The 144,179-nt window shown below is 40.9% G+C and overlaps 1 protein-coding gene and 1 long non-coding RNA gene across 2 annotated transcripts; one reads left to right on the top strand and one right to left on the bottom strand.

Annotated features, from left to right (window-relative positions):
- Positions 1 to 1,022: 1,022 nt before the first annotated feature.
- Positions 1,023 to 21,301, bottom strand: LOC128626085 (uncharacterized). Its single transcript, XR_008389977.1, has 3 exons — positions 21,153 to 21,301; positions 14,387 to 14,561; positions 1,023 to 1,230 (listed from the first exon to the last, which is right to left on the bottom strand). It is a non-coding gene; the product is annotated as an uncharacterized LOC128626085 (long non-coding RNA).
- AKR1D1 (aldo-keto reductase family 1 member D1) lies at positions 20,417 to 65,234 on the top strand. The gene is made up of 10 exons (XM_037159264.2): positions 20,417 to 20,679; positions 21,405 to 21,567; positions 35,900 to 36,067; positions 40,373 to 40,489; positions 44,536 to 44,613; positions 50,067 to 50,189; positions 51,329 to 51,438; positions 52,144 to 52,309; positions 62,049 to 62,131; positions 64,310 to 65,234. The coding sequence occupies exons 2-10, from the start codon at positions 21,475 to 21,477 to the stop codon at positions 64,350 to 64,352; spliced, it is 981 nt and encodes a 326-aa protein (XP_037015159.2). The 5' UTR covers positions 20,417 to 20,679; positions 21,405 to 21,474; the 3' UTR covers positions 64,353 to 65,234.
- The last annotated feature ends 78,945 nt before the right edge of the window (positions 65,235 to 144,179 follow it).

The following is a 144,179-nucleotide window of genomic DNA, read 5'->3' on the forward strand; positions in this document are numbered from 1 at the left end:
GCTGCTAAGGAAGGTCACATGACTATGGAGTGAGGACACCTGAGTGCACCGTGCAAGTGCGAGAGAGAGAGAGAGAGAGAGAGAGAGAGAGAGAGAGAGAGAGAGAGGGAGGGGAGGGGAGGGGGGGGGAGGGGAGGGGAGGGGGGGGGAGGGGAGGGGAGGGGAGGGGAGGGGAGGGGAGGGGAGGGGGAGAGAGTGTCTCTTTGTTCCCCTGGGATTATAAACAGGTGCTTTTAAATAAATGACCAATCAGCCCTGGCTGGTGTGGCTCAGTAGATTAAGGGCAGGCCTGCAAACTACAGGGTTGCCAGTTCAATTCCCAGTCAGGGCACATGCCTGGGTTGTGGGCCAGATCCCCAGTCAGGGGTGCTCAAGAGGCAACTGCACACTGATAATTCTCTCCCTCTCTTTAAAAAAAAGAAAGAAAGAAAATGACCAATCAACTTCCCAATTTTCACAGGCTTTGGATGGCCCCACACCCTAGTTAGACTGACAGGCTCCTCTGGTCCAGCATCTCCCCTCTCCCCTGAACCCCAAGAATCCAGTACCAGAGAGGGGAGGGAGGAGTGTTAATGGCCTTGGTGGAACAATGCTGTGGTCCCCAGGGGAACGAAGCCCCAGTTTCCTGGCGGAACAAACAGGCTTATGCTCCCCAGTTTATTAAGCTAATTCCCTTTGCTTCCCTTTCCTTATCGATAGTTAAATATCAACAGTAATGGCATGTAGGGCTGAGGAAGGAATAGAAGCCTCAGGGATGTATTTGCTACAATTGCCTCAGACCCATGCAGGGCCCTCACCGTAGCATACAGTGTCTGTCTGCTGTGTCACAGGAGGGTGGTGGAGGCCAGTGATTACTTACAGGAGGATGGAAGACACAATATGAAAGTAATACTGAGCCCAGGGTCAGCTGCCTGCCACTCAAAAGCCGATACCCAAGAGGCAGCACCTGGTGGAAGCAAAGCAGGTTTATTCGAGAGCCGGCTTGAGAAGGTGGGGGACTCTCGTCAAAGAGACCATCTTAACATCTCGGTGCTGGCGGAGGTTTCTGTGAGCAGGGACGGGGAAGACAAGCTGAAGGAAGCTGGACGGGGTTGTGGGCTCTCGTTGAGGGTGCTCTGTGTGAGCAAGCACAGTCCGCTCTGATGACCATAGCTGGTCAAGCAAGTGTCTGGTTTTCCTCGATAGTCTGGTTTTCCTGGAAGGTGAGCAAATCTCCTGGAGCTGAGACGCCTGAAAACGACAGTCGGCTTCCTTTGAGGTTAGCTCTTAGAATCCTTTAAGATACAGGCTGTTTATCAGTAGCTACATATGAGCTTGTAAGTCATCATCTAAGAAACAACGTTAAAAGAGTAGCGGGCTGGGTTACAAAACCAAACGTCTGAACTACAAAGAACAGGACCCTAAGGGGCGGCCCGAATTTTGTTTCCTTTTACAACATTGCCACTGTGTGGCTGCAGCAGACCATTGCAGCTAGCACGCCCCAAGTGATAGGGTGGAAGAGCTGAGTAGCCCTTAAACAGAACCAATTCTCCTGTTCTATTCAGATTAGAACTGCTTCTATCCAACTTCCAATTCCCAGGTGAAGATAAGGAAAACTCCCATCAACCCTAAAAGTGCCTTTGTGCTACTTTCTAGTCAGTACTGCTCCATAATCGCTTTTCCAACTTCCATTAGACTTGCTTGTTGTTGACCACGAAATAAACTGACTCCTACAGTACCTGCCCTTTGAGTCTGGTTCACGGCGTCGGCGAGGTTCACCCGCGGTGTTGCATGTACAGTCATTTCTTATTATTCGCAGCAGATGTGTTCTGTAACGTGTCTCCCAACGTCAAATTAGCTAATACCGAACCACTGCTCCTAACGGAAATGCAGGGGTAGGTTCCTGGGCTTCTAGTCTCAACAACTTCATCACCTGATGAACACTTGTAAACCAACGAGGATGTCGATATATAGAAGATGTGTGTCACCTGATGAATGCATATAAACAAGCAAAGGAGAAGCAAATGCTTTGTTTTACATGTGTTGTGTATGTGTGGGGGGTTTAGTTTCTAGAAGAATGGGATTATATTAACGACTTCTCTTTTCTTTTCTTGCTTAACAATGCCACAGGGAATCCCTCCAAGTCATCTGGTACAGCTTTCATTTATCTGTTTTAATAACGACATAATGTTCCATATACTAAATGCATCCACTTCTGTAGAATTTAGAGACTTGTTCTTATTTCCAGTCTCTTAACTGGAAGTTAAGTGGGGTTTGTGGGGTTTGTGTTAATAGCACTGATATTTATTATATGGGTTTTTGTGCGGTTTGTGTTAATAGCACTGGTATTTATTATAAGTAGCACACCTTATATTTCCTTACATCTGTTTTCTTGTACATGTATGTTTTTACAGTTTATCTATGAAACATGTTCCCAAGAAAAGAGTATTTCCCAGTACATGTATTTTAAATTTTTATAGATTTTATCAGCTTACATTCCAAAAAAGCTCTATTTTCATTTCTACCGTCAATGCCAGGACTTCTGCTTCTGGTCAAGATGGTGTAATAGGGACTTTATTTAACCTCCTTCCTGAAACAGTCTAACAAACCAGATAAAATACACAAAAACAGTTTTTTTTAAGGAATTCTTTTCCTTTTAAAGATTTTATTTATTTATTTTTAGAGAGAGGGGAAGGGAGGGAGAAAGAGAGGGAGAGAAACATCAGTGTGTGGTTGCCTCTCACGCGCCCCCTACTGGGGACCTGGCCCAAAACCCAGGCATGTGTCCTGACTGGGAATGGAGCCAGCAACCCTTTGGTAGAATTATTTAAAAAGTATATGAAATACTGTATTTCTCTCTTGAATAAAGAATGATTTCTTGACTTACATTAATCACCTGCATTCTTCAGTAAAGAAGAATTATCTCTCACCAAGTGGAGATGAACTGTTGTTCCTGGCAAAACACAGTATGAAAGTTTGATTATTTTTCTTTAACTTTTAATCTTTAGAATCGGACTATGTATAATCATTGCTTGCATTGGTGGCCTATAAACCCTTTTATTTCCTTCTGTTCTATTTTTAAATAATTTCAGACTCATGAGTTTATATTATTCAGAGTTTTTATAATCACTATTCTTTTCGATAATTAAATTGTGCCAAATTTTACCAGTGGGAATTCCAGCAACCTGGCTTGTGTTCTTTCAATGTCACTCCAGGAGTCTTTGAGTTCTTCCTTCCCTTTGGCACATCCAGAAATGACAAGACCACCTTGACCTTTCCCAGCCCGTCTGTTCAGCCACACTTCTCAGGAGACTTAAGTCTCTAAGAAAGGTATTTAGAAACCTAGATCTGAGCTACAATAGAACTCACTAATAGGATGCCATTGCTTTTAGTTCCTTTCAGTATGCTGAAAATATATATGTGTGTGTGTGTATACACACACAGACACAGCACAATTTTTATTTTTCTAATTTAATCTTTATTGTATGTTTTTCCATGACTATTCAGTCCCCTTATACCCCCCTCCTCCCACAATCAACACACTGGTGTCCATATATATATTTTAATTTGAGTTTATAGTGATATAGCCAATCAGGTAAAAGACCTATACTCAAAAAAATTTAAGATACTGAAGAAAGAAACTGAGGAAGACACAAATAAGTGAAAGCATACAGTGTGTTTATGGAGAGGAAAAATTAACATCGTTAAAATATCCTTAGTACCCAAAGGAAGCTACAGACTCAAAACAATTTCTATTAAAATACTGCATATCACACAGATATAGAACAAATATTCCAAAAAATATTGGAAGCCACATATTTGTGGCTTTGTGGCTTTATGAAGCACAAAGACTCTGAATAGCCTCAGCAACCTGGAGATAGAAAAACAAAGTTGGAGGAATCACGCTATTTGATGTCAAACTCTACCACAAGGCCAGAGTAATCAAAACAGCATGGTATTGGCACAAGAAGAGGGACATAGATCAATGGAACGGAATAGAGAGCACAGAAATAAACCCATGCCTTTATGGTCAATTAATATTTGACAAAGAAGGCAAGAACATACAAGGGGGTAAAGACAGTCTCTTCAATAAATGGTGTTGGGAAAACTGGTCATATACACACAAAAAAGTGAATCTAGACCACCAACTTACACCACAGACAAAATAAACTCAAAATGGATTAAACACTACATAAAAATCATGAAACCATAAAAATCCTGGATGAAAACATAAGCAGTAAAATTTCTCATAGCAATATTTTTTGCCAATATATGAGTATCTCCTTGGGCAAGGGAAATGAAAGGAAAAATAAACAAATGGAACTACATCAAACTAAAATCTTTTTCACAACAAAGGAAATCATCAAGAAAATGAAAAGGGAACCCACAGAATGAGAGAACGTATTTGCCAATGTACATCTGATAAGGGGTGAATTTCCAAAATATAATCATATTTAAAGAACTTACACAACTCAACACCAAGAAGACAAACAACCCAATTTTTAAAAAAATGGGTTAAGGACCTGAATAGATATTTCACCAAAGAGAATGTATAGATGGCCAAGAGACATATGAAAAGATGCTCAATGTCGCTAATCATAAGAGAGATGCAAATTAAACCACAATGAGATATCACCTCACACCTGTCAGAATGGCCACCATCAATAAATCAACACACAAGTGCTGGGGAGGATGTGGAGAAAAGGGAACATTTGTGCACTGTTGGTGGGAATGCAGACTGGGGCAGCCTCTGTGGGAAACAGCGTGGAGTGTCCTCAAAATATTAAAAATGGAACTGCCTTTCAACTTAGCAGTCTTACTTATGGGAATATATCTGAAGAAACCTGAAACACTAATCACTAATTTGAAAGAATATATGCACTCCTATGTTAATTGCAGCATTATTTACAATCGCCAAGATCTGGAAGCAGCCTAAGTGCCCATCAGTAGATGAGTGAATAAAAAAGCTGTGGTACATTTACACAGTGGAATACTATTTGGCCAATAGAAAAGAGGAGAGGAGAGGGGAGGGAGGGGGAGAGGAGAGGAAAGAAAAGAGGAAAAGGAAACCTTACCGTTTGCAACGGCGTGGATGGACCTGGAGATTATTATTGTAGGTGAAATAAGCCAGTCAGAGAAAGACAAATGCCATTTGATCTCACTTACATGTGGAATCTAATGAACAAAATAAACTGATGAATAAAATAGAAACAGAGGCATGGATGCACGGAACAGAGTGGTAGCTATCAGACGGGACGGGGGCTGGGGCTGGATGAAAGAAGGTGAAAGACTACCAGTAAACAAAGTTGTAGAAAAGAAATGTATTGCTTCCCTCCTCCCACCCCCAATGATGACTTTTGCCATGCTTGGTCCATGCACCTACCACCTCCATCTCGGCGACCTGTGTGCCTGATTGCCGGGCGTGGCTCACAGATCCTGGCTTTCCCCTGAAACCAGTTCAGGAGGCAGGAGCCAGGGGTGGTGACTAACACCAAAATGAAACAGTTCACCGCCGGCTATAATGTCAAATTCTATATGTATAGCAAGGCCTGTGTGAACAGGGATGATGCCCACGCCCTGTGGAAGTGGAGCAAAGTCCAGCCCGAGGGATGGGGCCTCCTGGGAAATGGAACTTCAAATAGAACTTCACCGAGTTCCTCACTGACAAGGACAGTGGTGTGGTGAAGCAGTGCCATCTCCCGGAAGAGCCCTCGACCATGGAGGAGGACCTGACTGCTGCCCGCAGCTCCACCAGTGTGAACCACTCCCTGCCAGTCCAAGTTCACTGCCAAGTTCACCTGGAACCTGTGACAGTCTGTGTAGAACCCAGCCCTCTGCTGGGACAGACCCGGGAATCCGTGTGCACCCCTGCGGAGGAAGTCCTCTCTGCCCAGCCTGGCTCTCAGCTTGGCACCCCCACCCCTGGCTGCCTTGTGGGAATAAAACACACAAACTGGGGGGAAAGCTACAATAATGACAGTGTGGTATTGGCAAAAGAATAGACAAGCAGAGCAGTGGAGGAGAAGAGAGGAACCAGAAATAGATCCACGTGAGTATCATCAACTGATCTTCCACAGAGGAACAAAGGCAATTCAGTAGAGAAAGGAGAGGTTTTCAAAAATGAGGCAGGCACAGCTGGACAGCTACATGTAAAAAAATAATCTAAACTTGAATCTTACACCTTTCACAAAAAGTAACTCAAAATGAACCATAGATCTAAATTTAAAATGTAAAACTGTGCAATTTCTAGATTATGACATAGGGGGAAATCTAAGGGACATTGGGTTTGGCAATTAGCTCTTTCATACAGTACCAGCAACATGAGAAGAAAAACAATGATGCGTGAGACTTCACAAAAGATACTGTTAAAGGAAAGGAAACACAAGCACAGACTGGTAAAAAATATATATTTGCAAAACATGTCTGACAAAGAACTGGTATCCAATACAAAGAACTCTTAAACTCAGCAATAAGAAAACGAACCTCCCGATTATAAAATGGGCAAAACATTGAACAGACACCTCACCAAAGAAGGTGCACAGAATGGTAAATATGTAAACAAGAAGATGCTCGACTCTGCACATCATTAAGAAATTTCAAATTGAAACAAGGAGATGCCGTGACACGTGTTAGAACAGCTGAAACGCACAAAGCTGACACACCGACACTAGCGAGGATGTGGAGTGACAGGAACTCCTCCTATGTCACTGCGAGTGGGCACACGAAAAGACGCAGCTGCAGTGGGTGACGGCTTGATAATTTCCTGCAAAAGTACATGCTCTTACCCTAAAATCCAGTAATCCTGCTTCTTGGAATTGAACCAGATGAGTTGGAAACTTACAACCTCATAGAAACCTGCCCGTGAAATGTTTATGACAGCCTTATTTATGCATAATTACCAAAGCTTAGAAGCAAACACGATGTTCTTCAGTAACTTAATGAATAAACAAACTGTGGTGTCCACACAAGGAGATGCCGTCCAGTGACAGGAGGAAACGACCCACCAAGCCACAAAACGATATGCATATCGCTAAGTGAAGGAAATCAGTTTGAAAGCCTACATTGTGTATGTGTTCAACCAGATGAAATTTTGGAAATGGCAAAATTATATCAACAGTAAAAAGATTAGTGAAAGATCAGTGGTTGCCAAAAGTTTACAGGGAAGGAGGGAGGGAGGAATAGTTGGACCACAGGGAGTTTTTAGGGCAGTGGAACTAATCTGTATGATATTGCAATGATGGATACACATCATCATGCATTTGCCAAAACCCATAGACTGTACAACTCAAAAGAGGAAACCCTAATTCGAACTGTGGACTTTAGTCAATAATAATATATCTCTATTGGCTCACCAATGGTAACAAAGGCACTGGGAAAACTGGGGGGAAGCTTCAGGGAGTATGTGGAAACTCTTTTTACTATCTGCTCATTTTTCTGTAAATATAAAAAAAAGAAATCTATTAATTGAAAAAAACTGTCACCTCACCCCTTACATTGTACATTTCAAAGTAAAAAATGTTACTAATTCACATGATAATGGATTCATATTAATTCTAAATATTTTGTCTGATCTTATAAACTAACCATACATGATAAAAATCAAAGGCAGAGTTAATTCAGGTTTATTGTGACTATTTATCCTTTCTTAAGTTATTATTAATAAAGCCCATTCTTACAAACCATGACACAAGAATAAAAATCCTTTGGTTTCCACATCACAGAAGCCAGCAGTGAAAAAAAATTGCCAAATATCAAAAATATGTGAGTAATAGAGTGTGAAACTGATGAAAGAACTGACAAATTGATCAATAGACTAAAACGGAGAGCCCAGAAATAAGCTGCACAAACACACAAAACTGATTTTGGGCAAAGGAGCAAAGGTAATGGCGTAACAAAAGTCTTTTCGACAAATACTACTGAAACAACTACCCACCACAGGCAGGAGTTGCAAGGGCAAAGGGACAGCCAAAACAATCTCGGAAAAGAACAAATTAGGAAGACTCATATTTATAGATATCAAAACTTACTGGGAGGCAAAGTAGCCAGGAGAGTTTGGTATTAGTGTCATAATAGATATGAAGATGAATGGAATGGGATTGAGTGTCCCCAAAATAAATTCATGAATCTGGTATAGTCCACTGATTTTCAACAAGGGTGCCAAACCATGAAATGAGGGGAAATAGTCTTTTTTAACAAATGATGCAATTAGGACATTCAAACTGTGTTACCATTAGTATTGCAATATCTTCACAAAGTTTGTTTCACTCAGAGTTATTGGCTTCCTTATCCAGAGGCCACGCCATCCATGTAAACCGAATTTCAGCAACGTTTCTTCGGCCTCTATAATATTATAGAAGCCATGCGAGTCACTGAGAGTTTTTCAGACCATGTCCCTCACCTCCAAGAGCTCATGGTCTTGGGCACAGAGACACATCAATGGGTCATCCTATTAGAATGGGTCTTAGGCAGTAATGCATTCCTTTCCTTTACAATACTGCAATACTCAACAGATTTTATGGAAAGAACTTTCAAAAGTGCATTGATTCCTCTTGGCCTCAGAGGTCTGGAATCAGCTCAGATGTACCCCAGATCAATGTCATGTTTACTTGATCAACATAACGTAAAGATAACAAGAATGACCATGCAGCCCTTCCCCAGCCTGGACATGGAGGTCAGCAACCACTGGGAGAGGAAAGAGAGAAACTTCAATAACTCAGTTGTCGCTGGGAAAGCCAGGAAAGGGGAAGCAGGGTGGGAAGAAGGAAGGAAGGAGAAAAGGGAGGAGTGGGGGAAGGACAGACATAAGCTTCCCCAAATGAACCATTCAGGTAAACCTAAATAATCATTGACTAAACCCTGGCTGGTGTAGCTCAGTGGATTGAGCGAGGGCCTGCGAAACCAGAGGATGGATGTTCGATTCCCAGTCAGGGCACATGCCTGGGTTGCAGGCCAGTTCCCAGCAGGGGACTCACGAGAGACAACCATACATTGATATTTCTCTCCTTCTCTCCTTCCCTTCCCCTCTATAGAAATAAATTTTTAAAATCTTAAAAAAAAAAGCATTGACTGAAAATAAAACAACCATAGTAATGTGCGGCTGGTGAAATGCATATAAAATACAGTTCCTGATAACAATGCTATAAAAATCAGGAGAGTGGTAAATGGAGTTAAAGTGAAACCTCGGAGGAAAGGTTATAAAAGTACAATTAACACCTTTTAAATCCACTCTGCTGGGGTATAATATACATGCAATAAACGGTACCCCTTTTAAGAGTACAGTTAGAGAGTATTTGTCAAAATACATACCGCCGTCACCATTGGGTACAGGAGACATTGCCATCATCTGAAATAATCCCTTGGTCCCCCTTCCCAGGGAATCCCAACCTTCCATCCCAGACCCCGGGCGATCACTGGTCAGCTTCCTATCACCGTACAGACAGTGTTTGTCCTCATTGAGATGGACACTTTGATGCTTCTTCCAGAATATGCAGATTTATGTAATGCCACATAACCATGCTTCTAACTAAAGATCACATTTCTTGGCAACAGGATTATAGCAAGAGAGGCTGATGTGCACACAAGTCATGGTTTAACCATCAACCAGAAACCACCGGCTTAATAAAACTGTGGAATGGTTTGCAGAACACTCAACCAATGGGCCCAGAAAAATAGTGGGTTTTTTCAAGATTCTCCTTAGCGTTTCACAAATAATTTAGTAAGTGAATGCTTTGCGCACATATAATTTCATATTTTTAATGATAGATCTATGGATAGATTCCTGCTGGATCAATGAGTAAATGCATATGTGATTTCACAAGCTATTTATTGCCCAATTTCCCACCACTGGGGTGTCCTGTCTTGCCTTCCATTGTCAAAGCGTGAGAAGGCCCACTCTCCCTCGGGCTCTGCACCTGGGCAGACTGTTTTCCAATCTGATATGAAAAAAAAAATAATGTCTTAGCTATTGAATATGGATGACACTGTACATAATGGATTGCATCATATGTAATGCAAAATGTATTCTAAACCTTCTAATTTTGCCCATTTTGGTGTTGTCAACTAAAAAAGTTCCTGATTTGTTTCTGACCAAATATATTTCCTATAATTTTACATTTCACATCCATCTCCTTAAAATGTCTCTTACACACAGCCTTCGGATTCACGTAACAGCGAGGAGGGCTGGACCTTGGATATGCGTGATTCATGGAGCACAGACACTATCAGGACACTCTCGGTCACTTGTCTGTGCTTTTCTCTGCTCTTCAGTGACATTCTCTCATGTCATAGCCCTCCTAGTGTCAGGAACCACACTGCTTGCTTCATCATGTACACATCAACTTGAGCTTTTTAAATTTAACAGATGCCCTGATTGACCCAACCTACTTTACAGCCCTACCTTCTGGACCAATGGACACTGGGCAGGAAGCAGAGAAGACCCTACGATTTGCAGCCTCTAAAATATGGCCTGCAGAAGATGATGGAAGTGCCAGGCAGGCAAAACAATAGATGCCCACCAGAACTGATTTGCTCTGCAATACCGCCAAGTGTTTTTTTTTAATTTATTATGGCTTCTTAGGCTTTGCTGTAGAGGTGGTCTTTACAAGGTTAGTTGAGCTTACAACAGGGTGACAAGCAGACAAGTAAACAGGAAAGTCTTGGGCACTCTTGGGACTGATTCAGTGGCTCCTTTTGGTGATCGGGATATACCACATCGTCCCCTGGGGCTCCTCAGGCCCTGAGATATAATTCTCTTCACTGAATCAGGATAAACCCATGAGCCTGACATAACCATCAAGAGCGAATGTTTCCGCACACTGGGGGCTCGTACTTGGCAGGGCATAAATGGAAACTTCCAGCATTCGTAAAGAAGAATAGAACACATCTCACTGGTGCAAAATGGGGAACAGAGCACATGGTATTTTTTTTCCCACAGTGTAAAATTGAAAATCATAAGAATTGATAGGCAAAGAAAGGTCTTTATGGGATATTCTTAGAGATAGCAAAAGTTTCCAAAAACTATGTACACTACATAGTTTCCAGGAAAAGAAATATTTTACATATTTCTAGTTGAAAAATTCATCTGCAAATGAAACACTGTTACTTCATTCTTTCTGTAGTATTAAGAGTATGTATAAATATCTCTTGAATCATGTTATAAATTATGTTTCTTTTTGAGGTAAATTATATAAAATATGTGTTCACTTAAAAAATAAATAGTGAGACAATGCTCGGTTTCCTGTCCTTCAGTTTTCTGTATGTCCAGAAACTGTCTGAATTATTTACTTTGGAAGAATTGGTTACTTTGTTAAATATAAATATGAATGTAAATTGTTGACCATCTTATGTCCAATAGATACAGAAAAATACAAACACAAGGACAGCATAATAAATAGGATTTGTCTATTTTTCAAAGAAATTGTTGCTGATGAAGATTATAAATTCACTATGGGAAATATCATTTTATTTAATATGCTTACAAATTAATTATATATTAAGACTAAAATAAAAATCTTTATGTTTATCACCTATTTGTATATCCGTATATCTCTCTGTGTCTTAATACTTACATATACGGGAGTATTGGTAAATCCTTCATTACAAATTATTACATAAATAGGGAACCAAAGGAGAAAATTACAGGTTGAGTCCTCTTTCTGCAAAATGAGTCAGTTATTCTGTGTCATTGAGGTTCTTTTTTTTATTGTCACAATATCCTCCTAGCTCTCATTACTTCTGGCATACACTTAAATCATTCTAACAAAAAGTTCCATATTGCTTAAAAGAGTTAAAAGCTTCTGTTGATTATTGTTTCTGTTTGTGATGTGCTTTTAAAATATTGCCTGGGTGGGAGGATGGAGACGGAGAGAGACTGAGTGGGGCAGAGGGCAAACGATGCAGTGTGTAGATGATGTCTTCTTGAGTGGTACACTTGAAACACGTATGGTTTGGCGAACCACTGTCACCCAATAAATTCAATAAAAAAGTAAAATGAAAAAATGTTAGCTAAAACAAAAAATTTAATAAATAAAACATTCCTGGAAAAAAAATAAAACCGTTTTTATAACTGGTACTTATCTCTGGAGGCTTACATCTTATGTTTATGACTTTTTTTCCCCAAAAGACTTTTGATTTTATTTTCCCCAAATTCAGAAAAATAGAACAATCTGGACAACAGAGTTGATTCACAGATGGGATGGTATAACTCCATTGCTGGGTCTCCTGGATGACATAATTGACTCTTGGCTAAGACAGGAGCAGTTTTGCCCTGACTGGTGTGGCTCAGTGGATTGAGTGCCAGCCTGTGAACCAAAGGGTTGCAGGTTCAATTCCCAGTCAGGATATGTGCCTGGGTTGTGGGCCAGGTCCCGGGTAGGGGGTGTCTGAGAGGCAACCACACACTGATGTTTTTCTCCCTCTCTTTCTCCCTCCCTTCCCTTCTCTAAAAACAAATAAATATATATATTTTTTAAAGGAGCTGTTTTATGCCAGTTGGTTAAAAGGTAAAACTCCCCTAGCAACCCTCCCCACGCCAAAGCCAGCTTTTTTTAACTGATTGATGGTGTGCTACTGACCAAACCAGTTCAGTTAGCTGGGCTTGACTACGTGACCAAAGAATCATGAAAATCTATGTTGTGAACATCATGTTTGTGTTCTAGCCTAAGCTAAGATATCGCACACCGATCTTGGTGGTTCAACCAGGACGCCTGGCATGTTCTGTGTGTAAATACGGCCCTGAGGAGCGTGAGCCGGGGAGGTCGTCTCTCCAACCGGTTACGCTTGCCCACACTGCCTTGCACGCTCTATCCTTCACCTCCAAATCAAAGCGTTTCCCGACCATACAGGATACAGAGTTTCAAGAGTCCTTTTGCAACCAGATGAAGGTCTGGCTGCCTGCTGCTTCGAAAACCAGTACTCAGGAGGCAGGTACCAAGGTAAAGAAAAGTATTTTCTTTCAGGTGCTGGCACGCCGGAAGATGGGGGTCTTTCATCTGAAAGTCCATCTGAGCGTCTCAGGCATCCTGGCTGGTTTATACAGGGGAGCCAGGGGACAAGGGGGCCTGAGTTATTTCTGGCGATGTGCAGGTGCTCAGTTCTGCTCTTAGGTTTCAGTGTTATCTCCTGCGTGCCTCCTCATGGAGGTTCATCTCTCCATCTGCCGTTCCACAGCTGATCTGTGGAAAAGGGACGTGCCTGTAGCGTTTCTGCCGGCTCACAGAGGAGCCCTGACGCTTATCCAGTTTCTTGGGGTCAGGGTCGTTCCTTGGTGAAGCAGGAGCTGCACCTACTGATGTCTATAAATACTTATAAGGAAACTTTTAATGCATGAATCTTCTATGAGTTTGTTTGTACAGCCTTTTCTGAATTATCACCTGATTAGTATATCATGTTTACCTCAATCATTGAATCACTAGAAAGACCACTAAGTACCACTAAGATTTATTTTTTAAATAAGTAAAAATAACCCTGGCTGGTGAAGCTCTGTGGATTGGGTGCGGGCTGCAAACCAGGCAGTTGCCAGTTCGATTCCCAGTCAGGGCACATGCCTGGATTGCAGGCCAGGTCCCCAGTAGGGGATGTGCAAGAGGCTACCATACATTGATATTTCCCTCCCTCTCTTTCTCCTTCCCTCCCCCTCTCTTCAAAAATAAATAAATAAAACCCTTTAAAAATAAAATAAGTAAAAATAATGTTTGCTTGGCATTCTCCAAAGTTTCATTAATTTGGAGCAATTGTACAAACTCTTTCATTCACCAAACTTAGACAAAAAGGGTGGGGGAGCTAGATAAGTAAAAAAGAAAGTTTGTCTTCTTGGGTAAAATATATGAACATAAATACATATAAATAATTGTGTGCTTTTCAGGTTAAAAGAAACACACCCATGTTTAAATAGAAGACTGGTGAAATTACTATGTTAAAAGATTTTTTTTTTTTGCTTCAGGAGTTTAGATTTAAATATTCTCGTCAATTGGAAACAATTATAGTGCATTTTATGAGATGAATGAAATGCCCTGGAGATAGGATATTGCCATAATGGCTTCTCCTTCACACATCACTATTGGCAGCTGTGACATTTTGAACCCAACAACGCTCCTCCTCTACCTTGATTATTTGACCTGTGTAAGCAAATGGTCTGTGCCTTGTCCACACTTTTAAATATTCTTGTCATATACCATGGGCTCAACTGGGCTGCACTGACCAAATGCTTATCTCCAGAACTGCATTGGGCATAACTGACCTTGACATCACTACGGAACCTATTCAGTTCTGTAACCATGAGTTGTTTGGGGGCATATGGAACAGCAATGTTTAGCATTAGTAATTCGGTTGATAACTTGCACCTGATGTGTGGAGGGTTGAGAGTTTAGGTGGATTGTGTAGCTGGAATATGCTTGGGTGACAAGCTCACCTTGAACAAGTTTGGGCTTCCTGGTCCCGAGGTGCTTCATACATATGGCCTAAAGGCAAAGAATATTCTAGAATATTGTAAGCACTCCACAAGTGGTAGAAGGGTAAGAATTCTTCACACCTGATTCCTCCCAATACACTTCCTTCTCCTGACATTGCCGTCTTATACTTGTCACCTGTAACATGTAAATTGAGTTCTGTGACTACTTTCAGTCATCAAACACTGAATCAAACATAGGAACACACCTTTTGAAAACCTCAATTTCATTGTGTCATTAACAGCTAATACTTAAACACAAAAACTAAAGCTTGTCAAGCAGTTATGCTTCTGCAGATTCACATTCCCTCCTGGCATATGAGCCTCTTCCAAAGGAAAAATCCCTTCAGATAATAGTTATCTGGGCCAGCCTGCCATAAATAGCACAAAATAAAAGAGCACATGTTGGTTGAACCAGTATTTTCTAGTAAGCTTTGATCACTCTTGGCTTATTTTTAGGGCAGATAAGGCTTTTTTTGTCAGACTTAGAAAAAGTTTACCTTTTACTAGAAAACTTTTATTGTCCTTATCATTAATCTTCAGAAAAATGTAGAGCAAACAAATTCTAAAACTAAAAATAATCAAAGTTCTCAGAGACTAGAATTTCCACATCCTAAGCCGTTCCCATTTGCTTTAATATCAGTGCTCCCTTTTATCAGCCAATAACAGACCACCCTGTGCATTTAGCAACTTCCCCCCTAGTCCTAGTCTCTTCCCTCTCTGCATCCTGAGATGAGGAAAATGCAAGTTATCTTGCAATATACAGGTACAAGCATGGTTTTCAACTTAATGATATGTAGTTTTATTAATGACCTGAAATCTAGAGGTCAGACTCTAAACACAATTCAAAAAAATTGAACATTATCAAAGTTAATTTTTTTGCTCCATGAAAGACATAGTGAAGAGAGTGAAAAAGCAAGCAACAGATAGAAAAACATTACAAACCATGTATCTAGTAAAGAACATGTACCAAAATGTACCAAGTATCGAAAATGTACCAAGAAATCTCAAAACTCAACACTAAGACAAACAACTGAATTGAAAAAATAGGCAAACTCCAAGAACAGGCACTTCACCAGGAAAAGATATAGGTGTCAAATAAATAGATGAAAAAAACGTTTAATGTCATTATTCACATGGGAAATGCAAATAAAAATAACCATGGGACACCATGACAAATCTGCAAGAATGACACAGTAAAAAAGTATAGACAACATGCCCTGGCTGGTGTGGCTCAGTGGATTGAGTGTGAATCGAAGGGTCACCAGTTGGATTCCCAGTCAGGGCATATGCCTGGATTGTGGACCAGGTCCCCAGCAGGGGGCGTGCAAAAGGCAACCACACATTGATATTTCTCATTCTTTCTCCTTCCCTCCCCCTCTCTCAAAGAGTAAATCGATAAAATCTTAAAAAAAAAACAGGGAGTGACTTCCAGGGTGTAAGGGGTGGTGGAGAGTGTGATTACAAAGAAATGGTATGAAGGCGTTCTGTGAGTAATAGAATGTTTCAGTATCCCAAGTGTGATGGTAGTCACACACATCCATACCTGTGCTCACATTCATAGAGCTAAAAAGTCAATAATAAAGAAACATTCTAGCCAACGTCTTAGCAGACAAAGGTGGACAGAGTGTTGGTTGGGTAGATTTACAAACGATGTTGAGGACTGCTACTGCCCATGATCCACACTGCCCCAACCTAGTGGGAATCACTGTGTCCACTGGCTGATTGTCTACAGGTCAGCAAGCATGAATTTCCTAGAGACAGGGCAAGTCGATTACAGACAAACCCCAGGACATTTTCTTCATGTTGACTGCTGTTACCTTTACATACAGCACAGTCCTTTAGAGCAGGAATTTTTAACTGGTATGTTGCAAGAATTTTTTATAATTTAGTCATTTTTTTAATTATTCGAATACAGTTGACATACATTACTATATTAGTTTCAGGTGTATACCCCAGTGATCACACATTAATAACTCAGTAAGCGATCATTCTGATAAGTCTTGCACACATCTGACACCATATAGAGTTATTTAACTATTATTGACTATGTTCCATATGCTGTACTTTACATCCCCATAACTATTCTGTAACCACCAATTCATACCTCTTAATCCCTTTATCATGTTCACTCATCCTCCAATGCTCTTACCTACCTGGCAACTGTCAAAATGTCCTCTGTATCTATGAGTCTGTTTCTGTTTTGTTTGTTCATTTATTTTGTTTATTTTAGATTCAGTCATTGATAGATTCGCATTTATTGTGATTTTATTGGTCACTTTTTATCCTTTTTCTTCTCCTCCTCCTTCTTCCACTTCTTCAGGAAGGCCCCTTAACATGTTATATAATATTGGTTTGGTGGTGATGAACTCCTTTAGTTTTTTTCTTTTTAATGTGAAACCTTTATGTGTCCTTGGACACTAAATGATAGCTCTTCTGGATGGAGTAATCTTGGTTGTAGGTCATTGCATTTCATCACTTGGAATATTTCTTGCCAGTCCCTTCTGGCCTGCAAAGTTTCTGTTGAGAAATCAGCTGAGAATCTTATGGGAGCTCCCTTATAGGAAACAAACTGCTTTTCTCTTGCTGCTTTTAAGAATCTCTCTCTGTCCTTAACATGCTGGGTTCCTTTTGTTGGTTGTTTTAATTACTCTTAATCTTTATTGTACTTTTTAACATTACCTCTCACTCCCCTTACATTCCCCTCCCCTAGCAATTACCACACACATTTTGCATTTTAATTATGATGTGTCTTGGTGTAGGCCTCTTTGGATTCATCTTGTTTGGGACTGTTCGTGCTTCCTGGACTTGGGTGTCTATTTCCTTCACCAAGTTAAGGAAGTTTACTGTCATTATTTTTTCAAATAGGTTTCCAATTTCTTGCTCTTTCTCTTCTTCTAGCACCAATGATCTAAATATTTGTATGTTTGAATTTGTCCCAGAGGCTGCTTATAATATCCTCATTTTTGTTTTTGGATTATTTTCTTCTTGCTGTTCTGATTGAATGTTTTTTGCTTTCTCTTCCAAATCTCTGATAGGATCCTCTGGTTCATCTATTATACTGTTTATGCCCTATAATATATTCTCATTTCAGTTAGAATATTATTCATTTCTGACTGGTTCTTTTTATGTTTTCTATCTCTGTTTTTATGTTTCCTATCTCCTTGTTGATGTTCTCACTAGTTCATCTACTCTTCCCCTAAGTTCATTGAGCATCCTTATAACCCGTGTTTTGAACTTTGCATCTAGTCAATTGCTTGTCTCCATTTTATTTAGTTCTCCTTTTGGAGTTTTGTTCTTTCATTTGGGACGTTTCTTTATCTCTTCATTTTAGCAGCCTTCCTGTTTCTTTTTCTATATTAGCTAGAGCTGCTACATCTTTTGGGCTTAGTAAAGTGGCCTAATATAGTAGATATTCTGTAGGTCTGGTGCCACAGCCCCCCCATCACCCATGCTGGCTATTTGAGGTACACCTCACCCCTCGTGGGTTGTGTACACCCTCCTTTTATAGTTGAGTCTTGATTGCTGTTGGCACACTGATGGGAGGGATTTACCCCCAAGCTGATCATCTGCAAGGACTGGCCATGACCACTAACTTTTGACCACCATGGAGGGTCAGCTGTGGAAGGCCTAGCCACAGAGCAGGACTTACTTCAGTGTGGCTCTGGTGGCCACTGAGTCTGCCCCTGGAGATTGTTGCTTGTGGAGGTGATTGGGTAGTAGTGTTTCACTGTGATCTGAATCTGTCCACTAGATGTGCTGGCTCTGAGGCCTCTTGAAATGTACAAGCCAAGGTCACCCACTACCTGTGTTCTTCCAGGGACCACCCAGCTTAAGCTATAAGGCAATCTGCAGGTGGCTACTGTTTGTGCTGGGCTTGGAGGTGCCCAGGCAAGGCCAAAATGTGAACCAAGGATGGTTGCTACTAGTGCCAGGCCTGGGGCCTCTTAGCAAGAGGTACAGGGCACACTAAGGCCAGAGGCTACTTGTTTGAGAGATTTTAGGAAAATCTGAATCATGAGCCAAGACAGGATGGAGTCTCAAATATGGCACCTGCCTGCCAGCTCTGTGGATGGAGGGCCCATCAAAGGAACAATAGCCTCTTCCAGCACTTCTGTCTGAGAGAAAGCTACCCTCGTCCTCGTTTTCATCCTGGTGCTGAACAATTTAATTCCTTCCTCTATGTCTCTGGTGCCTTTCAAGCTGCTGCCCCAGAACTGGAGCTCAGAGGGAGTAAATCCAAGTAAGTCTACGTGTAGGCGCTTGAAAAGGAACTGCCTGGGACTCCAGCCAACCTCCACCTCTCTCAGCCTCAATCTTCACTGTGCTTTTATTTTTCAATCCTCACCCAAGGACATTTTTTCATTGCTTTTTAGAAAGAGAGGAAAGGACAAAGAGGGGAAAGGAGAAAGAGAAATATTGATGGGAAAGAGAATCTTCCATCATTTTCCTCCCATACACACTTGGACTGGAGACTGAGCCTACAGCCTAGGCATGTGCCCTGACTGGAAATTGTACCTGCAACCTTTTTGTTATGGGGCAATGCTTCCATCAACTGAGACACACTGGTCAAGGCCCCACTGATTTTTACAGTCAGAAGTTATGGTGACTTTTCTGGAACCCTGGGTAGGAGGGTCTGGTGTGGGGCTGGAGCCACTTACTCCCTGGAGGGGGACATGTGCAGCTGAGATATCCTTCCCAATTTTTCTCCACCATACCTATGGGTGTGAAACAAGCCCATTCCATGTCTCTGCCCCTCCTACCAGTCTCAGTGTGGCTTCTTCTTTAATTCCCTGCTTGTAGGACTTCCATTCAGCTGGATTGTGGGCAGTTCTGAATGATGGTTGTTCTGTGGTGTACACGTAATTCTGACATGGTTGCAGGGGGAGGTGAGTACCATGTTTACCTAGGCTGCCATCTTGACCAGAACTCTGAAAGACTTCTTTAAAAGCATGTAATGTCTGACTTTTAGTCAGAGACACTGACTTGGGTTGTGAAATTAAAAAAAAAAAAATGACAATAGCCATCACAGCAATAACTGTCTGGTGTGAATGAATCAAAATTATTCCTATTTTTGTCAGATCAGCAAAAAAATATATTTTTGGTGTGCCACAGAATTTTAGTAATTAGTTTATGGGTGCCATGAGATAAAAAGGTTGAAAATTACTGCTCTAGAGAAAGACTATAGGAAACAATTGTTAATTGTTTCCCTAAATGCTACTTCTTTTCATTTTCTTAATGATATCTGGGGTCTTCCCAGGAGGGATTAACTCTGACTCCACGTATAGAAATGGCTTCTAATTCTCTGAAGCCAGTCAAACCAGTCTTTTATTTCCTTGGACCACTATGAGGAATTTAAGTGATAATCATTCAACCAAGAGAGTCAATTGAGGCAAAAAAAAAAAAAAAAAAAAAAAAGACTCCTCTCCTGGATTATTGTTGAGCTACAGAGGAAAGTCTCCTTTCTGTTGGGTTTGAACCTAGAACAGAGCCACCTCAGGGACTGGTCACTACCTTTGATGAGACGGGGAGTGTTATCTGAGAGAGCTAGGAGGCAAAGAGAAGAACTGGAGAGCGAGGAACTGGTCCCTGGCCCTGTAACAGGGTGCAGCCGGGAGGGGAGGAGGGAGCCCAAATAGAGATTCGGAAAGGGGTCCAGAATTCAAGGTATCCAGGAAATATTAGAATGTCTTCACCCCCTTCCCCACCACAGGTGTGAGTTGGGGGAAGGGACAAATGGAGCAGGGCCATTAAGAGCTGTTTTGTATAGCAACAGCTTTGTAGTTAACCTCCGGCATGGTCATTTAACATGTCTATAACCTTTAACTGGTTGCATATATATGTTAAATAGCTGTGGCCATGCTTTGAGCCAGGGAGAAGGGAGTGACTTCCACCCAAGACTTAACTGGGTAGAAGGCAACTGGAAGGTAACTCCCCCTGGTTACAGCGCCTGCGTGAGAGCTTGGAGATAATTGGCTCCATGCCATGGGGCCACACCTGCCCAGACTCATGATGGCAGACCAGTAGAGCTAGAAGGATAGGGAGTGCTGGCAGGCGTAGCTGATTGGGAGAGGAGTCAGAAATGTGGCTGCAGAGGAAGATTGGCACAGGAATTTAAACCCAGGTGCGGCAGCCATTGAGGAGAGAACCACGCGGCTTTGGCAGAGTGGAGACATCCCCACAGCTTTGGTGAAGAGAAAATCTCGCAGCTGCTGAGAGCCTGAATCCCAGACGTTTGCTTCTTTTCCTGAGATACGGTACCTTGAATTAGGGCAGGGGGAGAAGGAAGCACTGTGGGCATCTATAGGTATCCAAAAAGACTTTGATATTTTAATGAAGACATTAGGTCACTACTTTAAGTCTACATAGCCTTAAATAAACATTTTGTTTCCTTTCCACAAATCTCTGGCATTGAGAGACGTCTTTCCTCTGGCGGTAGACAAACGAACCCATTGGGGGGTCCTTTCGGTAATAGTATATCCCACCCCCTTGATCCCCGTGTTCTGTTACAGCCCTATTGTCTTTCCTCTAGCCCAGTGTTTCCCCAGTTTAATTAGGTGATAAAAATCCCAGGCCTCTTCCCTGTCCTCTGCATCAGAATTTCCAGGGAAGTCCTGGAAAACCACTCCAGTCTCACCTGAGGCTGGCCCTAATATTGAAGTTTTCAGGAATATGAACCAGTAAATTCCCTTTATAGTTTAAGAATATTTGAGATGGACTTGTTACTTACCAACAAGAGCATTGTAACTGATAGAACCCAGCTTGATTTGTTTCCTTTTGGTTTTTTCCCCACCTTTTCTCTGAAGAAAGGTAAGCATAAACTCTCAACGAGTGAGTTATATGTCTCCGATAAAGTTCAAAAGACAATCTCAGTTAGGATTTCCAGGACAACATGGAAGAAAACAGGTTGAGAAACAGATCTGTCAATCTGTCTTCCCTCCCACTGCTCCTCCCTCTGACCCCCGTTTCTTTCATTAAACAGACCTAGGACACTTGTTCAAAAAGCGTGTAGAATCACTCCTAGAAATCTGAAGTTCCAGGCTCTCTGCCAAATGGACCTCAGTGCAGCCGATCACCGCATACCTCTCAGTGATGGGAACAGCATTCCTATCATCGGGCTTGGTACCTACTCAGATCCTAAGTTGGTAAGTGTGTCTGTCTATTTGCTTTTTCTTATATGAAACTTTCCTAAAGCATAATCTGCAGTTCATTTTGAGTGGATCTCATTGATTTTCTTCTTTCGTAATAATGAAAGCAACCTCCAAGAGCTCATGTTTGGCTGAATGAGTATTGCGCAAATATTAAACTAAATCGGTTTATGATTTTAAATGATCTTGGATTAGAGGAAGAAACCTTTCTGCTTTCTTTGCTAACATGCAGCTGGATGTTTATTATTTGATTGATCCCCAGCATGTGAAATTACGGAGTTTATGGCCTGTAATTTTTTTTAAGTTCATATTTGAAGATTTTTAGTTCAGTCTAACAAACATATAGTGAAAACCTACCATGTATGAAGTACTAAGATCCAGAAGTTTCAAATATAAAGAGAATAGTTTCTGCTACCTAGGGATTAAAAATCTAATAGAAGAGACACACTTTCTAATAACTAACTACTGAAAAATGAAGTGGAGAGTAAATGATACAAACAGCATCTCTCAGAAAACACCAATTTGTATTTTATAATCCCTTCTTTTTTTTCACCCAGCAACCCCCTTCCTAACTATCAACTCTCTGTTTGTTCTCTGTGTCTGTGGGTCTGCTTCTGTTTTATTTGTTTATTTTGTTCTTTAGAGTCTATTTAGAAATGAAATCGCAGGGTATTTGCCTTCATCTGATTTAGTTCACTTAGCAAAAATACCCTCTAGATAAGCAATTTTCAACCCTTTTCATCTCAAGGTACACATGAACTAATTACTAAAATTCTGCACGCACCAAAAATTATGTTTTTTGCCAATGTGAAAAATATAGGTATAATTTTGATTCATTCACACCAACAGCTATTGTTGTATAGGCTGCTGTCATTATTTTCATTTGACAACCCAAGGGAAAAGAGGTCAGTGCCCCTGACAAAACAGGTTTTGCATATTTTAAAAATTCTTGTGACACACCAGTTGAAAATTGCTGCTCCAGGCTCATGCTGTAGCAGATGGTAAGATTTTATTCTTTTTTATGGCCAAGTGATAGTTCATTGTGTAAATATACCAGTGCTTTTTTACCCACTCATCCATTGGTGAGCACTTGGGTTGCTTCTATATCTTGGCTATTGTATATGAAGCTACAATGAATATATGGGTGCATATATTTGTTTGAACTGGTGTTTTGTGTTTCTTCAGATATATTCCCAAATGTGGAATCACTGGGTCAGGGAATAATTACATGTGACCATGGAAAGTGAAGTGGGTTTCCATTAAAACATGATAAAGTTTCTACTTAAATCTTTCTGCTGTTCTCATTGTAATTCGACACTTGATACTGATTACCAAAATAAAAAGTGGTATATGCAGAAATGCTCCTGAAATTTGAGTGATCATGAATGAGTGAACTCTGGACAGCTGTGAACGAGTTTATCAGGCAAAGACGCAGAGCTGAGGCCAGGTGTTTTAGGCATAAAGGAAGTACGGAGGCAGGAGATGTATGACATGTCCAGGAAAGGCCAAGTCCACAATGGCTGACACATGGAATTAGAGGTGGAGGTGATGGCAACTGGATCTGGAAGTGCAAGTTGAGACTGGATTATAGAAGAGGAGGAATTGTTTCAAGTTTAGGAACAGAGGGATAGCATCATCAGATCAGTGTTTTTGAAAGATAACTCTGGGGTAGCATGGAGAGTGGAGGAGAGAGGAAGAAAACCGAACTACAGATGCGGAGAGCAGTTAATAACACTTGTACCACAATCCCACATTCCATGTCAGTTGCCACTGTTTTGGTAATGCCAAGGAAAGTCACTGTTGGCACAATTCTGAGTCTGGTCATCGACCCCTTCCTGTTCTTACTTGGCCCATTGTCTCTGTATGACCTCATTCATTATCTCTGCTGCAAGCACATAAATGCAGAGACTCCTACATCTGTATTTCCTATTCTGTTTATTATAGCTCCTTGTACAACTGGGCACTGGCTATGACAGGACCTCCTGGGACATTTTTGAAAACTACGGATCCTTAGGCTTCACCTTGGGTGGACAGAATCTGGATCTCTAGGGATAGAGCCCAAGAATCTGCATTTAACATGTTCCTTGGATAATTCTGCTGTACAATCAAATAGGCACTCCAACCTCCACAGGCCCCTCTAAGTCAACATAGCTAAATATACTCATCAACTCTCCTTCCCTTCAAAATACTCCTTCTCCTAGCAAACAGCACCATCGCCAGCCATGCAAGCTAGAAATCTAAGTGTATTTCCTCATTCTGCCCTCTTCCTCACTTCTCTGCATTGCATGCTAATGGTCGCTAAATAACTATTGAATTTATTTCAGAAATATCTCCTCATTTCACAGCCTGCTCGTTATCCATTGTCACTTGCCTTAGTTTAGGCCCATAATTTATCTTTGGGCTATCCTTCCAATTTTGTTCCCTTCCAGTGAATTATCCAAAGTGGGGCTCTCGGGAGCTTCCTCGGGCCCAAATCTGATCACAGCACTCTGCTGTTTAATCATTTCAGTGGCTCCCTACCAATTACAGTGTGAAGTCCACACCCCTTACCTTGCACACTGGGCCTTTATGGTTCAGTCCAGACCCACCTGTGCAGCAGCACCTACCACCACTCTTCAACCTCTCCCTACGTGGAAAATACAATAACCTAAGTTCTTCGAACATCATCCTCATCTCCATGCCTTTGGACGTGCTGCCTTCTACCTGGAACCTCCTTTCTCCTCATTTGTTCACTCGACTAACTTCTGCTCTACCTTCCAGACACAGCTCAAGGATCTCTCTCCTTAGAAGCCCCCGTCCCAGCCCCCACAACTTGCCCCTTCTGCGTGTTCACATAGCTTCTTGCACTCGACTGTATTGTAGCACTTAGTGTACTATATTGTAATTGTTGTCCCTCTACAATCTTGCCACAAGACTGTGAAATTCATCAGAAAGAGATAATGTCTTGTTTAGCTCTCTATTCCCAGCATGTTGTCTAGTAGGTAATGGGTGTTCAGCTGATGCTTGTCCACTTAGTGAATGAGTTTCCAAAAGCAGATGCATACGTCCGTGAGCATCAGAGGACACAGAGATGCAAATGGACACAATAATAATAGCTAAATTTGGGGGGACGCTCAATTATGTGCCTGGAATTCTTTTAAGTGCTTCACATTACATGCATTTTCTAATTTAATTCTCACAATATTTGAAAGAAATACCATTTAACTAAATTTTATAGATGAAAAAACAGGGGTTAAATAAATTGCCCCAAACTTATAATGGGGTCCCTGCTAAGGGACAGAGCAGGGATTTTAACCAATGTAGTTTGGGTTCAGATCTTATGCTTTAATCCCTATATTATATTGATTGTTATGACTATATCTTGTATTAATGAAGCTGCATATTTCTCATGGTGAATTTCTGTGTACATTTCTGTATAAGAAAGTATGTAGGAACATATGCCCGGCAGTATATATCCTAGGATATATAAGTGCTATGGGTTAAAAACATTTAAAAGCATTCATGGGCTATTTCCCAAAAAGAGCTGTACCTTAACTTTGCGAGATATGATATACAACAATCAAAGAATGTGACTTGAAAGGAACTCTGTTGGAAGTGATCATGTGTGCCCAAACCACATTTGTGATCTGAAATGCTATCAATTGCAAAATAATGTATGGAGTTAACAGTATGTCTCACAAAATCAGAAACTCTAATGTGAAGAAAAATACACAACATGTGTCCGACAGATCTTGGATAGGGGAAGAGGCAGAACTAGAATAAAGGGTGGGGGGCGAGGGAAATAGAGGGAATGGCGTATCTCAAATAGAGCAGACTCGTGGCTTTCTGCTCCCAGCCAAACAACTGCAAACTGCTTTATCATCTACCCAGGGCTGATGAGGCAGAGGCTTAGAACCACCTGTCCCCAACCTGGTCACCCTGAAGCAAAAGTACTAATTTAGATTTAACCTCAGAATCAGTCTTATTTCTGGAGATAAAGGCCGATGCCAAAACTTAGTCTTCTCTACTTCACATGCCCAAGAGTCTTCAAAACCTTTCACTCCACAAGAGATACAAGGTGAATGCCAAGTTCAGGTAACTCTTTAACTGGAACTCATTTGCACTTTGTGTACATAGTGAATCCAGTCAATATTTTTCCTGGAATCCTATTCAGTTGTGATATAAAAGTTGGAGAGCAGTTTGACCCCATGTGAAAAATTAAGCATGTCTTCAGTGGAGGATGGGGTCAGACCAGAGATGGGAGGCTAAAATAAGGAGACTAACACCGTCTCTTCCAACTCCCGTCTGGTCGAGGTCCCACTGGAACACATGGAGATAGGAACCGTGGGGAAGCAGCTCGGGAAAGCAGTTCTATGGAGCCACATGAGGCTGACCAACCCATGTTTTCCTGACGTGCAAAGCCTTTCTTTCTCCTCTCTCAACATGCCCAACTTTCTTGGAAAGGTGCTTCATGCCTGTGAATTCAGGAAATGTGAGATGAACCAAGATTAGTAGCACTAAGCACTCTGTGTATTACCTCACCTAATAGTCACTAACAAAAAACCTCAAGTGCATAAATTATCTACGTGATCTTTCTCTATGAAAGCTTTCCAGAATGCTCTCATACAGGGATGAAGAAGTCTATAACAGCCTCCCAACACATCTCCCTTTTTTCTAGCTTTTTCCCCACAACTCCACCTGGTAAGTCCCATCAGTGACAGTCTTGAGTCTTGTTCCTTTTTCTTTGTTTTTTGCTTTGACAGAAACTAATGCACTTTGTACCAGTATCAGCTCATAGAGTTAGTAGCTAATATGAATCAAAAACTTCAAGTGAAACCCAAGAACATCACCGGGTGTGCAAATGACACAAATCTAGGATCAATGGCAACCATTTGGGAAAATTGCCAATGATTCAGTTCAAAAAATATTTATTGTGTGCCTACCACACGTGAGGCATTTTTGTACATGTACAGGAATCAAAACAATGGGCTATGAACAAGGCATTTAAAATCTGTGACTGGATGAGTGTGGTGGCAAAAACAAATACCCACAGAAACACGGTACGAGGCAAAGCTGAAGCTCTCTAAGAGAGAGAACACTTGTTCAAAGATGAAAGCAATAATAAAAGCAATCTAGTCATCAAGTGTGGAGGAAGTGGCCTAGGAAGGTGGATTGGGGTCATAATTGATCCTGTATTTTGTCCTGGATGGCCCTGGTTGAGATTTTTGTAAATGCAAATAGTTTTTACAACCTGGAGAGTGAGCCAATGGCTTTGCATATGGGGCAAAGGTGAGGTGATACCCAAGCCCTTAATGAACCAAAGAAACCTGTGTAGTCAAGTCCATTCTGCCCCTTGGGCTGGAGGAGGCAGTGGGCACAAGGCTCAGAACCCCTTCTCGGAACTATGCTGTTCTTTAAGATTTTATTTATTTATTTTTAGAGAAAGAAGAAGGGAGGGAGAAGGAACGGGAGAGAAACATTAATGGATTGTCTCTCACACAGCCTCAAATGGGAACCTGGCCTGCAACCCAGGCATGTGCCCTGACTGGGAATTGAACCAGCGACCTTTTGGTTCGCAGGCTGGCACTCAATCCACTGAGCCACACCGACCATGGCAGAACTATGCCATCCTTTAAAAATTCCTCCTTTCTCCTCAATGTCTACCTTATCTCTCTCTTCCTCTCCATTCAGGGAACATTGTTTCAGTTGGGGGAGTCAAAGTCTTCTTCTCATGTCAAGTATTTTTTTTATATTGGGGACAGGGTGTTAAAGAAAAAATTATTCAGTGATACCTGTTAAAGCATGGTAAGGAAGAGTTTATTGGAGGAGAGGGACTGCTTTGATGGATATAGAGACTATTGTGATGGAACTTTGCAGTAGGAGAGATCAGGCTCAACTCTGAACACAGCAAAGGCAAATGGGATCTACAGCCAAGGAGCAGAATGGGGGTGAGTGGATAGAAAATCACTAAGAGCAAACATTAGGGGGTAAGGGAGGATTCTGGTTAAACTGATCTAACAGGACTCTTGCTGAAGACAGCGCTGGATGACCAGACATTGCTGAGGGTGGTGGAGCATGAGGAAGGAACCTGATTGATTATCAAAGGTGATCAGACATGGAGGATGGGGAAGGCAGTGTTGCTAAATTGACTTAGCAGGATTTTGCTCAACTCAGCTAATGCAGAGATGAGTAAGGAAGTCTGTGTTGGAAAAGGGTTCCGGTGGGGCATGATTAGGGTTGGATCAGTGAAAAAATTTCTGTTGGGGAAGAGAGTAGTCTCACAGTCTCTACAGAAAGGGACCAGAGACTAAGCATAACACTCGATCTATCCATGATGTCACAAGTTGTAAGATTTCATTCTTTTTTATTGCTGAGTAATATTCCATTGTATATATGTAACACACCTTCTTTATCCAGTTGTCTATTGATGGATACAGGTTGATTCTATGTCTTGACTATTGTAAATAATGCTGCAATGAACATAGGAATACATTTATCCTTTTGAATTAATGCTTTGGGTTTCTTTAGCCCAATACTCAGAAATGAGATTGCTGAGTCATAGGTCGTTCTAGTTTTAGTATTTTGAAGAACCTCCATACTTTCCCCCTCCATACTTAGGGGGCTACACGACTTGCATTCCCACTAACATGCACAAGGGTTCCCTTTTCTCCATGTCTTTGCCAACACTTGTTGTTTGTTGCTTTGCTGATGATAGCCATTTTGGCAGGTGTGAGATGACATCTCAGTGTGGTTTTAATTTGTATTTCTCTGATGAGTAGTGACATTGAGCATTCTTTCATGTGTCTATTGGCCACCTGTACATGGAGACATACTCTTATATATTTAAAATGCCTCTAGAGAGCATGATGGCAGAGTATATAGACCCCTGTGTATCTCTGCTTAAATCCATGACCAATCAGACTTCTATAACACAACAAAGGTTCTTCTTTTCAACACACTATCAAGTTTGGGAGATGCACACATTGGTACATCTGAAGCAGGTTGTATTGGAATACATAGGGGAGGCCGGATGAGAGAAAATACAGGGTTGTTTCCTGAAGATGCAGTTCCACAGCCATGATGGCTGGCCTGTGGCTCCAGCTCATGGGGTAGCTCAGGAGTCAGGGTGCAGCCCCACACTATGGCCCAGTAGAGGGTAAGAAAGAGAGAAACAGCATTGGCACCTGAGGACCTGCTCCATCCCCCCTTATTACAGTGGAGCCTGAAAGCAGAATCAAGGACCAGTCTCTGGCCTCCTAGCTATTGTGCAATGGCACCAGCAGGAAGGGAACCAGGTAGCAGCACAGTGGGCTCACAAACCCAGCTGTCCCCTTGCCTACCACATCCTCACACCACTGAGATCCAGTGACCCAAAATCAGTGGGAACACTCACCACCTTGTCACACAAGCGGCAACGGTAACAACCCCTACCTGGAGGGGCCAGTAGTATAGGTAAGAGAAGACAAGAGTTTGTACTACAGTACCATCTACTGAAAAACAAAGCAAAGACCTCTAATTACCAGCTTGCTGAACTGTTAAAATCAAAATGGTGCCCCATAGTGATGCGGACCCTGGCTCATGGGGTCCGTGACATTGTGGATGGGGGAGACATTCACATGGACTACCAAGTCCTATGGAGGAAAAGGGACAGCATGGCTTTTCTCTCAAGGGAAGCAAAAGCCAAGGCCTCTACCATGACAGGCCTTTATTTCTTTTCTGGGCACCTTACACGATGGGCCTCATTTACTATGCACAGGTTTGATTTAGGTGGTTACCTTTTAAAGAAAACAAAGGAGCCAATGTCACTAATCACATCGCAGAAGAAGGATATTTGCAAGTGAAAAAGGAAAAGTAGTTGAACCAGTTACACACCATACTGGGGAGTTTTAGCCTGGATTTTAGGAAGTTACAGTAAGCACTTTCTGTCTCAATTCAGGGTGAGGGAGTTTTAGCAAAAGCAAGTCTCAAAGAGGCCTAGGTACATTGCAGGCCTGATTCCCCACAAGAGAACCTAGCCATGGGCATGGGTCCTGTGCATCTCCGAGTGGGAGCTGGGCCCATGCCATGCAGAACGGTATCTACACAATAGAGCAGACCATATGGAAGGGAGGATTAGTGAGGTTGAAGATAGAAATCCGGAAATGATTCAGATGGAAGAGGAGAGAAGACTTAGATGTTTTCAAAGTGAAGGAGCTCTACAAGAACTATCTGACTCTATTAGAAAGGGCAGCATAAGCATAATGGGTATCCCAGAAGGAGAAGAAAAGGAGAAGGAAACTGAGAAGCTATTCAAAGGAATAATTGATGAGAACTTCCAAAACCTAAGAAAGGAACTGGACATTCAAACTATGTGTATTCAAGCACACTCGGTGCTTCTATATAAGAAGCTAACAGAGCACCTAATTATTTCAAGTCAAAAGACCTTTTTCCAAGACACAGTATGTTAAAGCTGTCAGAAGTTAATAGGTAGTCAGAAAATAAAGACGGTAACCTACAAAAGAAACCCCATGAGAATATCATCAGATTTCTCGGCAGGAACCCTACAGCTCAGGAAAGAATGGAGTGATAGATTCAAAATATTGAGAGAGAGAAACCACCATCCAAGAGTAATATACAACAACAAAGTCATCTTTTAGATATGAAGAAGAAATAAAGGGTTTCCCAGACAAACAAAAGCTGAGGGAATGTACTACAAGACCTGTATTAAAAGAAATGTTGAAAGGAGCACTTCTACCTGAAATAAAAAGACAAAAATACACAAAACTGTGAGTAAGGTGACAAAGAGAAGAAAATTGCAACTCTGGTTAAGAATAGGGTGTTAAACAATTATAACATAAAGGTAAAAGGGGAAAAAAGCATTAAAAGTATAACAACCACAATTTGATAATGAACACACAACATTAAAAAAGGGATACGAAACAAACTCATAAAGGGGAGGATGTAACTTGTATAAGTAAATGAAGAGGACATGTTACCAGAAGGAAAAAGACTGTTTTATCTAGGAGACAATATACACACAAACCTCATGGTAACCACAAAATCAAAAATCCAGAGCTGAGATACAAACCATGAAATTAGAAGAAATAGACAGAAACATAGAAAACCACCAAACTAAAATAGCAGATAGAAAAACAAGGGAAAAGAAACAGTGGAGATACAGAGCAATCAGAAAACAAAATACACAGTGGCAGTTACCAGTAAGTCCTCAAATATCAATAATCACCCTGCATGTAAATAGACAAAATTTACTCATCAAAAGGCACACAGCAGGTGATCAGAAAACAAGACCATAAGAGACCACTCTCAGCTCCAAAGACAAGCATAGACTCAAAGGGAAGAAATGAAAGCTAATTCTTGAAGCAAATAGGACCCAGAGAAAACTGGGCACAGCCATACTGATATCAGACAAAATAGATTTCAAGACAAAAAAAATAGCAAAAGACAAAGCTGAACATTTTGTGGTACTAAACAAGACAGTCCATCGAGAATACATTTATTAACATACATACACCCAAGCTAGGAGCACCAAAATACATAAAGCACTTATTAACAGACCCAAAGGGAGAAATGAATAATAACATAATAATAGTAGGAGACTGTAGCACCCCACTTACACCAATGGATTGATCATCTAGACAGATAGTAAACAAAAAAAATCAGTCTTAAATCAACATTACATCAGGTGGACTGAAATAGACATTTATAGAATTTTCTACCCCAAAGTGACAGAATACACATTCTTCTCAATTGCACAGGGAACATTCTCAAGGGTAGACAATATGTTGGGACACAAAAAAGTCTCAATAACTTTAAGAAAATTGAAACGATATCAGCGTGTTTTCCAACCACAATAATATAAACTAGAAATCAACTACTAGAAGAAAGCTAGAAAACTACATATGTGGAGATTAAACAACATACAATCAACAACTATTGGGTCAATGAAGAAATCAAAGGGGAAAAGCAAATGATGCATAGAGACAAATAAAAATTAAAATAAAACATACCAAATTCTTTGGGATGCAGCAGAAGTGATGCTAAAATCAATACATCACTACAGATGTTGTAGTGATGCTTTACATCAATACAAGCCTACCTCAAGAAACAAGAAGCACCTCAAATAAATAGTCGGCATTACACCTGAAGGAACTAGAAAAAAGAACGAATGAAGCCCAAAGTTATTAGAAGGATGAAAATAATAAAAATACAAGCAGAAATAAAAGAAATAGAGAATAAAAAGACAATAGAAATTAAGTTTTCTATTGGTTCTTTCAAAAGATTAAAAAAATGATAAAACTTTACCTAGAGTCACTGAGGAAAAAAGAGATGAATCAAAATCAGAGATGAATGAGAAAAAGTTATTACAGATCTAGAAGGTACAAATGATGATAAAAGAATATGATTGGAGACCCAAGATGGTGGCAGAGTAGGTAGAAATCACACTCCCTCCTTCCCAGAAACAAATTGGAATTACAGCTAAATTATAGTGCAATCAATCTGAATAATCAACTGAAGGCTAGCTGAACAGGACTCTGGTAACTAAGGATGTACAGAAGCACCGCATGGAGACTAGTAGGAAGGGTGCAGATGTGAATATGCCTGGCCCTGCACTGATATGTGGTGTAGCTGAGGGTACAGAGGGATATCTCAGCTGCAAAGGACCCCCTGAGGAGGTGAGAGCTCGGCTGCACTCCAGGCTCCATGCCAGGAACACCGGTGCTGAGAAGAGAAACCCACATTCCATCTGTCTATAAAAATCGGTGGGGAATCCATTTTCCCCGGAGGCTGCTAGAAACCCAGGCACCCTCCCAAAGTGTCAACACACAATTGCATTCATGAGTATTCCCCCTGAGTTCTAAGGGAGGGACCGCAATGCAGAGCAAACTGGAGTCATACAGGGAGAGACTGGGTTGTGTGGCTTCAGGGAGAGGGCTAGAGGGACAGCCACCATTGCCCCTGATCTGAGTCCCTCTCCCAGGCTGCCACAGACACCATCTTTTCTGCACTCGCCCCCATAAGGCATCAGTCTGCAGAGCTGTACTCGCCCCCTGCTCCTGACTCCCCGTGGCTGACCCCTGCCAAGCTCCTGCCTTGTGAAAAACTTAGCTAGCTGCAGGCAACCTGGATCTGCTGCAGGTTTTCTTATAAGGCTCTTCAGGAGGTCCATTTAGACTCAGGGGTTGTCAGAGACCCACTGGAAGACACTGAGCTGTGTGCCTCTGGGGCAAGGGCCGTTTAACCCACTAGCCCGACTGGCAACACAGCATCAGTGTGGGGATATCCACTTTCCCACCCTTCCCGATTTCCTGTGGAGCCTGCCTGCCTAGCTGTCGTTATTGGCAGATGACATGATATTGTATATAGAGAACCCTAAAGATTCCACCAAAAACTACTAGCAGTGATAAATGAATTCACCAAAGTAGCAGAATACAAAATAAATATTCCAAAATTTCAGTTGCATTTTCATACACCAATAATGAACTATCAGAAAGGGAAACAAACAAACAAACAAAAGAATCCCATTTCCAACTGCCTTGGGAAAAATAAAAATAAAATGCCTGGAAATAAATTTAACCAAGTAGATAGAAAACCTGTCCTTGGAAAATTATAAGACACTGAAGAAAATACAAATAAATAGAAGCATATACTGTGCTCATGGATAGGAAAAATTAACAGCATTAAAATGCCCATGTAACCCAAAGCAATCTAGTGATTCAATGCGATCCCTATCAAAATACTAATGCTGTTTTTTCATACAACTATAACAAAATCTCAAAATTTGTATGGTACAACAAAAGACACTGTATAGCCAAAGCAATTCTAAGAAAAAGAGAACAAAGCCAGGGGTATCACTCTTACTGACTTTAAACCATCCTACAAAGCTCTAGTGGACAAAACAGTATGGTATTGGCAGAGAAACAGATGAATAGAACAAGGGATCAGAGCTGAGAGCCCAGAAATAAACGCACACATATATGGGTAACATATGACAAAGGAGCCAAGAACATGCAATGGAGAAAGAAAATCCTCTTCAATAAATGATGATGGGAAAACTGGGGACTGTATGCAAAAGAATGAAATTGGACCACTACCTTACACCATAAGCAAAAATTAACTCGAAGTGGATTACAGAGTTGAAGGTAAGATCTGAAACGATGAAATACATAAAAGAAACATAGGCACTATGCTTCTGAACATTGGTCTTGATGGTCTTTTTGTGAACTTGACTCCAAAGGCAAGGAAACAAAAGCAAAAATAAACAAATGGGATTAATCAAACTAAAGAGCTTTACAGCAAAGGAAACTGTCAATAACAAAAAGGCAAACAAGTAAATGGGAGGAAATATTTGCAAATATATACACACACACACACACACACACACACATGCACACACATGCACACACATAGACAGCCAACTCTACCAAAAAAATGAAACCCAAAATCCCAATGAAAATTTGGCAGATACCCAAATAGACATTTTTCTAAGGAAAACATAAAGATGGACAATAGGCATATGAAAAAATGCTTCTCATCATTATTTATTAGGGAAAAGCAAATCAAAATGACAATGTGATATCACCTGATAACTGTTAGAATGGCTTTTATCCAGAAGCCAGTATTGGAGAGGATGCAACGAGAAGGAAGTGCTTACACACTGTTGGGGTGACTGCGAATTGGTGCAACGCTGTGAAAACAGTAGGGAGGTCCCGCAAAATATTAAGAATATAACTACCATATGATCCAGACATTCCTCTTTTGGGTACTTATCCAAAAAATATGAAAGCACTCATCTAAAAAGATATATGCACTGCTGTATTAATTGCAGCATTATTTACAATAGTCAAGATATGGAAAAAAACCTTAAGTGTCTATCAACAGATCAATGGATAAAGCTGCTTTTATATATATATATTTATATGTATATAATGAAATATTACTCAGCCATAAAAAAGGTGAAACGTTGCTATTTGTGACAAGATGGATGAACCTCGAAGGTATTACGCTGAATGAAATAGGTCAGACAGAAAAGGACAAAAAGCACTTATATGTGGACTAGAAAACAAAAGTGTAATGAACTAACAAAATAAAGCAAAAACTAACTCATAGGTACAGACACCAGAGTGGTGGTTACCAGAAGGGAGGGTGGTGGAGGGCAAGGGCAACATTAGTAAAGGGGGTCAAATATAGAATAATGAAAAGAAACCAGACTTTGGGTGGTAAGCACACAGTAGAGTTACAGATACCAAATTACAATGGTGTTCACCTGAAATGTATATGTTACTAATCAACATTACCTAAATAAAAAATAAAATGTCATCATAACTAAAGAACAGTCATTTATGTGCCATCTGGAAAATGGATAACTTATCTCATGTTAAGAATTTGCACTTTTTTTTCCTGTCGACGTTCAGGGGAGAACGTCTCATTCTTATGCTTCATGCAGGTTAATAAAATGAACAAAGTCTTAGCCACCAAACTTGATATAAACATATCTTGAAAAATCTAGCATGCCCCTCAACAATCTTTTCCCCCAGCTTTACTGAAGTATAATTGCTGTACAAAAACACTGCACCAATTTTTTTTTAATTTTATTGTTGTTCCAGTACAGTTCTCTGCCTTCCCCCACCCCAGCCACCCCCCAAAACTGCACACATTTAAAGTGTACAATCAAACCAGCTTGGCACAAGTGTGAACCCATGAAGCCACCACCGCATTCAAGATGGTGAACGTGTCCATCGCCGCCAAGCTCCCTGGAGCTCCTTGGTGATCCCATGTGTACAGCCCCCTCTCCAGGCAATTGCTGATCTGTGTCTGTGGCTATAGATTAGTTTTCATTTTCTAGCGTTTTATCTAAATGGAATCATAAAGGGTCTATTCCTTTCGGTCTGGCTTCTTTCCTTCAGTATAATTATCTGATATTCATCCATGTTGCTGGGTGTGTCAATAGTTCATTCCTTTTTTATACATATTCCATTCTGTGGATATATCTCTCGGTGTATTCAGCCTTTGGTGTGTTTTTTTTGTTTTTTTTTTAGCCTTTGGTTTTTAACTGAGCAATCGTCCATGAACTTGTGCCCTCCTGCAGCCCGGATCCCATGAAATCTGCCGTCGCTGGTTGAAAATGTTGGGGGCGGTCCTGGGATGGACGAAATCTCCCCCTGAGGGCAGGATGCTCCCTGGGAGGCCAGTTTCTCCAGCCTCTGGGTACCATTTCCAATGACAACAGCATGGAATTGGGAATTTGTCGTGTTCACTCGAAAACCATGTACAGCAAATTGTCCTGGTTAATAATGATTAAACTAAAGAAAAGACCCATTTCTTCTAAATCCCAACCCCCTTGTCATTTCAGACCCCTAAGGGGGTTTGTGCAACATCGGTGAAGGCAGCCATCGACGTGGGGTACCGGCACATCGATGGGGCCTACGTCTATCGCAACGAGCACGAGGTGGGGGAGGCCATCAGAGAGAAGATAGCAGAAGGAGTGGTGCGGAGAGAGGATATTTTCTACTGCGGGAAGGTGAGAGCTTCCCTCCTCCCTCCATCACCTCATACTAACAGTGGGCCTGGCCTCTCTTCTCTCTGCCACAGAATGTTGGACTCAGCAAGAGGAGTGACTCTTCAACTGCCTACTTCCTTACTCATGCCAGGAACTTAGGGACTAACAAGCCCCTTGAAGTGGGCTTAAGACAAAGCTTCTTCTTCATACATGGCCAAGGATTTAAAACCAATACAAAGAACCAAATCCACAAAGCAAATATTTGGGGAGTGGAGGAAAAGGAGGAGATAGTTCATACTACAGAAGCATTTGCCAAGACTTTCTTTAAAGGGGCAGCTTTCTTTCTCTTTTGTGTTTACCTATTTGTTCAGAGATCATTAATTTCTTCACTGAACTATAAATCATGTACCATAAAGTTCACCCTTTTAAAATCAATGGTTGTTAGTAAATTCACAAGAGTTGCACAACCATAACCACTACCTAATTTTGAAATATTTTCATCGCTCCAAAAATAAAAACCAAAACCCATGCCCACTACCAGTCACCTCCCATTGATTCCTCTCTGCCCCTCCCCCAACACTGGCAACCGAGGACCTACTTTCTGTCTCCATAGTTTTCCTATTTTGAACATTTCATACAAATGGAATCATGGAATACGTGCCCTTTTGTGTCTAGCTTCTTTCACTCCGTATAATGTCTCTAGGTCCATCCAAGTTGTAACAACTGTCGGAATATAATTCCTTTTAGTGGCCAAGTAAGATTCCATTGTATGGAAATACCACATTCGTCTGGATCACGATCTTGTGAGCAATTTAAATCTCCAGTGTGAGAAATCCCTATGCATTGAAGAACAATTGGAAAGGTAAAGCATCATGACTAAAACGAAAGGTAATGGGAAGATGGCATGTATACTTATAGGCAGCTCTGAAGGAACATAATACAATTCTCTAGAGGGTTCCAAAGAGGAAAAGACATTGCTTCTGATTTCGCCCACCCCCTAGACCTCCCCTCCTCCAGCTCCCCCCTCAGCTCCTTCCAGGTTTCCCAGGGTTTACGATTCCCCAAATCACCAGCTACATGTGGGTTATGGTCCAAGGGCCACATGGAGCCACTGTACCAAAATATCAGCTTGGAGCTTTATTAAAGCTTTACAGTTGTGGTTCCTAAAGATTTTATTATTACACAGTCTCGCATCGGAGTGAAACATTAAACCTTAAATAGGTGCTTGCCCCCTGTTTCTGTACAAGAGTAAACTTGACTTCATAGCTTAAGGACCTGTGCCAAAGCAGCCTGCCCACAGCCAGAGATATTTTTGAATACTTTGTCTTATCTTAAATTGTTTTTAACTTTTATATTGTCTCCACGATTTATTCTTGTTTGTTTCATGTAAGAATGAGGTTTTAAATAGCCACCAAGAAAAACAGACCCTGAAAGTTTCCTTCTTATCTCTTTGGAGAACAGTAAAGTCGTTGCATCATCTGTCATGTCGAAAAAATTGAATCAAATTAAATCAACTATTTTATAAAGCTGCTATGAGTTAACATTTACAAAACACTTACACGGTACCCATTACAAAGCTGGAACTATATGCGTTTGTGGAATAAAAGTAAGTAAAACACATGAAACAGAATTTTCACTGCGGCGGGTTGGCAGAATGACACCCGCAGACACACAGTTACAGCCAAATGCATTTGGCCATTACTCTCTCCACCTGAAGTGTCCTGTTCAGCGAATCCAATGCTTCAAGAAGATGTACTAACTTATTCCGAGACTCCGAGTCCCCTTTAGCAACCTAGATTTTTCTGACTTCAAGGACACATAGGCTCCAACTTGACAATCCAGACCTTAATCTTTCATCGCCTAACATTTTAAGATTGAGCAATTTCTTTTTCCTTTTTTCTTGTCAGGCCATCTAAATTTATATTATTGACTGTACTTTTTCCACACTTATTGAAGTATAATTGACCTGGGACCTTAGGTGAATTTAAGGTGTGCAACATGTTGACCTGATACACATATATTGCAAAATGATTACCACTGTAGCATCAGCTAACACTCCCACCCCTCACATAATTACCACTCCATGGTTGTAGTGAGGACATTGGAGACTTACTCTCTTAGCAACTTTAAAGTAGATAATCCAGCATTGTTGATATAATCATTCTGCTGTGCATTAGATCCCCAGGACTTGCTTCTCTCGTAGCTGGAGTCTGTGCCCCGGGACCGACATCTCCCGTTTTCATTCATGCACAGCTGTTGCGTTGTTGGCCTTGTGGTGGAGTAAAGCTGGGCTCTCCTAGCCCAGCATTTTGCTGACATTATCAGTTCAGCCAAACATCCAGTACATTCTCAGTAGGGACTGGCAGAATGTCCCTGAGGTCCAAGTAGGAAATGAGAACAAAGGAGCAGTGAGAGAGAATCTAAATCTTGTCCATAAAGTAAAATTTCACCGCCTTCGGTACTGCCTGTCACATGGGAAGCATTCAGTGAAGTGACTCACACAACTCTATTTCTTCCTCAAATGAAGCCCATCTTTTGCCAGACTGACATGAAAAGGAAGTGCCTCCCCAGGTCAGCACAGCTGTTCCAATACTCGCTCCTGAAGTTCAAGGGCTCAGTGAGGTGGGAAATTAGCACTGAGCAGAGGAAGACTTTGTCTCCAAACTAGACCCTCTGTGGTTCTGGGGGATCTTTAAGTCTCTGGTCCTATATTCTTTTTTCAAATAATTTTTATCTTACAATTATAGTTGATGTGCCATATTATGCTGGTTTTAGGTGTGCAACCCGATGATGAAACATTTTTGTAATTTACTAAGTGCTTACATCTACTGCCCATTGACACCACAATTGCTATTACAGTATTTTGACTATATTCCCTATGCTGTACTTTGCATCCCATGACTATTCCATAACTACCAATTTGCACTTCATTTTTTAAAATATATTTTATTGATTATGCTAGTATAGTTATCCCATTTCCCCCCCACCCCCTTTATTCCCCTCTGCCCTAAACAACCCCTCCTACCTACACCCTGCCCTTTAGTTCGTGTCCATGGGCCATACATGTAAGTTCTTTGGCTTCTCCATTTCCTATACTATTCTTAACCTCCCTCTGCCTATTTTGTACTGACTATTCATGCTCCCTATTCCCTGTATCTGTTTCCCCATTCCCCCCCCTTCCCTGCTGATAACCCTTCACCTTTTTCACCCATCCCCACCCCCCAATCTGGCAATTGTCAAAATGTTCTCTGCATCTAGGACTTCATTTTATTTTGCTTTCTATATTCTACATGTAAATAAATCATACGGCATTTGTCTTTCTCTAGTCTGATTCATGTCACTGAGCACAATACCCCGTAAGTCCATCCATGCTGTTGCAGAGGGCAAGACTTCATTTTTTTTAAGGCTGAGTCATATTTCATTATACATATACACCACTTATTTTTTTTTAGAGAGAGGGGAAGGGAGGAAGAAAGAAAGGAAGACAAACATCAATGTATGGTTGCCTCTCACCCACCCCCTACTGGGGACCTGGCCCACAACCCTGGCGTGCGCCATGACTGGGAATCCAACCCTTTGACCCTTTGGTTCACAAGTCGGCACTCACCCCACTTGAGCCACACAAGCCAGGACAGCAGTTCCACTTCTAGTTCTTTGAGGCATCTCCATACTGCTTTCCACAGTGGCTGCACCAGCCTGCATTCCCACCAGCAGGACATGAGGGTTCCCTTTCCTCCACACCCTCCCGGCACTTGTGTGTTGATTTACCGATGATGGCCATTCTGACAGGTGTGAGGTGATAGCTCATTGTGGTTTTAATTTGCATATCTCTGATGTTAGCGATGTTGAGCATCTTTTTCTATGTCTATTGGCCATCTGCATTTGCTCTTGGGAGAAATGTCTATTCAGATCTTCTGCCCATTTTTTAAATTGGATTGTTTTTGTTTTTGTTGTTGAATTTTATACATTCTTAATAAACTCTGGATATCAATCTCTTATCAGATGTATCAGTGAATGCTATATCCACTCATCTACTGATGGGCACTTAGGTTGCTTCGATATCTTGGCCATTATAAAGAATGCTGCAATGAATATATGGATATATATATTCTGGTACTATATTCCAATAAAGTTATAATATGGGCATCAAGAGTAATACCAGTTTATGTTGTACTCAGGTAAAACTTCAGCATAAACATATTTTTGTGCAGTTAAGTGGATGAATAAAATGTGTATGAAGGTTTTGTAAAGAGTAATGGGCTGAATTATTATTTTATAAAAACACAGCATACATATTAGTTAACTAACCCCTTTTGACCCTTTCAGCTTTGGTGTACAGCTCTTGACCCGGATCACGTCCGCCCAAGCCTGGAGAAGACACTCAAGCTCCTCCAGCTGGATTATGTTGATCTTTACATCATTGAATTACCCATGGCTTTTAAGGTGAGTCCAGACACCTAGAGCTTTGCCCTCTGCTCTTTAGTGACCATGAGCTAGTTCATTCATTAGTTTGTCATTGTTTTTGTTACCATAGATCAGAGAGCACTGACCTTGCCCAACAAGTGGCCAAAAGGATTATGTATAACAGGCTCAGGCTTAGATCTCATGTTTCTTCACTCATAATCCAATGCTCTTTTCATTGTGTCGTGTCTTTACACCTGTAGTTTAAACTTTCTATGTAAAACTGTCACATACTCCCCAAAGAGCGGTCCATGTTTCAGTTGTCTGGCATCCAGACACACCCTTCTTGTCACTCACTGAGTCATAAAAATGTCCCACACGACATAATGCAAAATAATACAATATGTACAGCTGAAAACATATTCACCCTCCAAAGGGAAATAACCCAAAGAATAGTCAGGTGTTTTGGAGTTAACGACAAGATCAGGGTGCTATTCTTCTAGTCCAATTGCACTTCTTCCTTGAACTTTCTCTATCTGTGGACTCAGTGTTCACTTAACCACCAACAGCACATCCCATTTACACTGCTGAAAAGAAATAACTGCTTTAAATTTTCACTGAGAGAAGGAGAGATTGAAAGTAAAACTCGACACTTATGCACGAAGCAAATCAGACCCTGTTGGTCAAGAACAAGGACTCTCTCCCATTGCCGTGGCCAGGATTTCTTTATGCAACCAACCTGGCTGCCACTGTTCTGTCCTCTGGAAGCACTTTCCTTGGTAACTCTCCTCTGTGGTCATGGGCAAGATGAACTCTGGAAAAGATTCCCCTTTCACGTTCTCCTTCATGGAGATGCGTACGGGTTTTCAGGCTTCACAATGGCCTTGGTAATCCAAGGCTTTCATTGGTCAGGTTGGGATTTCACGGACAAGACAATATCCCTTAAAATTCTTTTAGGCTTTCAGTAAATTCACATGCAGTCAGCTCCATAAAAGAGTAACTAAAACTAGGGTCAGTTTCTTGTATCTAATCCTCAACCTATGATTTCTGCATCTTGATAAAGAACATGCATGTTCTACCTATCTGTTCAGACTTCAGTTTACTAGCCCCCACCTGGCTTGAAATAATGTAAAACAGGGAAGCACAGCTAACGTGTTCCTCGCACCCAGTCTGCCCTTCATTGGATGGTGCTCCTTTGTCAGGTAGGGCATCCATGGGCCAAGATCTTGCTTTCAGAGATACATGGACAAGAATTCCCCCAAAGTCCAATTTTATTTTTCTCTAGGCTTCCCATCTTTCTCTCTTGGCTGACACTGACTTTGGACTTTAGAGCTCAACTTCTGACATTTTGATAGCATCCAGAAGCAGAAAGTAGCTGTTTTAGCAAAATACAATCTTCCCTCTCATCTTACAAACCAAGGAGCAATAAACACACATATCTTTCTTTAGGACCTTACTGAAGACTGCAAAAATGGCCAGTAAACTTTAACACCCAACGTTTTTCTGCTAAGTCCCCTAAAGCTTCAGTCTCATTGGCCTTAGAAGACTAATCTTGAGACCCATTGTCAGAGTCTCAAGACACAACAAAGCAACAGTGTAACAAGATGACATACTATTGCATAGAAAGAATAGCCAATTATCAGCTGGACGTGGGAAAATCCTCACATCCGCAATCCCATATGGACCTAGCTAATTCCACATTTTTTGGTGCATTACTTGCTATTCCCCCACACCTTTGTGTAAGTCAGGACTTTTGTTACAAATGACAAAGTCCAACTTAAATTGGCATTAGCAAAAAGAAGAACTAAGAAGTCCAAGGGATATCTAGTTCATGATATCTATTAGCAATAAGAACTAAGAAGTCCAAGAAGTGCAAGGGATATCTAGTTCAGACAACTGGATCCAGAAGTTGAAACTACGTTATCTACACTCTGGCCCTTTCCCTATCAACCGGTGGGCTTCATTCTCAAAAACCCCTTTCCACGTGACAGTAAAATGCCCACTGACATGGCAAGCCTACATTTTCAATACAACTTAAGAATTCAGGAAACAAGAGACCACACATTAAACCTTAAAAAAAGGTTAGCCTTGCTTGGGTCATGTATTTATTGTACCTATTGCTGACTGATCTTCGTGTAAGGGTGTGGGTGACTGACTGACATGTATGGCCAAGAGTTGGAGCCAGGTTAGCCCACACACACAATGTGGAATGAGCTCCTCTGTAAAAGATGGCATACGGATGGTAGAAAACAAGATAACAGATTCCCACCACACTCACTGGAAGTCGCTTAGTAAGCGCAGTGGTACGAAGCAGAGCTCTCAAGCCAAGCTGCCTGGTTTGACGCCCAGCTCTGTGGCATGTGAGCCAGGTGACCTGGTCAAGTTATTACCTGCTCTCCTAACACATCCCCTAATTACGGTGCATAGGAAAGAGTATGGGCTTTGGAGCCCAAACACAAGGGAGACTGACTTTCAGCTTTTTTACTTAACAGCATGGTCACTTTGATATTGTTGAACTTCAATTTCATTGTTGGTAAATCAGAGACAAGAATAACTGACTTGCTGAGTTTTGTGAGGAGTTGTTAAAATTATACATGTGAAATTACCGACACAGTGCCTAACATTTCATAAATAATAAGAGACACTATTGGGAAATGTTCGGGTAGAAATATATATCCCAAAATATAGAATATCTTCATTTCACACAAGAGGAAGTTGAGGCCCCAGGCAGTGACGATGGTAACTCAGGTTTAAAATCCATCAGAACAGGGGCCCTGGCTGGTGTGGCTCAGTGAATTGAGTACCAGCCTGTGAACCAAAGCATCACTGGTTCGATTCCCAATCAGGGCACATGCCTTGGTTGGGGGCCAGGTCCCCTCGTAGGGAGTGCTTGAAAGACAACCACACATTAATGTTTCTGTCCCTCTCTTTCTCCCCCTCTCTAAAAATAAATAAATAATAAATCTTAAAAAAAAATACTTCCATGCTGCCAACCATATACAATAGACACTTTATCCTCAGATTATTTGGCCTATTTCAACACAGTCGACCACTGCTTCCTGCTTACACGTCCTTTTTGTGGCTTCTAGAATGTTACCCTATCATGATTCTTTGGCAGCTTCTTCCCTGACAACCTCCAAATGTTGTAAGGCCCAGTGCCTCTAATCCTAAATATTCTTGTCTTACTGAGACACACTTTCTCTTTAAGCAATCTCATATAGTTGCATGGATTGAATACCATTTTATATGTTGAGAGCGACCAAATTCTGTCTGCAGCCATGACCTCTTTTTGAGACTTCTCTGTTTAATTGCTCCTCAGATAACACCTTGAACTAGGTGTGGTCGTTTCAAATGGAAAATATCCATAAAAAAACTCTTGATTCCTAAGCTAACCTCGGAGAATGATTACCACCATCCACCCAAGGGGCCTAGGAATCAGCTTTTATTTTTCTCTATTCCAAGACCATAAGGAATGGGTCCCACTTTTAGAAATAGCCAAAAAATGAGAACTCTGAGAGACCACATTCCACACCACAGTTCATCTTAGTTGGGGAAGGATCACCCAAAAACCCAGAGAGGGAAATTTGACCCTCAGGTAACGCGTGAAGTAGGAAAAAGAGACACCAAACCCCTGGAGGGCCTGAAAGCGGAAGGAAAAGAGCCAGTGAGCAAGTTACCCCGAACTGAGCAGCCACGGACCGTGCTGTCCGCAGACAGATCTTGTCAAATCTGGATGGACTGTGAGAGCACTGAGTCTGGAAGTCCCCGTTCTCAACCTCCACTCTCTTCTTATGAGCGATTTTGTCACTAGGAGAGAAGCTTGTGACTTAAGAACAATAATCTGCCAGTGAGTAAAGGGAAAATTAATGCCAGGGTAAGATAAGAAGATGACTGCGTCACAAATTTTGGAAAAATGATCCCACAAAAGTGGGAAAATATATATAATTTATTATATGATTATATAAATATATGAATAATTAAACTTGAAGTGCTTTCCTTGGGCTGCAGTATATTCACATAATGACGATTCAAATTCCATCACTTCAATCCCCAGATATAAATACAATGAATTACACTTTTTTTTTAAGCCTGGAGATCTACTCTATCCTAGAGATGAGAATGGCAAATACATATACCACAAGACAAATCTGTGTGCCACTTGGGAGGTAAGTTGAAGTGGGCCTTCTGTTTTAAAAGACTCTATTTTTGAATTGTGATCTGATTATTCCTGTTTGATTTATGGAGAAGTGCAGCCTTTGCATTTCTATTCCACACTCCAAAGGCCTGGAATACACTCTAATGAGTACAGGCCCTCTCCCCAGTGGTGGTCCACCTCTGGGTGACATGTGAAGATCCAAAGAGTGGAGCCATGCTGAAGGGTGAGGAGGCAGTTAACTGGTTTTCTGGTGCCTGAGCCTCGCCACCTGACAGTCCACACACTCACTCCTGACCTCACCAGAGCTGACTGGGTTTGGAGTCTGGTATTTCACTGTAAGTGTCTGCTAGACAGGAAAGCTGTATCCCCAGGAGAAAATGAGCTCACAGCTCAAAACACAACCAAAACAGGGTATTTACATCTCACAAGGAAACGACATATCTCTATTAGAGATCCCAACATAAACAGAACAGAGGACCAAGAACTTTCAAACTAGCCAATTAATATATTACAGGATATAAGAATAGATATTAGCAATGAGAAACAAGAACAAGAGAACTTTTTTAAAAAAAGCATTAAATAATAATCAGGAAAAATAAAAAACAATGCAACATATGAGAGAAAATGGATATTAATAAGGAAAAAGTATTGGGTTAAAAGGTCAGGATGAGAAAATCTCCCAATATAAAGAAGAAAAGGACAAGAAAAAATAAGTATAAAAGAAAAGCTAAAAGATATACAGTATACAATCAGAATGTACAATACTCACATAATAAAAAGCTCAGGAAAGAAGAAAAAAGGAAAAGAGGTAATATTTGAAGGGGAAAAAACAGAAATACTGAAAGGGCATAGATTACTCATACCTAGATCCTGGATATGGATCTAGACACATTATAGAGAAATTTCAGAATATCAAATACAAAGAGAAAATGTTAATGCTTCCAGAGCATAGCAAACAAGCCAAAAAAGGAGACAAAAATGAAAAAATAAAAGACAATCAATCCAAGAGAGGGCAGGAAATGAAAAGCAGAAGGAAAATGAATAAGTGGGGGAATAGAAAATGAATACCAAGATAGGAGATTTAAACTCAGTGATATCAATAATCACAGTCTATGTAGATAGTTGAAATAATCCAGTTAAAAGGCAGAGGTTGCCAGAATGGAAAAAGCGAAAGCAAAATCCCACTATATATTATATGTGAGAAACCCACTTTAAATAAACACACATGTTTGTTTTAAAAATTAAAGGTTAAAAAATTAAGAGGCTAGAAAAAGATATACTAGGCTCACAGTAATTAAAAGAAAGTGGGAGTAGCTATTTTAATATCAACAAAGGTTTCAGAGCAGAAACTATTACCAGAAATAAAGAAGTTTGTTTTATAATAAAAATAAATCAATCCTAAATATTTATGTACTTAATTACAGAACCCTAAAAATACATGAAGCATAAACTAAGAGAATTGAAAAGGGAAAGATAATAATCCACAATTATACTCAAAGATTTTTAAACTTCCATCTCAATAATTGAGATAAGAAGTAAACAGAAAATCTATAGATTATAGGAGAGTTAAACAAAACCGTTCAACTTGACCTAATTGACATTTATAGAATATTTGGCCAAAATAGAACACTATTTTTCAAGTGTACGTTAAACATTTAATAAGCCATTTTGTGAGACAAAAAGTAAATCTCAATTCATTCAAAATATTCTAACTATGCAAAGTAGGCTAATTAAAATTGGGATTAAATTTGATATTAATAACAAAAATAAATCTGAAAAAAAATCAAAATATTTTGAAACTAAGAAGCATATACATAAATAACCCATAGGACAAAGAAGAAATAACCAAATCTATATCTAATCTATATGCTAATGACATAAAGTTAGAATTGAACTCTTTAAAAGCAATATTGAAAAATAAAAATAAAAAACAATAGTAAATATTTAGAGATAAATTTAACAAAATATATACAAGAGATATACCATGTGCTTTGACCAGAGCCTCAATACAGATGCTATTAATTCTCTATAGTCAATGCAGTCCCAATGAAAATCTCAATAGAAATTGAAAAGCTGATTTTTAAATGTACAGGAGAATGCTAATGACCCAAAGAGCCAAAACAACTTTGAGAAAGGAGGATACATTTTTGAGCACTTATGCTGACTAACCTCAAGAAATATTATACAACCACAGTGATCGAGACCCTGCTGTGTTGACATAAAGATAGTCATACGGATCAACGGAACAAAACAGAGAATGCCAAACTAGACAGACACACACATGGTCCAGCACAAATAACACCCTTTTATTACAAAATCTTTTATTACAAAATCATAAGCATGGAATTCTGTAACATAACAATATCACACTCAAGCACACCATATGACATTTTAGGTCAAATGTTCAAACTAAAATTAGAGATTATTACAACCAACCACACTCAAGCAAGCCTTACTTCTGCCAGACCCTGTACATGGTCAGTTGATTTTCAGCAGAAGTGCCAAGCAATTTAGAGGGCAAAGGATCATGTTTCCAGGGGTGTACATTCCAACCTGCAAGACCTGACTGTGCATCCCTCCTCCTCACCCCCAACTGGGTGACGTGACGTTGTAAAGCTCAATGCACCCGGTGAGCAGTTACACTGCAGAAATTGACAAACACCACACACTGGGGACCCTTTATTTCCCCTGGACAACTGGTTGTTAAACATTTATTCATATTTCCATTGCTTATGTTCATGATCTTGATGGCGGTGATTTTACTGTGCACAAATATGTCAAAATTCATCAAAATGTACACTTCAAATATGTAGTTATTGCATATCAATAATACCTCAATAAATCTGTAAGAAAGAAAGAATCAGTCATAATAATGAGATTGGTATCAGTTTTATTTGGGTAGGTTCTGTTTTATTATCAGCAGCACGGGGAACAAGAGAGACAATAGAAAAGTATTTTTGAAGTATTGAAAGATAAAGAACACTGACCTTGAAGCTTATGTCCAGTGAAACTATATGGCAAAATGATGCATGAACAAACAAGTCCTGGCGAGAATGTGGAGAAGGGGGGAACTTTTTTGCACTGTTGGTGGGAATGCAGACTGGTGCAGCCACTGTGGAAAGTAGTATTGAGATTACTCAAAATTTAAAAAAGGAACTGCCTTATGACCAAGTGATCCCACTTCTGGGAATATATCTGAAGGAACACAAAACAGTATTTAAAAGAACATAAGCAACCTTACGTTCATTGCATCATTATTTACAATCGCCAAGATACAGAAGCAGCCCAAGTGCCCATCAATAGATGAGTGGATAAAACAGCTATGTGACATTTACACAATGTTATTCTACACAACCATAAAAAAAGAAGAAAATTTTACCCCTTGCAATAGTATGGATGGACTTGGAGAACACTATGCTAAGTGAAATAAGCCAGTCAGAGAAAGACAAATACCATACGATTTAATTTATTTGTGGAATCTAATGAACAAATTGACCTAAAAGCAAAACAGAGACAGACTCATAGATGGAGAACAGATGACAGTTAGTGAGGGGGTGGAGGTTAGGGGGTGTAGGGATTGAGCTAAAAGGAAAAAGGACGCATGGACAACAGAGTGGTGATTGCTGGGGGTGGAGGGTATAAGTGGACTAAATGGTAATGGGAAATACAGTAAAGATCAAACTTTTAAAAAGATGCTTTGATGAAAACATTTTCTGATCTACACACTGCTCAGAAGTTTCACACATAAAGACCAACACTGAAAACCATTGCTAAATAAGAGAAGCAAAAATCTAAAAGATGTTTCAAGAAATGTATAAAGTCACACTTTATATAGTTTATATTATCTATAAAACTTTCTAAGATCAAATAACAAGAGAAAAATATAACTTTAATAATTGGAAATTAAATTCTACATAGACTGTAAACCTCATAGATGTTGGGGAGAGGGGTGAGTCAAGAGACATATGAGCATGTTAAGTTCCTGTCTTTGTTTTTAAAAAAAAAATTAAACTTTTGAAAGAAGTACTAAAAAGAAACAGAAAAATTAGGGTAAACTGAAATAAAAATTAAGATGGTAGAAACAGTCCAAATATATTTATAGCTGCGATCAGTATAAACTAAACTCACCTACTGAAAGACAAAGATTAACTGATTAGAATTTAGGCACATCAAGCACAAAGACATGTAAAAGTTAAAATGTATTTTTTATTTTATTTATTTATTTATTTTTAGAGAGAGGAGGAGGGAAGGAGAAAGAGAAGGGGAGAAAACATTGATTGGTTGCCTCTAGTACACGCCCCCATTGGTGACCTACCCAGCAACCCAGGCATGTGCCCTGACCAGGATTCAAACCAGCAAACTTTCACTTTGCAGGACAACGTCCAACCGACTGAGCCACAGTGGTCAGTGGCTGAAAGTTAAAACTTAAAGGTTGGGGGAAAATCTTATCAGTCAAATACTTATCAGAAAAAAGTTGTATAGTTATATTAATATCTGACAAAATAAGCTTAAAATTCAAAAGCAGTATTAGGGATGGAAAGGGTCCCACATCATGATAAAAGATTAGATTTACCAAGAAGATGTATCCATTTTGAACACATATGTACCCAATAAAATATCTTCAAAATATATAAAGCAAAAATGATAGAAAAACATTTAAAAATGAAATACATGGACTCATTGATAAATCCAGTATTATAATGGGAGATTTCTAACATATGCTTTTAAATTGCTGAGAAGCTAGTTATTGAGAAAGTGAAAGTTTATACCAGGAAAACCTAGCCCTAATTTTATATATGTGTGTGTGTACCAGTATGTGTATATATGTTCATATATGTGTGAGAGTGAGAACCAGACAAGGGAGAGAGATTTGCATCCAAAAACAGAAGGATATATATTTTACACATATCAAACACTTACAAAAATCGATTAGGTACCATGCCATAAAAAAGCCTCAACAAATTTCAAGAAATAGAATCCTTATGTATGTTACAAGGGGATGATATGGTATACAATACACCTCAAACTCAATCACATAATTCGTGCTTGTCTCCACCACTTACGTGCTTCACAGAATGCCTGTTGACATACTCAGGGACTTTCATTTTTAAAGAATTTATATTAAGCACTGGCTGATGTGGCTCCGTTGGTTGGGTGTCATCCCGTAAACAGAAAGGTCACCAGTTCGATTCCTGGTCAAGGCACATGGCTGGTTTTCAGGTTTGGCCCCAGTCAAGGTGGGAACAGAAGACAATTGATCGATGTTTCTCTCCCTCTCTTTCTCCCTCCCTTCCACTCTAAACATTTTTTTTATTAAAAAAAAAAGAATTTACATTAACCTTATAAACATTCATTCTTGCTCATTTTGAGACTTCTTTCTTAATTTATTTCTATTATATATCAAATTAGCAAAGCTTTTGATTTACTTTTTTCTTGTTTGATTCATTGGCATTTACTCCACAGGCTTTGGAAGCTTGCAAAGATGCGGGCTTGGTGAAATCTCTTGGCGTGTCCAACTTTAACCGCAGGCAGCTGGAGCTAATTCTGAACAAACCAGGACTCAAATATAAACCAGTCAGCAACCAGGTACAGTTTGGCAGGCGGATGGGATGTGGCCAGGGATTCCAACAGTTACTTAATAGAAAGAACCCTGGACTGGGAGTCAGAAAGTTCTGCAGTCACTCTAAATAAAACCCTGGGCAAGTCTTTTAACTACTCTCAATTTGTGTTTCTTTTAGGAAAAAAAAAGACTTAAAAGTTTAAATCCAGACGAAAGTAACTAACCACCCCACAAAGTTTTGAAGAACAATAATGAGGGGGAATAAGACCTGCCAGATATCAAGACATATAGAATATTTATAATAATGTAAGATTAGTGCAAGAAGCAAGAATACAGATAAATAGAAAATAAGAAATATTGTACAAACAGGCCCCGGTACAAGAACTTGATGTAAAATAAAGTAGCACAAACTAGTCACAAAAGAATGGATTTTTCACTAAATGGTGTGGGGAAAATGCCCAGTTATATGGAAACAATACGGATCTTTGCCTTATGTCACACTCCAAAGCAAATGTCTCTATGATCAAGAGTTAAAGAGAAAGGGGAAGTCACTTGTAAATACTACACAAGAATTTCAGTTTTCTGGAGCTATAAATAGAAAAGGAAGCCATGGGAAGATGATAGAGAAAAGGTTAGATTTAATAGTATAAAAATGGTAAATCTAAAAATAATATCAGAAACAAAGAGCAAGCAAAAATAATTAGATTTGCTTAAATGCAATAGAAAAAGAGGTTTATACCCTTGTGAATTAAAAAAACAATAAAAAAATCAATAAAAATATAGTGAGAAAAAATATTCAGGCTCAACAGAAAAATGGGCTAAAGAAATTCACAGAAGACAAACTGCAAGACTGGTAACATATGAAAATGTTTAATTGTACCACTAATGACCAAAATTTAAATTTAAATGTAATCTTTATATTGTCTATCTAATTAGCAAAGCTTTCATTTTATTTTTTAATACAAAGTTCTCACTAACCTTGTAATTAATCTCACTGGGATACAAACTGTGTAAGTTTTCTGGTTAGGAAAAATACTCAGGAGTCATCTCATTATCCATAATACTTTAAAATGAATCTTATTCAAGGATTTTTAAAAAGTAGGTACCATTGCATTCCTCGCCAAGGCCTTGATGTTGCACCCTGTTCTTCAATGTATTCACACAGGTTGAGTGCCATCCATATTTCATCCAGACAAAACTCCTGAAATTTTGTCGACAACATGACATTGTCATTGTCGGGTACAGCCCTCTGGGGACCAGTAGGGATCCATCATGGTAAGTGAGACTGCCCGTCTCTTCAGGAATTGTTGCCTTCGATGTGGAGTATGAGGCTCCTGTGAGTTATTTGAGTAAAATGACTCTACTTGACTGTGTGAACTTAAGAAAGTTACTGAATCTCTTCAAATCATTCTGCATATTTAAATCTAGCCAATAAAATCTTCCTCGCTTCGATGTTGTAAGAATTGATTATGCTAAATGTATGAAATTACCTCACAGTGCCTATGATAGAAATACTCCATAAACATTAGCTTAGGTATTATTCAACAGAGTCTTTATGGCAATATTCTGAAATTTTAGAATTTTTGGATCTCTGTATTCAATGGCAACACGTCTACTGGGCTGGGCTGCACAGACCAAAGGAAACATTTTTCTACCCTAATTGATTCCAAGACTTGTGCCCCTATTTATTCTCACATATTGCCTGCTTTTAACCCAGTTCTCTCTGTAAGACACATCAAAAAAAAATATCATTTACATTATGAAAAAGGCAGCTCTATAAATTTGCCTCTTTTGATCTCCCCACACCAAGAGCAACTCTCCACTGAGGACTCCGCAGTCAGAGAAACTGGTTACAGATGATCTGAAATGGCCTGGTAGGTTCCCAGGTGAATGGGAAGACAGAGGAGGAGGCGGCTTGATGGACCCTTGGTTCTCACTGATCAAGCTAAACATAATGCATGGGTTTATTTTTTTTTTAAGGGTGAATCTATCTTCCCCACCTTTGTTAAAGGATCCACTTCTAAACTCACTGGGGAAAAAGTACAATAAGACAGCAGCTCAAGTTGCTTTGCGTTTCAATGTCCAGCGAGGGGTGGTTGTCATTCCGAAAAGTTTTAACCCTGAAAGGATCAAAGACAACTTTCAGGTAAGAGAATGGCTTCTAAAGTATAAAAAGTAGGGTTTTTTAAAAATATATTTTATTGATTATGCCATTACAGTTGTTTTATTCCCCCTTCATTCCCCTCCACCCTGCACACCCTGTCCCCCACCGTTACCCCCCCTTTAGTTTATGACCATGTGTCTCAAGTTCTTTAGATTCTATAGTTCCCATACTATTCTTGCCCTCCCCCCTATCTATTTTCTACCTACTGTCTATGCTACTTATTTTCTATACCTTCTCCCCCCTTCTCCTCCTCCCACTCCCCTGTTGTTAACCCTCCTTGAGATCTTCATTTCTATGTTTCCACTCCTGATCTAGCTGTCCTTTTAGTTTGCTTTTGTTTTAGATGTGGTTGTTAATAACTGTGAGTTTGCTGTCCTTTCACTGTTCATCTTTTTTATCTTCTTTTTCTTAGGTAAGTCCCTTTAACATTTCATAGAATAAGGGCTTGGTGATGATGAACTCCTTGAACTTGACCTTATCTGAGAAGCACTTTATCTGCCCTTCCATTCTAAATGAAAGCTTTGCTAGATAGAGCAATCTTGGCTGTAGGTCTTTGGATTTCATGACTTGGAATACTTCTTTCCAGCCCCTTCTTGCTGTAAGGTCTCTTTTGAGAAATCAGCTGACAGTCTGATGGGAACTCCTTTGTAGATGACTGTCCCCTTATCTCTTGCTGCTTCTAGGATTCTCTCCTTCATTTTAATCTTGGCTAATGTAATTATGATGTGCCTTGGTGTGTTCCTCCTTGGGTCCAACTTCTTTGGGACTCTCTGAGCTTTCTGGATTTCCTGGAAGTCTGTTGCCTTTGCTAGATTGGGGAAGTTCTCCTTTATTATTTGTTCAAATGAGTTTTCCACTGGTGGCTGTTCCTCTTCCCCTTCTGGCACCCCTATAATTCTGATGTTGGAATGTTTAAAGATGTCCTGGAGGTTCCTAAGCCTCTCCTCATTTTTTTTTGAATCCTTGTTTCTACATTCTTTTCTGTTTGGTCATTTTTTCCTCTTTCTGGTCCACTCCTTTGATTTAAGTTCCAGTTTCCTTTCCATTACTATTGGTTTCCTGTGCATTTTCATTCATTTCAATTAGTTTAGCCTTCATATGTTCCTCTAAGTTGGGACTAAAATCAACCAGTTCTGTGAGCATCCTGATCACCAATGTTTTGAACTGTGCATCTGAAAGTTTAGCTATTTCTTCATCGCTTAGATTTATCGGCTCTGGGGCTCTGAATTGTTCTTGAGCCATGTTTTTATCTGTTTGTGCCTGTTAGGTATGAGGAGTGGAGCCTTAGTTGTTCACCAGGGCAGGGTCACCCACGTCGCTGGTTTGTGACTCTGTAGGTGGGGGCGGGGTCAGAGAGGGACAATGGCAGTTCCCTCTGCTGCTTCCTGCCACTGAGGCCTACACGGTCTGTCCCACTGCTCACTCCTTCACCAGTTTATCTGCGCGCAAATGTGTGACTGTGGTCAGCCCTCAGTGAGTCCACCACCTTGCACCCTCAGTGGGTCCACCCGCTTCTCCACACCTGGGATCCACCTATGGCTGCCAGCATGCCTGGGTCGCACACCTGGGTTGGTCTGTGGATCTTTCCTGCTTGACCCTCCTCTGCTGCTGGCTCTGCCCCTCTTACTGGTTTGGCTGAAGGGTTTGTTGTTGTCAGACTTCCGTGAAGTTCAGTTTGCTGTGGTTTTGGCTGCATTTTTGTTGCTAAAACTTTGTTGTTTTTAAACTTGGTTGTGGGAGGAGGCATAGTGCTTCCACCTACGCCTCCATCTTGGCGGAAGTCTTGGGTTTTTTTTTTAATTTAGAGAATTTTCTGCTTAGATTAATAAGAAACTTGCAATGCCTTCCTGTTTTATTATACACCAGCTCACTGCCTCACTCTGCCTATATCCGGGTTTAATTTTAGCTGAATTTGAGACAATTTCTAGTACTTTGGGGATTGCTTTGCTACTTGTATATTACAGGCATACTTTGGAAATATTGCAGGTACAGTTCCATCCCACCACAAAAAAAAAAGCGTGTAACACAATAAAGCAAGTCAATAGCATATGTCAAAAAATGCACATGCCTTAATTTACAGATACTTTATTGCTAAGCCATGCTAACTACCATTTAAGCCTTCAGTGAGTCACAGTCTTTTTGCTGGTGGAGGTCTTGCCAGCAGCCCAGCATTGATGGGTGGCTGCTGGTGGCTGCTGAATGTTGGGGTGGCCGTGGCCATGTCTCCAAACAAGAAAACAATGTTTGCCAGTTGGTTGATTCTTTCTTTCATAGACAATTTCCCTGTTACATGTGATGCTGCTTCATAGCACTTTACCCACAGAACTTCTTTCCAAATTGTAGTTAATCCTCTCAAACCCTGCTTTAGCTACTAAGTTTATGTCAGATTCTAAATCTTCTGTTGTCATTTCAACAGTACTGACAGCATCTTCACCAGGAGTGGTTTCCATTTCAAGAAACCGCTCTCTTTGCTCACCCATAAGAAGCAATTCCTCATCCACTAGAGTTTTATCGTGAGATTGTGGCCATTTAGTCACATATTCAGGCTCCACTTCTGGGTGTAGTTCTCATGCTATTTCCACATTTGTGACTGATTCCTCCACTGAGATCTTGAACCCCTCAAAGTCATCCACGAGGGTTGGAATCAATGTCTTCCAAATTCTTGTTAATGTTGATATTTTGACCTCTTCCCGTGAATCAAGAATGTTCTTAAAGGCATCTAGAATGGTGAATCCTTTCCAGAAGGTTTTCAATTTACATCAAAACTAGTCCCAAAGCCATAGGGTGCAGAAGGGATATTGTGTTTGCAGGCATAAAACATTCATTTCATTGTACATCTCCATTGAAGCTCTTGAGTGACCAGGTGCATTGTCAATGAGAAGTAATATTTTGAAAGAAATCTTTCTTTTTTTTTTCCCCTGAGCAGTAGGTCTCAACAGTGAGCTCAAAACATTTAGCAAATTGCCCTGACCACTGTGGCTCGATTGGTTGGGCATTGTCTTGCAAACCAGAAGGTTGCAGGTTCAATTCCTGGTTAGGGCACATGCCTAGGTTGCAGATTTGGTCCCCACTTAGGGGTGTGCAAGAGGCAACTGATCAATGTTTCCCTCACATATTGCTGTTCTCTCCCTCTCTTTCTTCCTCCCTTGCCCTCTCTCTAAAACACAAACAGAAAAAAAAAATTCAGCAAATCATGTTGTAAGCAAATGTGTTGTCATCCCACCTTTGTTGTTCTAGAATAGATTTAGCATAATTCTTAAAATTCTAGTTTTTCAGAGAGTCAGTCTGTTCTTTGAGGTTTTGAAGCCAGGCACTGACTTCTCTGGAGCTGTGAAAGTTCTAAACAGCCGCTCCTTCCAACCGAAGATTGTTTTGTCTACGGTGAAAATGTGTTATTCACTGTGGCTTTCTTCAATAATGACCCGAGCTAGAGATTCCAGGTAACTTGCTGCTTCACCTGGCCCTTTTCTGTGTCACATTTTGGCAATTCTTACAATATTTCACACATTTTTATCAGAATGGAGGAGACAGCTTGTTTGCTTAAACTTCATGAACCAGCTGAAGCTGCAAATTTTTCTTCCACAGCTTCCTCCCCTCCCTCGGCCGTACAGGACTGCAGAGTTAGGGCCTTGCTGTGGATTAGGCTTTGGTTTGAGGAAATGTTATGGCTGGTTTGATCTTCAGTCCAGACCAATAAGACTTTTGCCACATTAGCAATAAGACTGTTTCGCTCTCTTATCACTCCTGTGTTTACTGGAGTAGCATTTTTAATTTCCTTCAAGAACTTCTCCTTGACCTTCACGGTTTGGCTTTTGGGCACAAGAGGCCTAGCTTTCAACCTATCCCAGCTTTCAACACACCTTCTTCACCACCCCAAACTGTTTCTAGCTTTTGATTTAAAGTGAGAGACTCGAACTCTTCATTTCACTTGAGCACTTAGAAGCCATGACTGGGTTATTAACTGGGAAGCAGCTGGTCGAAGGAGCCGTAGGAACACACCCGAGTAAGTTTGCTGTCTTATATGGGTGCCGTTCATGGCACCCCAAACAAATCAAAATAATAACATCAAAGATTACAGATCACAGATCACTGTAACAAGTGTAATAATAATGAAGAAGTGTGAAATATTGCAAGAATTACCAAAATGTGACAATGAAACAAGAAGTGAGCTTAATGCTGTTGGGAAAATGGCACCAGGAGACTTGCTTGACTCAAGGTTTCACAAACCTTTCATTTGTAAACACACACACACACACACACACGCACAATTATCTGTGAAGTGCAATAAAGCAAAGCACAATGGTACACTGTATTGTGTGTTCACCACCCAAGCCAGGTCTCCTTCTGTCACCCCTACCCTCTCCTACCTCCTACCACCCACCTTTTCCTCTCGTAATCACCACACTGTTACCTCTGCATTTTGTTGTGTGAGGTTTTTGGGGGGAAGGGCTTAATCCCATCACCTTTTTCACCCAGTCTCCCCTCAACTCCTCTTCTCTGACAGCTGTCAGTTTGTTCTCTGTATCCATGAGTCTCTTATATATTCCTAGTTAGTTAATTTTGTTCATTAGATATCACATATAAGTGAGATCATATGGTACTTGTCTTTCTCTGATGAGCTTATTTCACTTGACAAAAGATTCTCCAAGTCCATCGATGCTGTTGCAAAGGTAAGATTTCCATTTTTTTATGACTCAGTAGTATTTCATTGTGTAAATGTACCACTGCTTTTTTAATACACTATTGACAGGCACTTGGGCTGCTTCCAAATCTGGGCTATTGTAAATAACATAGGGGTGCCTATATTCTTTCAAATTAGTGTTTTGGGTTTTCCAGATAAATTCCCAGAAGTGGAATCACTGGCCCATAAGGCAGTTTCATTTTTAATTTTGGGGGAAACCCCACACTGCTTTCCACAGTGGCTGTCTGCATGCCCACCAATAGTGCATGAGGGTTCCCTTTTCTCCACATCCTCGCCAACATTTGTTGACTTATTGATGTAGCCATTCTGACAGGTGTGAGGGGATATCTCATGGTGGTTTTAATTTGCATTCTTCTGATGGTTAGTGATGCTGAGTATCTTTTCTCATGTTTGCTGACCGTCTCATGTCTTCTTTGGAAAAGTTGTCTATTTTTTATTTCTGTCCACTTTTTAAATTGGATTGTTCGGGGAGTTTTTTGGTGTTGAGTTTTGTAGGTTCATTATAAATTTTGGTGAAAGAATTCTAAAAAGAGTTTTCAAATCTAATTGCAGCACAGCAAACCCATTTTGTAAAGTAACCTCACTAAACAAAAACCTAAAATCAATCTCTACTTAGTCTCTACTTCAGGGAACACAAGTATAAAGACACCGCAAGCACAAGAGAGGACATCACTTTCATGAGAGGCCAATAAAGATGAGATTCCCACCTCACTGTGGGTCCACAAAGTGCATGCACCTGCACCGTATCTGGCGTCTCTGCCTGACCCCCAGGAGCAAACCCTGCACCCACCCGTGCTGTCCTCAGTTCTGATTGCTATTTTGTCATTCCCACCATATGTCTCAAATTCCTGTTTCCCTCTCTGGTCAAAATAGTCAAAAGGTCTGTTCCTGGGTCTGTCTTTGCTCTACAGGCCCCCTTGTGGGCCTTCGCATCCTCTCAGTGGCCCACCTTGATCAAATCTGTCACGTGGTTTTCATCTCTAACCATCGAAGGTGTAAAGTCCACCTTCCTCTTGGTCTCATCAGGTTGATATTCCCGGAGAAAGACTTTTGTCAGGGCTTCTGTCAATCCCTGATTATTCCTTGGTGGGCCATGGACCACCCCCTATTACTCACTGTGTCCAGCAAATAAGATAATTCAATTGGTCCCCTGGCCTACATCCCCATTCATGAGCAGGAGTTGAGGGCATGACAAACAGCCCTACTAGGTGGTAGAAAGAAAGCTCATAAAAGGAAAAGAAAGGATTCTGTGATTAGCAAAGAGAGGAAAGGATGCTAGACATTTATATCAATACTGACAGTACATTAACATCAAAATATCTCACAGTAAAAAGTCTCCATCCCACTTAAAAGAAAAAGAGAATCATGGAGTGGCTAATGTGTAGGGTCATCAAAATTTAAAAAAAAATTCTGATTTACGCACCTGACACAAATGTTTTCATGGAGTCAAGGTTTTACTGTTCAGAAATTGAGAGTGGTCACACACAGTCTGTACAATGGAAGGTTAAAGTCTTTGAACTTGATGTCACTTAGCAAATCACACTTTTGGACTGAAGGGTCTGTCATTCTCTTGAAATTTTTTTCATTGCAACTAATGATGTTGTATTTCATAGATTTCTAATCCCCTGAGAATAAGGGATGGAGTTCAAAGATTTGTGCATCATGAGAAAATATGAAAGGGGGGCAGATTTACAAGAAAAAGGAGGATGGAAATCACAGCCAATTTTTGCTCTTTAAGTTCTGGACTCACCTGATAACAATGAACTTCACTGGGTGTTAAAACCAAAAACCAACACAATGCCCTTTTAGAACTGAGGTAAAAATAAACCCTTAAAACATTTTTTAAAAATAGTAAAGAGCCACAAAACACAAAGGGCAAAAGAAACAGAAATGTGTTTACTGTAAAAGAAGAGAAAGAGGAATAAAAATTATATAGTGAAAAATTAAACTATAAGTTAGCCACAATTGAAAACTAAATAGAATTCAAGGTAAAATTAAGGAAACCAATAAAGAAGCAGAACACTTTTTATGTTAAAACAACAATAAAACGTATCAAATTACACCACCCCTCTGCAGCCTCCACTGACCCCACTCCTTGAAGGTCCTATCTCCTGTCTCACTTTTACTGTCCCCAACATTTTCCCCATCACAGTTCTTAGTGAATGCAAAAAAGGTGGTCCTTTCCATACCTGGCAGGACAGTCTTTGGACCTCCTCTCCCACAATGCTCCTGTTTTATATATTTCACCCACTGATACCCACTGTATTCCTTGGAAACTATGATTACCCATGTGTAATAACTTCTCTATAACCTTAGATGTTCTGCTCTGGCTCCTGCATTATCAATGGTCTTTCTTTACTGCTTAATTGCTGTGAACATACCCATGTATAACCTCCAATCTCAAAAAATCCAATCCAATCTAGACTCACCTTCCTGTTCAGCTGTTATCCATTCCTCTCTGTTGACAGCCAACCCCTTACAGCAGAATTCTATTCTCATGGCCTCCAAGCCCCGTTCCCCCATTGAAACCCAGTGAAACCAAGCTTCCTCCCTGAGCATCCCACTGAAACAGCGCTCATCAAGGTTTCCAGGGATCCCCCCCTCCCCAGACCCAATAATTAGTTCCTAGTTCTGTCCTACTAGATCCTTCAGCAACAGTTCAATCAGTTAATACTCTCTCCTTCTTGAAACACTGACTGTAAGAGAAGCAAGTTTGGGGAGAAACATCAGGAGCTCAGTTTTCTAATATGAGATCCTCATTCATGTAGGATAATTTGGGCCACACAAAAAAAAGAGAGATTGCTGACATCAATCCACATGCTAAGGAAACACATTGCATAGAAATAATGGAGGGGTAGGGAATTTAGAAATTTATGTTAAAATGGAAACTGAAATTTATTAAAGTAATTTTACTCACTTTGTTTTTTTTTTTTAATTTTATTTTTAATCCTCACCCAAGGATATTTTTTCCTCGCTTTTTAGATAGAGAGGGAGGGAGAGGGCGAAACACTGATTGGTTGCCTTCCGTAGGTGCCTTGACTGGGGACTAAACCCACAACCTAGGCATGTGCCCTGACAGGGAAGCGAACCTGCAACCTTTCCGTTACGGGATGATGCTCCAACCACATGAGCCACACTGGCCAGGGCTCCTCATTTTATATGAAACAAAATTCAGGTTAAAATAAAAAATGCGCACTAAATTTTAGAAGAACTGGTGTGAATCCATGTTGATTTTTAATATCCACTTCACAAAATGACATAACACATCCTCTACTTCACAAAGGTTTCTGTAAAGTGATCATGAAAACAGTAATCGTGGTAAAAATTTCAGAGAGCTTCATCTGGAGATTCTTAGTCCCCTCTTTCTCCAAATTATACTTTGTGATATATCTACCAAAGTAAAATTTCACTGTGTCAGATTCTCATTAGAAAGAGAGTGTGCCTGTAATAGAGCAAACCAAGATCACCTTCATGAAATCCTGCGCCTTCGGCCGGGCGTGCAACTTCACATTGCTCTTAGGGTACATTGTCTGTTCCCTGGAGTCCAAGACCGACTCACCAACACTCAGCAAAAGCAAAAAGGAGGCTTGAGTAAGGATTCCCTTTACACGTGATTGGTTCATTCAGGACTGTTTGTAAGTTGTGCAAACTTTTCATTTTCTTACACAATCTCACACAGACTCTAATACTTGTATAATAAATAATTGAAGGTTTGCCTGGGGGGAAAAGCACTTAGAAGCAATCTGTGGCAGCATGATTAAGTCAATTGTGTTACATTTATACTATAGGCATGGTAGGAAACAATGGATAAAGCCAGTCTATATATTTTGACAGAAAAAATCACCAAGACATATTCTGTAAAATGAAAGAAAATTGCAGAATAATAAAGATATGATACAATTATTGCATGTTACTCTTACCATGTATTGAATGTTTAGGGAGAATATGTAGGGGGGGAATAGGGCTAGGGTGGTGGGTGACAACTTTTACTATTTATTCCACGAATAATACATAATAATACTTATATGTATTACTTATAAAAGTATTACTTATATGAAAGATTGAAATGGTTCAACATACTAATATAAATAATTGAAATGGCTAAATATACTAATATAAATGACTGAAATGGTTAAATATACTAAAATAAAATTTAAATGGTAGAAAGATAAAAAAGGCCCTGGCTGGCATAGCTCAGTGGATTGAGCGCAGGCCTGCAAATCAAAGGATTGAGGTTCGATTCCCAGTCAGGGCACATGCCTGGGTTGCAGGCCAGTTCCCAGCAGGGGACACATGAGAGGCAACCATACATTGATATTTTTCTCTCTCTCTCTCCTTCCCTTCCCCTCTAAAGATAAATAAATAAAAATCTTTAAAAAGGAAAGATAAAAAAGATAGAGAAGATAAATTATAAACAGATAAACCAAGTGTTTAAGATATAAACAAGCTAAAATAAAATATTAAAATATTAATAAAAGACAATTATAAAATCAGAGTATAAAGTGTACCAGCTAAGAAAAAAAATTAAACAATGAATGTAGTAAGAATTAAAAGCTAGAAAAAGAGGCATTAAATATGACAAGAGAAAATGATCAGGAAGACAAAATAAAGCCAGTTAAAAGATTTTTCAAAGGACAGAAGCAAATTTAGAGACAAGGGAATATTTTTTTAAGTATTCAAAGGCTCTAGTCCAGAATTAAAAGTTAGCATCTTATCCAGAAATAATAAGAATTCTTTATTCCTGGAATTTCAGATGTCCTCAGCTAACGTTTCCTGGCATTTGGAATTTTTTGCAAGGTGTCCCCAGCAGACCTGTCTTAAAGACAACGTGCAGAAGGAAATTCCTGCTCCACATTGGTGGGGCGGCCCATCAGCCCTCGTCCAACTCTCCTTAGAATTTGCAGAGATGTTCCTAAATCTTTGAAGGTTTCCAACTGCTGGCTCCACTCCCTCCCTGATCCTGAGCTTGACCCATTTTCTATTATTACCAAAGTCTGTCTTTTATTGCTGCTATTTCAGATCTTTGACTTCTCTCTCACTGAAGAAGAAATGAAGAACGTTGAAGCCTTGAACAAAAATGTCCGCTTTGTGGAACTGCGCATGTGAGTTCTGGGGGATCACTAGTCAGGTGCCCCCCAGGGTGCTGGGTTGTCCAGCATCAGCCAAGAGGGCTCTAGAAACCGGACCTACGTCCACAGAAGTCCAGGCTATGGGCCACTAGGCAGCATATTCTGCATATTAAATAAATCTGGGTAACTTATACTCATTCTAGGGACTTACTACAAATCTACATTTTTTATTTAAAAGGAGATTTCTGACATTCATAAGACATGGCATGACCGGTGAAGGCATGGCAGGCTAAAGACTGAGAATTTAGTCATAGTGTGCATACAAAACAATACAAATTAATACAATAGTAGCACAATTATTCACACACCATATGTATTTCTTCCTAAAAACCAAAGTGATGCACACATTAGAGCCAAGTTAGCACCAAACAGCAACCCCTGGGACAGAGACATGAGAGTGTGGTAGAAACAGCACCAGGGTGGGAGCCCGGAACGTAGCTCCAGATGAAACGCCTGCTGTGAGATCCGAAGGTGTTAGCTCCACCTGTCAGGAGACTTTGCACAAGCAGCATTGCCCACACTCCTTCAAATGCTGCCAGAGTCAGCCATGGGCCCTTTAAAAGGAAAAGCGAATATATATACAGGGTCTGGCACAAGTAAGTTACATGGAATTCTGTAACATGACACTATCATACTCAAGCACTCCCTATGACATTTTAGGTGACATGTTCGAATTAAAACTATAAATCATTACACCCATATTATTACCCTACTGACCACAGTCAAGTAGGCGTTACCTCTGCTAGACCCAGTATATATATATATATATATATATATATATATATATATATATCCTCCATATACACACATATTTTTTTCTTCTTAATCTTTGTTGCTACTTCCTCTTCTTCAGATAGTCACCTTCTTTTCCCCAATCTTTTCTTTAAGGGAACCCTGATAAATGCTCATTAACATGGTTCATATTAGTTGGACACTCACTTTTTTTCAAGTCAGAAACTGCTCTGTGTTAACATCAAATTTCTGAATTAATAAAACAGCTTCCTAGTGGGAATTTTCCAGGGGGGAAAATTATCAATATCCAAAGGTACCACCTAGTCTTGAGAATGAAAGGGTGAACACAAACTTGGAGCCAAGACACACGTATAGGTTAATTAATAGCTCTTGAAGATAAATGATTTCTACTGAATAAATATCATTCAGTTAATAAGAGTAAGATATGGTCAACCCACCAATGTGCTGATATTTTTTTACAGACAGTTCATTGATGACGTTATTTGGCTGGACATTTGACATAATTTAATACCTAATTCTAGAAACACTGAGAAAAATAACTAATTGTGCCAGGAAATAAATAGGAAAATCAGCAAAGAGGAACAGAAATTAGGCCCCAGGGGTCAACAAAATGTATTATTTAGTCAATGCAGGGCAATGCAAGAGTCTTTTCTTTCATCCAATTAATCCTTGACTGAATTTCAGAGTCTTTTTTTTCTTTTAATTTAATTTATTTTATTTCAATTTATATTTTAATTTAAAGCTCAGAGTACTTGTAAAGAACTGAGTCTTAAATGCAGATACGTGCGCACGTGCGGATAGACGCACGTGCCCGCACGAATGTGTGTGCACACATATACGCACCCTTGTCCTTTTAAAGGCTATTCCACCTACGCTGTTCAAGAGATAGGTTCATCATCATCATTGCCATCACTATAGCAGAAACTTACTTTGCTAGTCATCATTCCAGATCTCAAAAGATCAGCTCTCAGGAGGCCTAGTGAGAAAGGCAAGGAAGGACTATGAGGAGAAGAGGGGACCCTTACTAGTGACCGAGCAGTGAAGAAGAGCGCTCCAGGGACCCTTGGCCTGGCAGGCAGCCTGTATCAGGGCAGCAGAAGGGAGGGAGGGGTTGGAACGTGGCGGGCCTGTGGTTTTGTTCTGAGCAAAGTGTTGGTGTAGCTGCAACCAGCGCCGCCCCCACCAAGCCCCAAACACACACACTTAAACCCAGGAGCTGTGTGGGGCTCCGGTGGACGAGCTGCCTGGGTGAAAAGTGGGAGGAGGGTGCTTCAGAAACAGAGGGAACAATTAAGAGAGCCAGGGAGTGGTGGGTGAAATGGTCCAAGGGTGCTAGTAACAGATGCAGCTGTGCGACTCTGGAGTGAAATTTTCCCCTTTGGGGACTTGATTTGGCAGGTGGAGTGACCATCCCGAATACCCATTTCATGACGAATACTGACTTCCAAGAGCTCCTGATTGATTTTTGCCAGGACCTTTGGCCGGTGCTTCCCCTCAGATGAAGTGGTGATGGGTTTAACTTCTGTGTAATATATGACTTTGGCTTAGCTATATTGAAAAAAGTTTAAATCTGTTGAAATAGTGGTTTGGAAGCAATTAGGGGGTTGGTAAAGCCATAATGATTTGGTGGCTGTTTCCATCCAGCGTTTGATTAGTTTTTACCCAGCTTTAAGGGTGGATAACTGCTAGTTCCCTCCTATATGCTCTAAAGGGCCAGAGCTTCACATACCTGGTGACCCTTGCTTACACTGTTACTCTTTCCCCCACACCTCATACAACCACCATCACGAAAACTGTCTTGAGACTATCACTATATGCAAATAAAACCCTGTATTGTGAGATGGTCCAAAGATGACTATTTTAAAAGAAGGCACTTAAAAAGGGGGGCCTTTGGGGGAAGAAATGAAAAAAGAAATTTTATAAAATCATTATACTAAAGACTTTTCTAAAGTGTTTTTGAGATAATTATGTAAACTTCAAAACAGAAAGTTCAAAATGACACTGGTAATTTTTTTGTATGTAATTTTTTTAAGTGAATAAGAAGATTATTGGAATTTTGCAATAGAGATATGCCTACTTTCAACTCAAGAAGTATGTTTTATTCACTCACATTAGATCACCTTCACAGGGCATCGTTTCAAAAATTGTTTGTCCAAACAGATAATCTTCAATGACCTGAAAATAGACACTTCTGAGAAGTTATCACTTAAAAACATGATCTCTACTAACTATTTCCACTGATTCCAATATTAATACCTATAATATCGTCCTCTGGAAAAATGTTCTGTTCAAAAAAATTAATATTAAAGTGTGATGATTTGCTTCACCATGTGAATCTCCATTTTATTGCTGGAGTGGGTGGGGGAGGGGGTGGAGCTGGTCATCTGAGGTCATTCCATTGAGAGGCCTTTGGTGGGGTTCCTACTGCACACTGAGCTCTGGAAAGAGAGGGAAGGACAAGAAGCAGAAACTAGAGTCCTGGTCTCTGTCATCAAACCCCTTCAAAGTATTTTGAGGGGGCCGGTGTGGAGGAGGGACCACACCTACCCAACCATTTTTAAAAGACAAGCAGTGGAAAAAGGAGTCCCACGATTTGTCAGAGGGAAAATGCATATATTTCTAAAGATTGGAAGGGGGAACCCTCCCTGAGTCATCAGGGAGATGCTGGGGACAGAAAGCAGGAAGGTCAGGGAAGAGGGACAGTCTGATAGGAGCTTCTGCATGTCAATCCTCCTTCCCCTCTCAATCCCTTCAAGCTTCCCTTCTATGTTGGAATGAACTGTATCCCCAAAATGTATATGTTAAATCCTAGCCCTCAGTACCTCAGAGGTGGCCTTATTTGGAAATAAGGTTATTACAGATATCATTACTTAGGGTGAGGCCATTAGGGTGGACCCTTGTCCAATATGACTGGTGTCCTTGTAAGGAGAGGACATTTGGACGCTGACACTCACACAGGAAGAATGCCATGTGAGGACAGAGGAGGAGATGAGGGTGATGCTTTTACAAGGAAAGGAACCTCCAAGATTTACCGCAAACCACCAGAAGCTTGGGCGGAGGCGTAGGCCAAATTCTCCCTCTCAGCCCTTGGAAGGAGCCAACCTGACTGACTCCCTGATCTCGGGCCTGGCCTCCAGAACGGCGAGATAATAAACGTGCTGTGTGAGTCACCGTGTTTGCGGCACGTTATTACAGCGGCCACAGCACACTAACACACCATCCCTCTGTCCAGATTTCCAGCCTCTCTGATTGACATCAATGGTAAAAGTGGCCTCACTCGGTCAGAGCTTTGCTGAGCTCAGGCATTGATAACCAACCATGTTGACCCTCCTGGGGACTTATATGACCCCAGAGATGTTTATTAACCCAAATCAATCTCCTGTCTAATCGGGTGCCCCTGACCTGCTAGGAAGTAAGACACATCAATGGGGACATAACCTGCCAAGAAAAGGAGACAAAGCCAGGACTTGCTACCCCAGGCTGCAGAAGGCTTCTTGACCTGCCTACCCTGACTGTTCTCCTCGAGGACCTCCCTTGGGCTCCATCTTTCCTAGGTAATGACACTGAGGGCAGCGAGAGTCCAAGAGGTGGACATAAACAATGATCCCATGTCTGCAGCCTTCAACTCTTTGAGATGTACACGCTTTTGTGACCACAGTTATGGGAATTAAGGAAGGTTGAGCAAAATCAAATTCCCCACACTAGGTATTTCTCTGGAACTCCCTAACAGTTTCAGGCGTCTGCTGGTGACTTTCATCTCTGATCACTGTAGACTGGTTAACTAAATCTGGATGTTTTGTGGAGCCCTGGCCCTGGAATGTGAACTCCCCCAGAATCTGAACTGTAGACTTCATGTTTCTACCTCTAGATACCAAATTCCTGTGTTTTCACTTCCCTGGGCTATAGCTGGGGTGGGAGGGGTGTGTGGAATAGATAATCACTTTTAATCCTAATCTCCTCTGGGCCCTGGTGTGTTTGAGAGTGAGTTGCAGAGTGTGCGGGCAGGGGGTAGTAAATACATGGATTTATATAGGGTCCCCCTTAGATTTGGCTACTGGTAAACTTCCTTCAAAGGCCATGCAGAGCTATGTGGGATCTCTAGGAGCAGGTGGGGGTTGTCAGGAAAGGAAAAGGTTGGGACTCAGGTAAGTCCTGCCAAGGGCTACATGGAGGTCAGGGAGAGACAGCCTTACCAGAAACACACAGAAATAACTGCCCAGGTTTTTTTTTTTACAACTGTGCTGCAATTTGATAATGCTCCATTAGGCATTTTTATATTGATATTTATATATAAGACTATTCTGTAGTTTTCTTTATGTATACTCTTTAATTCGTTTCTACTATCAAGTTGTGCTCACTCCATTGTTAAAAAAAGAAAGCAAGATTTTCTTTCACTCTCTGTGCTCTAGAAAAAATTAAGTTCAATGTAAATGATTTGTTCCTTAAAGTGTTGGCAGAATCTACCTGAGAATTTCATCTGTCACCAGGGAGACCGTATACTTTCTATCTCATCTAGGACCAATTTTTCACATTTTTCTTCTTGAAAGGTTTCAATGTTGTATATAGTTTAGCAAAGGTAAATATATTCATTCATTCAGTCAACCACCATTTTCTGTGTGCCACTCCGCTAGGCTCTATCCTAGGCAGTGGGGACAGATCAGTAAACAAAATAAAAATCCCTACGCTCTCCTACACACTTGAACTCTCTTGATTCCTTTAATTCTCCTAAACCTGTGGTTATTTCCCCCTTTTTTGTTATTTGGTATGTCTCTCTGTTGTTTTTCCTGTTCATTAATTTGTAGTTTATCAAGTCATTTTTGCTTTTTCTGGATTTCACTTTAGGGCAAATTGCCCAAAGGAAAAGAAAATTCATTAATTGGTTCTGCTGTTTTCTGTTTTCTAATTCACTAATGTCTCATTTTCTTTTACTGATTTCTTGTCTATTTCTCTAAGTTTTTCAGTAGACCTCTAACTTTCTAGGTTGAATGCCTATTTCATTGATTTTTGTTTGGTTTTCTTTTCCTTGTTTTACAATATAAACATTGACTACATTGATTTTTCTTTTGAGCACTAATTTAGTTAAGGTTTTATAAGTCAATTTTATTATTTTCTAGACATTGTCTAATTGGGTTTTTCTTTATTTTTTGGTTAATAGTTGTTTACAAGAGTTCCAGTCTTTAATTCTAGTGTTAGAGCTTTTTTTCCCTACCTTTCACATTCTACTTTTAACCACGCTGAACTCAGAGAGCATCAGTATTTTCAATATTTCATGGGACTGTGATAAGACACAGTCTATTGTAAAGTACTGAGTTGGATATAATGGACATACAATTCTGCGTTATATATTTTATCATCTAATATAAGAAAAACTATTTTGGCTAGTGGTTCTTTCATTGAACAGGGAGTTTTTTAAATTATATTTTATCATTTATGCTATGACAGTTGTCCCAATTTTTTCCCCTTTGCCCCACTAACAGTAGTTCTCAATTGGGGAAATTTAGTCCCACCCTCCTCCGGAGTACAGTTTGGCTGTATCTGGATGCATTTTTGGTTGTCATAATCAGTGGGATGTGGGGGAAGGTGATACTGACGTTCAGGAGGTGGAGGCCAGGGGTGCTGCAAAACATCCGCCGTCGCAAAACATCCGCCGCCGCAAAACATCCGCCATGAGACAGCCCCTGCTGCCTCTGCAAAGATTCATCTGGGCCAAAGTGTCAATAGTGCAGAGGATGGAAAACCCTGTCAACACGAGCCTTGAAAAAGTGAAAACATGCTCATTCCCATTACATAATTTCAGTTAATTGCATATAACTGAGAACTAACCCATTTATTAGTCTCATGTTTAGTGTTTAGGGTAAGCCTCCCATTCTTTATAATTCATGTTTTTTTCTTATGCATTTTATCTTTTCCCAGATCATTAAACCAATAATGGGTTTCATGTTGTCAGTATTTGAGCTTAAAGCGTATGGGCAAATGAGTCCTGGTGAAAATGAGTTAATGCAGGAAACAGAAATGATAAATTATTACTTCAGTAAAGTCAAGAGAAAATTGCTCTCATAAATAGAATTTGTTTATCTTATCAGTTTATTTTCTTTATCAGTTCTGATAAAAAGAAAGGCTCAGACGGCTATAGAAAGATAGAAGCAATAGGAGAGATTAGATTAAGATAGTAATCTACTTTCCTTCCTGACCCAAATTTCTTGAAGCAGAGAGCCAATTGAATAGCCCAAACCCCTAGCACCTCTCGGGTAAAGAAAGGGTATATCAGTGAGCTACAATTCCCTAAGGATAGAAAGCAGAAGTAATTGGATTGACAAAGAAATAAGAGTAAAAAACTATCCCAAAGTACTTGCAGGAAACAACTGCTGCAAAGATAATAGCAACTTTAGACATGCTTCAAATTTAGAGTCAAAAAACTAGAAAAAAGTAGAAGTTTCCATGACCCCACAATGCATCAGGGCCGTTTCCTCCAACACACACTCAGTCCTGACAGGCAGCCAACACCCGTGTTTGTTCTTCTGGCTGAAACCACTTCTTTCTTTGAAAAAATAATAATAATTTTTCAATTACAGTTGACATTCAGCATTATTTTGTATTGGTTTCAGTTGTTAGACATAGTGGTTAGACACATGTAATTTACAAAGTAATTTCCCCCAAAAGTCTAGTGCCCGCCTGGCACCATACATAGTTACTGCCATATCATCAACTCCACATGTATTGTCTATGCTGTACTTTACTTCCTTGTGACTATTTTGTAATTACCAATTTGAGAAACCACTTCTTTCAACTCCAAGTGAATACTATTCTGGAAGAAGGCAGGAACCACAATATTAAAACTGGATTGAGAAAAAGATCAAGCCTGCAATAACTTCAAAGAACCACACAAAAGACAAGACTCAAACAAGAAAATCAAAGCAATTCTGACCCTTGATTCCAGGATAAACCTGTGGTATGGGGGAAGGAGAGAAGAAGTGACGATAGAAGGAGGCAATGGCACTTCCTGCTAAGATGGACACATAGGTAGATACACTTTGCCTCCTTGCACAACCAAAAGAAAGACAACAACAAATTAAAAACAAGAAATAACCGGAACTACCAGAAAATTGAACTGTATGGAAGTCTGACAGCCAAGGAGTTAAAGAAGAAAGATTCATCCAGACTAGTCAGAGGGGCGGAGATGGGCAGCCAGGGTGGAGAGGACTTGTGGCGAGGCAGTGGCTAGTGGATCAGGCGGTCCCACATTTGCATCCAGATAAACTGGAACAACTGGGGAGTGAGACAGACCATGCAACCCAGGGTTCCAGGGCGGGGAAATGAAGCTTCAAAGCCTCTGACCGAAAACACCTGTGGGAGTTGAAACATTAGTGGGAGAATCTCCCAGTCTTACAGGAAAGTTTGTTGGAGAGACCCATAGGGTCCTAGAACCTATACAAACCCACCTACCAGGAGTCAACACCAGAAGAGCCCAATTTGCTTGTGGATTGCAGGGGAAGTGATTGAAAGCTAGTAGAGAGACTAGTAAGTATCACTGTTCCCTCTCAGACCCCTCCCCCACACACAGCACCACAACACAGGGAGGAGGATTGCCCTACCCTAGCAAACACTAAGGCTCCACCCCTTAAAATGTAACAGGCACACCCAGACAAAAAAAAAATACGGCCCAAATGAAAGAACTGATTGAACAAATCAAAGCTCCAAAAATAGAACTAAGCGATGAAGAGAGAGCCAACCTATCAAATGCACAGTTCAAAACACTGGTAATCAGGATGCTCACAGAAATGGTTGAGTATGGTCACAAAATAGAGGAAGAAGTGAAGGCTATGCAAAGTGAAATAAAGGAAAATACACAGGAAACCAACAGTGACAGGGAAAAAATGGGACTCAAATCAACAATTTGGACTAGAAGGAAGAAATAAACATTCAACCAGAACACAATGAACAAACAAGAATTCAAAAAAATGAGGAGAGGCTTAGGAACCTTCGGGACAACTGTAAATGTTTCAACATCCAAGTCATAGGGGTACCAGAAGGAGAAGAGGAACAGCAAGAAACTGAAAACTTACCTGAAAAAATAATTAAGGGGCACTTCCCCAATTTGGCAAAGGAAATAGATTTCCAGAAAGTCCAGGAAGTTCAGAGAGTCCCAAAGAAGTTGGACCCAAGGAAGCACACACCAAGGCACATCATAATTACATTACCCAAAATTAAAGATAAGGAGAGAATCTTAAAAGCAACAAGAGGAAAAGAGAGACTTACCTACAAAGGGGTTCTCATAAGACTGTCAACTGATTTCTTGAAATAAACCTTATAGGCAAGAAGGGGCTGGAAAGAAGTAATCAAAGTCATGAAAGGCAAGGACCTACATCCAACATTACTCTATCCAGCAAACCTATCATTTAAAATGAAAGGGCAGAAAAAAATAGAAATAAAAAATAAAATGGAATGGCAGATAAAGTTCTTCCCCCATAAGGTAAAGTTAAAGGAGTTCATCATCACCAAGTCCTTATTATAAGAAATGTTAAATGGACTTATCTAGGAAAAAGAAGATGACCAAAAATATGAACAGTAAAATGACAACTCACAACTATCAATAACTTAACCTAAAAACAAAGACAAAAACAAACTAATCAAACTACTAGACCAGGAGCAGAATCACAAAAATGGAGATCACATGGATGGTTATCAGCAGGGAGGGGGTGGGGGCAGAATGGGTGAAAAGTTACAGAAAATAAGAAACATAACTGGTAGGTACAAAATAGACAGGGGGAAGAATAATATGGGAAATGGAGAAGCCAAAGACCTTATATGTACATGGACTTGAACGAAGGATGGGGGATGCTGGTGGGAGGTGGGGTGCAGGACAGAGGGGAATAAAAGAGAAAAAATGGGACCACTGTAATAGCATAATCAATAAAATATATTAAAAGAAGGAGGAAACAGAACAGAGTATTAAAGGAGACCCTTGGCTACATAAGGACTAATGCATTATGACTGAAGGAAACAGAATTGCCCACCTCTAAACATGCCACTTCAGCATAAGGATTATTTTCGGTGGGCCGCAACTGAGAAGAAATAAGTACTAGAAAAGGTCTATTTGCCTGAAAGGAGGACATAAATTTACAAAGAGTTCATTATTTCCTCTCTACCGGGAAAGATGCAAATTAATCACTGGAGGCAACTTTAGGCGTTTAGCAGCGGGAGGTGGCATGGGAGGAATTTACATAACAAACTATACATGACATATAACTGTCCTGTGGGAAGTGGAAATATATTGGAATAAGGCTTTTCTATGGAACATGAAGTCATTAGACAATATCCTGTTTTAAGTTAAACATGCATTAGGGAAACACTAGTTAGAGGAACCATTTTTTTTAATTGAGCTAATAAGGCAATTGTGGAGAAATGTGGACCCTTAAAAATATTTAGTTAATCCAAAAGAAGGTAGAAAAGAAAGTAAAATGGTCAAAAAGCAGGTGGAATAAAGTTTAAAACAAGATGGCAGAATTGAACCCAGTCAAACTTATAATTATGACTAATGTAATTTGTTCTAGAATTCAAAATAAAAGGCAGAGATTGTCAGACTTGATATAAGACCCAACTACATGCAACCTTCAGACAACTTACTTTCAACAGAAATTTTTTTTTTAAGTGACATCCCTGCCCTGGCTGGTGTGGCTCAGTGGATTGAGTGCCAGCCTACAAACTGAAGGATCACTCGTTCAATTCCTGGTCAGGGCACATGCCTGGGTCACTGTCCAGGTTCCTGGTTCGGGGCACATGAGAGGCAACCACACATTGATGTTTCTCTCTCCCTCTCTTTCTCCTGCCCTTCCCCTCTCTCTAAAAATAAATAAATAAAATCTTTGAAAATAAATAAATAAGTAAAAATGACATCTCCTTACACCTGTTAAAATTAGAAAAATTAGAAGACTTTGGCTTTAATGAACAGCTGATAGAAGTGTATTCTCCCAGTACAGTCATTCTGGAGAGCAATCTGGCACTTGCTCCACATTAAATCTGTGCAGCCTTCTGGTCCAGCTAGTCCGTATCTGAGAATTTATCCCAAAGAAATACCCACTCATGTCCACGAGATTGCATGCACAAGGCTATTCATAGAAGCACTGCTTGCTGTGGCTCGGCGTTAGAAGCAATCTGGGCCCCCATCGCCGGGAAAAGGCTGAGCAAAACACAGTGAATGCGCACGATGGAGCACTGTGCAGCCAGAAGCAGCAACAGGCTAACTATAAACATAGCAATATGGAGCTTTAAATCATGGTGGGGGGAAAAATAAGATAAGAAATGGAATGAAAACCAATATAATAATGTATGCCAACTATACCTTAAAAATAGTTTTTAAAAACTTTTGAGTCATAAAAATATATAGCAACTCTACAATTTACAAAAAGAAATGGAAAGAGCTCCATAACATGATACACTTTACATAATTAGAGACGTGCCTTCTGAACAACATTACCCACTTTAGAGCAACACAGACAAAAGAATATGTATTTAAAATAATCGAACAGGCCCTGGCATGTGTGGCTCAATGGACTAAGCTCTGGCCTGCAGACCAAAAGGTTGCCAGTTCGATTCCCAGTCAGAGCACATGCCTGGGTTGCAGGCCAGGTCCCCAGTAGGGGGCGTGTGAGAAGCAACTGACCATGTATCTCTCACACACTGAGGTTTCTCTCCCTCTCTTTCTCCCTCCCCCCTTCTCTCTGTAAATAAATCTTTAAAAATAAATAAAATATTAGAACAGTTTCATATGTAGGGGAGTGAAAACATGAAAGGGATGTGACAATATGTAAATACATGTGTTCATATATAAAAACAAAAGAAAAGCTTCACACAAGCTATTAATGTTAGTGCCATAAACTGAGGCATACGACTAACTCAGCCCCTGTGCATGAAGTCCAAGTAAGAAAAACTGATGAAAAATAAAATGTCCTATAGTTAAACATGTCAGTATTTTCCTTTAGACATTCTGATTTTTTTCACCCAATTCTAAAATTGCATAAATTACCTTTATTTTTCCAATCAGCTCTGGTTGCTTGGTGTTTACATTTATATCTTTAAAAATTCATGTGAAAACACTTTTTCACTTGCTATGCAATACGCTCATAACTTTGTATTTTTAATGGAAATCATGTGGTCCCAATGCACTTTATTCAAGGGGCCACCCTCTCCTCACTGATCAAATGCCCATTTATCAGATGCCTCACTGCCATGTGTACCTGAGTCTATTTCTGGGTTCTCCTCTATTCCTCTGATCTTTCTGCTTATTCCTCCACCAAAACCACCAGTGAGTCTTGCTTTATAACACATTTTAGTTAGTATCTGTTAGGTCCTCCTTCCCTATTATTCTTTTTCAACAATTTCTTGGTAATTACTACATTTCTTTTTCCTTCAGATAAAAGTAGAAACTTTTCAAGAGCTCCCCAAATGCTTCATTGGGATGTTGTTTGGAATTGCATAAAATGTATATGTTATTTTGGGAAACCCTGACAGCTTTATTATGTTAAATTTTCCCACCCAGAAACATGGCCTGTCTCTGTGTTCACATTTTATTTTATGTCTTCCAGTAAAATTGTATAGTGCTCCTCACATAATTGTTCCACAATTCTTGTTTAATTGTTTCTTGGGTAATTTATAATTTGTTGCTACTATAAATGGGTTTTTTTAATGTTCATTTATAACTAAGATGCTATTATAAAAAGGCTATTTTTTTGCTGGTACTGTAACAGGGTACAGGGTGAGGGTCTCCTCGAAAATAGCAGAGCTTATCTCACATAACCCATGATTGGGGAAGGGGGAAGTGGATGATGCAACATTTAAGGTAATTTGCATAACAATGGCAAGTTAGTAGCCATGCCTTTCCTGAAGGGAAGAGGTTTGCTGCCCAACGCAAAAGATGTAGTGACTTTCAGAGCATATAGTGACCATGACATAGCCAGGAGAGCCGGATGCCCACCCCACTTACCCCTGTGTCACAGGGAACTCTTGCCCTGACTAAAGATGGCAGCCGATAAAAGGTAAAAAGTATGGGGGAACTGGCAAAAGTGGCACATCACAGGAGGGGCCGGATATGAGGTCACATTGGAAATTCCAGGCCCAGCATTCAAATGAGCGTGGGCTAAAAGAGAGAGGGTCTGCCATGAGGTCTGGTGCTTGGGAGGAAAGGTCTGGAGAAAGAAAGAGGAGGCCAGCTGGGAAGCCTGCCTGGAGAAGACAGCGGCAGAGCTGAGGGAGCTGTGCAGGGACCTGCCAAGCCAAGCATGGATTCATGGGAGATCCTTGGAGCCGAACTGTGACCAGGAATGCTGAGCTGCAGATTTCTGCTTCTCTGAAGAACGTACAGAGAAGTCACTTTCTTGGGACATGGAGCTCCCTGGACTTCACCATGACCCAGTATAACTGGCACATGTTTCCCTGAACGACTACTTGGAGGCTGAGGACAAGGCACCCCAGATCCTGAAGGAGAGAGCTGCTGCGAGAGGATGGCGACTCTGAGACCCACAAGTGCACATTCCACAGAGCATGGAGACCTGTTTGCACAGCCAACGTAAGAACAGATAAGGAAATGGGGGAAGTTCTGGGCATGGTTTTGGTTTATAGCTTTTTGGGGAGCAAGGGAAGTTCTGGGTCTCACAGGAGAGGAAGACTCTGAGCAGCGGTGCTCTCCAGCACTCCGCCCCAAGTTGGAACCCTGTTAATAAAAACCTGTTTCCTTCCACACTAATTGTTGGCTTATGTGTCAAGGTGCCCCATGGCCAAGCCCTGATTTGCTCGGTTACTGTCTTCTTTAAATTTGAATATCTTGAATGTTCAGTTTTCGGAAGGTGATAAATGACTGGTAATTGTTTTCCTTTTAGAGTAGGCAAGAAAAAAAAGAATTTAGATTCAAACTATTTCTATTTTACATATACATGAGCAGAATTTTTTCCAGTGTTTAAAAATCAGAAAATTTTAAAGCATTTAGTTCACCTATGAGGTAAAAATTATATTCAGAAGTAAATATAAACATATGAGATATTTAGAAAATAATTTATTCATATATAAATAAATCAGCTATATATATTAGGCAAAACACAAGGCAAGGCACAACACAGAAGCTTAAAGTTTAATATTAAAAAGCATTAATATTAAATTATTTTAAATAAGACAAATGTGCATAAGTTTATACCAATAAGCAATATTAGATCAACTAGATAATCCTCCATTTGCTTGTTAGCATGGAATTTAAAAAAGGACTATGTGAGCTAAAACTATACAAAGCAATCTTAATAATTAACAGAAAAGGTTACCATTGCCTGTAGCATTTATAAAGAAAAAAATACCTTACTCTGTTTGTAAATGTATAGTAAAATTAAAAAACAGAACTAATATTTACTGCTATGCTTTAATTTTAAACTTTGGAAACTTTCATTGAGGACTAAAGTGTTTCGTTTCTTTGTAGAAAACCTATCAAGAGTAGTTTGAATAGCTTTTGCTTTATTTCCTTCCTAAAGACTTTCTGTACTTTGGAGAATTGTCATATTGCTTTCTAAGTTTGGATCAGATCCCAGCATTTTATCCTTTATGCTTTCAATGTCATGAAATATCAGAGTTCCTTTAATGTGATTTTTCTGTCACTTCCTCTAGGACATCATGCTTGTCCTCACAACCACTGTCTTTGTTTATGCTGATAAATTTGCCTTCACACTGCATATCTGGAGGCTCTCAAATGGTGTCCACATTCCCATGGTCAGGATCTCTTTAATAATTCCATGTTTGACTCAAACTTCATTTCTAGCATTATGTTGGGAACCACCCAGCCTGGTTTCAGAAGCTGTAACCCCTCCATGGCTAAGGCTGAGTAAGAGACCTTGGGACCATAAGCCACTAAGGAGACAAAGCTTATCTCCCTGGGAGGGGTGCCACCTCTGCCCCTTTTACTTCACCCTGCTTGGCCTTGGGCAGATGACTGGATAGCCAACGATAAATAAGATTCCTCAGAGGAGGGATAACCTAAGACAGGCATGGTCACAAAGGGGCCCTCAGGGAAGGACTTTGGGGAGCTATAGAAATAGGGAGTGATTGACCCTTGCCCCTCAGCTTTGACATAGCCTGAGTCTTCATCTTTATTCCATCTGTAAGAAGTCTCCTAATCTCTTGGCTGCCTTACTTCCCCCGACTGACTTAAGCCTGAAACAATGCCAGAGGGCGGTACAGCCCTGGGCAGGAACGGGCAATTCCCTAGGGTGATCAGGCCTAAAAAAGAATATGTAAAATCCTGTGAAACCTGCTTTGCTAAGAATGCCCTCAATTTTCTGATAAGTATCCAAGCATGAAATGAGTTTGTTTCCCAAAGTTTTATGGTCCTTTAGCTAACTGACCCCGACTCAGAATAAGCCCTTGTAGCTCTTTGAACATTATCTATTGTTTGATCCTTGCTTCCCGACAATGATTGATGAGCTTTACCTGGATTCCTGTGCAAACTGAACCCAATAAACACCCACTGAGAAACAGGCTCCTGGCCCTTCTCCTTTGAGAGATTGGCCACCTTTCCTCCCCAAGCAGATCATGTCTTGGTAGACTTATTCTCATCCACAGCAGATGGGAGGGCCCTGCAGGTGGAGCGCCCTCACAGCATTGTCGTTTTGTTGTGTTTTGTTCTCCATTCATCTCTGTTGGCCAATGGGATCCCGACCGTGGGAATGTGGACACCATTTGCCTTATTTTAATTAAAACTCAGGCTATGTTTCACCTACTGCCTGAGGCCTAAGCCTGATATGTCTGCCACTATTTCTCCAGCCTCTGTCCTGAGCAGAACAGTATGTATGTGTGTGTGGAGGGGGGGATGGCCCATTCTAAGGGCAGGGCAGCCTGCTTCCCAGCTCACCACACCCTCTTGGTATTTTACAGAGATGGGCTTGCTGGTCCCCCTTAGACACCTTCTGTATTTTAATCCAATAGGTCCCCAACACCAGAGTGAGCCAGAGACACATGGGTGGCAAATATTTTGCCACAGTAGGGACCTCTCTTATTGGGTTGAACAATATTATATTGGCCTCCAGTCCTTGCAGGAAATACACCAAATGACAAGTGCCATCCCCTCTCTCTGACTGCTCATGGGGGGAGGAAACAAACTTAAAAAATCCTTGAGATCTGCAAAAAGTATCCAGTTTAATCAAAGCTGCTGACTTTACAAGTAGCAAAAGGGATACAAGTAGTCTATTGTAAGCATAGCTCTTAGTCTTTCACTGGTCAGCACCTCTGAGCTTTGTGTGTGTCACCAGAGACAACTGGTGGCTTTGCAGTGGGAAAACAGGGGTCACCCTACAACCTGCTAGGTGACTCCTGGGACAAAGATGGGAGAAATCTCTCAAAGACCAGACATTCTTTGTTTTCTTTTCCTAGGTGCACACAGACCAGATGGGAAATACACCTTCTATCACCCTAAAATTCCAATTGGGATGCATTCTTAGGAACTAGGATAAGTTTGACCCTGAAAATCTCAAGAAAAGGAGGCTGACTTTTCTGTGTAGTAGGGGCTGGCCTCAGCATAAGCTGGGAGATAGAGAAATATGGCCCAAAAATGAGAGTACCAATTACAACACTCTACTCCAGTTACATCTACTCTGTCACATAGGTTAGGCCTGTAATCAGGGTTTCCCTGTGTGCAAGCTCTTCTTGTATTATCTCACGCCCCATCTCTTTGTTCTGGGTGGAAGAAAACATCTATTTCAGGGCTTATCAGTGATATTACAGATGACACCCTCTAAGTTCCCCACAACTGGAAGAGGGAGGCCAGGATTCAGGAGAAGGAGGGATGAAAGGAGACTAGGCATGTCCATCCTATAGACCCTGCACAGCCTGCTTCAAATGACACTGTGTCGTTTGTGCTGAGAGAAAGGGCATTAGGAAAGGAGTGTGCTAACTGAAATAAGCCTCCTCAAAAACGGTGCTACAAATGCAAGCCTGCAGGTCACTGGGCAGCCCTCTGTCCCTGGGGCCTCAGGGCCCCTGGCCTGAGGATACAGCACCCTTGCAAATGGAAACTAAGGCCTGAAGTTGCCCACCCTAGTTGGCTCCACCTCAAAAGGTCACCAGTACTAGATTAGAGCCTAAAGTATGGGTGGATGTGGCAGGTAGGACAATAACCTTTTTATTGGACAAGGGGGCCACCTACTCTGTCCTTACTTTTTTCTCTGGACCCCTTTCCTCTCAAACTTGTACTTTCCTGGGTGTAGCAGGAAAGCCCAACAATAGAAACTTCACCCTTTGTTTAAGTTGCCTCTGGGTCAGATATTAACTTCACTCATTCATATTTTTTTTTTAGATTTTATTTATTTATTTTAGACAGAAGTGAAGGGAAGGAGAAAGACAGGGGGAAAAACATCAATGTGTGGCCGCCTCTCACACACCCCCCCACTGGAGACATGACCTGGCCTGCATTCCAGAGGCATGCACCTCAACTGGGAATTGAACTGGTGACTCTTTGGTTCATAGGCCAGTGCTCAATCCACTGAGCCACACCTGCCAGGGAGTCCTTCACTCATTCTTTTCTCTTAAGTCCCAGAGTGCCTGACCTTCCCTGTTCAGAAGAGGCTTCCTTCAATTAAAGTGAAAGTATGTCGCATTTGCCAAGAGAGCAACCTATGTTTCTAAAGCTCATAAAATGTATCCATAAAAGTCAACCTAAGGGATGCCAGTTGCTGACATTCTATCATTGTAAATAAAGGTTCCTAAGAATTAACAGTTCAAATTAAGTTGGCAGAAGTGTATGGTTTTAATGATAGAAGGCATAAGGCATGAAAATGCAATTTTGAATATATTGCAGAGGGTCTGCGGGCAACAAATTAATTGATTTAAAATGCTACAAAAGGCAAATTCCTTTGTTAATTGCATTATATTCTAATCTATAGCCATATCATTTTTGGTATTTCTTCATTTAAGGACATTGTTTTACTAATGCATTCGCAAAATAGTAAATCCTCGGATTTATCCCAAAAATAAACTTTCAAATCACACCTTTAAACAGGACAAGAATCTATAGGACTCTCAGGGATAACTAGCTGGATTGGTACTCCATCCAGCGCAGCACATCCTGGCACTGGACGCATCGTAACAGGTCATCAGTTTTGCTGACAGGAACCACAACCTGAGACCTACGCTTATAAACCCATCAAGGACCCCACACTCCTCTTCAAGAAACAAAAACCTGTTACAGATAACCCCAAAACTGAACCCTAACATAATCGTCTTTCCCATATTTACAACACTCTTCCTACCGGCCCGTCCATATGCATAGCCTCCTCCCCAGAGAGGAATTTCTCTGTCCCTCTTGGCTTTCACCCTTATCAGACAAGACCCCAAGTCCTCCACTAATCTTCTTGTCAAATTTGTCACCTCTAGGTGATTACTATCTAGGCCCAGGACCTCAGGCTCCGGACACCTATCATGGCCATGGATGGAAGGACACTTCCCTCCACCTCCTCTGATCCACATGCAGAGTCCCTGACAGTCTCAGGAATTCCTCACCAACTCTCAGTTTGAATAGGGTGAGAGTTTCATGGTTCTCAATAGGCAGGATCTAATGTCCCATCCAAGCCTGAAGTAGCTACAGAAGATGGACCATTACCCCTTTGCAACCCAAAAAAGAATTTTTGAGAACCATGTCTGTCACAGGGGAGTTGAGGCAGGAGACAGCACAGGAAGAACTCTGAGACTGCACTGCTATTGCTTGCCAGCAGCTAGTGTCCTGGTTGCCAGGCAATGCTTTTTAGCACTTAGGTAGGATGGATAGCAAACCGAGGCAGGGAGGAGGAGGGAGGCATGTCTCACCCACTATCTCAGCAGCTCTGAGCCTGGTCTGGTGATATCACCAGGTCTTCCAACATCACAAGAAACACCATGCTGACATGGGAGGAGGGAAGTCCTTGAACTTCTGTGTATTGTTTCCATTATCTGAGGAAGAAGGCCTTTGAAGCTGCGCTTTCATCCCAAGGCCTGAAAGGTGGGAGAGGGTCCGCAGTGCCCAAAGAAGCAGCGCATAAAACTGCTTTGGTTAATTGTCTGCCTCTGGTCACTATCTGTTTTATGAGGGACTCCCTGGTGCTTACAGAAAGAGCCCATAAAGAACTCTGGGTAACTGTCCCGGCTTTAATTAACTGCCTCCTGTCACATAACTGTTTTACAGCAAGATGAACAAATGGAGTCTAGAGCAAGATAAGGATTCAGGCCAGCAGACTCCCCACACCTACCTAATTTTGAGTAGTTACACCTCGCCCCAGGATAGCTGGCACCACCTTTACCCATCAATCAATATGTAACTTCTTCACCCTCATCCCGCCAACTATACAAGTTCTCAGAACAAAGGAGCTCATGCTCTTTTCTTTCACTCCCACCTCAGCAAGACCCATTCTCTTCTATGAAAATGCATCACTAATAAACTTTGCTTACATACAAATAGACCTGCGGATCTGTAATTCTTTACTGCATCTGCAAGAAGAACTAGATTTCTCCCATTAACATAGGGTGGGGAGATTCGAGGAAATAGGGAGTGACCACTAATAGAGTTTCTTCTGGGAGTGATTACATCTCCTGGCACTTCTACCTGGATCAGAAAGGAGGCTAACTTACCTGAAATTCCCTCCATTGATGTGTTTGCTGAGACTGGGTCAATTCTTTTTCAAAAGGTGTTTAACTAGGGGCCCGACATTATCAAGTCTAGTGATCATCAGACTTATTTTTAGCAGTAGAACCCATGATGCAAAAAAACTGTGCTTGAGACCCCAATATGTGAGAAATAAAAGTTATTTTCAATGGACATAATACAGTTTACAAATTCAAATTTGTAATATTTACTTATTACAAAGTCAATTAATTAGGACAATAAAGCTGTTTTAATGAACCCCCAAATTAAAAATACTAAATACAGGCTCCGTTAAAAGTAGGTTTGCAATTGTTTGTATGGGAAATACAATAATTGATAAATAACAATGCAAGAGTAAACCCTATGTTTCACATACGACTGTAAACATCCTTTCTTCACCCTGATGTATAGAAATCTCTAGGCCAATTTTTTCTAATTGCACGGTATTGCAAATATTGACACATGCGGGAATAGTTGTAAAGACTGACAGTTATTTTTCTAACATTTTAATCATCTTATTTTTTTATTGTAATTGTTTCCATAACATTGGTAAAAATGACAGCAAAATAACATACATAATTTCAAATGCCAAAATCATTAGTATGAAATCAGTCATCACTTTTTTAATATCTCTCAAAACTGGAGAGAAGGGTAACATGAAGGGTTTATTTCAAAGTTGAATCACTAGCAATATCTACAGCTCAGTGGTGTGTTTATCATAAACATAAAAATGAAATATTATGTCCCCAAAACCCACAGTTGAGGCTGAAATTTTTACATGACATTATCATTACATGGTGTGCTGTGTATTTCCTTACTGCTGCATAATGACAATAACCAAATGACTATGAACATTCTCAAGGAGTCCCAAGACAAGTGCACAGAATCTCTGTCTTCTGTTGTGGAGCAGTGTCAAAATTATTATAGATTTGTAATATATATATTTAAATTTGGACACAATTCAGCCTTAAAATAAAGTCACATGGCTGTTATTTGCCACTTTTAGAAGGAGAGAAGGGTGCTAAAGATTTGGGATGCCCGAGAATCGGTATAATCTAATTTGTGCAATCACTGTAGCCAACATTTTGAGTTTGTTGCTATTGCAATATTGCATGACCTAACATTTTTGGGTAGCAAATTTGCCCTGAGAACAAGATAAAGAATGATCTTTGAAAATAAATGCCCATGAAGCCACGTTTCCATGAGAGAAAGAGAATGATTTTTAAAGGGGGAGGGGCATGTCTGTTTCCCCACCTGAATCCCTGCTTTAAGTGATAAGACTTTAAGCTCCATAATCTTCTTTCTATCACCAAATGAAAGGGTATAAACACTGAGTCACACCAAGGCCAGTCCTATTCCCCTAAAGAACTGTGTCCATGACTCCGTCTCCAATCCAGGACACCACAGGCCTGCTTTTTCAAGCTGAGAACACCAGGTGGCATATGGTGGCTGAATCAGAGCCTCAGTAACCATGGCAACCAGCTACCATTCCTCTCTGCAGCTGCCATCTTTTATTCCAAAGCAGCGCCTTGTGCGCACTGTGAATTTTGTTCTAACACGGTTTTACTTTTCACTCTTCATAGAGTCAAGGTTTCTACTTCTTGGAAGGGAATTCCAGGGCCAGAAACAGATTAATATTTTGGGTCAGTTGCCTTCATTTTATTTTCTGTGCATTACTGATCACGTCTGCATCAAGCAGTCTGGGCACTGATATCTGAGAAGGCCACACCTTCCACTGCAGACTCTCTCTAGGGAGGCTAGACTTCACTGGAGGGAAATGTGGGATGGAGTGAGTGACTCCTTTTTAAAGTTAAGAACAAGTGTAAATGCCCAAGTCAGTGCTCGAATCGCCATAGGAACAAGGAGCTGCCTGAACCTAGGGGGTGTATGCTGTAACTACCACTGATCTGGAGAGAGAAGATACCTGTTTACCAACCTACTAAAGAACATATTCGACAGGAACAGTATCCCCTCACAAAATCCGTTTTCCATTTGCCATGCAATAATAAGCCAAATATTTATAAATTGGGAAGTATCCCTTTCCTTTTCTGAGTCCAAAGCAATGAGATTTTTTAAAGTTAATTGTCAGGTATTGCCTCTGGTGACTGGCAGTATATTACAAACTGAGCTGCCAAAAGTCATTCTCTTTGCCATTGGGAGGGGAGCTGTAATGAGAAATGTTATCCAAATGTCTGCCCCAAAATTTGGTTTGTTCTGCACAAGGACTCACTTATAAACACATCTACTTCAGCACGGTATTATTTCTGACTATTTGTTTGAGAGACCATACCTTAAACGTGCATTCTTTACACGAACAATCCTACTCACAGAATTAAAATTCTGTTAAAGTGCATTATTTTATATCACACGAAAAGTAAAGAATTCACATAGTAAATGGAATGTAACAATGATGAAGGGGAGACAGGAGGAACCTCTGCTGAGAAAATGACTGGAAAAAATATAATCAATATTAACAGTTGTGAGACTTTGAATGAATTTTTTTTCCACGTTGTGCTTTCTAGTTTTTAATCATAATTATGTCGTAAACTGATGAAAATGTTGAAATGTTGTATTTTACAATGCATTTTAGTTTCATTTAAGCAACTTCATTGCTTTTCAATTAACATGTTACAAATACAGAAGTTTTAACATTTTATTTGAAAACAAAATTATTTGAAATGGTGACCTTCCCAAACAAAATAATTTAATTCCTTTTCATTGTTAAATACATTTTAATATATTTGCTCTAACAAAACTTTTTCAAAATCTATAAGAAATCACTCTTACAATAATTTTTATCTGCTATTCTCTGTGAATTAAAGTACTACTTAAGGGTATCAAAAGAGGGGAGTTATTATATTTGATTATATGTCAAACTCAGTTTCCTCTTACTTTATGAAAATATCTATATATATATTTATTGTGAAAGCTGCTTATTTGAGAAAATTAGTTGTGAAGATTTCACATGTTTCCTGACTTCATATTATGCTATGTTTTTTCATCTTTTGCTTAGAAAGAAGAAAAAGAAGAAAGGTTTTGATAAAACTGACTGCAGAGAGGTAGGCAGTAGTGGCCCAAAAGATACCAGTATACCACACAGGATAACACTTTGGCTTCACTTCATAAATATTTGTCCAGTGTTGCTTTAAAGGAGCTGCTGTCACAGTCTGGAGGGAGAATGGAGGAGGGTTGCCAGGAAAATGTTCAGCTTCCTTCCTCCAGAGCAATGCCAACGCAGCAACCACAACCAGCATCCCCCGCTCAGCCCAGGGGAACTCTGTGAGGCTGAACAATTACATTCTAGGAGCATACTTAAGAATATGGAAATGTATTCAAATTATGTCATTAAGTGAAGAAAAATTAAGGTATTGAGATAAATGACAGCGAGACACACCCTCTTAAGTGATTAAGGACCATCATCTCTGTCATAATCTAATTACTGCAATGGGAAGCAATTATTTTCTGATTTCTTTTGTACATGTTACAAATACTTTCTGCTGGGTTGTTGTTTTTTAACTTTTTTTTCCTGATATCTTTTGTTATCCCTCAGCACTTTGCTTTTATCTAATTAAATCTCTCAGTCTTTTCTTTTGTGGACTCTGGGTTTCCTGTCATACTTCAGAAGGCTTCCCTGACCCCAAGAATATTAACGTATGAGTTTCTTCTATGATTTTTAAAGTGCTTATATTTCTTCCTTTAATATATGTAAAATGCATTTTTTTATATACTGAGAGGTAATTTTGCAATGAGGAAAAGGCTATTATTACTATTGAAAGGTTCAAAACATGCCACCCCCAAACATGCCACTTTGATATGTCGATTATTTTTTTAGCTGAATGCAGTCAAAACCATCAGACTCAGGAAATGCTCTTAAGTCCCCCTTAATTCCCTAAAGGAAAATACAAATTTCCCCATTTTTAGGGGAAATCTGTATTTATAAAGAAAATTTCTATTTGAAAGAGTACTTGTACTAGGAAGAGAGCTACCACCAGAGATAAATTTTTGGTTTTTTGCTGTTGTTTTTGTTATTTTTTATTTTAGACAGAGGGGGAGGGAGGGAGAAAGAGGGACAGAAATATCAATGTGTGGTTGCCTCTCACATGCCCCCTCCTGGGGACCTGACCTGACCCAGTGCCTTGACTGGGAATTGAACTGGAGACTCTTTGGTTCTCAGGCCCATGCTCAATCCACTGAGCTACATTAGCCAGGGATGCTTTATGTTTCTTTGTTTTGTTTGTTGTTGTTGTTATTTTCACCTAAGAGACTTATCTGAATGACAGAGCTACCTTTCTTTACCATGTTTCCTCTCTCACCTTTCCGGGAGTTGAACCACCCCTCAGCCCTAAATACCTGTCCTTTTCCTTAGTTCAGAATGGCATAAGGTTGACCCTTCAACAACACAGGGGTTAGAGGTACCGACCCCCGTGCAATAAAAAAAAAAAAAATCTGCATAAAACTTTAGATACATGTAGAAATTCAGAACAAGTCACTCCCAAATGTGCCTCTGTGGTATGTGGATTATTTTGAGCGAAAGGCAACCAACACCCTGGCAGCTCAAGAGAAACCTTTGTCTTCCTTCCCCCCCGCCATCAACTACCTGAATTAGAGGCCGTGCCCATAATATGAGATTGCCAGATATCACTTTCTTGACCTATCTACATGGCACAGCAGATGTGATATGGACACAGGCCTGCAGTGTCCGTGGCATTATGGATGAGATGAAACAAATTCACACGAATTACCAAATCCTGTAGAGAAAAAGGGATGGCACAGCCACTCTCTCAAGAAGAGATCACACAGGCCCTTGCCTTGACAAGCTTATATGGGCTTTCTAATAGCATGTATCAAAGGAGGTTCTCATTCATTATGCTTAGGTTTGCTTTAGGTAATTACTTTTTACAGATAGCAATGGAAAGGATGTTACTGATTACTTCCTACAGATTAACCAGGAAAAAATGTTGCAAATGCAAGGGAATGATAAGAGTAATTGGTCTGGTTATACTTCAGTCCTTGGGAGAATTAGCACAGACTTCAGGAAGTTACTTTAAAGATCTGCAGTAAGCATTTTGTGCCTCAACTCAGGGTGAGGGAGTTTTAGCAAAAGCAAATCACGAAGCAACCTAGGTACAATGCAGGCCTGATTTCCCACGTGGGTTTGGCTCCTGAATGATACCACATGCCTATGGGCTTTCCAATAGGGCTGAACTACAATTGCCATTGCCAGGCAGATAAGTTCCCTACACAGATGAAGCTTGGAGAGACTAATTAATACTCCTGCAGAAAGATGACTGAAAGGAGGATTCGTTGACACTTCTTTTTTTTCATTTAAAAAAATGTATTATTAGAGGGAGGAGAAGAGAGGGAGAAAAAAAGGAAAAGGGAAGGGAGGGAGAGAAACATCAATATGCAAGAAATACATTGATTGGTTGCCTCTCACACGCCCCCCTCAACTGGGGACCTGGCCTGCAACCCAGGCATATGCCCTGACCAGTAATCAAACTGATGACCTTTCAGTTCATAGGCTGGCACTCAATCCACTAAGCGACACTGGCCAGAGCTGATACTTCTAAATTAATCTTTTGTGTGCACAATTAGAAAAAACCAGCTATAAAATTAAGCAGAATGAATTAAAGCACAATTAATTGGTCTCTCAAAGCTTCAAAAAGGGGATACAGATAAATGGATCAACCTATGATGTTGTTTAGGTGGCAATCTAAATCTCTGTGATATTAAAAACAGCTGTTCTTAGTATAAAAGGGGAAAGTCATTTGGAACTTGACTTGTCAAGGATATACAAGAGATGCTCAATATCGTTAGCTATCAGAGAGATGCAAATTAAAACCACAATGAGATACCACTTTACACCAGTCAGGATGGCTATAATAGACAAAGCAACAAACAACAAATGTTGGAGAGGGTGTGGGGAAAAGGGGACCTTAGTTCACTGTTGGTGGGATTGTAGACTGGTACAACCATTATGGAAAACAGTATGGAATTTTCTCAGAAAAATAAAAATTGACCTGCCTTTTGACCCAGCAATTCCACTGCTAGGATTATACCCCAAGAATCCTAAAACATCAATTTCAAAGAACCTATGCACCACAATGTTCATAGCAGCACAATTTACAATAGCCAAGAGTTGGAAGCAACCTAGGTGCCCATCAGTAAATGAATGGATCCAAAAATTGTGGTACATATACACCATGGAATTTTATGCAGCAGAGAGAAAGAAGGAACTACTACCTTTTGCAACAACATGGATGGAACTGGAAAGAATTATGCTGAGTGAAATAGGCCAGGCATTGAAGGACAAATACCATATGATCTCACCTTTGACAGGAAGCTAAAGAATAAAACAAACAAGCAAACAGAATAAAAACAAAGACGCTGAAATAGAGAACAAGTGGGCAGCGACCAGAGGGGAGAGGGAAGGGAACTTAAGGGGAAAAAGGGGGAGGGATTTTGAGGAACAAGTATGAAAGACACAGAGATGAGGACTGGGGGGGGGGGGGGGAAATGGGAGGGAGGGGGGAGACCGGGCGGGGCGGGGGGAAGAGAAAAAAAAAATGTACTTGAAAAGTAACTAAATAAAATTTAAAAAAAAAAAAAAAAAAAGAAAATGCCTCCAAAAAGAATTTTGGTTACAATTGTTCTTTTATGAACTACTGAGTTTTTCTTACAGCAAAAAGGTCTCTGTTTGTGCCTGTCTGTGTGTGCCCATATATGTATGTTGTAAATGTGAGATAATTTCCACCTCTGAATGTTATTGTTAAAATTCATTTAATAAATCAAAATTAATTGATTTGAAGGTGTGTGCTGGTAAGGATTAGGTATTCTAAACTTCTCAGAAATATAAAAACTAACCCAGTTGCTTTTGAAGTACGTGTGATCTAAGATGAACCTTTTGTAAATAAAAGTTAGTTCAAGTTTGTTGGCTTAAGTAGAATAGGCATGGATTTTGAGTTATTGATAATAAATATAATATTCATATTTTACCTAGGTAACAAAAATAAATCCATGTTAATAACTGATTTTGATATCTATAAGCTATGCTTATAGAGTTTATAGCATGTCTTCATAAATTTGCCAAGCTCAGCCTTCCTAGTGCTGTGAGACCACACCATCCAACCAAAAAGTTGGTCATCAGTACATCCTTCAGGGTAATTTATGACCGAAAGAAGAAATCATGGACAAAAAGGGAGCACTGTAATAAATCTACCAGCAACTGAAAGTAACCTCACATGGCGACCTAATCATACATTCCTAACTGGGCAGGACTTGGTGTGCACTCAAGCCTCAGGCCTCTATCTTCTTTAGTAGAAGGTTTATCTTCACCTTAAGCAAGCCCTGTCCATTGTTTCTGGGCATTCAGGTTAACACGCCTTTGAAATGCCTCCCTTTCAGACCCCTTGGAAGAGTGACCACCCTCAAGAGAGCACATAATCATGTCAACTTTCCTGTAGTCCAGTCCCTGCCTTGCTTCCTCCCACCTTTATGTAATCTTCCTTACATTTCCTCCCTAATTTCAAAGACAGGAAAGAAACTGCAAAACTGTCACTTTGCAGAAGCATTTCAGATCTTGCTTCCTGGCAGTTGCTGTCAGTCTGTCTCAAATACACTGTTGTAAAAATTCTCTATAGGTTTGGACATTTATTACACCAGCATTACAGATATTAATCTGGTTATTGCATGCATTTGTGGCCAAAGACCATGAATGACATAAGAAAGGATCTTCCATGCTCTTTCAAATGTACCAAGGCCAATTTGGGCATGCAGTTATTAGTTGCCTTTTGATGGATATGCATGGTTTCAATAACTAGAGGCAGGTTGAAGCTGATAGCAAATCATAAGAGACTAGATATGTTAGAATTTAGCTGTTAGCTAAAATTATTAAATTAGCCCTTCTGAAGTGTCCAGCTACACTGGAATGTAGTCATGTCCTGGGGCCTCTAAACATGCCTATACAGCAAGCTTCAGAAGGCATACCCTGCTTCAGATAACAGAAGAATGTAGCCTGTTAAGGATGAAATGTATAGCTCTCTTCTTTTCTTTCTGCTCTTAAAATAACATCCCTGACTCACAATCCCAAGATGTCTTACAAACCTCTTGTTCTGTCTGAGACCACTGGCCATAGTCACATAGACCAGACAGGGTGTTGCCAGGAGCTGAATAAATCAGGCTGTTGAAGCAGGCGTGAGAACTGACCAGTCAACACAGCCCACAGGCCTGAACCCCTTACTCATAATTATTCATGATTTTGCTCTACAAAACCCCTTGTCTGTAAACCATCAGAAAGTTTGGGTTTTTTCCAGCACAAGCTGCCTGTTCTCCACTGTGTAGCCCTATGTAATGAATGACATTTTCTTTCACTGCACCCCAGTGTCAGTGTAACTGGTTAGCTGCAGCACCAGGTAGATGGACTCTACTCGGTAACAAGGTGATAACTACCGGGACTTCACTTCCAGATGGTATATTATAATGAAAACAAGTCTTAGACCTCATTCTGAGGTCATTATATCACATTTATAAATATTTCATTAACAGCCCTCACTAAACGTCATGACCTCTCTAGAGAGCTTAATGAAGTCTTAACTCTCTGGCCTTAAGGTACTCCAACAGCACCCTACAGGCATTAGTGGCAGGGAGAACAATGCTCCAACTTTGGGATAAGTCTGAACCAACTCTCAAGTTGGAGTCACGCTACAAAGTCCTTCTACCATAAACCTAGACACAGTTTAGTGTCCCAAGTATGGAGAAATAATCCAAAGTGTATAAACTATTAGGCTGGCTAGATTTTTCTCATCCTGTTTATGCAAAGGCAAGAATACCCTTCAAACAATTTTTAGCCAGTCCACATAAATTGAAACTCATGTTACCTGTAGATGAATAAGGGGTCAATACTAGACCTGACAGGCTTAGGAAAGGCCTGCATGGCAGCCTTATAAACTCAGAGACCTAAAGTAAACCAGGAGTCATGGTGGGTAGGTAGTCTTGTCCTATGCCTGTATCTTCCATGACAAAAGTCAGTCTTTACCTTCACTGACCCTGCCTGATAGGGGAACATAAAAATTAAAGATTTTAGCTGTACTTATAGTTGATAGGCTTTAGTGGTTAATGTATGTGGAGAGCTGTTATTACAAGAACTGGAATACATGACTCTAGAGGTAGGCAATTAAACCTCTGTGCCCCAGGGTATCTGAGACTTTGTGTTTCAGGTGAGAAACATCCTGGATGAAGATAAAGAATTGTTGATCAGCAGATAAAGAAATACTGGGAAAATCACCATCAGACTGCAACTCTTATCTGATTAACCTTTGTCCAAACCTCTTACCCACCCTTCCCTCCTTACAAAACAGTTGGCTTTGGATGAAATGTTAAGACAGATTTTAGGGTACATAACCCACCACCTTCTCAAGTCACAGGCATCTGATTAAAGTGCCCATAAAGATTAAATCCTTGTCTCTGCTTACTGGTTCTGGTAAGGACAGGCAGCATGAACACCAGCTTTTCTAATTTCATGTCTATTGTCTTACTGCATCTACAATAGCGCGTCTTTGGAACATCAGGATAATTCCCCCCCCCCCAAGATTCCTCAGGGCACAACCACTGCACCAAAGCAGAGAACATAAATTCCCTCATTGTTATTATTGTGTCAGTTGTTGACTGTTAACTATACTCTACCCACCAAAGTAAAAGAAGTATGTGTCTGTTTTACTCTTTACCCAATCCCAGAGATTTCCCCACTTTGCTTTCTCCTACATATCTAATCTATCACCATTAAATGTCACATAACCCCTCACACCTCCTACTTTCATTGTAATGTATAAAAGAAGGTGCAAAACTGACATTCTTTGGAGCGTTTTCTCAGTCCATTGAAATTTTGCTTCCCAACAATTATCAGTTTAGCTCGAATAAACTCCTAAAAATTCTTACAGGTTTGGACATTTTGTGCGTTAACACACCAACAAGAAATTATTTCTAACCTCATCATACTAATTAATTTACAAAACCTCTGATGTAGATATAAGATAAAGTTGGCTGAAACCATGACCTAACTCCTCTAGAATGTGCTTTCTGAGCTGAGAATTTCAAATGTTTTCAATTACAGTTCTTCAAATGTCAAGTAAAGTGAACTTCCCTAATATGGCAAAGGAAATAGAAAGTCCAAGAAGCTCCAAGAGTTCAAAAAAAGTTGGACCCAAGGAAGCACGCACCATTACGCAAGATTAAAGATAAAGAGAGAATCTTAAAAGCAGCAAGAGGAAAGAAGAGAGTTACCTACAAAGGAGTGCCCATAAGACTATCAGCTGATTTCTCAAAAGAAACCTTGCAAGCAAGAAGGCATTAGAAAGAAGTATTCAAAGTCATGAAAGACAAGGACCTACATCCAAGATTACTCTATCCAGCAAAGCTATCATTTAGAATGGAAGGTCAGATAAACTGCATCCAAGATCAGGTAAAGCTAAAGGAGTTTGTCATTGCAAAGCCCTTATTATATGAAATGTTAAAGGGGCTTATCTAAGAAAAAGATCAGAGACTTCCACCAAGATGGAGGTGTAGGTGGAAGCACTGCACCTTCTCGCACAACTAAGTTTAAAAACAACAAAGTTTTAGCTACAAAAACACAGCCAAACCACAGAAAATTGAACTACACGGAAGTCTGACAACAATGCACCCTTTAGCCAAACTGGTAAGAGGGGCAGAGCCAGCAGCAGAGCAGGGTTGGGCAGGAAAGATCCACTGGACCAACCTGGGTGCACAACCCAGGTGCACTGGCAGCCGTGGGCGGATCCCAGGTATGCAGAAGCAGGTGGACCCACTGAGGGCGCAAGGCGTTGAATCCACTGAGGGCTGATCGCAGTCACACATTCGTGCGCAGATAAACTGGTGAAAGAGTGAGCAGTGAGATGGCCCGGGCAGGCCCCAGTGGCAGGAAGCAGCAGAGGGAACCGCCATTGTCCCTCTCTGGCCCCGCCCCCACATACAGAGTCACAAACCAGCAACCTGGGTGGCCCTACCCTGGTGAACAACTAGGGCTCCACTCCTCATACCTAACAGGTACAAACAGATAAAAACATGGCTCAAGAACAACTCAGAGCCCCAGAGCCCATAAATCTAAGCGACCAAGAACTAGCAAAACTTTCAGATGCACAGTTCAAAACACTGGTGATCAGGATGCTCACAGAACTGGTTGATTTTAGTCACAAATTAGAGAAACATATGAAGGCTAAACTAATTAAAATGAATGGAAATACACAGGAAACCAATAGTAATGAAAAGGAAACTGGAACTCAAATCAAAGGAGGGGACCAGAAGGAGGAAACAAATGACCAAACAGAAAAGGATGAAGAAACAAGAATTCAAAAAAATGAGGAGAGGCTTAGGAACCTTCAGGACATCTTTAAACGTTCCAACATCAGAATTATAGGGGTGCCAGAAGGGGAAGAGGAACAGCCACCAGTGGAAAACTCATTTGAACAAATAATAAAGGAGAACTTCCTCAATCTGGCAAAGGAAATAGACTTCCAGGAAATCCAGAAGGCTCAGAGAGTCCCAAAGAAGTTGGACCCAAGGAGGAACACACCAATGCACATCATCATTATATTAGCCAAGATTAAAATGAAGGAGAGAATCCTAGAAGCAGCAAGAACTAAGGAGACAGTCACCTACAAAGGACTTCCCATCAGACTGTCAGCTGATTTCTCAAAAGAGACATTACAGGCAAGAAGGGGCTGAAAAGAAGTATTCCCAGTCATGAAATCCAAAGACCTACAACCAAGATTGCTCTATCCAGCAAAACTTTCATTTAGAATGGAAGGACAGATAAAGTGCTTCTCAGATAAGACCAAATTCAAGGAGTTCATCATCACCAAGCCCTTATTATATGAAATATTAAAGGGACTTACCTAAGAAAAAGAAGATAAAAAAGATGAACAGTGAAAGGACAGAGATCTAAAATCATTTACTGAGAAGGAGACTGACCCAGTGTTATCGGTGTGTAGATAACCTCCTTTCAGCCGCACCAACCTGAGACTGGTGCTGGGAGGGCCCTTGACAGCTGTTTGAACTGCTAAGGAAGTCAGGGTGCCAGGTGTCCACGAAGAAGGGGCGCAGGTTGGGGCAGGGTGGGCACACTGCATGCTGACCCCAGAGCTTGGGAAAAGTAGAGCGCATGAACCAGACACTCAAGGAAACTCTAACAAAGTTCCACCAGGACTGGACTGCCTTAGACTAACTTGCTACCACTGGCACTACTTAGAGTTAGGAATGCCCCTAACCCTTCAGGCTACATCCCGTATAAGTTAGTCTTTGGGAGACCTCCTCCCATCCTCAGAATAGACAATGGGGGACCCCAGACAGCAGGAACTCCGGTGGTGATGCTGCTCTCTGCAGGGGTGAGGCCCACTATGGTTTCTCCTGCCCTGCAAGTGGGAGAAGTCTCCACCATGGATTCATATCCTCTGCAAGTAGCCTTTGCTCACCCGCCGAACCAGGGGTTGGCAGAGGCTTCCTTGACTCCTGAAAACAGAGCCACAGGGCCCCCACCTTTAGAGGTGGGTGGGACCTCTGTCCCGCCTCCACTGGTGACTGCAGCCTCAGTAAACCACCCCAATGGGTGGAGGGTGGCTTTGTGGTGCCTCCACAGCCACAGGTTGAAGGGGCCTTGGGGGCTTCCGGGGTTCCTGAAATTGGATCCCTGGGACCTTCGCAGGTGGGCAGAACCAGAGTCGGGGTACTGCCATTGTAGGTAAAATGGATGAGCCACGTGAGTGCCCCACTTGGAGGACAGAGCATGCACGGGCATTGCCATCTTGGACCTGGATAAGGCTTCTCTTCAGATTATAGGCTGCATGCTACTGCTGTGTGGGCACTGCAGCAGTGAGGTTCTCTGTGTAACTGGTTCTAATAGTAATGGCTCTGGTTTTGAAAGTCATGAACTGAGGTCCAAGAGTGACCGTATGATTTATAGGGTATTTGCAAGGTCTAAGCTTCAGAAAGGTGCAAATGTCCCTGTGAATCTAGGGACTTTTAATAGAAGATACCTAAAGTGCTAGGGACTTTTAGCTGCCACATACTGAGTTTAAGTTCTGAGTTTAAGTACAGTCCTTCCCAGTGTGGGAAAGGAACCAAGATTAAAAAAGAATGATAATTAAATCCAGATGAGTAGATAAATATATAAAGGATATGAAAGTTTTAAACCTGGAGTAAAGGAAACCTCAACTACTTGTTTTCTGATTTCATGGGAAAAGAGCAAATTTCTCACATGTAGTTCTGTTTCTGATCAGAAACCCGTATTGTAAGACCTAGTGAAGGTCACTATAGCTGGTTGGAGAGAATGCTTTTGCCACCCGGGACCCAGGAAGGGTCATTTGGGGCTGATAAGTATTTCAGCCTGAGGCAAAGCAGCATGCTGCCATGAGACCTGGCCTGAAGGAGCATGTCTCTGCCAGGTACCAGTGGATGCACTGGTGCAAGAGAATGCCTCTACCTGTGTATTGTTTCACAACTCTGTGTTTCGGGTTTTGCTCTGTATCTACTCTGAGAAAGGAAATTGAGGATTCCAGAAAAGTTTGAAACTTCATACTCTGTAATAAAATGAACAATAAAAAGTATAAGATTTGTAAATAAAGAAGTATATGAAAGTATGTAAAAGTTTTTTAGATGTTGCTGAAGGTCTATGGAAAGCTGTGCAAATAGAAGAGGGTGTGTAAAAGGTTATAGAAGTTTGCGAAAATTTTGGAGAGAAATTAGGTGGGGTTAGTAATAGAAGGTATAAGGCATGGAGATGCAATCTTAGTGGGTATCAGAAGGAAAAGGATTTTCCATCACGCTTTGTATTTTCTCCCTACCTGATCCCTCCAGAATTTGGCACTCTGAAGGAATGAATGATGACACAAGGTTTCTTTGCATAAAACCAATAAGACCAGTCATTAATAGTGGTTTTGTTAACCAGGACTTTGACTGGAATGTCGTGCCTGAAGGAGGCATGTATAGGTTCTGGTCATTACCAGGAAGCTCAGAGAAACTGGGATTGACCTGGGAAGCTAATAAAAGCCCATGAGAAAAGCCTGGTACTTTGGTTGGTTGTGAGGTTCCAGCCAGCTTTTCCAGGGAAGGAACGAAGGTTGCTTTCCTGAAAGATCACTAAAAGGGAACCTGTAGGCACAATAGAGGCTCAAGGATTTGAGTGAAATGACTAGTACAGGCGAAGCCAGATGGCAGATGTGTGGCTCTGCTTCTGTGCCCCGAGGGGCAGACTGAGAAGTCAATCTGAGGGTTCCCTGTGTGAGTTCCAGCAAAGCAGACTTGTGGATCATAAGTGATCCAGCCTGCTCTTAGTGTGTTTATGCAAATGAACAGTCAAAATCAAAAGTGGGGCCCAAAGGAGTCCTGTAATAACAGTGAGGGTGATCTTAAAGAGAAAAATTGTAGTTCAAGGAAAATCACTATGCTCAGTATTAGACATCAGAATGGCACAGCTAACTGTCTTGAAAGTTTGTTTTCATTAAAGAGTTGAAACCAGATTTGTAATGTCACCGAAGATGTACAATTTACAGCTGCAAAGGACCTGTCAAATTGCCACTGTTAAATGTCATTGCAGGATGTCATCCCAAAAGACAGTCTCACAGGCACAGTGACTGGTTTAGGGATTATTGTGTGAATTAACCTCTGTGTTCTTCTGTTTTCATAGGGCGTATGCCTATGAGCTGCCTATGCCTATGAGTGATTAGTTACAATATAGGCCTCACTTAAGGAGCCCATCTTTGTCATCGCCCCCCCCGAGACTCAATGGTTTGATTGAACTAAGTAGTTAAGTTGATAAAGAGCTGGGGCAATCTGTGGGCTTCACTTTAGAACTGATTTTCTCTTTTCTGTCTTGATAGCTTGGACAGAAAGGGCTCAGAAATCTGAAAGGAGGGAAATCTTAAAGTATTCCCCTCAGTCCGAGTGAAGTATAATGGGTCACAAGAGTCTGGGATAGGTGTAGCATGCCTTGTACACCTTCCTCCAGATAAGCCATTTTTTACTGAAGTCCCTGCCTTTGTCATTTAATAGTTATGATTTAATTGTGCTTCCAATTTCTTGCCTAATTTGTCACCTCCAGAATATGACCTGACCAGAATGCCAACGGTCCAGTAATGCCAGCCTTTGGACACCAAGCCTGCAATGTCCAGGTGACAGCCAACTGACCAGGACCCTGTAAGGTCTTTCCCCTTACAGGAAGGACTCCCTCTGTGCTACACTCCCCCCCCTCCTTTCAGGGTACCCCTGACCCAGGGGTAGGTAGGATGGCGTCCATTTCCAGCCAGAAGAAATTACAAGAAGATGAGACCTTCGTCCATTGTCCTGTATATAATTCCAGAAGGGAAAGAAACCTCACTAATACTCTGAATCCAGGGAAAGGGGGGGACCTGTACGTTCCTAGGAGAGGAATATTGCTACTATGTAAATCAGTCAGAAATCATAGCTAAGAAAGTTAAAGAAATCAAAGGGAATATAAACCGCCGCACCAAAGAAACAAAAAGTTAGAATTAGAGAAATTGAGAAATAAATCCTCAAGCCTGGCTCCAGTAGCTATTTCCCTTTCTAGGACCCCTAATTATTATCTTCTTAGGTTTAAGCTTCAGCCCCTGTATCCTGTGGATCATAGTCCAAAACTTAGAAGCAACCGTTACCCGCAGGGCAACTGCCAGGATCCTGTCCCTCCAGTGATACCGCTATCAGATATTACAACAGCCCCCTGATATACAAGAATAGCCATAAAGTGATGCTAGAGCAGTCAACAGCATTGTCAAGCATCAAAATGGGGAACTTGTTTATTCCTACAAGAAGAATATTGTTATGCTAAAACAAGCACTAGTGTTGTTTAGCATAAAAGGGGGGAATGACATGGGAAGCTTTGAGGAACCTTTGTTCACCCAAACCCCAAGCACCCTGGGAGAGCAATAAGGCCGTCTGGGAAAAGCAAACAGCAGGATATTCACAAGGGCTAGGGCTAGCACCCCCGCAGTTAGAACTAATTTTCACATTTAGCCTTTGTACTCTGCTTCTGTCACATAGCTAGAACTAATTTCCGCCTTCCGCTTCTGTATCCCGCTTTGCTACATAGACAGGAAGACCCCGTAGACTATATAAACCCCAAGAATCCTTTGTTCAGGGTTCAGAATTTGGAGACTGACTACTCTGGGCCCGTGCACATTAATAAATCTTGTACTCCAGAATCCTTCAGTGTCTGGTTGCTTCATTTTCCTGTAACAGTGAGATGGGGGGTACAGGGCAGAGGGAAAGAAAAGGGAAGAAAAAAATGGAACAACTGTAACAGCATAATCAATAGCATATATTTAAAAAAAACAAAAAAGAGTAAAATTAACTCAGATACATTATACCACACAACCTACACTGAAGCATTTTAAAGTAAGTGTAAAATAATCTAATCACTGACTTTCATTTTTTTATGGTGATTTCTTGGGGATATTCTGTTTTATATTTCCCAGTCTGACTTAAGGCAACATGAATATTTACATCATTACATACCATGAGACTATCACCTGCTTTTAAGGACATCTGGTTAAGGCTTGGGTACCACTAGAGGAAGCCATGTCTTCCCTTGTCTTATGAATAACAATCTCCAATCAATATAGTTGGGGACTCTCAAGAAGGTGTGAGATATTGGAGGAGAATCCTACTCCAAGTTTGGTTTATCAGAATTTCTTAATAAGGGAAAGTTACAACTCATCTTCCCAAACCAAGCTCCTCATGGGTTGCATCCCCACAGGACTCCTCTCCAGAGTCTATACTTTATCATCCCTTTGACCTTCACTGGTAACAAAGGCCTTCATAATTCTACCATCACATTGCCAGTGGCCCAGGTTTAAAAACTCTTAGCTCCCTTGCCTCTGGGCGGGTCTATCTCATCTTTCAAAATAAGAAGAAAGAAAAAGGAGAATAAAGAATATGTAGCCCTTAAGATTTTTTCTTTTTTGCTTCTGTATGCTTGCAGGCTTGCTCTCAACCCTGAAGCAATGAAAGGTAAATAAGCCTCTGGTCTATTCTCCCTTTGTTCTCTGAACTGAGATTTTCTTCTCAGATTAGATTTGGAGAGGTCTTTTTTCTTTGCTTCACTGATTTGAACTGATCATTTGCATCTACAAAGGGAAGTAACACTGAATGGCTACCGCTCCCACAGAAGACACTGGGAGGCCCTCGGGTGAGAGAAGGGGGTCCTCCAAAGGGAATGGAAATCCAAAAGCAAATGTTCAAAGCCAAGTTTATTCTAATATTGTCTCTGGATATCTCTTTGCATGGTTAAACAGATTTTAAGTCACCAGCCTTAAAACCAGAAAATAAAACATGCAGGTAATTTCAACAAGATAAACAAATAAAAACAGAATAAAAACCAAATTAGCCTAGTGTTGCAAACAAAAATAACCCCATATTACAAACAACAGAACAGCAAACTAGCAAAGGCGCCTGTGAAAATCTCATACAACCCCCACCTCTAACCGAGTTCCATTATCAAGCCTAACATTGTTCAAATAAAATACATGCGGTTTATCCTCAGTGAGGGAAAGCCTTGCTTTCTTTTATTAAATCAGAATAGACTTTCATAAGAGAAACAATATGACAAAACACACAGCAGCTAAAATAAAATTGGTAAAAAGAGATGATAAAGATGAAAGGAAAGCGGACATTACCAAAGAAATCAACAAATGGAGCAGAAGCAAAATCAAAGTTATAACACTAAAAGAATTTTTTTTTCTATCAAAAAGAAAACACATAATGGATTGTGAGTGATCACCCTGCAGCGAGGGAGGGACTGTGAACAGAGAGCAAGGCTCACATATACCTTGGGAACAGTTTTTAGTTCCAGATACAAAGGCAGCAGGGAGTCCACCCGCAGCTTCTGTTGAAGAATTTATGAGGTTCCTTAGCCCCTTGTACCAGCACCTACTACCAGAGCCGCCCTTACCCAAAAGCTTGCCAGCTTCCCTTGCACACGACCCTCAAACACAGCAAAACAGAGGGGCTTTAACTGCAGAAAACACCAGATAATGACAGAGTTCTGTGGCAATCAGAAGATGTTAGCTTCGACTTCATCAGACTGCAATAATAGAAATTTAAGTTACAGTAACAGTGAATAAAAACTTTGATGGAATCCCAAATGCTGAGCTTGCCCATTATCTTTCCCAGTACAAATGAGGAAGTGTTGGCTAAAGATTATTTACCTTCTGGTGATAACCATTTTTAAAAAAAGGAAAGAAAGAACTGTAACAAGGAACAAATACACTATAGGCATGTAAAGCTACCCATATTAATCTTGGCAAATATTAAACCCAGCTGGTTACTCTAATTTGATTTTTCGCTCAGAGCCAGAGTTTACATGTTAAAAGTTTCTTTTGTAAGCATACTTGAATCATACTAGAATCAACAGGTTCACTTTCTGTGTAAACCTAAAAAAGAGCCTTGTCTCGGAACCCTGCTGAGCTGACGAAAACCAGATGGCCAGCACAAGGAGGCAACCCAGAAAGACTCCCAGCAGGACCAGAAGGGGCACTGCCTGCCTGTCCTCTGCTCCTCCCCTCCCCCCATCTCTTTGTTCTGCTCTCCCTCTCCTTCCTCCTCATGGAAACCTCTGCCTGCGCCATGGCTGGGTGGCTCAGTACTTTGGAGTGTCGTCCGTTGCACCAAAAGATTGTAGGTTTGATTCCCAGTCAGGACACAAACTTAGGTTGAGGGTTAGATCCCAGGTCAGGGCAAGAATAGGAGGCAAACAATCAATGTTTCTCTCTCACAGCAGTGTTTCTCTCCCTTTCTCTCACTTCCTCTATGCCCCACCCCTTCCTCTCTCTCTCTCTCTAAAATCAATAAACATATCCTCTAGTGAGGATTTTTTTTTTGTAAAAAGAAAACCTCTGCCTACACTAAAATGTTAAGTTGTAACCATGATTTAGAACCCCCAGCTAGTAATCAGGGTGATGCATTCTGTAACAAATCAAAGTGTGTAAGCAACCCTGTGCTCTCACCTCTGGCCAAGTCCTGGCTGCAGCTGTGAGAAGTGCTCACACTGGGGACAAAGTACAGGTGTCCAGGAAAAGGAGGAATGCTGATGCCAGCAGTGACACCCCAGATGTCCGTCTGATTGAGGCAAATCAAAAGACGACATTGGAACGAGGGAAACCCGAGCAGGAGCTGCACCACCTCGCTTCCCTCTCTCAACAGAAACTGCATGTCTGCAGTTCCCCCTGGGGAATGTCCCCCTCCTGAATTCCCACCAACCCCCTATGTGAATCGCTGGTTCGACCAGCGATGGACAGACGAGTTTCTCAGGACAGGAGTGTCCTCATCTTCTCCAGATATCGGCACTCGGATAAATCACTTTCCTTCTCACCAGCAACAGTCTCCCAAATTTGTCTTTCATCAATGCAGGCAGATGGACCTGGATTCGGTTTCAGGAATAGTAACAGATTCTTTCCTTGACCAAACTTTAGCGAGGTTCCTCTAAGCCTTCTGCTCAATGATATCTGTCAACTTGGGACTTCTATGTCCATCTTTGCATTGCCCAATGTTAGCAAGAATGCTGTTAGGTCAGTTTAGAGAAGAATTACTCTGCTGCCTCTTATAATTTTCCATTCACTGAACCCCTTCTACCCCACCCATCCTGCTTCTCAGCTAAAAATGCCTATTTTTTTTCCTTGTGTTCAAAGCTGAGCCCAATCTCTCCCCTCTACTGAAAAACCCCAATACCCATTGGGATAGTCCTGCATATAATGTCTTAGCATCTGTAACAGGTGTTTAATTAATTAAACAATGAGACCATTAGACTGAGGTGGATTTAATTCCTTAGTAGCCTATGTAAGAAAACTAAAACCTAAACCTAAAATGCTTCAAGGTTTGTTGTGGACCGCTCTGCCTGGTTTCAGGAATTGTAACCCTAACCCCCTCCCCCCCCCCCCCCCCCCCCGCCATGGCTAAAGCTGTGAGTGACTTCCAGAATGCGAGCCACAGGAGACAAAGCTTGACTCTGGTAGCAAACACTGCCTAAGTTTCCTCTCCCTGCCCCCAAAGCACGGTTGGAAGTCCATGACAGGTAAGTCTCCTCACAGCAGGGAACAACCTAAACCAAACTCAACCACTTGGGAGACATCATGGAAAGACTCAGGGGGCTGCAACAAAGAGCAGTGGACTCTTGCCCGCCACCCCCCCCGCCTTTGACAAAGCCTAAGTCCCCACGTTCTCTGGGAGAAATGCTTCCTGGCTCTAATCCCCTTAAGCCTGAATACCTGTTGGGGAGAGGTGCAGCTCCTTGCCTTGCTAGAGCATGTCCTGGGGAAAAATCTGGCATCACAAAGAATTCCTAAAAAACCTGTGAAATCTGCTCTGCTAAGAGTGCTTTCATTCATATGTTAAGGGTCTGAGCAGGAAATGAGTATGTCTCCCAAAGTTTCTGCAAACCCCCTTTACTGACAGACACTGACTCAGACTAAGCCCTCAGATTTCTTTGAAATGTTATCTGCTGTTTGATCCTTGCCACCCTGTATTCCTATGTATTACAACCCAATAAAAGCCCTTGGAGGAAGGGGCTCAACGCCTTTTTCCCCCGAGAAACTGGCCACTGCTCACAGCCCTTCCCTCTTGAGGGATCGGCCACCTCTCCTCCCCAAGCAGATCATGTCATGTCTTGTTTACTCTCATCCGTGGGGGATAGGGAAACTTTCAGGAAAAGTTGCCCCCTCAAAGGTTAAGAGATCAAATCCTAGAAACAGTCACAGCCAACTAGATTTTTCCAAATAAGCAAACCCTTAATGTACAGCCAATCAGATAATTTTCATTCTTTGCACCTTCCCTATAAGAGTCTTTCTCCTAAGTTCTGACAGTGAAACTCCCAACAACTTCAGCTTTGGTGCTGCCTTATTCTGACAGATTTTTGTTCAAATCAACTCTTAAAAATTTATTTAACCTGCCCTGGCCAGTATGGTTCAGTTGGTTGGAGCATTATCCTATAAACCAAAGGGTTGTGGGTTTGATTCCCAGTCAGGGCACATGCCTAGGTTACAGGTTTGGTCCCTGGTCAGGGTGCATACAAGAGGCAACTAATGGATGTTTCTCTCTTGCATCAATGTTTCTCTCTCTCCCTCTCTCTCTCTCCCTTACTTCCTTTCTCTCTAAAATTAGTAAGCATGTCCACAGGTGAGGGTAAAAAATAAAATAAAATAAAATAAAATAAAATAAAATAAAATAAAATAAAATAAAATAAAATAAAATAAAATAAAATAAAATAAAATAATTAGGCTTACTCTATTTTTTAACACAAGTATCATGAATAAGCTTTTCTTTGACACTATACAGTGCAAATGTGTTTCCAGTTGAATGTGTGAATTGAATATGTTGGGGAGGAAGAATTTTTTTCCCTGCAAAGGTTCTTTTCACTGGTCATCCAGTCAACTAGAGACAGATTAACAGCAGAAAAACAAACTTAATTTCCTGTGTATGGGAACCTCATGTACAAGAGCGGTTCGAAGACAGAGAGGTAAAATAAGGTATATATACCATTTTATCCAGGGAAAGAATAGGGGCTTGGGACTTCAGAGGGAAGGAGGGTGATCCACAGGACGGTAAGAAGAGTAGATGTGCATAATTAGAAGGGTGCCCTGCCAGACAGATATGTCACATAAATTCATTTCTGGTCACTACACTTATGATGGGCAACACCCTCCATTTCACCTATTGCGGGGAAAGGCAAAAATAGGCTCTTGATTGCCTTTAGTTCAAAATAATCTTCATGCCAAAGTATCATGTGCTAGAGGGGCCTCTTTTGAGCACTTTCAGGGACATGTTTGCCGCTGCTCATCCAGGAATGTCCCTGACAATAATACAGTTGTGCCACTGAATGACAGGGAGAGCAACGCATTGTTAAGTTGTCTCATTGTTATGTGAACATCATAGAGTGTACGTACACAAACCTTGATGGTGCAGCCTACTGCATATCTGGGCTACACGGTATACTGCCATCATATATGTGGTTCGTCATCGATCAAAACATCACTATGCAGCCTATGCCTATAGCCAAGTAGCATGACGCATAAACCTGAAGAGGCAACAAGGAGAGCACCTCATTCCCACTCACGTCTCCATTCACCCTGACCACCCTCACCCATGTACTTAACTATTTTTATCAATTTTTGTATGTCCTTTTAATTTTCCTTAATGTGATACCTAATTTTTTAAATATTCCTCACATTGCCTATGTATATCTCTAAGATAAATTCTCTTGAGTAGAAGTTTCAGGCCAGAGAATGCATGCATTTGTAATTTTGATAGGTATTACCCAACTGCTTGATATAGGGTTTCTAACACTTTGTAGTTGCAATGACAATATGTTGAAGTGACTATTTCCCCACAGCTTGGCTAACAGAGTATATTGTAAAACTTTTAGATTGTTGCTCATCTGAGAAGTAAAACTGGTATATTCCATCTTATTTAATCGGCATTTATCTAACTATAAATCAGATTTAGCATCTTTTCACAAATATTTTCACATTTATATTTCTTTTCCGTAAAATGTCTTTTCATGTCCTTTGTTTTTTATTCCCGAGTCATTTTATTCTTATTGATTGGTGTGTGTATGAATGTATTGAGAGATCTATATTTCTCACAAAGAATTTGGAAACTAAATAATAGTATCGGGGATAGAGAAAGAAGAGATGTGAAGTAAAAAGGTAGCAGGGTTCCTAGGAATAATGTCTCCTTTCCTGCAGTTGGAGGTCAATAAATGATTCCTCAAACTCCTAAGTCAAGAAATAACATTACTGCCCTGGCTGGTGTAGCTCAGTGGATTGAGCGCAGGCCTGCAAACCAAAGGATCATGGTTCGATTCCCAGTCAGGGCCCAAGCCTGGGTTGCAGGCCAGTCCCCAGCAGGGGACGCATGAGATGATACCATACATTGATATTTCTCTCTCTCTCTCTCTCCTTCCCTTCCCCTCTAAAGATAAATAAATAAAATCTTTAAAAAAAAAGTAGTTGTTAAAAAAGAAAAAGAAATAACATTACTGCATGTCATTTTACAGTGTGGACACACCATTAAACAAAAGCAGAATGAATTGAAATTGGTTTCCTCTGAGGACTGGAGATGACGGGTAGAACAGAAATAAGGCAGAAGATGATTATTTTTCATTAAATATTTTAAAACTAAGTGTTAAAATTAAAAATTAATGTTTTCATACTGTTTTTGTAGATAAAAATTCTCTTTCTACATGTACTGATCATTGTTGAGAAGAAAGGTTTCATGCTATTGGAAAATCTCAGATCCCTGATCTAAGTGTTGTCATCCTATATTGCTGCAAAATGCAATATGAAGAAATATACCTGGGGTAGGCGAGAGGGAGCTGGGGAATTGGTTAAAGGTGCTCAAAGGGCACAAAATTCCTGTTACAGATGAATAAAGTCTGGGCATCTAATGCACAGCATGGTGACCCTGGTTCACAATGCTGTAACGTCTACTTGAAAGTTGCTACAAGAGCAAATTTTAAAAGTTTTCAACACACTCATACACACAATGGAGACTGAAGTGATGGACGTTAACTAACCTTATTGGGGTGATCATTTTGCCCGATAGACACATATCCAATCATCACATATTACTCTTCAAACTTACAATGCTATATGTCAATTGCATATCAATAAAACTAGACCAAAAAAAAAAGAAAGTTATCTGAGAAATCCCAGAATAAACACAGCAAAAAGCTTCCTTCTTCCACACAGTTCTGAACCACTTCATTCAATTCTTCCACGGACTTCCTCACCCTGCCTCTAAAGCTCTGTATTACTTTACTAGAGTAGCCGTAACAAATACTTCAAACTGGGTGGTTTAAAACAAAGCAATATATTGTGCCAGACCACAAGGAGGCTAGAAGATAAAAATTGAGGCATCAGCAAGGATGTGGAAGGGAGATTTTTTTCATCCTCCCAGTTTCTAACAGTTTCTGGCAACCCTTGGCCTTTTTGGCTTGCGGATGCATCAGTCCAACCTCTGCTTTCATCATTACATGGTATTATTCTCTCCATGGGGCTCTCTGGGTCTAAATTTCACTCTCGTTACACGGACACTAGTCATTGGGCTGGGCCCACCCTTATCCATCGTGGCCTCACTTTATCTTGACTACATCTGCAAAGACCCTTATTTTCATATAACATCCCATTTTACAGGTACCAGAGTTAGGACTTGAAGGTATCTGTCAGGGGGATGCAACTCAAGCCACAAGACCTTCCCAGCTAATCGTACTGTTCATTCTAATGTGTTTTTCCTTCTCTTTCCCTTTAGAATATGAGGCGAGTTCATAAGAAACTATGAAAAATTCCTGTGGGGTCAAATGAGGAAGCTGAAACATGTGGTTGAACAGACATCTGAGCAACTAACAGCCACTAATGAATCACAAGACCCTCCCCACCTGAAGACACTGAAGAGGAGTCGGTTTAAATCACCATAGAAAACAAAAACCAGTTAGGTCAGGGGTGTCAAACTCATTTTCACCGGGGCCCACGTCGGCCTCACAGTTACCTCCAAAGGTCCAAATGCAATTTTAGAACCATATAAATGTAACTCCTTAACTGTTAAGGAGTTGAAATTACATCCAGCCCTTTGAAGGTAACCGTAAGGCTGATGTGGCCCCCAGTGAAAATGCACTTAACACCCTGAGTTACATCCAGACTAACCAAAAATAGGGGAAAAACCAACCAGAGAACAACCCCAAAGCACATTATACCATCATATAATGAAAACTGACATGACAAATAGAAGGGGAGGCAAGGGGGGCAAACACCATGGCACTTCTGGAATGTTCCATACGAGGAGCAAGACCCCCCCCTCCCAACCAGACAGCACAGACAGAGTTGGGCACCACAAAGTGTGGAGACACATGAAACCCCAAGGAAACCCATGAAACCCCAAGAACTAATTGACCTCGTGGGCTACTCACTCTCTAGTTAGCCAGTGTAGACCTTCTGCTTCTTAGCAGAGCCTCTGCCGGGCCTCTTTCTTTTTCTCTGCCTGAATAAAACTTGCTTCATTCTCACCCCCACTCCTTAAAAATTTTCCTGGCACCATCAAGAAGCTGGAGGTCACCTGACACGGGAAAGTTCCCAGAATGCACCAAGGCACAGCCTGCCCCCAGTGCAGAAGTGGGCTGGTAACAAACTTCTCCTTAGCCCAGCTTCTCTGCAGCCAAACTAGGCTTTTCTCAAAGATGAAACTGCTTTGGGAAACACCTCTTCTGAATAGGGCATCAACCCAAACCTCTGTACCAAGAAAATTGTACACTCTCCTAGACTAACCTAGTTACTCTAGGTGAAGAACCCACAATCCTTGGTAGTTGCCTATTGGATTTAACATACAAACAATACAAAGATCAACAGCATAAAAACAGAAAAAATAGAGGTGGGACTGAGAGAGCACAGAGTGTGAAATCAGCAAACCTCAAGTCCATTTCCAAATTGATACAGATACTTAAAAACCAGGACCAACTCAAATCTCCTAAATTCCAGTGTAATGTTCTTTCCACCATTTCATGCCTAGAAATGGTGACCCAAATCCAACCCCCACACCAGGGACAATCTTAGATGGCACCAAATGCAGCTATATCATTGAAATCAAAACTCCCAGGGAGAAGGAAGAGGAGAAAAAGTGGAGGAGGAGGAATAAGGAAATGGAAAAGGAAAAAGAGAAGGAGAAAATTCAAAACATAGTGTCCACAAAATCTATCTTAATTACTGTTAAACAACAGAGAAAAAACCCCAAAGGCAAACTGCCTCTTGAAGCTTCCCAAAGATGAATGGGAAGGAAACCTGGGCAGTTACCAGCATGCGCTTCATGCTATTTGGGTTACACGCTAGGTAGTGAATTTCTCAGGCTTTCAAATTTAAATGGCAGTACATAGTGCAAGGCATTCATTTGAGCATGGGCGTTTTCTCCTGAAGTTCACAAAAAGAATCCATTGTGTTATGATTAGGTCATGCTTGACCCACCTCAAGAATGTTTTCAGAGTGACAGAATATTTATTTCTCAGAGACATCACAGGGTTCCAGAAGGTCTGATCAGCATACTCACAAAAGCTCTCATGACCCTCAAAGGGCCGAGACCAACCCTCCCCCTCCTTTGTGGGCAGACTGTTTTGTTACCCCGTCTGCACTTGGATGATGGAGCCCACCTTTTCATTCTAAACATAGAATGAGAGGGTAACTAATAGAGCCTAATCACATCAAAAAAAATCCTCCATCTTTATCTTGCTTCCAAATAATCTGTTTCACATGGTTTGAACAAAAATTTTAGCCTGGAATTTAAGCTGAATACTAATGATAAAATGCCACTTTTCTCACCCTATCATAACTACTTAATAAACACATAAATTTTAACTTCAAAAATTACATGTAAGAGTTTCCATACAAACGGATTGCACTTTTGGACAGAACCACCCTCTGTGTGTGGTGATACCACGACTCTTGATGCCAAAACTTTCGGGAATTCAGATTCTAAATATCAGCAAATCAGGTGTCCTGAACTTGACCCAGTGCTCATGCAGACACAGTTGGATCTGTAATTAACACTTGACAGTTAATTATTTCTCCTTGGATGTGTTGCTTCGAAGGAATCTCACGTAAAAGTCTTTGAATGTGACTGAGAGACAGTCAGGTATCTCTTAGAGATTGTTAACAAAATATGATAAACTGAGTGTTATTCTTATTCAAATATCAAAAAATACAGAAACTGAGATCCTTTTTGAAATATCTAACAAAACATTAAGAAAATTTTAGGTTTAGCAACATCAATTCACATTTTTATGTTTCTTTGTAAGAATTTTTTAGCCCTGGCTGGTGTGGTTCTGTGGATTGAGTGCCAGCCTGTAAACCAAAGTGTTGCAGGTTTGATCCCCAGTCAGGGCACATGCCTGGGTCTTGGTCCGGGTCCCCAGTAGGGGGTGCACGAGAGGCAACCACACATTGATGTTTCTCTCCCTCTCTTTCTCCTCCCCTTCACTTCTTTAAAAATAAATAAATAAAATCTTTTTTTAAAAACCTTTTTTAAAAAAATCTTTTTTTTAGACAAAAATTGTAATTAAATAACAATTGACCTAAACAAAACCCTATCTAGGGTCCTTTTTTTTAAAGTAATTCCCCCCCTTCAAAAAGCAAATTGCTCTATGTAGAACAGCTACACACCAAAAGAAGTAATAACATTGTCCTTGGTTTTATAGTAATCAATAAAAAATATTTAAATTCTCCAATGAAACAAGCATCCCAAGGACTGCTCCTGGCATTGTTGTGTTAAACAGTGATTACAAAATAACCGATAAAAATAAACAAAGGAAACCTCATTTAAAATGAAGTTGGGAAGCCCTCAAAGGGGTTTTCTCACACACTGCCACCCAGAACCCAAACAGGAGGGCACAGCACAGCAAAACACCTCAGTCATCACTGGAACAACATAAGCTGTTTGCCTTCAGGTTTGAGCTCCTGCTTACAGCTCAGCCAACGAGAAACTACCATATTCAGCCAATGAGAAGCCGTTACCATCCTGATCCCTTCCAAAGAGCCCTTCCCAACCCTCTCTTCTTCTTCCTCTAAAAGCAAGTCTCTTTCCTCTCTCCTTCCAACTTGCCTATTGGTTGCCATAGTTTGCTTGTTCTGAACTGCAATTCCTCAGCTATTTCTGAACAAACCCATTTGCTGGTAAAATAACTGGCTGTTTTGTTTTTTGAAGTCAACATAACTCAATGGAATACAAAGTATTGAGTTGGCCAAAAAGTTCATTTAGTTTTTTCTGTACAATGGTTCTAATACTGTTTAGTTGTCCTTATCTTCATTTAAAACTGTTTTGTTACATTGTATTGTGAGAGCTTTCATATCAGCATGCATTAAAAAAACATGAAAATTGGGGGATTTTTGTGTGGCCATTTTAACATCAAAGATGGAAGAAAATGTGCAATGATTTTCAGCATATTATGCTTTATTATTGCAAGGTTAAAAAAACAACTGAAACACAAAAAAAGATTTGTGCAGTGTGTGGAGAAGGTGCTGTGATTGATCAAATGTGTCCAAAGTGGTTCGTGAAGTTTCTTGGTAGACATTTTGGGCAAATAATTCTTTGCTGTGGGGCTGTCTTATGCATTGGAAGATGGTTAGCAGCACCCGGGACTCTAGCCACTAGAAGCCAATAGTAGGAGGGAGCCAACATACTCAAAATACTCAAATTGATTCAGTTATTGGTGAAAATGAAATATGTGTCTTTTATTTTACAAAAAAAAAAAAAACATAATGGGCTTCTTGGCCAACCCAATAAAAAAGCTAACCAAGATACCACTGACAGAAAAAGTGGGATATTGGGCCTACTTTTCTTTCAGTGTAGGGGTCTCCTGCATGCCCCCACTGGATCAAAGCACACCAGTGGGCATTTAGTTGAAGAGAAAAGTGGAGTCAGGGAGGAGGCCCTGTGCCTGTTCACAGACCACAGGGGCAGGCAAAGAGCCTCTGCTAGTCTGGATCAAGCTCCCAGGTCAACTGGCTGTTACATCCCTTCGGTGACCTCACCCGTCACCTTTTATGTGTACAATCCTGCGTCCTCAGAGACTATACCTCAACGTCCCAGCCTAGTTCATCAGCAAACCCAGTTTGCTTCACCAAAGAGCTCTCTGGATAATCTAGCGACCCAGGGCCACTGCAACATTCATTGAAAGAGTCAGGGACTTCCGCCAAGATGGAGACGTAGGTGGAGGAACGACCTCGCCTCTGTGCACAACCAAATCTAAGAACAACTATTTTTAACAGCAGTCACAACCAAGCCACACGGAAAATCGACAATACGGAGTCCAAAGGACAACTACATACTCAGCTGGACCGGTACGAGGAGCGAGGCCAGCAGCGGAGCAGGTTAGCAAGAAAAAATTCCCGGGTCGGTGCGTGGTGCGCGCAGGCGGCAACCGAGGGCGCTGATCGGGAGCGAGCTGGCTGCCGGAGCGCACAGGGAAGAGGCGCGGCGGGCGGTTGGTCGGTCGCGCGCATTTACGTGCGGAGAAGCCAGTGAGAAGGGAAGCCGGCAGGCACGGGGCAGCAGGCTCGCACAATTCCAATCGGATAAACCCCAGGCGTTCGGAGTGACTGGATGCGCTGGGCTAGCGGAGGGGACCGCCATTGCTCCCTCTCTGACCACGCCCCCACACACAGCGTCACAAACCAGCGACCTGGGTCTCCCCGTCCTGGTAAACAACTAAGGCTTCGCTCCGCTCACTTAACAGCACGAATAGACCAAAAATGGCTCTAGGACAACTCAGAGCCCCAGAACCGATAGACCTAAGTGATGAAGAAATAGCCAGTCTTTCAGATGCACAGTTCAAAACACTGGTTATCAGGATCCTTACAGAACTGGTTGATTTTAGTCACAAATTAGAGAAACATATGGAAGCTAAACTAATTGAAATGAATGGTGATACAAAGAATACCAATAGTAATGGAAAGAAAATTGGGACTCAAATCAAGGGAGTGGACCAGAAGGAAGAAAAAAATGATCAAACAGAAAGGAATGAAGAAATAAGAATTCAGAAAAATGAGGAGAAGCTTAGGAACCTCCAGGACATCTTTAAACATTCCAACATTCGAATTATAGGGGTACCAGAAGGGGGAAAGGAACAGCCACCAGTGGAAAACTTATTTGAACAAATAATAAAGGAGAATTTCCCCAAGATGGCAAAGGAAATAGACTTCCAAGAAATCCAGGAAGCTCAGAGAGTCCCAAAGAAGTTGGACCCAAGAAGGAACACACCAAGGCACATCATAATTACATTAGCCAAGGTTAAAATGAAGGAGAGAATCCTAGAGGCAGCAAGAGCTAAGGGGACAGTCACCTACAAAGGAGTTCCCATCAGACTGTCAGCTGATTTCTCAAAAGAGACCTTACAGGCAAGAAGGGGCTGGAAAGAGGTATTCCAAGTCATGAAAACCAAAGATCTACAACCAAGATTGCTCTACCCAGCAAAACTTTCATTTAGAATGGAAGGACAGATAAAGTGCTTCTCAGATAAGACCAAATTCAAGGAGTTCATCATCACCAAGCCCTTATTATATGAAATGTTAAAGGGACTTACCTAAGAAAAAGAAGATAAAAAAGATGAACAGTGAAAGGACAGCAAACTCACAGTTATTAAGAACCACACCTAAAACAAAAGCAAACTAAGAGGACAGCTAGATCAGGAGCAGAACCATAGAAATGAAGATCTCATGGAGGGTTAGCAACAGGGGAGTGGGAGGAGGGGAAGGGGGGAGAAGGTACCAAAAATAAGTAGCATAGACAGTAGATAGAAAATAGATAGGGGGGAGGGTAAGAATAGCAGGGGAAATACAGAATCTAAAGAATTTGAGACACGTGTTCATGAACTAAAGGGGGAAATGGTGGGGGAGGGGTATGCAGGGTGGAGGGGAATGGAGGGGGGAATAGAGCACATGTAATGGCATAATCAATAAAAATTTAAAAAAAAAACAAAGAAAAAAAAAAAGAAAAAAAAAAGAAAGAGTCAGTTTGTCCTGGGGAAAACTACATAGGCCTGATTATTGAAAAACTGTGTTAGAATGAACTACTGAAAAGAGCATACCATGGAAATAATGACTTAAATTTGCCTTGGCGGAAATAGAGTATCCAAGTATAATAAGTAAAATTGATTATAAGAGAATGTTTCTTTGACTTTTGATCAATTGCTGTTCATAACGCAGACCAATTTTAAGGCTGAAATTGTTTTTAATTGATTGTTACAGAGTGCATTTTAATATACTTTGCCAACCAATGTGTTGATTAGGGAGTATCATAAAATCTGAAACGAAATTCCTTATTGATACTAGGGATCTGGCTAAAATTGACAGTTCATACTGCAGTTCATATCATCAGCTATTTATTGTACCAGAAAAGCACTGAGTTTCCAATTTAGATTTCTAAGTTCTTTCATTATGACATGAATCACTATGCACTAATTACTACTCATTTACCACTAAAAATTCCCAAAGCAGGATTTTGTAGACATAAAGACATCACTAAATGATTCTTCATGGTGTATTTCATAGAAAGTGTTTCTTTATTATGAAAATTATATCAGTATAAAAATAAATACCATTAAGATGTAGACTGTATAATGAACACTATTTTTGATTTATTTGTATTTTTAAATAATGTTCTCGGCAGTGGCAAAAACAGCCAGTGTTAGAGCGGCGGAGTCAGACCAGACCTCAGGGCAGCAATCTTGGTACTTAAGTTCTAGCTAAGAAAGAATTCAGAGCTAAGACTCAAACTATAAGCAAAAGTTTAGTTAGAAAGTCACAGAAGTAGAAAAAGTGAGCTGTAGAAGGAATGGGCTCAGGAAACAAGTTACGGAGACAAAAGACCAGGCCCGTGGAGCTTGGGAGAGAGAAGGGTAAAGGGAACACACCTGGGGGCATCAGTGGGGGGACCGGAAAGGTGCTGCGGGTGTGCTCCCAAGAGGGAGAACACATTGGATGCTCTATCCCAAAGGCTTTGAGGGGTGGAGATTTTAAGGGAGGTCCCAGGCGAAGATTTCAATAGAATATTCATCAGCTTCCTGGGCGTGTCCTTTCAGGGTCATGGTCTCCACTGATAGGCCAGAATCAGAGAGGCCATTGGTCAGTGCAGTTGGTCCAGAGGTCAGCTGAGGCTTGGCTTCTCTGCTTTTGCTGCTTTCCTGGGCCTGCAGCTGAAACACAGCTGAGGCCTGGGTGTATTGGATGGGGGTCAGAACCTCACAGACCTGGAGGCTAATGCTTAAGGGCTATTCTCTGGTCCCCTTGTTGGTTCCTCCTCTAAGGGGGTCTAAACCATATGACTAGCAACACGCCAGGGGAAGGAAAGGTGGGGGGGGGGGTTGAACCACATGACCAGTAGTATGAAAGGTCAGGGGCTCTAGAGTGGGGGCACGGTCCTTGTTTTCCCAGTTTTGCACACTGCTAAGCAACCGGGACTTTTCACTCTAGTGACCTTCTTTTCCTGACCCATTGTCCTTGCTCTGCTCACACATGTCTCACTGCCTCCCACGACGTCACACTCAGAAAGAAGTATCAAAAGTAGTACAAAGCACAGGTGGCAAACACAAGGCCCGTGAGCCAAATTCGGCCCTCCACCTGATTTTATCCGGCCCAACATCTTGTTTCTACCTGGTGGCAGCGCCGAGATTCTTGCCCCTAGTAGTTACATTCATACAATCCTAAACTTACATTTGGTTCTTCAGAGGTAACCGTGAGGCTGATGTAAATGAGTTTGACATCCCTGTATACATTTTACTCACCTTTCTCTACTGTGAACGTCTTCCATAACCATCATACAATGATCATAAACAGGGAACTAACATTGATACCGTGATATTAACTAATCTAAAGATGTTATTCAAGTATCACCAATTGTTCCACTAATGTCCTTTCCTAGCCAAGAAAAACAAATCTACTCCATAGTCTCACCTTGAATGCGTAATCATGCCTCTTAACTTTCTTCTAATTTGGAATGGTTTTGTTCTTTTTTGTTTGTTTGTTTGTTTGTTTACTCTGATAATTTTGAAGAGCACTTGCCAGTTATTTTGTGGCATGTCCTGCAGTTGAAGGTTGTGGTGTAGTAAATAATATGCTTGGTCTTTATTCCCAGTTCCTGTCACTGAGCTGCTAAAACCCTTGTGGTTTCTTGAGAAGTATCTTTGTTAGGCCAGCAAGGTTACTTCTGACCTTAGACACTGCAGGATGGGGGTTTGTTGCCCCAAAACCCAACCAAGTGATTAAAAGTTTCACCGTAGCCTCTGTGAATGGGAGAGTGGTCAATGACTGAATCAACTTTGCCTAGGTAATGAAGTCTTGATTTTTTAAAAAAATGAATACCTTTGAACAAGGTCTTGGGAGCTCCTGGGTCAGTGAGCATGCTAATATGTGGGGTGGGGGGTTGTAATGGGAGAGGACATAGAAACTCTGTACACCCCTGACTCACCCCACCAAATACTTGCCCCGTTCATCTCTTTCTTTTGGCTCTTCCTGAGTTGTATTTTTTTTATAAATAAAACTGTAATTATAAGTATAGCACTTTCCTGAGTTCTGTGAGCCATTCCAGAGAATTACCAAACCTGAGGAGGAAGGGGTGCTTATGGGAACCATCAAATTTGTGGTTGGCTGGGGCGAAGGGTGATGAACACCCAAGAATTGCAGCTGGTGTCTAAAGTGGAGACAGCCTCGCCCTGGCCGGGTGGCTCAGTTGATTGGAGCATCATCCTGTACACCAAAACATGGCAGGTTCAATTCCCAGTTAGGGCACATACCTCTCTCTAAAAATAAATAAATATATACTCAGGTGAAGGTTAAGAAATTAATAACCACAAGTACTTTAAAAACAAATAAATAAAGTGGGAGCAGTCTTATGGGAATGAGCTCCTTTAACCTACAAGTAGTAGGTTAAAGGGCTAACTCCAGGGAGTTAGTGTCAGGATGGAATTGAATTGAACTGTAGAACACTCAGCTGGTGTCACAAAATTGGTCTTGGCAAAGTGATGTGCTGGGTTATCGGATGTCTGCTTATGATAAATTCAGACTATGATTTTGGGTAAGGGTACCACAGAAGTGACACTGACCCCTCTCAGTGCACCAGGTCAGGAGGCACACAGTGTTGGCGTGTCTCATTACTGGGACATTAACTTTGATCATTCAGCTGAGGTGCCATCTGGGTTCCTACACTATACAGTTATGTTTTCCCCCAGCCTACTATTTTTAAATAGTTCAAATTCTAAGATACAATATTAAACTATTTGTAACTTCTTCCCAAATAGTAAAAAGAATTTCTTAAAATTACCAGTATAAGAAAATAGAAATGCTTTAAAGAAATTTTTTTAATTTGCATAATTAAACAAAATTTCGGAGAAAATAGATGAAATGCAGGAGAGAGAAAAGGAAAAGACCTCAGAGATTTACTAGTAGATTGTAGAATGTTGCCCTGAAATATCACCAATTGTGTTATGGTAGAATGAGTGGCCAGAGGGGAAATAAGGGCAGAACCCTCACCATTGCAATCTAATGAAGAACCTAATACAGGACGCTAAAAGCAAAGGCACCACTTGACCCAGTAATCCTGAGCCTGGTCCAAGAAGGCTGCCAGGCATTCCAAACAACACAAGTAAACTATGATAGTGCAGGGGGAAGACCTTGAAAGTCTGTGTGTATCATCTCCACCAGCTGGGAAAAGGAAAACCTTAAGGCTGTGTATTCATTCCAGGACCTAGAAGGGGGAAAGGGAGGGGATTTTTCCACATGGGGGGCACCCCCTAACCCTCTAACCTCCCTTCACCCACTAACCTCCCCACCCCAATAGCTGTCATCCTGCCATCTATGAATCTGTCTCTATTTTGTTTTCTAGCTCAGTTTCTTCATTAGATTCCACATATGAGTGAAATCATATGGTATTTGTCCTTCTCTGACTTATTTCACTTGGCATAATATTCTCCAGGTCCATCCATGCTATCACAAAGGGTAAAATTTCCTCTTTTTTTTGACAACCAAGTAGTATTCCATTGAGTAAATGTCCCATAGCTGTTTTACCCATTCATCTACTGATGGACACTTGGGCTGTTTCCATATCTTTGTGATTATAAATAATGCTGTAATTAACATGGGGTGCTTACATTTTTTCAAGTCAGTGTTTTGGGTTCTTCAGCTATATTCCCAGAAGTGGGTTTGCTGGGTCAAAAGGCAGATCCATTTTTAATTTTTTGAAGTATCTCCATATTGCATTTCCCCCACCAGTGAAAAAGTGTTTCCCTTTCTCCACATCCTCACAGGCACAGCAAAGGAAACAACTGACAAAATTAAAAGACAAGGGCTTCCACCCAAGATGGAGGTGTAGGTAGATATTCTTTGCTTCTTCAAATAAGCAAAAGAAGGACAACAACCAATTAAACACAAAAAACAACCAGCACTGCCAGAAAATTGAACTGTATGGAAGTCTGATAACCAAGGAGTTCTAGAAGAAATATTCATCCAGACCAGTAGGAGGGGTGGGGACAGGCAGCCAGGGCAAAGAGCATGTGTGGAAAGGCAGTGGCTGGCAGACCAGCAGTCCTACATTCATATGCAGATAAACCGGGAGGAACAACTGGAGAGTGAGACTGATGGTGCAACCTAGGGCTCCAGCATGGGGAACTAAAGCCTCAAAATCTCTGGCTATAAAAACATGTGGGGGTTGCAGTGGTGGGAGAAAACTCCCAGAAGAGTCCATTGGAGGGACCCATGGGGTCCTAGAATGTATACAAGCCCACCCACCTGGGAATCAGCACCAGAAGGGCCCAATTCACTGGTGGGTAGCAGGGGAAGTGACTGAAAGTGGGGCAAGAGCTGAGCAAGTGGCATTGTTTCCTCTCTGGCCCCTCCCCCACATACAGCACCCCAACACAACTAAATGGGTTGCTCTGCCCTGGCGAATACCTGAGGCTCTGCCCCTTACAATGTAACAGGTACACTCAGACAAAGAAATGTGGCCCAAATGAAAGAATAGATCAAAACTCCAGAAAAAGAACTAAGTGATGAAGAGATAACCAACCTATCAGATGCATAGTTGAAAACACTGGTAATCAGGATGCTCACACAAATGATTGAGTATGGCTACAAAATAAAGGAAGAAGTAAAGGCTATAGAAAGTGAAATAAAGCCAAATGTACAAGGAACCAACAATGAAGGGAAGGAAATTGGGGCTCAAATCCATCATTTGAAACAGAAGCAAGAAATAAACATTCAACCAGAACAGAATGAAGAATCAAGAATTTAAAAAGCTGAGGAGAGGCTTAGGAACCTCTGGGACAACTTTAAATGTCCCAACATCCAAATCATAGGGGTGCCAGAGTGAGAAGAGCAAGAAATTGGAAACTTATCTGAAAAAATAATCAAGGAAACCTTCCCCAACCTGGTGAAGGAAAAAGACATGCAAGTTCAAGAAGCTCAGAGAGTCCCAAAGAAGTTGTATCTAAGGAGGAACATGCCAAGACACATCACAATGAGCTAACCCAAGATTAAAGATAAGGAAAGAATCTTAAAAGCAGCAAGACAAAAGGAGACAGTCACCTACAAAGGAATTCTCATAAGACTATCAGCTAACTTCTCAAAAGAAACACTGCAGGCAAGAAAGGGCTGGAAAGAAATATTCCAAGTAGTGAAAGGCAAGGACCTACAACCTAAATTCCTCTACCCAGCAAAGCTATCATTTAGAATGGAAGGACAGATAAAGTGCTTCCCAGACAAGGTAAAGGTAAAGGAGTTCATCATCGTCAAGTCCTTATTATATGAAATGTTAAATGGACTTATCTAAGAAAAAGAAGATGACAACTATGAATACTAAGTTGACAACAAACCCACAACTACCAATAACTGAACCTAAAAAACAAAAACACACTAAGCAAACAAGTAGAACAGGAACAGAATCACAAAAATGGAGATCACATGGAGGGTTATCAGTGGAGGGGAGGAGAATGGGAAGAAAGGTACAGGCAATAAAAAGCATAAATGGTAGGTACAAAATAGACAGGGGGAGGTTAAGAATAGTATAGGAAATGGAGAAGCCAAACAACTTATATGTGCAACCATGGACATGAACTAAGCGGGGAGGAATGATGGGAGATGGGGGTGGAGGGCAGAGGGGGATAAAGGGGAGAAAAAAAATGGAACAACTGTAATAGCATAATCAATAAAAATACTTAAGAAAAGAAAAACATAAAAAGATAACCCATGGAATGGGAGAACATATTTGCCCATACATCTGATAAGGGGTTAATATCCAAAATTCATAGAGAACTTACAAAACTCAGCACCAAGAAAACAATCTAATTAAAAATGAGCAGAGGACTTGAATGGACACTTCTCCAAAGAGGACATACAGATGGCCAATAGGCATATGAAAAGATGTTCAATGTCACTAATCATCAGAGAAATGCAAATTAAAACCACAATGAGATATCACCTCACGCCTGTCAGAATGGCTATCATCAATAAATTAACAAACAAGTGCTAGCTACATTGATTAATTCTAGAAAACAGAAACTATATAAAAATAAGATAAAATATCATGTGCAATTGTTAAATACAATATAAATGACTCATTTTGATGCAAAATGTTGGCATTCAGATGATCCAAGAACTTTACAGGCATAATAATGGGAATTTTCTTCATCTGGCAGAAACCACAACAAATGATAACATTAAATGCAGAGCATTTTCTTAGAATGCAAACTTCAATAGCAAATTATATACTATAATATTTGAATAAGAAGTGCTACATATTACCCATTTCAGATACAACTCCTGATACAAATTACATAGAACAGATTATGTAATTATTATCAGGTTTTTGGATTTCAGAAAGACAAACATGTCTGTAGATGAACATTTTGTTAGAGTTTCTTCTGTAAATGACAAGACTAGAAAAGATATACAGTATATATGTGTGTGTATGTACATGAATATATTTGAGAAACAAAAGCCAAATTTATCTGTTCATTTCTTGCATTTAAAGTACTATTTGATGACATCTTTGGCCGAGACTGTATATATTTTAATACTGTTGACTGTTGACACTCCCACAGAAATTACCAGAATAACCTGTTGGTCAAGGAATGTCAAGTGTGTTTGATTTATAGCCGCAAGGGAGAGTGCCAACTTACTGGAGTCTTCGTGTCTCGGGAGTGGGGGAACACTGTTGCTGTCTGGCTCAGGTAATTTAAGGCAAGTCCTTAGAGGCAGGGAACTGCTAGGAATTGGGCAAAGTGAGTGATATAACAGTTGAGGATTAGTGGACACAGCAAGTCTTGAAACAAATCTTGATAAGCAAGAGGGTCACCGTGGGAAGCACACAGTGCTCTTGATAAAACCCGCTGTTTACCATTGTGAGGTAACTGTTTGCCTAGGTCGACTGCTTTGCAGGAATTTCTTGAAGCAAATGATGAAGTCAGTTATTAGTTGGTTTGCAATCTTATCTTCCTGGGCTAGACTGTTCCAAGGAAAACATTTAAGCAATGTTGACACAGATACTATCAACTCAGTAGCATGCCCATGAGAACTAAACCCAGACACAACAACCTGAGTGACTTGGAACATGGCAATGCCACAGACACATATGGAAAACATAAGCAATCCCAACAGCAGACCCCTGAAGATAATTACAAAGCATTCTATAGTCTTGGCTTTTTGAAAAACTTGATAGAAAACATGCAACAAATATTTGGGCACAGATGATGTAGTTTATTGAAAACAATGTGAAAAAAGAGAGATTCAAAGCCATTTTAGAAAAACTGACGAGAAAGACAGAAAGGAGCTATAGTGCCAAGAGAGACTTGTTTTTAAAAAAGAATGTAACGCTCTATTAGAAATAATTTGCGATGTTAATCACTATATTTTTCTGCAATACGAGTCAAAATTATGGTCTTAAAAAAATCATCACTTTTATATTTATGCGCTCAGTACCAGGTTGGCAATAATAGCTTCAGTACAATTGATGTTACATGCACAATGATGCAGGAATGAAAATTCAATATACACGACACACTTAAAAGCATCAAAGGAATTAATGTTTTTCCTGAAGACAAATGAAGAAATAATGTTTATGGAAATTATGCTGAGATTAAACAAATCACAGAATCTCTTGACATTGACGATTCTCCCAATATTGGCACTACCCATAAAGGAGTAAGAAGTTTCCATTAAACTCAGAATCTTCCCTATGGTCCAAAACTAAATTTCAGATTAAATTTTCTTCTTTCTATACTAAGACATAATAATGTCATCTTTAAGGGAAAGTTTTAAACTATGGAAAGACTATCATGGTGGTTTAGTGTTAGGCAAATGTAACTGAAAGAATTCCAATGAACATGAACCACTGCAAGTATAGAAACACTAACAGTTGAAATTGCCTGGTGAACAAAGTAATAAAAATGGTCCTGATAGGAATGCAGCAAAGAATGAACTCAGATCCCAACTTGATTTCTGAAATAGATGCTCACAATATTCCAGCTGAAGGGTGGCAATATATTTGCAACGGTAATTTATAGGACACACTTCCGATAACTTTTGTAGCTCTCTGAATAAATCTAGCCTTGCAGCAGCAATTGCCAATAGAGAATTTTATAGCTTCGCAAAAATAAAACGTATTAAAGATATACAATGTCACAAGAAAAACTGCATGTGTTTAAAATTAAGCACTGAGGCAAGCAGGCGTTGAAACTGTCTTAAAAGATTTTGTCTCTGTGAAAGCAAGATGTATAACTGTTCTACAATAAATTATTAATTTCTACTTATTTCATAAGTATTTGAGAGAGGTATTATTATGATTAAAAATTTGTACTTCCTTTACTATGTGTTCAATCATTTAATTGGTAGAATTAATGCAGAATTACCTCGGGCTTGCTGTAATTTTTATTATTAAGAAATAAATAATATACTATGTCCTAAAATTGTACTCGAGGAAAAGAAAACTAATGTATTCAAGAAAGAGGCATGTCTTTCCTAATTCACACAAAGGCTTCATATAGGTGCCAAAGCACAGTATCAAAATGTTAAAAACATAATTTTTTAAAAGATTGATTTATTTTATCGAGAGGGGAAGGGAAGTAGAAATATAAAGAGAGAAATATCAATGTGTACTTGCCTCTCGTGCCCCTGACTGGGGACCTGGCCTGCAGCCCAGGCATGTGCCCTGACCGAGAATCACACCGGTGGCCCTTCAGTTCACAGGCCCGCGCTCAATCCACCAAGCCACACCAGTCAGGGCAAGTTGGGGGGAAATGTCTTAACATGGGCTATAGCAGCCTCACATATTCACACTGAAGCAGGATTCACACTTAGTTGTGTCAAAAACAAAACAAAACAAATCCAAATGCATACATCACAGAGGAATAAGGAACACTTTAATAAAGAATTTATACGGACATGGTATAGGGGAGGAAGAAAATATTTCTTTCTACCCTTCCAGGTTCTTCCGGCTGGTCTGATAACCAGATTGACAAAGGCATTAACATGAGAAAACAACCAAATGCATTACCTATGTACATACAGAGGTTCCGTAAGCATCTGGGACCCTAGAACAAGTCGAACAGTTAAGTCTCATATGCTATCTTGAGCTGAGGAGAAGGAGGAGATTTTGGTTTGGGACTCCAAAACAGAAGAAGGTAATTCGAGCAGAGACCAAAAACCAAACGTTAGGTAACTAAATGCCGGGCCATCTTTCAAGAAGAGACACAAAGAGGACTCTGTGGAAGGTGCCTTTCTAGTTCCTTCCTATCACATCTGGTTCACATTCAACCGCAGTTATCTGTGGTGATAGCTCCCTTCCTGGAGCAGGTCCTCCACCTCAATTCCTTCAGGCAGGTGGGAGGAAAGTCAGAGGTTCTTCCTGAATCTTTTCCATTCTTAAAAACGACCAGCTGATGCCCTGGCTGGTGTGGCTCAGTGGATTGAGCGCTGGCCTGTGAACCGAAGGATCACTGGTGTGATTCCCAGTCAGGGTACATGCTTGGGCTGCAGGGCCAGATCTCCACTAGGGGGCGTGCAAGAGGCCGTCACACATTGATGTTTCTATCCTTCTGTCTAAAAACAAATAAATAAATTCTTAAAATAAAAATAACCAGCTTAAAAAATTAATATCCCAAAAGGCAAATTTGGTGAGTGGCAAATTCACCTTCCCCTCAGTAAAAGAGAGGGTCGCACTGCGAAGCTCCCAGCGAAGTTTCATTTTTGAAATCCCATTGAATACCTGCTCCACACACTTTCTCCCCAGCTTGCCTGCTGTGGTCGCCTGCACTGGCTCTTCCTAACACTTTTCCTATCTTTTCTTTTTTTCGAGTGCAAAGAAATACAGCCTTCTGCAGTGTTGCCGCCTCACAACCAACAGCCTCTAAGCAAAAAAAAAAAAAAAGGACATTTTATACTGATGGGATTTAAGACACGATGCCCCCAAAATGTGGGCCTTTGGAATACTACACTGAAGAAGTCTGAGAAAAACGGCAGAAGCAGAAAGGTCACTTTGACCTCATCGACCTTTCTCCTAAAAACGGGTCATAAACCTCCCATGTGACGTATGCGCCCCTGTGCCCAGAAGGAGGAAAACAGACTAGGAATTCGGGGCTGGGAGATCAATCTCTGTAAATAAACCTTGTTAAACTAACCCTCATCTGCTTTGTGACTCCTTCACCGCTCACAACTCCCAGCCCAAACTTCTCTGCCTTATCAATTCGCCACAGATTTATTGTTTGTCTTCAAGGTATAAAAGCTTCCCATTCTGGTCACTTCTCTGGGTCTTCATTCTCAGATGCAGGCTCCCATGTACACAACAATTTAATAAGATGTGTATGCGTTTCTCCTATTAATATCTTGGGTCAGTTTAATTTTCAGACCCAGCCAGGGACCTTTTTCCTCCCCTACAATATGTTAAGGTCCAGCACGAATAATGGATTTCAAATAAATTTTTAAAATCTTTTTATGATCCACATCGGTCAAAGTTGACCAGGCTTGCCTCAAAAAAAAAAAAAAATCATAAACATAAGATAAACTAGTTTGTTCGTTTCTAGTCCTCATTTTCTAAGTGCTGGCTCTGGGTGTTTTCCCATCTGTTGATATTCCGGTTGCCGTTTAACAATTTAAATAACGGAGCCTCAAAGAAGCTGGCTTATTATAGGTAATAATACATAGCAAGGCTTGGATCTAGGTCTTCAAAGTCCAAGTCCAGAGCTGACACCTTATCTCGCGGCTCACCTTATCGCTGGGCTCAGGAGTTACAGCCCCTTTTTCTACTCAGGTGAGTCCAGGAAGCCACGCTCAGTACAAGGTGCGGCCTAGAATCTATTAACTCTCTAGTTCTTCCACTGCGGCATTTCTCCACCTCAGCCCTATTCCCACTTTTCCTTTTTTTGCAGGAGGCTGCCCTGAGCATGCAGGATATTTAGCAGCATCCTTGGCTTCTACCCACTAGATGCCAGCACCCCCCCAGGCATCCCTACCCCCCAGTTGTAATGAAATCAACACCAGTTGAGAACCATTGTTTCGCTCTATAGTGATTTCCTTTGGAATTTGCCTCCTCTGTCTTCCCTTCATTCTCTGACAACATGTGTAGAAAACCTTTCTGCCTGGACCCTCTACTGGGTCCCTCCAGACCCCCGTAGGCCCCTCGCCTGCAGTACCAGACATCATCACTGTGAACCTTTATCTGTTCTTACCGGGTGTCCAAGATCAGCCTCTGTCGGCTTGGTTCTGTGTGTCAGCTCATCCAACCTACACGATGCAATGGCTCCTCAAGTCCAGGGTTTAAAATGGAATTGGCTGCCCTAGAATGATTCACTGGGGGCTTCTGGAGATGTCTCCCACCACTGGGTTAACTGTTTTGATTCATCGGACCCATCAGCTTGTTGAGAGAGGAGAAAATAGCCATTTAATCTATTTATTTACTTAACTTATTCAACTTTATAATTTATTTAGATTTATTCATTTATTTATTTAACGAATTGTGGGAACGGAGATGACTTGGTGTGGGACTAAACTGAATAGTTAAAATGATCACATTCATTGTACATTGAGACTCCTATCTCAGGCACAAAGTATTTCATATGTTTTACTCCCCAGAGAATGTAGCTCGGTTAATAAATAATCACAATTTTCAGAGGCTGCTTCTAATCATTCTCTTCTCTTTTTGTCTCAGAGAGACTTGGATACATTTTTTTCCCTTGGATTTTATATACGATTTTTAAAAAGAAAACAAATGTTGAAGAAGGCTTTCTGCTTGAATGACAATGCCTTTCAGTCAAGAGAGGGTGTCATTCACCAGTGTATGCACAGAACTCAGCACAATAAATGCGTGTCATTGGACGTCCCTGGTGGGTTTCCTGTGTGATGGAGGGAAGAATAAGGGGAGACAGACCAGAGGGTTCACGTCACACCAGATTTCTTGGGAAGCTCATAAAAAGGATTTACTGTATTTTGATTAATCCATCCTTCATCCACCTTGAGTTGTCACCATGGCAACCAGATATTTGTTTCCCAAAGATGGGCTTTCAGACTGTGGAAGGTTCATTCAGCTCCATACAAAAACCTCTGTATTCCTGAAAACCACGTCTTTGAAATTCAGCACACATAAACAACCACTCCCAAACCCATGTCTGTGTTACTGATCTCAATGCTAGAATCACTTTATCAATTACAAGACATGATCAGTTTTTTAAGCTTTTTCTCAGAATGACAGAGATATCTATTTTACCTCTATTCCTCAAAAACATCAATTGTTTTAAACATCGCCTAACAATATACATTTTTTTAAATACACATTGTCACATGTTAGTTAAAGTACTTCATAGCATGCACCAATTGGATGGTCTTCTAAATAAAATTCACTTCTCATCAAAAAGTAATGATTCCTTTCTCAAACACACTTATAAAGCAGAATCTAATTCAAGGTGCACTAACAGGCAAAAAAACATGTATTTCACAAATGAGTCATGTGATTTGCCCAAAGTCTTGGGCTGAAATGAGGCGGTGGAGACCCAAACTCCCAGCACTCACCCCTGCCCACCACACAGCAGGGCTGCCTTCCTTTGCTCGCAGTTGGGGCCTGAGCAGCGCCCTGATTCTGTGCTATGTGTGAGCCTTCCCCTGCGTGGGAACGGGGAACACCTCCCCAGCTCTCTGCTTTTCAATATGGAAAGGTGGGATAGATGGATGGATGATGGATGGATGGATGGATGGATGCATGGATGCATGGATGCATGGATGCATGGATGCATGGATGCATGGATGGATGGAAGTCTCTACATTAAAAATCTGAGAAACATATACCTTTTTTAAAATTACATATCCCCAAATGGTGTTCTCTGGGGGGAAATATCACTTTACCTATCTTGTATTCTTTTCCTTTTCATGACCATGAATCACTTTTATAATCAACAAACACAATACAAACTTTTCTATTTTGAAAGAGAACTCAAAAAACTGCTCCTTAATGTTTAAAGTGTACTCCAAAGTAAAGCCCCTTCTGATATTAAAACAAACCAACAAAACAACTCAACCATTTATGCCACCATGATGCAGTAAGTAAAATTCACCCAATTTCTCTCATTATTTATTTTTTTTAAAAATCACCATGTGGTTGTAATCTTTAGCAGTGATTAAGGTAATAAAATCAGGTTCATCATCCATACTTTGGGACTAATAATTTTAACTTTTTTTTTTGCCTAAAAGTAACATTGAATTAGTCTGACATGCAGTTTAGGAATCATAACTTGAATTATTGGAATTCATTCGGGAAGCCCGGGCTCACTTACAATTGCCGCTGTCGGCAGGGTAATAAACGTGATGGATGGTCTTCTGCTGCAATGCAGTCCGGCCGCTCCTCCGCGGCCAAGAAGGGCCTCCCTGTGCGTGTGCAGGCACCTCCGCCTTGCACATTCTGCAACTCTTTCCAAAAGGAGCCGGTTTTGAGCCTCCTGTTCACAGTTTTTACAGAATAACCTGTTATTTCTCCATCACCATGGATCACTTTAGATCACCTGTGAGAGAAAAATCTCGCCGAAGATTGATGACTTGTAAACGAGTCAAAATACACCCAGAGAGAGCCTTTAGCAGTTCAGTCTCACTTGGCTCTTTGTCATTTTGAGCCAGAAGCAAAAAAAAAAGTTCTACTAGTGACTAGAATTTTCCCATGATCATCAGGTTAGGCAAATTAACACCAGAAGACTCAAACTGGTCTCAAGGTTGTATTTTTTTTAAGAATTAATGTTTACATAAACTTCCAAAGTGAAATCCGCTTTTTCAGTCATTGCCTCCTCTTATTCCACCCCCCCATTCCCCAGCATTTCTGACCCCCCCCCTCCTGTCTCCCCCTTTCCCTTCCGTTGTGCTTACCACTGACGTTAATAATTTTAGAAACAAATGAATTGACACATCTCTTGCAATGTGTGTATAAGGATAAACCAGAGAATTTAAGAAATACCCTATGCTACCTTGTGAGATATTTAACTCACCAATCAAATTACTTCTCTCCTTTAGTAAATTTACTGATATAAAGAAATCTTTGCAAAGGAACACTGAGCTACACAGGAGGCTCGTCAAGCTTTTGTGTTAAATATGATAGGAAAACCTAAATCATGAACTTTTCAACTTGGAATGAATCTTAGAGGTTGTTTCATACACGGTGAAACTAAAGTGGGTTAGGGCCAAGCGACCCGCCCAGAATTGCACTGTGAGTTAAAACAAAGCCGAACCCTCCCTGAAATCTTCCCACCCTACCATTCTGGTTTCCATGCCTTGGGGAGGTAAGGTACATGTTATGATCTGGCTTGAAGAGATAAAGAAACTGAAACTATGAGAAATTATATAATTTGTCCAAGGTCACACTGCTAGGAAGAGAAGTAAAATGTGAGCCTCAGACTGTAACCTGAGTGGGTTCTGTGAGCAGCCTTTGTCCTTGCTGACATCCAAGTCCAAGCTGTTGGTGAAAGGAGAATATTTTACTGAAGATTCAGGGGAGGCAGGGTTTATTAAGGGAAATTCACACCACATACCACTTTAGACAAGAACTTAATACAATTCCTCTTTAGGTATTTCTGTCATTTCCCCCAAAAGTTTCTCATGCTTGGAGGTACCTGGTTTCTCTTCCATGATGTTACAGGCCAAGGAATTAGAACTGCTTAACCAACATAAAAAGCAAGGCCTATGTGAAAACATTGCCTATCGCCAAGGCTGCATTTATAGAAATGCTGCAAAATTACTTTAAACAGAAAAAAATGGGAAAGGAAAAACATAACTCAGCTAAAAACAAAAACCCAAGATGCCCAAAAGTGCAGACTTAAAGTCTAATCATCACGAGGAGGCTGAAGCCACAGTGGGTCACTGAGTCCCTGGAGTTGGACGAGCCTTCAGCGCCGAGGGCTGGAGTCACGACACCCACGCAGGACAGAGAGTGCAGCCTGGCGCTTTGCACTTCGGGCAGCCCTCAGAGGTCTGCTCCAACTCTGAATGAAGACTTAGAAAACATGACCCAGGAGACACAGAAGAATAGGAAGGAGAATATCTGTGTGACCTGAGGTGGGGAGCAATTCCATAAACACAATCCAAAGGTACAAGCATAAAGCAAACTATTGATGTACACAATTATATCAAAGTGGAGGATTTCTATCCTCCACTAGGGGGAAATTAATGGACAAAGGGGAATATGGGACTATATTTGGGATGTCTACGGAAAGGAAAGAGTTAAGCGGTAAGTCTTTAGTCTCTCCTCTGACTGGAGGAAAAGAGAGTGGGGCAGAAGGAAAGCAGAGGACTAGGCCTAATCTCCTAGTAAAAGTGTTCCTGGTGTCACCAGGAAGGGACCAAGGTAGTTCTGCCCCAGCACAATCTAGAATGTGTGGGTTCTTAACTTTGTGCAGGAAAGATTTCAAGACAGGAGTCCAGTTGATTTTGAGAGTGTGCTTATTAAAGCAGAGGACAGTGAACAAACGAAGGGCCGAAGATAGATCATAGCAACAGGAGCGAGCCAGGTGAGGCTGTCTTGGCCCTTCATACAGGAAGTCACAGAGGCAGAAGTGGGTCCGCTGGGCTGCCTGGGTTCAGGAAACAACGCAGGCAAAAGGAGAGCCCTTGGAGACAGGATCCGGGGATAGCTTGGGAAGAGTGGCCACTGCTCGCTGCTCCCCTGGTTGCATGTCTTGTCGGAATCCTTAGAGATTAGGAGAAATAAGGCAAAGATACGTACCTTAGGAAAGGAGGGTGGAAAGGTGCTGGTGTGCTCAAGAGAGAGTGCACTTGGTCCTTTGTCTTGAAGGCTTTCATCTGTTTTCTAAAGAAGGTCATTTTAGGGGAGGTCTCAATCGGAATATTCATCAGCTTTCCAGGTGTGTCCTTTGATGTGCTGAAGCATCCAAGTGAGTGTATAGAGGGATCAGGATCGTTCTCTGATGAGGTTCACCTTTAAAAATGTCACAGAAGAGGGACCAGACCAAGGCAGGTATGCCCCAGCAAGGTCTGGAATGTGTAAACCATTTGCTCCTAAGTGTCTTTCATTACGGAAGATAATATCTTGTGATTTATTAGCTGCCGGTAAATTAGTCAGCCATTTGCTTAGCTGTCTGTCTCAGTTTCCCCACTCCACTTACCAAGGAATTTCCCTACCATACAGCTAACCTGCCTCATTAGCATAGAGCTAAAGGTATTTGCTATTCAGGCAGTCCTTATGTAGTGAATGCTTCTAACGAAGTGAACCTGGTGGGTTAGGACTGCTTGTAGTAAACAAAGCAGGAATCTATGGATCTACCGGTGTGGCTCCAGGGAAATAGTATGTAATAGACACAACCATTCCAGCTATAGGCTGGAGATGTTTCATGAAAAAGCTTTCAAGAAAAAGATACCTTTGCTAACAAGTTGGTTTTCTATTTTCTTTCATGACTAACGAGGACCCCAAGAAGAAAGATTCATTTGATGTGAACCCCAAGAAGGAAGGGCTCCCCGTGTTCAACTAAAGGCCCACATTTTATAAATATTAGGAATCTAGTAGTCATTTGCTGACATGGGACTCCTCGGGTCGCTGGGGAGAACTTCACACTGAACTCTTGACTTCTCATGCTAGGCTCTGCTTGTTTAAGCTGTCAGTCAACCACTGCAGGGAAGTCCTGGTTTCATCTGTGGATCAATGGGCAGAGACCTGCATGGTCTATCAGAACTGCTTCATAACAACCAATCAGAATGAGTAATACTGACTAACCAGGACTGTGCAATTTGGGCCAATCGAACCATACAAATTTGGTTACCTCATTTACATTTACCTATAGAGGACCCGACTGGAAACTTTCTTTAAAAGGGGAGGTCCCCCTTGTCTCTGGTGTAGTACACTTTTGGTTTCCACTGGAGGCTGTTTCCCCAGTGTCCAAAGTACTATATTTTGCCATATATATAATGCACTTTCTGCCAAAATTTTTGAGGGAAAAATAAGAATATACATTATACATGGGTAGTATTAATTCTGTACCTATTTAAATGTTTTTAATTTTAATTCTTTTACTTATGCTAATGCATTAAAAGTGTAACTCCAGAAAGCAATAACAGTATCCGTATGCAAAAATAATATCCTGAAATGTGATGATTGGTTTTGTTTCTAAATATAAATAAACACAAAACTGAAATAAAAACAAAAAACCAAAAGGTTTTTTTCCTGAAAGTTTGGGCCAAAAACATGGGTGCGCATTATATACAGCAAAATACGGTATTTGACCTGAATAAAGTCTCTCCTTTTCTGCATCACTTTCTTTGGGAATTTTGGTTTATACTAGTATTGAAATAGCATTTTGTTTTTTCTGTTGCATGTTAATTATTTAAGAATTTAAACCAACTCTTACATAATATATTGAATCAGCCCCCATCTGTGATTTGGAAACATTTAAAGTTTTAAAATAGGAATCCATTCCAGAGAGAATGACAAAACATCAGCCTTCACAAATGTTTGTCTCCTCTTGGAACCTTGAACCTGCTTTCAGGTTTACAGAATGATAGGGAGAGGGCCCAGTAATAACCCTACCCTTCACTTTCGGGAAATGAGTAATGACCATCTGCTGGGGTCTGGGTAGGACTCAGCTCAGCCCATTCTATGGCCTAGTTTGCATGATAAAGGAAGGCCACACAAAGTCAATACAGCTGAGAGCAACTCTCCAGGTGGCAGAAAAGATTTGCAAGCAACCAGCAAAAAAGAACTGCAGCTCCAGTAAAACATTCTCTCTTTGGAGACTGCACTTCTCTGGGCCACTACTTACGAAATAAAAGTGAAATTCAAAAACTGCATCTTTTGGGGTGGGCTTAGGGATTTTTTGTTTGTTTATTTCCTAATTATTGTATGGAGAAGAGCAGTGAAATTAATACACAGAATTTTTTTTCTTTTTGATCTCTTTCTGGTTTGTGTAATATTATAGAGTTCTGTCTGGTAGAATTGTAGTCCAGGATTCCAACTTAGAATGGTTGTCAAGAATTAAGGTGCCTTCTGGTTTTTGTGAAATTACAGAGCTCTGCCTGGTAGAATGAGTGAAGGAGACTCCAATCCAAGAAACAGCCCTTTGGGGAGAATTCAGGCTGATTAGTCAACCTCTGCTTGTGAACCTAAGAAAATGGCTTTTTATTGTAATACTGTTTAGATTGTGTATAATATGGGCTCAGGAGAATGCTGGCCACTGAACGGATCTTTAAACTATTATACTTCAGTTAGAGTTAGTTTTGTCAAAGATCTGGGAAATGGAATGAAATATCTTATGTACAGCCTTTTATGACTGTACATAATAAAGATGCAGAATTAAAAGGAAATAGGCCCTGCCTGATGTGGCTCAGTGGGTTGAGCTGTTATAGGAACATGAAGCAACCAGACACCGAGGGATTCTGGAGTACGAGGTTTATTAACGTGCACGGGCTCAAAAGAGTTAGTCTCCAAATTCTGAGCCCCAAACAAAGGATTCTTGGGGTTTATATAGCCTACGGGGTCTTCCTGTCTATGTAGCAAAGTGGAATACAGAAGTGGAATGCGGTAATTAGTTCTATCTACGGGGCAGAAGCAGAATGCAAAGGCTAAATGTGAAAATTAGTTCTATCAGTGGGGGTGCTAGCCCCAGTCCTTGTGACTATCCTGCCGTTTGCTTTTCCCAGATGACCCTATTGCTCTCCCAGGGCACCTGGGGTTTTGGGTGAGCAAAGGTTTTTCAAAGCTTCCCACATCAGAGCATTAGCCTGTGAACTAAAAGGTCGCTGGTTAGATTCCTGGTCAAGGCAGATGCCTGGGTTTCAGGCCAGGTCCCCAGTTGGTGTGGTGTGTGATTGATGTATCTCTTGCACATGGATGTTTCTTTCCTTCTCTTTCTCCCTCCTTCCCCCTCTCTCTAAAAGTAAATAAATCAAATCTTAAAATAAAAAGGGAATAGATTGATGGTCCCAAGAAAGGGGAATTGGCCTGTGGCAGATAGCAGAAGAGAGGGACCAGGAAGGTCAGAATGGCTGCTGTGAGCATGGTCAGAGTTCCCACAGCCCCTCCAGCCCAAACCCATCAGGAAACCAACCTGGGTGGAGGACAATGCCCTATGGGAGTAGAGCAATTATATCGCAAGGGAAAAGGGTGCTGAAAAAATGAGTGCCCCAAGGGAGGGAAAAGGAGGTCAGGGTCCGAGTACTCAAGAGTTATGCCGGGGAAAGGAAAGAGCAATGACAATGCATGACAACCTATTAAATTTACCCTCAGGAACCTTGGGTAAAACTAACGAATTGTAGACCTTTTTGACTGATACCAGAGAGATATATTCCATGGTCAATACATCTCCATCTGAACTGGAACTCGAATTTCTGGAAGCACTGAAAGCCATTTTTTCTTGAAGCCATTAGCATGTGCTGTGGGAAGTACGGTTTTCCACTTCTTGGAAAAGCGTTTGTCGAAACTCCACGCTCAAAGCACTTTTTCTCCAGAAGAACAACAGCTCCACCTACAGGTCCCCCCAGAGCAACCCCAGCAGTTCCTTATGAAACCGTGGGAAGAAGAAAAGTGACCCTCCCCAGAAGAAATTGAGAATCAGGTAAACCTCATTGTGTGGGCTGCTGGAAGGCAAGGGAAGGCTAAGAGAGCCTCTCCATTAAAGCTGACCTCAAGCAAAGGGTGAGGACTCCCAAAAAGAAGCAGTATCCCATGCAAAAGGAGACCCTAGAAGGAATATACCCAATAATTCAGAAGCTTCAGAAACGTGGACTCATTCGTCCTTGTTGCTCCTCATACAATACAAGATTAATGGGCCATAAATGACTTTGTACAGAAACATGTACCTGGGGACAGCCACTGGTGTTCAATATTGGACTTATGAGATGTTTATTTTGCATTCCGATTGACCAAGACGCTCAACCACTGTTGGCTCTTGAATGGCAGGACCCAGAATCGCAGGTCAACACTCAGTAGTACTGCAGGACTGTTTTACCACAAGGGTTCAAGAATTCACTCAGGATTTTGGGGGAGACCCTGAGCCAGGACTTAAAAGATCTAAAACTAGAAGGAGGAACTCTATTACAATATGTAGACTATAGCTACCTTGAACCATTTGGCTATAAAGTATCAGCACAGAAGGCCCAGATTTGCCAACAAGCAGTCAGGTTTCTTGGGTTCCTGCTTGAACCCAACAAAAGGAGTCTTTTGGAACTTGCCAAAGAAATTAGATCACACTGTCTGGGGGTGGCCAGCCAGCTTGAGAGCTGTAGCAGCCACCTGCAAGCTTTTACAGGAAACTGAAAGGTTTTCTTTGGAACAGACTATAGTCATTTTTGTACCCCACCAAGTGTTGAGTCTGCTGGAGCAAAACAGAAATCTGTGGCCTACTGCTAGAAGAATGGGCATGTACCAAGCAATGCAAAACTGTAAGTAAGGTTGGGGGCAGGACTAGGGGGGGTTAGCAAAAGGGAAAAATACTCATGGACATGGACAATGGTGTGGTGATTACACTGAGGAGGGGGCATGAAGGGGATATATGTAATGAAAAAATGCAATAAAAAATAATTTTAAAAAAAACTGTAGACTTCCACCAAGATGGAGGCATAGGTGGAGACACCGTGCTTTCTCACACAACCAAGTTTAGAGACAACTAAATATTAGCAGCAGAAAACACAGCCAGAACACAGAAAATTGAACTTTTCGGAAGTCTGTTAACAACAAATTCTTCAGCCTGACCGGTAAGGGGTGAAACCAGCAGCTGGCAGAGCGGGGTAGCACAGGAAAACTCGGTCAGACGGACTCAGGCCCGCAGAATTCAGGCGCAGGGTTGGACCTAGTGAGAGACCCAGTGACCGCAGCTGCGGGTTGACTGTGGTCGCGCATTCATGCACGGATAGACAAGCAAATGAGTGGGCAATTGGACCGGGACCCAGCGGGTCCCCAAGGTGAGCTGCAGTGGAGGGCGCCGCCATTTCCCTGCTCTGACCCCACCTCCACATACAGCGTCATAACCCAGCAACTCTGAGTGGCCCGGCCCTGGTGAACAATCTAACCCAGCAGCGCGAAACAGCAGGGGGGGGGGCCACCATTTCCCCGCTCTGACCACGCCCCCACATACAGCGTCACAACCCAGCGACCTGGGAGTCCAAGGCTCCACTCCTCGTACTTAATGGGTGCGAACAGACCAAAAATGGCTCAAGAAGATCTCAAAGCCCCAGAGCCTATAAATCTAAGAGATGAAGAAATAGCAAAACTCTCAAACGCACAGTTTAAAACACTGGTGATCAGGATCCTCACAGAACTGGTTGATTATAGCCACATATTAGAGAAACATATGAAGGCGAAACTAATTGAAATGAATGGAATTGCACAGGAAACCAATAGCGATGAAAAGGAAACTGGGACGCAAATCAATGGAGTGGACCAGAAGAAAGCAAATAATGGCCAAACAGAAAAGAGTCAAGAAGCAAGAATTCAAAAAAAAGGAGGAGAGTCTTAGGAACCTCCAGGACATCTTTAAACGCTCCAACATCCGAATCATAGGGGTACCAGAAGGGGGAAAGGCACAGCCACCAGTGGAAAACTTATTTGAACAAATAATGAAGGAGAATTTCCCCAATCTGGCAAAGGAAATAGACTTCCAGGAAATCCAGGAAGCTCAGAGAGTCCCAAAGAAGTTGGACCCAAGAAGAAACACACCAAGGCACATCATAATTACATTAGCCAAAATTAAAATGAAGGAGAGAATCCTAGAAGCAGCAAGAGCTAGGGGGACAGTCACCTACAAAGGAGTCCCCATCAGACTGTCAGCGGATTTCTCAAAAGAGACCTTACAGGCAAGAAGGGGCTGGAAAGAGGTATTCCAAGTTATGAAATCCAAAGACCTACAATCAAGATTGCTCTATCCAGCAAACTTTCATTTAGAATGGAAGGACAGATAAAGTGCTACTCAGATAAGATCAAATTCAAGGAGTTCATCATCACCAAGCCCTTATTATATGAAATGTTAAAGGGACTTATCGAAGAAAAAGAAGTTAAAAAAACATGAACAGTGAAAGGACAACAAACTCACAGTGATTAACAACCACACCTAAAACAAAAGCAAACTAAAAGGACAGCTAGATCAGGAGTGGAAACATAGAAATGAAGATCTCAAGGAGGGTTAGCAACAGGGGAATGGGAGGAGGAGAAGGGGGGAGAAGGCACAGAAAATAAGTAGCATAGACAGTAGATAGAAAATAGATGGGGGGGCAAGAATAGTATGGGAAATATAGAATCTAAAGAACTTGAGACACATGGTCATAAACTAAAGGGGGGTAATGTTGGGGATGGGGGGTAGGGTGGAAGGGAATGAAGGGGGGAATAGAACAACTGTAATGGCATAATCAATTAAAAATAAATAAATAAAAAATAAATAAATAAATGTAAAAAAAGCCCTAAAAAATAAACAAACAAACAAAAAACTGTAAGTTAAATCCTGCTTCCCTTCTGCTAGAACCTGACTCAGCTGTGCTAATGCATGACTGTGCTGAAATAACTGATGAAGTTTATTCTAGCAGAATTGACTTAAAAGAGAGTGAATGTGTATCTAGAAGGAAAGAGGACTATTAACCTCCAATATAAAGGAAATTAAGCATGCAATAGAGGCCATTCAAGTACCTTTTCAGGTGGCAATTATGCACTGCCCAGGGGATCAGAAAGAGGATACTGAAGTGGCTAGAGGAAGCAATCTGGCCAATCAAGTAGCAAGAGGCTGCTAAAGGAACATGTATAATGCCTTTGGTATCTGTTCTAGACTTGTCCCAATTTGACCCTTCATGTTCAGCGGCAGACTTAGAGAAAGCTAAGAACCGAGGTTTTGATGAAGAAGGCCCCGGTAGGAAACAGAAAGAATAAGAAAGGAGTTATACTGCTTCCTGAACATTTAGTACAGCCAGTCATGAAGCATTTGCATGGCCACTCACTGTGGAAAGGATGCATTAAACACCTGTATTAAACCAAGGCTCACAGGCCTTAGAATTTCTAAAGTCATATGGAAAACAATCGCTAGATGTATTGTGTGCTGGAAGAACAACCCCAAGACAGAAGAAAGAAGGGAAACAATACCCAGGACAGTGCCTGTTTGAGGACTGGCAAACAGACCTTACCCAGATGCTCAGGGTCCAAGGATGGAAATGTCTATTGGTCTTGGTTGATACGTTTTCAGGATGGGTAGAAGCCTATCTTAGTACAACTGAGAAATCCTCAGATGCAGTGAAAGAGTTACCATAGAAAATCATTCCTTACTTAGGTCTACACGGCAGCATTCAGAGTAATAATGGACCTTCTTTTGTTCTCAAAATCGCACAGAAAGTGAATTTTTAGGAATCAGGTAAGGACTCCACACGGCATGGAGACCTCAGGCTTCTGGGAAAGTAAAGAAAAACCATACCCTGAAGAAAAATATAATCAAACTGTGTCAAGAAACTCATCTCCATTGGGATCGAGCTTTACCTATTGCTTTGCTCAGGATGAAGGTGGCTTCTCAGAGTGGGATTGAATTGAGTCCTCATAAAATTGTGTGTGGTCGACCATTTCAGGCTGTGATTGGGGTGATAGATATGTATATAGATCAAGAAGTGAAAGTAAAGCCCTGGCTGGTGTAGCACAGTGGATTTGTCACAGGAAAATGAAGCAACCAGACACCGAGGGATTCTGGAGTACAAGGTTTATTAACATGCATGGGCCCAGCGGAGTCACACTCCAAATTCTGAGCCCCAAACAAAGGATTCTTGGGGTTTATATAGTCTACGGGGTCTTCCTGTCTACGTAGCAAAGCAGGATACAGAAGCGGAATGCGGAAGTTAGTTCTAGCTACGTGGCAGAAGCAGAGTACAAAGGCTAAATGCGGAAATTAGTTCTAACTACAGGGGTGCTAGTCCTAGCCCCTGTGAATATCCTGCTGTTTGCTTTTCCCAGACAGCCTTATCACTCTCCCAGGGTGCTTGGGGTTTGGGTGAACAAAGGTTTTCCAAAGCTTCCCCACATCAGATTGAGTGCCAGCCTGTGAACCAACCAACTATCACCAGTTTGATTCCCAGTCTAGGGCACATGCCTGAGTTGCCTCCCAGATTCCAAGTAGGGGGCACACAAAAGGCAACCCAACATTGATATTTCTCTTCCTCTTGTTCCTCCTCCCTTCCCCTCTCTAAAAATAAATAAATAAAATCTTTAAAATTTTATTTTTATAAAAAGAAGTGAAAGTAAAGAAAATGTATAACATGTGAGTCAGACCTCAGCTGTAATTGATGACCGTGGCTGTGTTAGGGATCCCTCTTTTACAGGTTCACTACACTCCTTTGAGCCTGGAGATAAGGTGCTATAGGACTTAGAAGACAGGATCCCCAGAAAGCCAGTTAGAAGTGGACTGAACCTATGTCAAACAAACTTTCATTTCATGACTCGTAGGAGTTTGTGTTTCCCTGGAAAGATAATTGATGACCTATGATAACTGTAAAGAACAGGGAAATATTTTCTTTAAAAAATGCTAATGTAGTCCCAGCTGGAAAATGTGCAACTTTTGTCAATTGTACTAAAAACTGTTTTAAATGAATTGCAACACCATCATTTATCTTATGCTTTTAGTCAGGTCAACTTGCCTACAGGTTGGTTTCTAACTTGTGGAAGGACTGTTTATTCAACAGCAAAATAATTTTTAAATAATCTTATTTTTATGTTGTTTTAGTTAGTATTTCTTCAATTAAACTAACCTTATAGAGATAAGATAATTAAAAATTAACAGTGGTGATATGATAGAGGAACTCAAGAGTTAAAGATTTTTAGCTTCAGTTATAGTTGATAGGCTTAAGTGATTAATGCAGTGGAAAGCTGCTATTCCAGGAACTACAATGCCTGACCTACTATCTGAGACATTGTGTTCCAACGAGGTGATGTCAATGACGCAGATAAAGAATTGTTGATCAGCAGATAAATAATAAAAAAATCAGTGTAGGATTGCAACTCTTATCTGATCACCCTTTTTCCAAACCCTTACCTACCCTTTCCTTATCTCTATAAAAAGGTCAGCTTGAGGTTAGGTGTCAAGATGGTTTTTAGGGTACATAACCTGCCATCTTCTTCGATTGCCAGCAACTAAATAATGTGCCCATAACAATTCTTGTCTCCACTCATCAGTTCTAGTAGTGACAGGCAGCACAAACACCAATGTTTATGGTTTCACTGTGCCAAAATTTTATCATATTCTTCAGTTCATAGTTCATTATCATCATAGATCTGTAATTAGCTTTCTACTATTTAATTATACAAATATTTTTGCCCTAACTAGTGTGGCTTAGTGGGTTGAGCACCATTCTTGCAAACCAAAAAGTGTGCCAGTTTGATTCCTGGTCAGGGCACATGCCTGGGTTGTGGGCCGAGTCCCTGGTTGAGGGAATGCAAGAGGCAACTGATCGCATTCCTCTTACACATTGATGTTTCTCTCTTTCTCCATGCCTTGCCTTCTCTCTAAAAATAAATTTAAAAAGCCCTAGATAATGTGGCTCAGTGGGTTGACTACCGGCTGGTAAACTAAAAGGCTGCTAGTTCCATTCCCAATCAGGCAACATGTCTGGGTTGCAGACCAGGTCCCCAGTAGGGTGTGTGCAAGAGGCAACTGATTGATGTTTCTCTTGCACATCGATGTTTCTCCCTCTCTCTCTCCCTTCCCCTGTCTCTAGAAATGAATAAATTAAAAGAATAAAAATAAATTTAAAATATATTATCTTTTAGGCTCAAACTCAACTCCCATATCCCTCCTCCCTTCCATTCTAGTGTGTTGGATAAATATTCTTAAATATAAGTGTTCTGTGAATGAACAATGATCAAAGAGCTCCACTTTTTCATGTTGCTTTCCTCCAACAATTTTCTGAGAATATTAATAAGTTAAGGATCTTGTCCTACTTGGATAACATAAACTAACCATCCAAAAGTTTTCCCAAATAACAATCAGCATTCCTGAGACACCTGGAAGTAAGTAAGGGTCAGAGAGCTCTACTTACACTAAAGAAACAGCTGGCTTTTTCTATGTAGAGCCTGCCAATAGAATGGCCAGTCAGACAAGAGGAAATCATTCATTCATTCATTCAACAACTATTTATTAAGTACTTGCTTTGTCTAGCTGAGAAGGGGCCCAGCAACCAATCACACATCATGGTTGCCCTTTATGCTCTGTCACTTACTAGCTGCATGAATATATAGAGCATTTATAGAGAATTTGTGCAGACCACCTGCATTCTCTATATATGTCTCATCATTTGTAAAAGGAGAAAAATAAACTGCACCCTACATCCTTTGCAAGGTTGTTTTGAGGATAAAATTAATGGGTACTGGAGAATACGTTAAGGAAAAACCACAGTCCCAAGATGGTGTCACTTGTGCTAAAATGCCGTGATACCAAATCTAGGTTTACTACCTGATCTAACTGCAGTTTCAGCCTCTTCAAGAAACATAATCTTAACAACCAGACTGAAAGTTTCTGGTCAAGCACCAATAAGGTGACCCATCCCAGGGGGCCCTCTCCCATGGAAAGAAGGGGCAATCAGCATGACAGAAACCTGTCCCGCCAGAAATATATTTTGCAGTCCAAAAATAATCCTTTCTTATCTTTTGCTAGTAGCTCCCTTTCCCCACTCTTCTGGTTACTAAATGGGATGCTGCCCAGTTTGATAATCACTTATTAAAACCAATTAGATGTTCAAATATACTTATAATTGAAGTTTGTTTTTTAACAAGTAGCGAACAGAGTATGCCACCCTAAAATATTTTGAGCTGATTATTTGGAGAAGAAGCCCTCCTGAGAAGGTCTAAAAACAGAGTAGAAGTTACCCTTTTGTAAGAGAAATGTACATTTATAAAGGAAATCTCCATTTATAAGTGTCTCCTCTCTGTACCCGGAAGAGAAGTTTGGCTTCTATGTAACAGGAGAATCTTGTCAATAGAGAAGGAAATCGGAGTAACAAACCTGACCCTTCTTCTCTGAGTGTTTCCCCCTAACCTGCCACAACTACCCTTCCCCCTCCGCCCCTATCATCTTTCTTTTGTTTTGGGCTGAGACTTTCCTGGGTATCAACCATGTATACATGAGGTGTACATAACAAACTTCTAATTTCTTTTTTCTCTTTTAATCTGCTCTTTATTATGGGAGGGGGTTGGTCTCAGACAAGAACCATAAAAGGTAGAGGAGAAATTATTTTTCTCTCCTCCACACAAATATCACTACTATTTCATTGATGTTGCCAAAAGACACGCAGTTAGAGCAGGGGTCATGTTACAGAACGGACCCACAAGGGGGACGATATACTATTACCGAATGGATGCCCCTTCTCCCGGGGTCCCCCTGTACTAGGTTCGCCTTGCCTGTCACCAGGGAACTGTAGCTCTCAATGTCAGAGCTTGGCGAAAAGAAAGGAACTATTTATTCCAAAATTATACAGACCTACAGTAATGACTTAATATCTTCGTTAAAATCCCAAAGTTCCTTAAGACACCTACAAACACATAGTCCTTCCTCCCCCTCTTTGCCCAGTCCAGAATGCTGTATCTCAGGAAAAAAAAAAATAGAAGTCTGCGGCTCAGGTATCCCAGGTTCTTCCCAGTAATCCTGGGCAGAACCTGCTGGCAGGCCTCCCGTGGTGCCCAGCACCATCAACTGTGTCGCTGCCACAATTTCCAGTTAATCCAAAGCCAGGTGGCACCTTCTCCTGGCCCACCAGCAATTGTCCCTCCACCCCTTTACTTTCCTTCAAAGTCTCTCTTGCTTCCTAAGCCGAGAAGCAAAGAGAACACCTAAAGCTGAGTGGTTCTGACCTGAATGGCCGCTATGCCTGGGTTTAAATCCCAGCTCCTATCTTCCTCTGCGTCCCCATTTCCGATTCCTCCCACAATTGGCTACACCTGCCAGCATTCCCATATTTCTTTTCCAGCTTTTCTGGGCTACCATAGTAAGTCCAGGCAAGCATGGCCCTGTGGTGTGGAGCAAATCATCTCCAATCTCTCACGAAGGCGCTGTAACCAGAGAGAGTTGCCTTCCAGTTTGACCTTATGGGTCAAAACCACTCCCATCCCCATGGCTCAAAGCAAAGCCACAGCTATTTAATATATCCATGAAACCAGTCAAAAGCTATAAATATGTTAAATGACCATTCTAGAGGTTATTTGCTAAACTACCAGTGTGTAAAATAACTCAATGGCCCTGCTCCATATGTCCCATCCCCTGGTTCAGACTTGTGGAGGTGAGGATATCCTATATTTTTAGTATTTCCTGGACACCCTGAGTTCTGGACCCCATTGCAAATCCCTCTTTGGGGGGCCCCCTGGCTGCACCCTGTTACAATCAGGTAAGTCAGCTAAGAAGGAGAAAGGGCAGAGGGACAGCTCAGCTCTTAGCCATTGCTATGCTAGCCAGCTGTGTCCATGAGTATGAAAACTGATAATAAAACATATATAAAGGACTGAAGAATCTGAAGGATGGTCACAATGTTGGCCTTGACCATTGATAAAAAAAAAGAATTGATTGAATGTGAAGTACAACTAGAGGACAATGAACAAGAGACTGTCCAAAATCTTCTCTCAGGCTCAGCTCCATGATATTTCCTTCCCAGATTTGGGGACAGGAAACAGGATACCTAATGAGTAATGCTGTCATCTGTTCCCCCGGATCCGGGGTCATGGTCTCTTGTTACTCTGGTTCATGTAAACGAACATCCACAGGAGCAGGAGACGACTGTGGAATGGAGTTGGGAGATAAGCTAAGGCCCCTGCAGAAAGAGAGCAATGTAATTGTGTGAGCCAAAACCAATTAAATTTTCTCTAAAAGAAGGAGAAAAAAACCAATGGTGCTTTTGAGCATTTACTCTCTGTTATAAAAAAACAAACATTCAAAACAAAAATGAAAATAGAAAACATTATTGCAATGATTTATTTCTAAATGGGTAGTACACCAAAACATTTTCTTACATATTTTTTTTAAAAAGTGAAAATAAAAATAAAAAGTCTCATTGCAATCTTGAGAACATTCAGCTGAGGGAGATAAGCCAGGCAGCAAAGGAAACATATTCTGATTCCACTTATATGAAATATAGATGAAATAGGCAAATTTATAGAGATAGAAAGTAGATTAGAGGTTATCCAGGGGCACGGGGGTTGGGGAGTTATTGCTTAATGGGTACAGAGTTTCTGTTTGGGGAGATGAAAAGGTTTTAGAAATAGATAGTGGTGGTGGTTACACAACCCTGTAGATGTAATTAATGCCAATGAAATTGTACATTTAAAATGGTTACAGGCAAATTTTGTTATATATACACATATATGGTAAATATATATAAAATAGTATATATAGTGTACATACCTATATATAACATATAATAAATACAAAATATTTATACATAATATATATAATTTTAAAATAGGGAGAAGGCTTATTGTACTGATTTATCTCAAATGGATAGTAGACAAAATAGCAGATCATAAGAGTGTTTGGCGAGCCAGAATTACAGCTAAGGATGATATCCTTAAAGGGTATTGGTAACAAGCTGATGCAGACCAAAGAACCGCCTTTCTCTAGTTTAGAGACATTTCCGTCTGAAGGACCCACAGGAAACTATGAAAGCCTTGAGAAGGGGAGGCTCATCCTAGCATCTTTATCGTCTGGGTTGTTACAGAAAACAACTCAGCCGCTTTCGGGTGTACGGAGTGGAAGTTTATTTTACTCGAGGACCCAGAGGAGTCAGTCTCCAAATTCTGGGCCCCAATCAGTGGGGAACAATTGTCTATATAGGATGAGGGGCGGTCTACTACTCGGACCATTGCTTCTGGCGAAGAAAGTGGAACTGCTGATAAGAGTTAATACGAATTTCTTGGTTCTTACTCCTCAGTTACTTAGTTACTTGCTCTCCCTGATCCTGTTGACTCAGCTGCGAGCCCCCATCTGGGCAGGCTATTAGCCATTACATTCATCCTATTGATTCAGCGGCTAGCTCCCCTCCTGGGCAGGCCACACTACAGGGTAACAGTAAAGAATCTGGCATTCATCTGGCACCTCGAGGGGTTATCTAGCATCAGAGCTCCCTCAAGCAGTTATTTAAAAACATGTATCATGTCTCTTATGTACCAGGCCCTTAGCTAGGTCCTGGAATGCCAAGGCAGACAAGACTCCCTGGTGGCCTTCCAAGCTCACAATCCGCAGGGAGAGAGCTAGGCTGTTAGACGGACTGAGGCCGGTGCAGGGGGTCTGAAACGCTAGAAAAGGAGGCCCAGCTGGGTGGAGGAGAGTGGGCTATTGGGTCTCGTCAAGGCTTCAGTGCAAAAGAGAGCAGGATGAAGGGGAGCAGCTCAATGTAGAAGCTGTGAACAGAAGAAGATATGTATGTTTTATATCTACATTGTCAACCCAAGAAACATTCAAAGCTGTAGAGAATTTTTGTGAGTCTATCTGAGCCAAATTGATGACAGTTGCTGGGGGGCAAAACCTCAATGGGTTGAGAAAACGCTGCAAAAAATGGCAGTCTTGCACCTTATTTTACACATTACAATTAAAGAAGCGGGCATAAGGGGGTTACATGAAATCCATTGATGATAGATCAGGGAGGCGGGAGAAAGCAAAGCAGGGAAACCTCTGGGATTGTATAAAAAAGTAAAATGATGCTCTGCCTGGTGTAGCTCAGTGGATTGAGTGCTGGCCTGTGAAACGGAGGGTTGCCTGTTAGTTTCCCAGCCAGGGCACAGGCCTGGGGTGCAGGCCAGGTCCCCAGCTGGGGGGGTGTGAGGCGACTGATAGATGTTTCTCTTGCACATTGATGTTTCTCTCCCTCTCTTTTTCCTTCATTTCCCCTCTCTCTGAAAATAAATAAAATCTTTTTAAAAGTGAAATAATAGATATACTTTTACACAGGTGGGTATGATAGGGGACTTAAGAGTTGGAAAGTTTTAGTTTAAGTAATAGCTAATAAGCTTAGTAATCAATGCATGTAAAAGCTTTTGTTCCGGGAACTGAAGGTATGACCCACCCTGACTCCAGGAGACCACAAGCAGGTCTACCTTTGTGCCCCAGGAGGACTGCAAGCAATTCAAGATGGTATCCAAGCCATTGTGCTCCAGGGTGAGATGACCACCGCTCATGACACAGATAAAGACCACCGCCCATGACACAGATAAAGACCACCGCCCAGGATGAGAATGCTGGAGTTGTGTTTTTCTAATCCAATTAACTTTTCCCTGAATTTCAAAACACCTCACTGCACCTTTGTTACCGTGTTTATTCCCTGCTGTAAAAACCTTGTCCTGGAAAGAAAAGACAAGATGGTCTGTTAGGGTGTGAACTCACCATCTTCTCAGATCGCCGGCCATCTGCATAAAGCGCCCATAAAGATTCAATCCCTGCCTCTCTGCTTATTGGGTTTGGTAGGGACAGGCAGCCTAAACTCTGGTATCTTTTCCATCAGGTACGGGGTATTTAACGGCCAACATTAACATGATGATAATAACAATGAGGGGCTATGAGGGGTGTGAAAGATAGAAATTACTTTGTTACTACAAAGGTATGTTCATCACATATGTTATCCTGGGTGCGAATAGACAACA

The sequence above is a fragment of the Artibeus jamaicensis genome, unplaced genomic scaffold (genome assembly GCF_021234435.1).
Source record: "Artibeus jamaicensis isolate MK-2021 breed Jamaican fruit bat unplaced genomic scaffold, CSHL_Jam_final scaffold_2172, whole genome shotgun sequence".
Lineage (NCBI taxonomy): Eukaryota > Metazoa > Chordata > Mammalia > Chiroptera > Phyllostomidae > Artibeus > Artibeus jamaicensis.

Excerpts from the sequence above, each read along its gene's own strand:
- AKR1D1 (XM_037159264.2), top strand. The coding sequence starts at position 21,475 with ATGGACCTCAGTGCAGCCGATCACCGCATACCTCTCAGTGATGGGAAC. Across the intron at positions 36,068-40,372 it reads ATATTTTCTACTGCGGGAAG|CTTTGGTGTACAGCTCTTGA; the intron begins GTGAGAGCTTCC and ends TGACCCTTTCAG. Across the intron at positions 62,132-64,309 it reads CGCTTTGTGGAACTGCGCAT|GTGGAGTGACCATCCCGAAT; the intron begins GTGAGTTCTGGG and ends TTGATTTGGCAG.